General features: G+C 46.6%; 4 protein-coding genes across 7 annotated transcripts; 3 read left to right on the top strand and 1 right to left on the bottom strand.

Annotated features, from left to right (window-relative positions):
- The first annotated feature begins 22,672 nt into the window (after positions 1-22,672).
- Positions 22,673-46,303, top strand: PRSS16 (serine protease 16). Its single transcript, XM_044306482.1, has 12 exons — positions 22,673-22,813; positions 32,764-32,945; positions 34,042-34,141; positions 35,076-35,205; positions 35,659-35,782; positions 36,552-36,629; positions 37,765-37,812; positions 41,040-41,303; positions 41,391-41,532; positions 43,429-43,608; positions 44,901-45,046; positions 45,130-46,303. Exons 1-12 carry the CDS (start codon positions 22,756-22,758, stop codon positions 45,181-45,183), a joined length of 1,506 nt encoding a protein of 501 aa, XP_044162417.1. The 5' UTR covers positions 22,673-22,755; the 3' UTR covers positions 45,184-46,303.
- A 4,511-nt stretch (positions 46,304-50,814) lies between these two features.
- Positions 50,815-76,755, top strand: LOC122919394 (distal membrane-arm assembly complex protein 2-like). Of its 4 annotated transcripts, none has more exons than XM_044268397.1 (7): positions 50,815-50,845; positions 52,935-53,116; positions 57,002-57,082; positions 58,642-58,781; positions 59,958-60,120; positions 66,472-66,665; positions 75,468-75,600. In XM_044268397.1, exons 1-6 carry the CDS (start codon positions 50,828-50,830, stop codon positions 66,629-66,631), a joined length of 744 nt encoding a protein of 247 aa, XP_044124332.1. In that variant the 5' UTR covers positions 50,815-50,827; the 3' UTR covers positions 66,632-66,665; positions 75,468-75,600. The 4 variants fall into 4 exon arrangements, with proteins under 4 accessions (XP_044124332.1, XP_044124331.1, XP_044124333.1 ...); XM_044268396.1 differs by lacking the exon at positions 75,468-75,600 and adding an exon at positions 75,326-75,459; XM_044268398.1 differs by lacking the exons at positions 50,815-50,845; positions 75,468-75,600 and adding exons at positions 50,918-51,040; positions 75,326-75,459.
- Positions 76,756-85,412: 8,657 nt separating this feature from the next.
- On the bottom strand, positions 85,413-102,582 carry BCKDHA (branched chain keto acid dehydrogenase E1 subunit alpha). The gene is made up of 9 exons (XM_044305918.1): positions 102,429-102,582; positions 94,162-94,338; positions 93,812-93,898; positions 92,138-92,246; positions 91,899-92,060; positions 90,909-91,115; positions 88,052-88,193; positions 87,798-87,969; positions 85,413-85,940 (listed from the first exon to the last, which is right to left on the bottom strand). The coding sequence occupies exons 1-9, from the start codon at positions 102,495-102,497 to the stop codon at positions 85,770-85,772; spliced, it is 1,296 nt and encodes a 431-aa protein (XP_044161853.1). The 5' UTR covers positions 102,498-102,582; the 3' UTR covers positions 85,413-85,769.
- Positions 102,583-102,652: 70 nt separating this feature from the next.
- Positions 102,653-119,207, top strand: EXOSC5 (exosome component 5). The gene is given in 7 exon segments (XM_044305919.1): positions 102,653-102,818; positions 105,643-105,756; positions 110,869-110,942; positions 110,944-110,991; positions 114,465-114,605; positions 114,850-114,939; positions 118,737-119,207. Coding segments are annotated over 7 exon segments (717 nt in total). The 5' UTR covers positions 102,653-102,661; the 3' UTR covers positions 118,830-119,207.
- The last annotated feature ends 24,972 nt before the right edge of the window (positions 119,208-144,179 follow it).

Here is a 144,179-nt window from a genome sequence, read left to right as displayed (position 1 = left end):
TTGGGTAGAACAGCGATCAAACCACTGCCAGACACTGGGTAGCGGCTTTCCTCACCTGAGAACAAAAGGATTGGACATACTGAATCCAACAGCCCAATCAGGGACCTGCTCTGGAAGACCCGTTCTGTACTGCTTTGCACTGACATTGAACACTGTGTAATACTTCATTTCCCCTCTGGAGGCGCTGCAGAAAAACTGAACAGCTTGTTGTCAAGATACCCTGTTAACAACTAAGGATTGGCCGAGGAGGAGAACTGCTTAAAATAATAGTTTATACATGTATATTGATTTATTTATTAAAGAGGTGCTCTGCTGTGACCAATCCCTACTTCTAAGGCAACTTTCACACTAGTGTTAATATTTTCCGGTACTGAGATCCGTCATAGGATCTCAATACCTTAAAAAAAAGCTTCCGTTTTGTCCCCATTCATTGTCAATGGGAACAAAACGTAACTGAGCAGAACGGAAGGCTCCAAAATGCATTCCGTTCTGTTTGGTAGCGTCCTCCTACCGGAGAGCAAACCGCGGCATGCTGCGGTTTGCTTACCGTCATGGGATACGGACACAATCTGACACAATAGAAAACGGATCCGTCCCCATTGACTTTCAATGGAGTTCAGGAAAGGTCATCAATATCAGATCGGCGCGGGTCCGACACCCGGCACCCCTACTGATCAGCTGGTTGAAGAGAAGGCTAAGCTCCATGTGAGCGCAGCCTTCCCTTCATCGTTTACCTGCTCCCCATCAACATTGCAGGTGTAATTACAAGAAGCCGTCCCATAGAAGTCAATGGCGAGCAGGTAAACAACGAAGGGGAGGAGGCGCTGGCACGAAGTGCGGCCTTCTCTACAACCAGCTGATCGCCAATCTAATACTGATGACGGATCCTGAGGACAGGTCATCAATATTAAAATCCCAGAAAACCCCTTTTAAAGGGGTTGTCTCATCTGGTGGACATGTAGACAGTCTTTTGCAGACTTTATAGAAGGGGAGTCTATGATACAGACAGCCATTAGAGCAATGAGCGACTGCTCTAGAGGACTTAATGCAAACATGTGTTTGGTAATCTCTCTACCATATTCATCTTCAAATGAACCCCTGACCAGCAGTATTTTAGGGACTGTTGAGTAGGTGCACTAGCACCCATGGACACTGGTTGAAGGGGTAATCCCATTTTAGTAAGTGATGGCATACTGATAGTATACGCCGCCACTTGCTCCAACTTCTGGGACTCCCTCCTGGCTATGCTGCAGTTCATTCTTGGTCGACCTGCACAGATCATAAACTGATAGCATATCCCACCGATAAAAAGGGATTGTCTAGTATTGGCCTATCCTCAGGAAAGGCAATCACTATATGATCGGCAGGGGTCCAACACTCTGCACCCTCAATGATCAGCTGTTCTGCAGTAGCTGCGGATCTTGACTCTGACACTATATAGCGCCATCCACTATGTAGTGGACAGAGCTGGTTACTGCAGCACTGCTCCTGTTGAAGCGAACGGAAGCATCACTGCAGCTACCAGCTCTGTACACTGCAAAATGGACCGAGCTGCCCAACGACTGATCAGTGAGGGCGCAGAGAGTCGGACCCCCGCCGGTCAGATAGGATAAGCCATCAATATCACAATCTTGGACAACCCCTTTAAGTGATCTAACAGATGTCCTAGCTTACATGTCTGTCACCTTCCCTACAAATAGTCGGGATTCATAATACCCTACCGTTTTGTGTATACAGCTCCTACTCAGGCTTATGCATTCAAGCAATACAAACTTGACCGTATATCTGGCCATCCCAAATCTAGCACTGGGTCCTGGTCTCCATCTTTCTCTCCCTGGGTGCTGCAGGCAGAAATCAATCTCTGTGACGGCGTCATCCAAATCATTCATTATGATGGAGATGCCGTTATTTTACGGGAATTTCGAGGTATTTCAGGGACAACGCGGTCTCACTTAATTATATAGGGATTGTATGCAATGTATTATATAAGAGGTGGGGATCGTCCACCCGCATGTGGCCACTGGGTGGTCGTAAAATGCCCCAATCATACACATAGACGTGTTTTATGTCACAAGCTGGCACATAACGCATAGAATAGAATAAATGGGGGTCTATTGAAGAAGCGTCCACGTCGCCCCTCGACGAGATGGATGTTTTACCCGGCGCGGCGGAGAGGACGGCACGGAGGAAGCTGGCGGTGGACAGGTGGGGAGGAGGTAGAACTAATCTTTGAACCTGTCAGCAAGTTTAAAACTGGTGCAGAGCAGGCGGACAGATTGGGATATGTAATCTTTTATTATCCTCGGGGACAGATGGAGCCATGAACAGGGAAACCTTGAGGAGGTGTAGCAAGACGCCAGCTTTATAATCCCCCGGGGAGGGGTGCCAGGGCAGCGGGGCTAAGCCTGGTTTAAAGTGTGTTATTGGAAGGAAGCTCAAGAGCAGTACTCACAGGCAGCGGGGTGAATGGAAAAGTTGCCGCAAGTCATTTATCACAACTTCTCTTTTTATTTCTAAAGGATTTCATGAAGGAATGCGTTATATCGGAACCGTGTGCATTCCGTATTTTGCGCAACGGAACAGCTGGCCCCTAATAGAACAGTACTATCCTTGTCCGTAATGCGGACAATAATAGGACATGTTGTATTATTTTGCGGAACAAAAATACGGACATACGGAAACGGAATGCACATGGAGTACCTTCCGTTTTTTTGCGGACCCATTGAAATGAATGGTTCCGTATACGGTCCGCAAAAAAACAAAACGGAACGGACAGGGAAAGAAAATACGTTTGTGTGCATGAGTCCATTCATATGCATAGTCTTAATTCATGTGATGTGGCTGCAATGACTGGAGTCAACTCAGATCCCGGTTATTTAACCCCTCAGATGCCATAGTCAAAAGCGACCATAGCAGAGGGGCTCCCTTTGACCCCCATTTTACGATCCACGATATGGTGAATTAAAAGGTCCCATTAAAAAATAAGCCATACTAAATTAATGTCAAAGGAAAAGTAAAAAAGTTATGGCTCTTGGAAGACGGGGGAGACAAAAAAATAAATAAATGTAAAAAATGAAAACTGACCCGATCCTTAAAGGGGTCGTCTCACTTCAGTAAATGACATTTATCAAGTAGAGAAAGTTAATACAAGACACTTACTAATGTATTGTGATTGTCCATGTTGCCACCTTTGCTGGCTGGATTCATTTTCCATCACATTATACACTACTCGTATCCAAGGGTTACGACCACCCTGCAATCCAGCAGTGGTGGTCGTGCTTGAACACTATAGAAAAAAGCAGCGGCCTATGCGAGCTCTCACAGTCCTGACCCCCAGAGAGGTTGACTCTTTTTCCTATACTGTGCAAGCACGACCACCGCTCCTGGATTACTAGGTGGTCGTAGCCCCTGGAAATCAGTAGTGATAAGCGGCATAGGCAATATTCGTTTTTGCAATATTTCTGACCTAATATTGGCCATAAATTTGCAAATTTTAGAATTCGTGATCTCCAGTCATTAATTTCTTGATTGCGAGAATCGGCAATACAGGCGTGGCTCCCTTTTGCTACATTTTTCAAGCTGCTATAAGTTTCCTGAGACTGGAGAAAATGCACAGTACAGTAATTCCTATCACACTACCTAACACCCTGCACTGGAACCTAACACCTACACTGACTATCTGTATCATATACAGGTCCTTCTAAAAAAATTAGCATATTGTGATAAAGTTCATTATTTTCTGTAATGTACTGATAAACATTAGACTTTCATATATTTTAGATTCATTACACACAACTGAAGCAGTTCAAGCCTTTTATTGTTTTAATATTGATGATTTTGGCATACAGCTCATGAAAACCCAAAATTCTTATCTAAAAAAATTAGCATATCATGAAAAGGTTCTCTAAACGAGCTATTAACCTAATCATCTGAATCAACTAATTAACTCTAAACACCTGCAAAAGATTCCTGAGGCTTTTAAAAACTCCCAGCCTGGTTCATTACTCAAAACCGCAATCATGGGTAAGACTGCCGACCTGACTGCTGTCCAGGAGGCCATCATTGACACCCTCAAGCAAGAGGGTAAGACACAGAAAGACATTTCTGAAGGAATAGGCTGTTCCCAGAGTGCTGTATCAAGGCACCTCAGTGGGAAGTCTGTGGGAAGGAAAAAGTGTGGCAGAAAACGCTGCACAACGAGAAGAGGTGACCGGACCCTGAGGAAGATTGTGGAGAAGGACCGATTCCAGACCTTGGGGGACCTGCGGAAGCAGTGGACTGAGTCTGGAGTAGAAACATCCAGAGCCACCGTGTACAGGCGTGTGCAGGAAATGGGCTACAGGTGCCGCATTCCCCAGGTCAAGCCACTTTTGAACCAGAAACAGCGGCAGAAGCGCCTGACCTGGGCTACAGAGAAGCAGCACTGGACTGTTGCATGTCATTCGGAAATCAAGGTGCCAGAGTCTGGAGGAAGACTGGGGAGAGGGAAATGCCAAAATGCCTGAAGTCCAGTGTCAAGTACCCACAGTCAGTGATGGTCTGGGGTGCCATGTCAGCTGCTGGTGTTGGTCCACTGTGTTTTATCAAGGGCAGGGTCAATGCAGCTAGCTATCAGGAGATTTTGGAGCACTTCATGCTTCCATCTGCTGAAAAGCTTTATGGAGATGAAGATTTCATTTTTCAGCATGACCTGGCACCTGCTCACAGTGCCAAAACCACTGGTAAATGGTTTACTGACCATGGTATTACTGTGCTCAATTGGCCTGCCAACTCTCCTGACCTGAACCCCATAGAGAATCTGTGGAATATTGGGAAGAGAAGGTTGAGAGACGCAAGACCCAACACTCTGGATGAGCTTAAGGCCGCTATCGAAGCATCCTGGGCCTCCATAACACCTCAGCAGTGCCACAGGCTGATGGCCTCCATGCCACGCCGCATTGAAGCAGCCATTTCTGCAAAAGGATTCCCCACCAAGTATTGCGTGCATAACTGAACATAATTATTTGAAGGTTGACTTTTTTTGTATTAAAAACACTTTTCTTTTATTGGTCGGATGAAATATGCTAATTTTTTGAGATAGGAAATTTGGGTTTTCATGAGCTGTATGCCAAAATCATCAATATTAAAACAATAAAAGGCTTGAACTACTTCAGTTGGTGTGTAATGAATCAAAAATATATGAAAGTCTAATGTTTATCAGTACATTACAGAAAATAATGAACTTTATCACAATATGCTAATTTTTTTAGAAGGACCTGTATATGAGCTAACTAACCATCTAATGTAATTGGATAAGGAATAGGATCCAGATGAAAGCACAGAGAACAGCAATGTCACTGCTCTCTCTCTCAGAACTGCAAAAAAACTTCAGGAAATGGCTGCTGGGGAGGTTCTTATATAGTAAGGGGTAGGCAACTTTCCTATTGGTTGCTAGGAATGTTGCTAAGCTCTGACAAAGACATTGCAGCCTTCTCATTGGCCACAAGCAAGAAGGGAGGTTACTGATGGAAACAAAATCTAGAATATTTGTGATTACAAAGATACAGCACTATATTCTACATCTTCGTGAATTCTCGATATTCGCGATAAAAATTTGCAATTAGAATATTCGCGCTCAACACTTGAAATGAGCAGTGTATAATCTGATGGAAAAATGAATCAAGCCAGGAAAGGAGGCAACATGGACAATGACTATACATTAGTAAGTGCCTTGTATTTACTTTCTCTACATGATAAATGCCATTTGCTGAAGTGAGACAACCCCTTTAACCCCTTCCCGATCCATGATGTATTACCACGTCATGGAAACCACTGCGTTCCCGCAATTTGACGTAATAGTACGTCATGGTGATCGCGCGGGCACAGGAGCGATGCGCGCGCGATCACTGCAGGGGCAGTAGCTGGGCCCCTGCTGTATCCGCCGGCATCGCGGTAAAAGCCAATGCCGGCGGATTAACCCCTTCTATGCTGCAGCCCGTGCTGTCCGCAACATAGAAGGGGTTTGTGTCGGGTGAGGGAGTGCGTTGAGTCCCGCGCTGCTGTGGCGGGGACTCGATTTCTCAGAAGGCAGCCTGATGCCGTGCAGAGGCTGCCCAATGCCTTGCACGGCATCGGGACCTGCCTTCTACGGGTGCCGACGAGATCCAGCCTCAGGCCCGGTCTCCTAGGCAACCTGTCAGTGTATGACTCAGTGTCATACACTAACAGGCAATGCAATACAATACAGATGTATTGTAATGCATTGCAGAGGGGATCAGACCCTCAAACGTGAACGTCAGAAATAAAGTAAAGAAAAAAAAGTTAAAAAAAAGTGTTTTTAATAAAATTAATAAAGTAATAAAATTAATAAAGTAAAAAAAGAAAAAAAGCCCCTTTCCCCTTATTTTATAATAAAAAACAGAAACTCCCCCCCACACATATTAGGTATCGCCATGTCCGTAATGACCGGCTCTATAAATATATCACATGATCTACCCTATCCGATAAACACCATAAAATAAAAAAGGTGTAAAAAAAATTTTTTTTGTCACCTTACATCACAAAAAGTGCAACACCAAGCGATCAAAATGCGTATGTCCCACAAAATGGTATCAATAAAACCATCACCTCATCCTGCAAAAAATGAGCCCCTACCTAAGATAAATTTCCCAAAAAATAAAAAACTATAGCTCTCAGAACATAGAGACACTAAAACATAATTTTTTTGTTTCAAAACTGCTATTATTGTGCTAAAGTGAAATACATAAAAAATATACATATTAGGTATCGCCACGTCCGTAACAACCAGCTCTATAAAATATATAAAAATAAACTAAAAACTGTGTAAAAAAAAAGGTCTTTTTGTCACATTACATCACAAAATTTGCAACAGCAAGTGATCAAAAAGGCGTATTCCCCCCCAAAATAGTACCAATCAGACTGTCACCTCATCCTGCAAAAAATGAGACCCTACCTAAGAGAATCGGTCAAAAAAATAATAATCTATCACTCTCAGACAATGGAGACACTAAAATATGATTATTTTTTGCTTCAAAACTGCTATTATTGTGCTAAAGTGAAATAAATTTTAAAAAGTACATATTAGGTATTGCCACGTCCGTAACATCCAGCTCTATAAAAATATCACATGACCTAACCCCTTAGATGAACACCGTAAAAAAAAAAAAAAAAAAAACTGTGTAAAAAAAAAGCCATTTTTGTCAACTTACATCACAAAAATTGCAACACCAAGCGATCAAAAAGGCATATACCCCCCAAAATAGTACCAATCAAACCGTCACCTCATCCCGCAAAAAATGAGTCCTTACCCAAGACAATTGGTCAAAAAATAAAAAAGCTATGGCTCTCAGACTATGGAGACATAATGCTATGTCTCCAAAAAATGCTATTATACATATTAGTATACATATTAGGTATCGCCACGTCCGTAACGGTCTGCTCTATATGACCTAACCCCTCAGATGAACGCTGTAAAAATAAATAAATAAATAAAAACTGTGCTAAAACAACCAATTTTTTGGTCACCTTGCCCCACAAAGTGTTATAATGAACGATCAAAAAAAATCATATGTACCCAAAAATGGTACCACTAAAAACGTCAAAGCAAAGCAAAAAAAAGAGCCCCTGCACAAGACAATCGGCAGAAAAATAAAAAAACATAATAAAAAAAAAACCCTTATTATGTAAAACTGAAACAAACATCATAGAAAGTAGACATATTTGATATAATTGAGTCCGTAACAACCTGCTCTACAAAAATAGCGCAGATCAATGTTTTGTTAAAAATAAAAACGGTGCTAAAACCTTGCCTCACAAAAAACCTAATATAGAGCAATTAAAATTAATATACACCCCAAAATAGTACCAATAAAACTGGCACCTTATGCCGTAGTTTCCAAAATGTGGTCACTTTTTTGAGTTTCTACTGTAGGGGTGCATCACGGGGGCTTCAAATGGGACATGGCATCTAAAAACCAGTTCAGCTAAATCTGCCTTCCAAAAACCATATGGTGTTCCTTTCCTTCTGCGCCCTGCCGTGTGCCTGTACTGCAGTTTACAATCACATGTTGGGTGTTTCTGTAAACTGCAGAATCAGGGTAATAAATATGGAGTTTTATTTGTCTGTTAACCCTTGCTTTGCTACTGGAAAAAATGGATTAAAATGTAAAATCTGCCAAAAAAAGTGAAATTCAGAAATGTCATCTCCATTTTCCATTAATTCTTGTGGAACACCTAAAGGGTTAACAAAGTTTGTAAAATCAGTTTTGTATACCTTGAGGGGTGTAGTTTCTAAAATAGGGTCATTTTGTGGTGGTTTCTATTATGTAAGCCTCACAAAGTAACTTCAGACCTGAACTGGTCTTTAAAAAGTGGGCTTTGGAAATTTTCCCAAAAATTTCAAGATTTGCTTCCAAACTTCTAAGCTCCCCCCCCCCCCCCAAAAAAAAAAGTCATTTTCAAAATGATCCAAACATGAAGTAGACATATGGGAAATGTAAAGTAATAACTATTATATGAGGTATCACTATCTATTATAAAAGTAGAGAAATTGAAATTTGAAAATTTGGGAATTTTTCCAAATTTTTGGCAAATTTGGGATTTTTTTCACAAATAAAGGTGAAATATATTGACTCAAGTTTATGACTATCATGAATTACAATGTGTCACGAGAAAACATTCTCAGAATGGCTTGGATAAATAAAAGTGTTCCAAAGTTATTACCACATAAAGTGACACATGTCAGATTTGCAAAAAATGGCCTGTCCAGGAAGGTGAAAACAGGCCCGAGGTTGAAGGGGTTAAGGGCATCTATACCATGGTGGTGTCAAGGATCCTATATTTTAAACTTTTGGGCCCCCTGCATGGCCCCAGGCTCGTCAGAGGCCCGCCTATGCTAGATGATGTTGGAGGTCCAGATGCACGATGGATGCATGATGGCTTATTGATCCAATACAAGAAAATCAATAGAAAAGCTGTGACATAAGCCGAGCCGAGCGTCTCTCTGCCCTCGTGTTTTTTTTTTAAGATACAATGAGATAAGTTACACAGGTTAGTGGCCATTTAAGCACAGACAACACATCTTCACGGCGGCATACATTACCTACAGTCTACATTACGTTGGCAGCGCCACGGGCAGGGGATGTGAAGGGTTTTATTTTCTTTACATATTGCCTCAAATTCTGCCTTCTTGAGTACCCACAATGCTCGGATCAATGATACCTGTGAACACGGCTTATCTGGCATCACATTACCCTGAGCAACTTCTCTACGGCCACAGCTGGAGTCACGTTCTTGTAACTTCATTAAGAGGTGTAGGGGTGCGGAAGAGGAAATAAGTAGTCCGCAGCAAGAACATTGGCGGGGGCACCAAAGAAGCCCCCTAGACCTTTACCAAATTTGCCCCCTTTATTGTGTTTTACACATACCACCATACCTGTATTACACATACTCCTATACCTGTATTACACATACCACCTAGACCTGTATTACACATACCCCCTATACTTGTACTACACAGACCCCCTAGACCTGTACTACACAGACCCCCTAGACCTGTACTACACAGACCCCCTAGACCTGGATTACACATACCCCCTAGACCTGGATTACACAGACCCCCAAGACCTGTATTACACAGACCCCCTAGACCTGTATTACACAGACCCCCCTAGACCTGGATTAAATAGACTCCCTAGACCTGTATTGCACATACCCCCTAGACCTGCATTACACATACCCCTAGACCTGTATTACACATACCCCCTAGACCTGTATTACACATACCCCTAGACCTGTATTACACATACCCCCTAGACCTGTATTACACATACCCCTAGACCTGTATTACACATACCCCCTAGACCTGTATTACACATACCCCCTAGATCTGTATTACACATACCCCCTAGACCTGTATTACACAGACCCCCTAGACCTCTATTACACAGACCCCCTAGACCTGTATTCCACGTACCCCTATACCTGTATTCCACATACCCCTATACCTGTATTCCACATACCCCCTAGACCTGTATTACATATACCCCCTAGACCTGTATTACACATACCCCTATACCTGTATTACACATACCCCTATACCTGTATTACACATACCCCCTAGACCTGTATTCCATAGACCCCTAGACCTGTATTCCACATACCCCCCTAGACCTGTATTCCACATACCCCTAGACCTGTATTACACATACCCCTAGACCTGTATTACACATACCCCTAACCTGCATTACACATACCCCTAGACCTGTATTACACATACCCCCTAGACCTGTATTACACATACCCCTAGACCTGTATTACACATACCCCCTAGACCTGTATTACACATACCCTTAGATCTGTATTACACAGACCCCCTAGACCTGTATTACACATACCCCTATACCTGTATTACACATACCCCCTAGACCTGTATTACACATACCCCCTAGGCCTGTATTACACATACCCCCTAGACCTGTATTCCACTTACCCCCTAGACCTATATTACACATACCCCCTAGACCTGTATTACACAGACCCCCTAGACCTGTATTACACAGACCCCCTAGACCTGTATTACACATACCCCCTAGACCTGTATTACACATACCCCCTAGACCTGTATTACACATACCCCTATACCTGTATTACACATACCCCTATACCTGTATTACACATACCCCCTAGACCTGTATTACACATACCCCCTAGACCTGTATTACACATACCCCCTAGACCTGTATTACATATACCCCCTAGACCTGTATTACACATACCCCATAGACCTGTATTACACAGACCCCCTAGACCTGTATTACACATACCCCCTAGACCTGTATTACACATACCCCCTAGACCTGTATTGCACAAACCCCTATACATGTATTACACAGACCCCCTAGACCTGTATTACACATACCCCTATACCTGTATTACACATACCCCCTAGACCTGTATTACACATACCCCTATACCTGTATTACACAGACCCCCTAGACCTGTATTACACATACCCCTATACCTGTATTACACAGAACCCCTATACCTGTATTACACAGACCCCCTAGACCTGTATTACACATACCCCCTATACCTGTATTACACAGACCCCCTAGACCTGTATTACACATATCCCTTAGACCTGTATTACACATACCCCCTATACCTGTATTACACATACCCCCTAGACCTGTATTACATATACCCCCTATACCTGTATTACACAGACCCCCTAGACCTGTATTACACATATCCCTTAGACCTGTATTACACATACCCCTTAGACCTGTATTACACAGACCCCCTAGACCTGTATTACACAGACCCCCTAGACCTGTATTACACATACCCCTATACCTGTATTACACATACCCCCTATAACTGTATAACACATACCCCCTAGACCTGTATTACACATACCCCCTAGACCTGTATTACACATACCCCCTAGACCTGTATTACACATACCCCCTAGACCTGTATTACACAGACCCCCTAGACCTGTATTACACATACCCCCTAGACCTGTATTACACATACCCCCTAGACCTGTATTACACAAACCCCTATACCTGTATTACACAGACCCCCTAGACCTGTATTACACATACCCCTATACCTGTATTACACATACCCCCTAGACCTGTATTACACATACCCCTATACCTGTATTACACAGACCCCCTAGACCTGTATTACACATACCCCATATACCTGTATTACACATATCCCCTATACCTGTATTACACAGACCCCCTAGACCTGTATTACACATACCCCATATACCTGTATTACACATATCCCCTATACCTGTATTACACATACCCCTATACCTGTATTACACAGACCCCCTAGACCTGTATTACACATACCCCATATACCTGTATTACACATATCCCCTATACCTGTATTACACAGACCCCCTAGACCTGTATTACACATACCCCATATACCTGTATTACACATATCCCCTATACATGTATTACACAGACCCCCTAGACCTGTATTACACATACCCCTATACCTGTATTACACATACCCCCTAGACCTGTATTACACATACCCCTATACCTGTATTACACAGACCCCCTAGACCTGTATTACACATACCCCTATACCTGTATTACACATATCCCCTATACCTGTATTACACAGACCCCCTAGACCTGTATTACACATACCCCCTATACCTGTATTACACAGACCCCCTAGACCTGTATTACACATATCCCCTAGACCTGTATTACACATACCCCCTATACCTGTATTACACATACCCCCTAGACCTGTATTACATATACCCCCTATACCTGTATTACACAGACCCCCTAGACCTGTATTACACATATCCCTTAGACCTGTATTACACATACCCCTTAGACCTGTATTACACAGACCCCCTAGACCTGTATTACACAGACCCCCTAGACCTGTATTACACATACCCCTATACCTGTATTACACATACCCCCTATAACTGTATTACACATACCCCCTAGACCTGTATTACACATACCCCCTAGACCTGTATTACACATACCCCCTAGACCTGTATTACACATACCCCCTAGACCTGTATTACACAGACCCCCTAGACCTGTATTACACATACCCCCTAGACCTGTATTACACATACCCCCTAGACCTGTATTACACAAACCCCTATACCTGTATTACACAGACCCCCTAGACCTGTATTACACATACCCCTATACCTGTATTACACATACCCCCTAGACCTGTATTACACATACCCCTATACCTGTATTACACAGACCCCCTAGACCTGTATTACACATACCCCCTATACCTGTATTACACATACCCCTATACCTGTATTACACAGACCCCCTAGACCTGTATTACACATACCCCATATACCTGTATTACACATATCCCCTATACCTGTATTACACAGACCCCCTAGACCTGTATTACACATACCCCCTATACACATACCTATGGAGTTGCAGTAAAGAACTTGAAATGTCTTTACACATCCATATTATTTAACCTAGAAATGCATCGCCATCTAGTGTCCACACTGAGAAACTGCACTTTATAACAGTGGGGAATTTATGAGAACTTTCATGGCCTACATCACACATGGGCCCAGATTTACTAACGTGTCTGTTCCACAAATCTGTCTTAAACGCGCAGGTTGGTGCATTTTCCAGGGTTTCTACACTTTTTCCACCATGCTCAACAAATAGACCTTAGAAGTTAAAGGGGTTCTCCAGGCTTTTAATATTGATGACCTATGCTCAAAATTGCACCACAATTCTGATTTAAAAATCTGTCCAAACGTAAGCCAACTAATGGTTACACGAGATGCAACCTCCAGCCTGAGCCCCCGTGATAAATCTGCAGGTCTAGACCGCCAGGTCTCCGCTTAGGATCAGTAAATCTGGCTCATGGGCCTTCTGGTGGTTTTGTTGCATTTTCTGCAAAGATTTTCATACACCTTCAAAAAATGTTTCCTTGACTACAAAATTAGCAAAAAAAAACAACCGCATGACAGAACTGTGGGTGCGAAATAAGACTCACCTGGAGGGTTGAGTGTGAGGCAGTGAAGAACTAAAGGCTCATGCACACGACTGTTGTTGTTTTGCGGTCCGTTTTTCACTGATCCGTTGTTCCGTATCTGAGTTTTCTTTTCTCTCTGATTTAAGTCCTCTTCCGTTCTATTATTGCACAAAACATATCCTTATGGTTTCCGTATTTGATCCGTTTTTTGCGGATCGTATACAGAAACAGTAACTTATTAATCACCAAACACATGAGCAATATAGGCTGGGCCTCGCATTTCTACAGTATGGATCCGCAAAATACGGGTGACATACGGATGTGTTCTGTGTGCGTTCCGTATTTTTTGCAGACCCATTGACTTGAATGGGGCCTTGGACTCTGATTTGCGGACAATAATAGGACATACACACGGATGAACTTCTGTATTTTCTACAGCCCCATTGAAGTGAATGGTTCCGCATACGGTCCGCAAAACGAACGGAAGCGGAAAGAAAATACGTTCGTGTGCATGAGCCCTAACTCTGAGACAAGCTGCAGTACCAGGCACAGACGCTCAACCAAAATATTTGTGGTGCTACAAAATAGATTTTTAACTATTAATTGCATAACGTCAGGAAGCAGGAGTGAAGAGCTCCTCCAGAATAGTTTAAAAAAAAAACTCCTGTATTACCCGGCCAGACCTGTATCCCTGAAGCACCTGGACCCGGGGAGCAGGAAAGTGTGGAGGGATCGGTGCTGCGCGGTGGAGACCGGTGCCCTGGCGGAGGAGGGGTGAAGCTGTGGAGAGAGCAGCGCTGTTCGGGCAGCACAAATGGACAGCGAGGAAGACATAGAGGTACCTGCTAGGGGGATCCGAACGGCGGTACTCACAAGAGTCCTTCTGGTGACCGGGGGGGTTGGCAGCGGAGCGGGGAGTCCGGAGGCAGCGGTGGGGGTGAAAGCACGTGGCAGGCGCCATCTTGGCAGCAGGAAACAGAGTGCTGAGGCTGCGGCCCCATATCAGTGGGGGAAGAAAGCTGCAATATGGTGGAGAGTGATGGAGGATCCCTGACAGATCCCTTTAGATAAAGATCCCCAGGCTGCAACCTCTACAATCTGCAGAAGTCCCACTCCTACACTGCCAAGAGTAAGACCTTCTGATGCACTTTCACCTGGGAGACATATTACCTTTCTGTAGAAACCTTAGGGCTCGTTCACACGACCGTTGGTGTCCCGTTGCCGTATTGCGGACCGCATTTGTGGATCTGCAATACACGGGCACCGTTCCGTGGCCATTCCGCATCACGCATGTGGACCCATTCATTTCAATGAGTCCGCAAATCCGGAGATGCAGAACGGAAAAACGGAATGGAACACTACGGAACCACTATGGAGTGCTTTCTGGGGTTCCGTTCCGTGCTTCCGTACCGCAAAAAGATAGAACTTGCTCTATCTTTTTGCGGAACGGAAGGATCGCGGACGCATTCAAGTGAATGGGTCTGCGATCCCCATGCGCCTGCCCCACGGATCCGGATCTGTCTACAAATGGTATCCGTTTGCATACAGATTGCTGGATCCGACAGGCAGTTCCGGCGACGGAACTGCCTGCCGGAATCCAGCGACGCTAGTGTTAAAGTACCCTTACTGCTTCCACACCAGCACTTCCCATATCAGTATGCTGCAGAAGGCATTCTACACCGCCATCTGGTGGACACTATGTGTAATTTCACTACAATGATAATATGAGCAGCTGCCGAAAAAATAAGGGCAAGAATAAGTGGATCCAGGGCATCAACTGGGGACAGCCTGTCTAAATGCCTTACTATGGTATATAAACGTGATAGTAGGGACCCTCCCCCCTCTAATGAGCCATGTAAAGGAGCGACTCCCGCTCTCATGGACTTCTTTTTTTTCAAAATATACTTTTATTCAAGGAAAAGTACATGCAAGCTGCATACAAAGCCATTGAGGACAAAAGCATATACAAATGTCAGTTCAAGTACATCATAAATGAAATGCCGTTCCGGACATGAAATACATGTACCTTTCCCCCTTTTTCCTTTTTTTCTTCCCACCCACCACCCACTTATAACTGAAATATCCAACTTTGAGAAAAGCTAACTCTTAGCACATCAATATTGAGGATAATTACCCCCACAAAGTAAATATCTGTTAAACAACTGACTGCAAATGATTCATTACGTTCAAAGTCAAAAAGCATATATTCCTTCTTTTTATTGCTCTCCTTCTCCGCCCCCGCCCAGCTACTAGCCCCTCCGACTACTTGCTAAGGCTATGCTGGAACAGAATACCAGAATCTGATTGCAAGTGTGCACCTAGCCTTACCTGATAAACCGTGCCTGCTGCTTATTATATACAGGTAAAACTCGAAAAATTTGAATATTGTGCAAAAGTCCATTTATTTCAGTAATGCGGCTTAAAATTAGAATTTTGCAAAAAGGTTCAATATTCTAGGCTCAAAGTGTCACACTCTAGTCAGCTAATTAGTCCATACCCCTGAGCAAAGGGGACCTCAAAATTGTGACTTTGGGGTTTCATAAGCTGTAAGCCATAATCATCCAAATTATAACAAATAAAGGCTTGAAATATCTCTCTTTGCCTGTAATGAGTCTCATATGTTAGTTTCACCTTTTACGTTGCATTACTGAAATAAATGAACTTTGCACAATATTCAAATTTTTCGAGTTTCACCTGTAGTGTCCCCCATGAACCGTGCCTGCTGCTGTTTCACCCCCCATCCCAATGCTGACATACTGTTTGTGCTGCTGTAGCCGGCTGTCTTTACAGCGCTGGACTGGAGTCTGGACTGGTGGCGCTGCTGGGTCAGGTCAGGTCCGGACCGGTCAGTCAGGTCACAGTGCGATGTGTGCTGGCAAGGGAACAGGGATGTGACAAGGTGTTATGTATTAGCACAATCATCCCACATCACTCGATCAGATTTTTTAGATTTCATGTAGCTAAAATGTTGCTTTCAATCTGGTTTTTATGCCCCCCCCCACGTGCCACAGATTGGAGCTAGGTGCCTGAAAATTGTATAATATGCAGATCTTATGAAACCAACTATTTCCTAAATCTGCAACACCTTACGACTTGTCCTTCTTGGTGTTTCAATTGCTTTGCACGGGTATATTTAATTTAATGTTTGTGTGTGTCGTTAAAAGATATCGACAGTATCCACTATAACAGTGACATCTACAGTACCCCGACCCCTTAATAGTAACATCCACAACTCCCTCCCCTTTAACAGTGACCTCCACAGTACCCCATCTTGTTAACAGTGATTTCCAAAATAACCCGCCCCCTTAACAGTGACCTCTACAGCACCCCGCTGTCACGGATGTTCCCGCGACAGGTGGCAGGAGATCGGTGAGACTGGCAACACGTGGTTTGATCTGACAGGTTTTCCTTGTGGATCAATAGGCGTCTATGTTGTTTCTGGTAATGGCCGCACCCCTTCCCTCCAGGTGTTGCTAATGTGGTCATTTAACCTTCCTTTTTTTTTGTTGCTTCTCCCACAATGCTGTGCGGTTTATAGCTTCAGTTTTAGTTGTGGATAGCTGGTGTGTGGATCTCGGCGGAGTTCCTGGTGCTTCTATTGCTCCTTTGAAGTTAAGTCTTTCCTTTCCCTTTTGTATTTTGTTTGGGTTCTGTGTGTTGCATTTCCCTGTTGTTTGTATTAGGCCTGAAGGAGACTCCTGTTCGTCCTGTCCCTGCCATTAGTACCAGGGTCCTATAGGGCTAGATAGGACTCTGGGTATTCCTGTGTATGAACACACCTACCTCTGGGGTCTGTTCATACTGATAGTCAGTCAGGATTTTGGTTAGGGATTTACTAGGAGGTGTCCATCTCCTTTCCCTAGTTCTCAGGCCTGATTCCTTGTTCTGCCTTTCCCTCTTATGCTCGGTGTGGTGTTTCCCTCTCACACCGAAGCGTGACACCCACCCCTTAACTCTGACCTCCATAGCAGACTGTCCCCTTAACTGTGACCTCCACAGTTCACTGTCCCCTTAACAGAGACCTCCACAGCGCCCGCCCCTTTAACAGTGACCTCCACAGCACCCTGCCCTCTTATCAGTGACCTCCAAAGCAGCCCACCCCTTTAACAGTGACCTCCACAGCAGCCGCCCCTTTATTAGTGACCTCCACAGTAACCCATCTCCTTAACAGTGATTTTCTCAACACCCCGCCCTCTTAACAGTGGCCTCTACAGCAATCTGCCCCTTAACACTGACCTCCATAGCGGACTGTCCCCTTAATTGTGACCTCCACAGCAGCCTGTCCCTAGGGTGGTCAGAGGTATGGTTTTAGGCCGGACAGTCCAGCTTTTAGACTTCCTGTCCTCTGTCCGGCGCAGTCACCCTCCCTCCCACCCCTGCAGCTGACAGAAGTTAATTTTTACCTTCATTTTTTCAATCCCTGTCAGTTGCGAAGTGGGAGGGGTCATGGCTTAGCGGGACCTGGGGGCGGGGGTTTTGAGTCCATCTTTTTGAGGGTGGCCTGAATGGCCACCCTACCTGCCCCTGAACTGTGACCTCCACAGCACTCCGCTCCCTTAACAGTGTCATCCACAGCGCCCTGCCCCTTTAAAGCTGACCTGCAGCAGTGAAGAAAAATGGCTGGGTTGTTAGGGAAACCTGCAGTAAAACTGTGTGTATGTGGAGACTAAGGGCCTGCGAGCTTCTATTGGCTGATCAGGGACATGTGACCGTGTGTATGGCAGTTGTGATATGAAGAGAAAGACCTGCAGGCTTCTATTGGCTAATGTAGGTCATGTGATGTGCCATATTTGCATTTTTTAGGAATATCTCAGGAACAGTACGTGCTAGAGCTGAGACCCGGTTTAAAACCTTTCCGGACACCTAATGTACCTGTGTGCCAAATTTCGTAATTGTAAATGCGGGTGCGGATTCCTTTAGCGGACATACATACACACATACATACACTCAGCTTTATATATTAGATATATCTGCAGCTGCACCATCCCCCTGCCATAAATATATGGCACCAGTACTGTAAATATATGGTAGAAGGGGTTAAGAGCTAGGGCATCTATAAATCATGTCTGCCACAACTGCCTTCAACAAATGGCTTTCAATGGATCCTGGGCTCTCTGCCCATACCTTGTATAGGCTGGGATCACAAGGATTTCCTGCTATGTCAGCATTAACCTGCTTGGGATTATGTGGACAAAGTCTCTTTGCCCATGCAATGTCAGTGCCATATTAGTACGCCGATGTGTGGAAACATACTCCCGCCTGCGCAGTATTATTGTGGCGCTACCTGTTAGCATGGTTTCTAGTGAATAAAACAAAAACAAGGTGGTGCTTTGATAACTGTGCCTATGTGCCCATCACAGGACCATACCTCCCAACCGTTCCAGATCTGGTGGGCAAGGCTGGATTTCAGTGGCTGTTCTGTGGCCGTGAGATGGTCGAGGTATGTCCCGATGCGCTCACCTACTTAGCTCAGCAGGCACTGCTCCTGCTGCTGGAGAGAGCATGATATGCTTCCTTCATGTGGGGAAATGGGGGGAGCGGGAGGTGAGCATTACTCTTTTTTTTTATTTTTATTAACACTACAGGAGACAACATTATTATAAACATTATTATAAAGGGGGCAGAACTACTGTAAGAGGGGCATAACTACAGTGTGTAGGCACTAAGGGGGGCATTCTACTGTGTGGGGCCATAACTACTGTGTGGGGGCACTAAAGGGGCATAATTACTGTGTGAGGGTACTAAGGGGGCATAACTACTGTGTGAGGGTACTAAGGGGCATAACTACCGTGTGAGGTTATTAAAGGGGGATAACTACTGTGTGGGAGCACTAAGGGGGCATAACTACTTTGTGAGGAGGCACTAAGGGGGCATAACTACTTTGTGAGGAGGCACTAAGGGGGCATAACTACTGTGTGAGGGTACTAAAGGGGCATAACTACTGTGTGAGGGTACTAAGGGGGAATAACTACTGTGTGAGGGTACTAAGGGGGCATAACTACTGTGTGAGGGTACTAAGGGGGCATAACTACTGTGTGAGGGTACTAAGGGGCATAACTACCGTGTGAGGTTACTAAAGGGGGATAACTACTGTGTGGGAGCACTAAGGGGGCATAACTACTGTGTGGGAGTACTAAGGGGGCATAACTACTTTGTGAGGAGGCACTAAGGGGACATAACTATTGTGAAAGGGGATTAAGTGGGAATTCTACTGTGGGTACACTAAAAGGGCTTAACTACTGCATGGGGCACTAAGGAGACATCCTACTTTGTGGGGACATTATCGTGAATGGGGACTAAGTGGGCATTCTACTCTAGGTACACTAAAGGAGTATGACTACTGTGAGGGGGCACTAAGTGAGAATAACTACTGTGTGGTTGCACTAAAGGGGCATTCTACTGTGTGGGGGCACTCTGGGGATGGGGCATGTATAGATATGTATTGGGCAGAGTTAGATGTGTGGCCAGGGGAGCACCCAGAAATTTTGTCTAGGAGAGGTCCGAAAGGGAAAAAATGCGGCGTGTAGCACGCTGCGCCAATTCTTTTGCCTGGCCATTTCTAAAGGCCCTGCAGGAGTTAACATTTTTTTTAACCTCGTCCATTATGAAAAGCCCCTCCTACATATAATAGGCCACTCCCAACAAACACTGTACCGCTGACATTCTATAGTTGCGGCCTGTCTCTACACATCATACGGAGAGGGGAGGCCTGTCCTGGCTGCACTGCCTGCTTCACATTATACAATAGACAGCCGGCTACAGCCAGGAAGCTCCTCCGCTCTCCTCCCTCCCCAAATCCTGCTCAAGGCCAGTGGTTCCCCCCACCATCTGCCACCTGCCCGTGGCCTGCTGCCCCCTTTGGCCGTCCTCACCCAGCTCTGAATCCTCCTTCTGAAAATGGCAGGGAGAGGAGCCGGAGCATCTCCTCTCCTACATAGCGCCCCATACCTCTTACATCCAGTGATGTCACCTTTTGTTGTAGACGTTCTCTTTCTTTATCTTCTCCATTCAGACCAGACCGCCATGATGATTTTTCTGCCATCTCCCGTCTCTGCAGAGATTGACAAACAGACATTAGTTTCCCACATTTCTATCATCTTCACATCTTCTGAACACCCTTTCCTGCCACCCCCAATACTATTCTGCAGAAACAGTCCCCCTGGAAATACTACTACCACACAGATAGTGCCCCCAATACTGTGCCCGCTGTGCCCCCAATACTATACTACAGAAACAGTCTCCCTGGAAATACTACTACCACACACATAGTGCCCCCTTCAACAATTATTGGCACACAGTTCTCTAAAAAATAACTGCGCCCAGACACTAATAGTATAAAGATAATGTCCCCCAAAAATAATTGTGCTAAGCTGATACTGTGCCAGGGTGCCCCCAAAGTAGCAGTCCTCCCCAAAATCCCACCAATAGAAATAATTCTCTGCCAGAGCACACTTAGTAGTAATAATGCCCCTATAGTGCCCATAATAGTAATCATGTTCCTCATAGCCCCCCAGTAGTAGTAAAGCTCTGCATAATACCCCCTAGTAGTAATAATACTCCCTATAATGACAGTACATGAAATTCCTCATAATGTATGCCAGTATAAAATACCCCTATATAGTGCCCCAGTAAATGCCCTCATAGTGCTCCTCTCCCCCTTCCCCATAATATGCCAGTAAAAAATTCCCCTTCTTAGTGCCCCCAGCAGATGCTCCTATAGTGCTCCTCTCCCCCATAATGTGCCAGTAAAGAATGTCCTTCCTTAGTGCCACCAGATGCCCCAATAGTGCTCCACTCCCCCATAGTGCCCCCCAAAATTATTTGGGGCATTAGCCCCATAGTGCCGCTCTCCCCTATAGTGTCTCCCATAATGTGCCAGTAAAAATGCCCCCTTAGTGCCACCAGATGCCATAGTGCCCCCCATAATGTGCCAATAAAAAAAGGCCCCTTTAGAGCCCCTCAGATGCCCCATAGTGCTCCTCTCCACCATGGTGCCCCCCCCCATAATGTGCCAGTAAGAAATGCCCCCATAGTGCCCCCCCCCAAAAAATGGGCAAGAAAACAAAACACTAATACCTCCATCAGCAGCGATGCGATGCAGGCCTATTCCGGCCTGTGTCCCCCGCTATGTGCTGCCCGTCATCGCGCCACCTGAGCCGGCCTCTGATAGGCTGCAGGCATTAGTGCCTGCGGCCTATCAGAAGAACAGGGAAGGGACACGCCTCTCCCTCCCACAATGGAAGCGCTCATCTCCTACTGCCCCCCCCCCGCCGCCGGCAACTACAACCAGGGTCTGTGGTGATCGGCGGTGCGGTTTCTTTTTAAACGATTCACTGGTTGTTCTGGGGGGGGGGGGGGGTCCAGACCCGCTTGACCACCCCTGTTGGTGCGCCACTGTGTGTGGCTATCGTCCCTCCTTGGGCTCTTCAAAACTTGGGAGGTATACTCCACAACAGATTGACAGCAAACAGAGATCTTAGGCTACTTTCACACTAGTGTTTTGGCTTTCCATTTCTGAGATCCGTCATGTTCTCTCCCACGCGGTCCAAAACGGATTAGTTTTGCCCTGATGCATTCTGAATGTATAAGGATCCGCTCAGAATGCATCAGTTTACCTCTGTTCAGTCACCATTCCGCTTTGGAGGCGGACACCAAAACGCTGCTGCCGTTTACGCTTTGGGGACGGATCCGTTTTCTCGGACACAATCTGGCACAATAGAAAACGGATCCGTCAATGGTGTTCAAGACGGATCCGTCATGGCTATAGAAGACATAATACAACCGGATCCGTTCATGATGGATGCATGCGGTTGTATTATTGTAACAGATCCGTTTTTGCAGATCCATGACGGATCCGCTAAAAAAAAACCGCTAGTGAGAAAGTAGCCTTTAAAAAGATTGTGGATTGATACAAAAAGCTCATTAGAAAGTGAGAGAACTTTTCATCCTGCAGAGAACAGCGTTCATTTCCTGAGGCTGTGACACACGTTTGTAGATGATGCTGGGCTAGCATAGCGGATGTGTGTGAAGGGTTAACCCCCTAACACCACCACCCCCCCCCCCCCCCCCTCATCTGCTGCTCAAGCAAAAAAAAAAAAAACACAGACGCTGAGCTTGTAACTTTTGCAGCCAATGAAAAGTTGGAGGAGTCATGTGGTGGAGGAGTCATGTGACTGAGGCAGTGCAGGCTGCTGCCAGGAGGAAGCTGGACTGTCTGCCTGCTGTCCTGCCATGATCGCCCTGCAGCTGCTTCTTCTCTGTGTCCTGCTCCTGGCAGGGGCGGACGGAGGTGAGTACCATACCTACCACACTCTGCTCCTCCGGGTCTCTTTATCCTCTTCATCCTTTAAAACAGTGCTCCCCAACTCCAGTCCTCGGAGCCCACCTACCCGTCAGGATTTGAGAATATCCCACAGAATGAATACTTGTGGTAAGTCCTAAGGCACTGACACTAATTATATATCACCTGCTCAATACTAAGGAAATCCTAAAAACATGACCTCTAGGTGGGCCCTAAGTACTGGAGTTGAGGAACACTGCTTTAAAGGGACTCTGTCACCACTTTCTAACCCCCACTTTTAAAACTATAGTTCTGTCCATGGAGCCCCTGTGATTACAATGGTGTTGTTATATGCGAAATCCGCCGTCTCGTTTTGATAAAAAAAACTTTTATCTAACCTGTCACTCATGAGGATAAGGTGCCCAGGGCGTTTCTCCTGGTCTGAACATGCCGCCCGCCGCCGTTGGTGCCCAGCTCCTCCTCTGCCTTGAATTAGCGCCGCCTGAATGTGAAGAAATACGCCTCCGGCTCTCCCTCAGTCCCCCCTCCTTCTTTTCTAAGATCCCGCGCGTGCGGCAGTGTTCGAGTTATCGGGAGGTTGAGCGAAGTGCGCATGCGCACTTCGCTCAATGAGGCTGAATCGAAAAGTCCGCACGGGCGCATCAGGCACAGGCCTGTGCGCACGCGCGAAATTTTGGAAAAGGAGGGGGGACTGAGGGAGAGCCGGAGGCGTATTTCTTCACATTCAGGCGGCGCTGAAAGGATCAGAGGAGGAGCTGGGCACCAACGGCGGCGGCGGGCGGCATGTTCAGACCGGGAGAAACGCCCTGGGCACCTTATCCTCATGAGTGACAGGTTAGATAAAAGTTTTTTTTATCAAAACGAGCCTGCGGATTTCGCATATAACAACACCATTGTAATCACAGGGGCTCCATGGACAGAACTATAGTTTTAAAAGTGGGGGTTAGAAAGTGGTGACAGAGTCCCTTTAAGAAAATGTGAGAGATGACATCATCGGTAACATGTAAATGACTGTGTATTGTGTACTACAGGTGACTGTGAAAGGAGGAGTAATATAGTACCGACCGATGGCGCACAAATGAGATTTATGTCTATCAATTTAAAGGGAACCTGTCACCGGGATTTTGTGTATAGAGCTGAGGACATGGGTTGCTAGATGGCCACTAGCACATCCTCAATACCCAGTCCCCATAGCTCTGTGTGCTTTTATTGTGTAAAAAAAAACGATTTGCTACATATGCAAATTATCCTTAGAGGAGTCCTGTCCCTGACTCATCTCACGTACAGGACACATCTCAGGTTAATTTGCATATGTATCAAATAGTTTTTTTGACACAATAAAAGCACACAGAGCTATGGGGACTGGGTATTGCGGATGTGCTAGTGGCCATCTAACAACCCATGTCCTCAGCTCTATACACAAAATCCCGGTGACAGGTTCCCTTTAAGAAAAAGTTGCAGACGACTTGTGATGACTGCAAAACTTTGTCCCTGTGGGGAGACCAGAGACCTACTCGGCTGATGTCAGCTAATTAGCATATTTTTTTCCCATGGAGCATTGCCTGACAATAAGTCTCCATACATCGCTGTGTCTCTCCAATGAAATCCAGTCCCCCGAGTACCAGAAGTTGCTGTGTAGCCCTTGCCTAAGGTCTCATGCACATGAACGTATTTTTTTTTTCCCGTGTCCGACCCGTGTTTTTTTTTGCGGCCCGTAGAATGTGTGCATTCCGTTTCCGTATGTCTGCATGGCGGTTCCGCAAAAAAGATAGAACGCGTCCTATTCTTGTCCGTTTTGCGGACAAGGATAGACATTGTTACAATGGATCCGCAAAAAAAAAACTGGATGCAATATGGACGTTATCTGTATTATTTTTTTTGCAGACAGCAAAATGCATACGGTCGTGCGCATGAGCCGAACTGACTGTATGATAAATGACTATGATACGATCAGTTTGGGAGATGCGGCCAACACATGGGCTGATGCCGGTCGTGTACATGAGCCCTAAATGCCACATAGAACACCAGGGAGTGGCACAATCGGGGGGTATAAATAAGGTCATGCCATATAAGACATCCCCTATGTTAGCCTACGCAAATGAAAAGTATAAATACCTGCGTTCCGTTGCGGAACAGGAGGTGAATAACGTTTTGTTGCAGATTTCCTGCACCTGAACGTCTCCATTCATTTCGGTCGAGGTGTAATCCGCAACATCATTCACAAACAAAGACCCATCCTATACCGTAGGGAGGGGGAAAAAAATTCTGCAGCATAATCCACAACCAAACAGCACAGCTTTGTCAAATCTGCACCTGCGGATTTTGTTGAGGTAAAGTCCGCAACGTGTGAGAGGGATCGCCTGCCTGTACCCATTTGTTAGGGTTCATGCACACGACCGCGCCGTGTTTTGCGGTCCACAAATTGCAAATCCGCAAGACAAAGATGCTGACCATGTGAGTTCCGCAATTTTCTGAACGGAACGGGCGACCCACGATAGAAATGCATTGAAGTGAATGGGTCTGCGTCTGAGCTGCAAGAAATGCGTACCCAAACAACGGTCCTAAGTATAATGGAGTTTGTCGGAATGCGTACGGATCTCCGGCTGGACAAAAACCACTGCGTTCTGCGGTTTGTGTCTGCCTGGAACGGCCGTGCCGGAGTATCACACTGGAGCCTTAGAAGGGTGAATGCGGTGGTAGCGATACAACAGAGGTCGGCGAGCGCTGCAATACAATGCCGTGCCGCACATGTGGGTTTTGTTGTGACTGTGCCGCCATTGCAGTTTTCAGTAAAACTGTGCATTCTTGCCTTTTCAAAACTGTGGCAAAACCAAATAATTTTTGTAATTTTATAAACTTTTTTTTATTTTTTTTTTGGGTGACAGTGGTGCTGTTTTTATGTTGCACTCTTACCATTGTGTCTCCCATGCACCCTAAGGCCCAGTCAGGGGGTCGCTCTTTACCCACATGTCACAGATTAGTCCTTCAGTGAGTGATATTGCATCGGGTAGTTTACTGTTATTACCTGATTCTCTTAAAGGGGTTGTCCATTCCTTCACTATTGATGACCTATCCTCAGGATAAGCAATCAATATCTGATCTTCAGGGGTTCGATACCCCGCACCCATGTTGATCAGAGTAACTGCGACAACTGTGCAGTGGACGGAGCTGGTAACTACAGTGCTGCTCCTTTTCACTTCAATGGGGGCAGTGCCGCAGTAACCAGCTCTGTCCACTACACAGTGGATGGAGCTGTTGAGTTTCAGCACCCGGATCTACCGCAGAACAGCTGATCGGCGCCGGTGCCGAGTGACGCCTGATATTGATGGATTATCCTGAGAACCGGCCATCAATAGTAAAGCGGTGGACAACTCCTTTAAAATTAAATTAGGGTCTATATCCTTATATTAGGGAATTGTAACACATGCAGTTCCCTAATATAATATTATCCCAATTGTTTAATTCACAGGTAAAAGTAATAACTATAAGGGCTCATGCACACATGCGTATTTTTTTCCATGTTCGTTCCTTTTCTTATTCCGGCCCGTATGCGGAACCAGTCACTTCAATCGGACAGCCAAAAAAAACGGAAATGACTCCGTGTCCGCATGGCCATTCCTCGAAAAAATAGAACATGTCCTATTATTATCCACATTACAGACAGTAATAGGACTGTGTTATTAGGGGCTGGCTCTTCCGTTTTGCAAAATGCGGAATGCACACGACCGGTATCTGTGTTTTGCGGACCGCAAAACATCCACCGGTCATGTGCATGAGCCCTTAGTGCCGTGTATGTCAGTATATGACAACCAAGGGTGTAAACTGAAGGCCCCCGGGGCCCCAATGTGAGAATTGTAACAGGATGAGGATGTCGGCGATCAGATAAGGACTGACTGCCTCATAGATCAGGCTGGTGTGAATCAGCCCTTAGTCATTCATGAAAATGCAAGATGTAGGTCAGTAGATTGGGGGCTGGCGCTTTGCCTTCTTCATGACTGGATGCACGTGATATGGTTTCCTGCGTGGCTTCCTCATCAGGTGAGAAGAGGAAGCAGCGCGGGCGCGTGACGAGACGCCCGGCGGCTGGGCTAGTATAACGGAGGCGGGAAACTCCCAAATTAACCTGTTAATTGCCGCTTCAACCTCATGCAATTTACCGTAATTTGCCATAGACACATGAACTACGGGAGCAGAAGGTTTGCTGCAATGTGTTGATTCTGCTCCATTCACAAGGCGTGGATTTGACATGGATTTCGGCTCGGATTCTGTACCAAAATCTGCATTAAATCCGCCTCCTGCCCGTGGGAATGGGGTTCACGTGCCCCGGAAAGTAATCCTTGCGTATTGATGTCCATGCCTAAGTAAACTTAAAGGGGTTTTCCAGGAGTTTTAGGCCTCATGCACACGACAGTATTTTTTCACGGTCCGCAAAACGGGGTTCCGTTGTTCCGTGTCCGTTTTTTATTCCGTGTGTCTTCCTTGATTTTTGGAGGATCAACAGACCAGAAAAGTGAAAAAAAAATCTAAGTCAAGTTTGCCTTGAAAATGATAGGAAAAAAACGGACACGGATGCGGATGACAATATTGTGTGCCTCCGTGTTTTTTCACGGACCCATTGCCTTGAATGGGTCCGCGAACCGTTGTCTGTCAAAAAAATAGGACGGGTCCTATTTTTTTGACGGACAGGAAACGCGGATCACGGAAGCGGATGACAAACGGTGCATTTTCCGAGTTTTCAACTGACCCATTGAAAGTCAATGGGTCCGCAGAAAATCACGGAAAACGGAACAACGGACACGGAACGCAACAACGGTCGTGTGCATGAGGCCTTATACTGATGACCTATCCTCTGCATAGGTCATCAGTATCTGGTCGGTGGGGTCTGACACCCGGGACCCCCGCTGATCAGCAGTTTGGGAAAGTACTGATGCTCGCGGTAGCGCCGCCACCTTCTCTCTGCTTTCCCTAGTCCAGTGACGTCACGTTCATCAGTCACATGACTTAGGCGCAGCTTGGTGAATGGGCCTGAGCTGTGATATTAGAAGGCCGGCGTTGGTGAGCAGAGAGAAGGCTGTGGGGATCCTGCGAGTGTTGATGCCGTCTCAAAAAGCTGGTCGGCAGGGGTGGGTCCCGGGGGTCTGATAGGTACAGGTCCCACCTCTGGAGCCTGCAAGTGAGGGTGCACTGTCCTCCATTCATTCCTATGGGAGCGTCAAAAATAGCCAAAGGAGCTGTCTCGGCTATTTCCGTCAACCCCGTAGAAGTGAATGGGGCGGTGGCCGCGCTTGTGCGGTGCGTCTCCTATTCATTTCTATGGGCGTGCCAAAAATGGTTGCGCGTACTTCGTTTTAGGTATAGGTGCAGGTCCCACACCTATCGGACATCCTATCCTAGTGATATGCCCCCATTGTCTGAGGTGGTCAGATCATCCTCGACCTGAATGACCCGAGTTAACTTCTTAAACATTACCCAGAGGCAGTATTGTACCCACCTGGCAGAACGTGCTGGATTACCAGATGGAGATCTCTTTTTAGGAATACCTTCAGGCAGGGCCGGCGTCATAACCCGGCATCCCCGGGCAAGTGCCGGGGCCCAATGCTCCTGGGGGGGCCCACTGAGCTGCTATGAGCACTTCCATCAATACAGATGGGAGCTCTCACTGCTGTCACTTCACTTACGCAGTACCCCTTTGGTGGGGCCCTCTGAGCTGCAGAGACTCAGGACACGCCCCCTCTACACAGGACACACGCTGCCTGAGGAGAGAGACCAAGGGCTGGAGCTGGAGCTGAAGACAGTCTGTGAGTGAGTCTGCAGTCTGCACTGTGAATGTCTCTTGGGACAGAAGGGGGGGTCTCTTCGATCGGCTGCTGCTTCATTCTATTTAGTTGTGTTACTGTTTCATTAAGCAGTTTGCCCCCATGACACCTGCCCCCCCCCCCCCCCATATCCTGTCCTATCTCATCCTCATGGGGCCCCTGCTGTCTCCTTTCCTCCCTCATGTATCCAGAGCTCCTGTTTCACCCTCCTATCTCCTGTTGCTGCCCTGCACAGACCTCCTGCCACTACTTGTATGAATCCCCCTCAGAGCCCCTTCCCCCTACTTGCTGTGTCCACCCCTCCTGTCCACCCAGGGCCCCTGTCTCACTCCTCTGCCTCTCATTATGGTGGCATCTGAACAGCATTCACCATAAGGACCTTCTAACGTCACAGGGTCATGTGACTGTGCCCCCCACCCCGTACTGTGCCCACTTATACCCTGCATTGTGCCCTCTTACCACACCCTGTGCAGTGCCCATAGTCATTCCCTGTACTGTGCCCTCTTATACCCTTTTATCCGGTCACTGTATGGTGGTTTTATCATTGTATGGCGGTGTTATCACTATATGGCGGTGGTATCCAATAACTGCATGGCCATAACTGTATCCCTTTCCCTGCCCACGCCATCCTTTTTTAGACCTGGCATGAGCGGGAAAAGATACAGATTGCGGTGCTAAGGACCTTTGTGCCACAATCTGTGTCAGAAATACGCCTAAGTCTAGTTTCACACTAGCGTTCGGCTGTCCGCTCGTGAGCTCCGTTTGAAGGGGCTCACGAGCGGACCCGAACGGATCCGTCCAGCCCTGATGCAGTCTGAATGGATGCGGATCCGCTCAGACTGCATCAGTCTGGCGGCGTTCAGCCTCCGCTCCGCTCAGCAGGCGGACACCTGAACGCTGCTTGCAGCGTTCGGGTGTCCGCCTGGCCGTGCGGAGGCATGCGGATCCGTCCAGACTTACAATGTAAGTCAATAGGGACGGATCCGTTTGAAGATGCCACAATATGGCTCAATCTTCAAGCGGATCCGTCCCCCATTGACTTTCAATGTAAAAGTCTGGACGGATCTGCTCAGGCTAATTTCACACTTAGCTTTTTTTTTGCCAATTTAATGCAGACGGATCCGTTCTGAACGGAGCCTCCGTCTGCATTAATATGATCGGATCCGTTCAGAACGGATCCGATCGAACGCTAGTGTGAAAGTAGCCTAAGGCTACTTTCACACCTGCGTTTAGGTGCGGATTCGTCTGGTATCTGCACAGACGGATCCGCACCTATAATGCAAACGCTTACATCCGTTCAGAACGTATACGTTTGCATGATAATGCAAACGGATCCGTTTAGACTTTACATTGAAAGTCAATGGGGGACGGATCCGTTTGAAAATTGAGCCATATTGTGTCAACTTCAAACGGATCCGTCCCCATTGACTTACATTGTAAGTCTGGATGGATCCGCGCGCCTCCGCACGGCCAGGCGGACACCCGAACGCTGCAAGCAGCGTTCAGGTGTCCGCCTGCTGAGCGGAGCGGAGGACAGACTGTGCCAGACTGATGCATTCTGAGCGGATCCGCATCCACTCAGAATGCATTAGGGCTGGACGAATCCGTTCGGGGCCGCTTGTGAGAGCCTTCAAACGGAACTCACAAGCGGAGCCCCGAACGCAAGTGTGAAAGTAGCCTAACAGACGTATTTCTATGTAATAAATGACCCCCTAATTGTATTATTATTTGGGGGTAGGGCTAATATCTTTATATTATATGGATTCTAGTGTATTATATTGTGCACTGTATTTCCCAGTAGAAAATGATCCTTGGGAAGCACAGTCCTCATCCCTGACCAGCAGGACCAGGTAGCGCTCTGTCAGTACATGGCGGCCTCCCCTCTCCGCCACGCTGCTCCTGCTGTGTACTGGGGCTTATTCTGACACTAGGGCTGGGTTCACATCCCATTTGTGCCATCCATTTAATGTATACCAAAAATGTATGCGTTACCAGATGCCTCAGACTGATGCCGTACAGTGGCGTCCGGTCACCATACAGTTCCATTGTAAAAAACCATATACGTTAACGTATGCATTTTTTACTTGACTCTGCAGGATACAAAAACGTGGAGCGCTGCACATTTGTATACATCAAACCGATAGGAAAACGTGATGTGAACACACATTGGGGAGGAGGGGGGCGTACTAAAATTTGCTGTGGGGCCCAGTCAGTTCCAGCTACATCACTGCACATCTCCTTCTCTGCTCCAGGCCTGGCTCACTGCTGCAGCGGGCCGGAGGAGAGAAAGAGCGCAGGGAGCTGCGGTTAGTGATGGACAGGACGACCAGCTCCCCTGCAATGATAGGTATGTGAGGGGGCCACTGGGGGGTCATTCATCATACTGTGAGGGCCCCTTACACAGTATAATGACTCCCAGTGCCCCCCATTTAGTATAACGATCCCCATTGACCCTCCATTTAGCATAATGACCACCAGAGCCCCCATTAAATATAATAACCCCTCGTGCCCCCTCCATACAGTATAACCCCCAGTGTGGTGGCGACTAGGGGTCATTATTCTGCATGGAGTGTCGCTGTGGGGTCATTATACTGTGAGGGCCCTTTACATAGTATAATGACCCTCAGTGTCCCCCATTTAGTATAATGACCCCCAGAGCCCCCTCCATACAGTATTCCCCCAGTGTGGGGGCTACTGGGGGTCATTATTCTGAATGGGGGCGACTGGGGGTTATTATTCTGAATGCAGGGCCACAGGTGGTCATAATACGGGGGGGGGGATTGGGGGTTCATTATACTGTGTGAAGGGCCACTAGTAGTCATTATACTGTGTGAAGGGCCACTAGTAGTCATTATACTGTATAGGGGTCACTGGGGGTCATTATACTGTGTGGGAGCCACAGGGGGACATGTCAATGTAAAAAAATGCCTCACGGGGGCCCACTGGGATTTATCGCCCAAGGGCCCACATGAACCTGGAGCCGGCCCTGACTGGAAGGCCTCATGCACACGACCGTTGTGTGTTTTGTGGTCCGCAATTTGCGGAACGGCGTGGACAGCCATTGATATAACTGCCTATTCCTGTCCGCAAAACGGACAAGAATAAGACAGATTATATATTTTTTAATTTTTTTTGCGGACCACGGAACAGAGCAGCGGATGCGGACAGCACACGGAATGCTGTCCGTATCTTTTGCGGCCCCATTGAAGTGAATGGGTCCGCATCCAAGCCGCAAAAACTGCGGATCGGATGCGGACCAAAACAACGGTCGTGTGCATGAGGCCTAAGGCTGGTTGCAGAATAGCAGCAGAGCTAATGAAAGGGGACTGAACCCGGACAACCCCTTTTAAATGTATACCTTCTAGTCCCCTCCTCCCCTTCACAGCGCAGTGGGGGTCTTATATACAGTGACTAGCTAAGGCTACTTTCACACTAGCGTTTTAGTTTTCCGGTATTGAGATCCGTCATAGGGTCTCAATACCGGAAAAAAAAACGCTTCAGTTTTGTCCCCATTCATTGTCAATGAGGACAAAAAAGAACTGTACAGAGTGCTCCAAAATGCCTTCCATTTGGTTGCGTTCCCATAGCGGAGGGCAAACCGCAACGTGTTGTAGTTTGCTTTCTGTCCTGGGATGCAGAGCAAGACGGATCCGGCATGACCCCCAATGCAAGTCAATGGGGACGGCTCTGTCTTCTCTACCACAATCGAAAACGGATCCGTCCTTCATTGACTATCAATGGAGTTCATGACGGATCCGTCTTGGCTATGTTAAAGATAATACAACCGGATCCGGTGGTGGTATTATCAGTAACAGAAGCGTTTTGCTGAACCCCGCCGGATCCAGTAAAAACGCTAGTGTGAGAGTAGCCTAAACTGCGTAACTACATTCACTATATTAAAAGGGCTAAAAATAAAAAGGTAACATTTAAAAATTCTAATTAAAGGGAAAGAACCAATAACATAAGAAACCCTTGTAACACACACGGGGAACACAAGTAGTCGGGATAGGGGAGCGCTTACCATGTCATAGTCATGTGATTGCCATTATGTCTGTGTCCACCTCTATGGGTTACTCGTGCTGAGCGGATCTCAATCACTGACCTACTCCCTATTTATTTTAGCCTGGAACCAAAGACAGATCCGGAAAAAAATCCACCATCTGCGGCAGGTTCAGAACTTCAAATCCTTCTACAGTCGTCTTGGGTTTCCAAAGGGAGCCCCCCTCTACGTGCCCCCGGTGGAAGGCTATATCACACAGCCCCTTGACCACTTCAACAGGAGGAACAATGATACGTATAGACAGGTAAAGCAGGAACCGGTTCAGGGGCGGCTCGTCATATTTTACAGGAAAGTCTGAACACGTTCTTAGATCTGTCATTAATCGGCCAGTGCATTTACCTGTTAGGACCTCAGGAAGGGGCCCCCACTTAGGACCCAGCCAGAGCAAAGGACCACTGCAGTGAATGGCTTCCTGCAAACAAATAGATGAAGTCCAGCTTCTTTAAAATGCAATTTTCTTTATTTCGGGCGGTAAAATCCTTAAGCGGAATACAGTGTAGATCTACGCGTTTCGGACCTCACAATCCTGAACCTTACTCGGGACCTTTTACACCAAGGCAAACCTTTCTTTATAAACATGTGTCCCACCAATCACAAAAGGATTCGGTATCGCATGATTTGACAAGGAAATCACAGATGCCGGCGCATTAACCCTTGATGTGCCGCGGTCAGCGCTGACCGCGGCACGTGCGATGTGTGAAGGGAGGGAGAGAGCTTCCATCGGGTGCCCGCGCTGCTGTGATGGGGACCCAATGGCAGGGAAGGCAGTCCGTATCGACCGGCTCTATAAAAATATCACATGACCTAACCCCTCAAATGAACACCGTCAAATGGCTCCCAGAATATGGAGACACTAAAACATCATTTTTTTGGGTTTAATAAATGCTGTTTATTGCGTAAAACTTAAGTAAATAAAAAAGTATACATATTAGGTATCGCCGCGTACGTAATAACCTTCTGTATAAAAAATATCACATGACCTAACCCCTCAGGTGAACAGCGTAAAAAAAAAAATGGTTGTGAGGTCCGAAACACGTAGATTTAAACTGTATTCTGCTTTTACACTGTAAATAATGTCTTGGTGTAAAACGTCACGAGTAAGGATCAGGATTGTGAGGTCCGAAACACTGTATTCCGCTTATGGATTTTACCGCCCGAAATAAAGAAAATTGCATTTTAAAGAAGCTGGACTTCATCTATTGGTTGTGTCCGTGCTTCGGAAGCATTTAACGCAGGTGAGCGCTGCAAAAATATTCTTATTTTTTGATCCGTGAATGCCTTCCTACAGATGGACGGGGATTTCTGACAGGCTGTATTTATTTATTTTTAACCATTTGTAGAGGTACTGGATAAATGAAGAATTTTGGAAACGCCCTGATGGACCGGTCTTCCTGTTTATTGGAGGAGAGGGTGCAGAGTCTGAATTCTCGGTCTTGGCAGGTCGGTACTACACGTGACACCTTGTTTTCTAGGTCTATGTGGCATATCTCCAGCGTAGGACGGTATTTCGTGTTTAGGGCTCATCCAGATGACCGTATGAATGGGTCCGCATCCTTTTCCGCAATTTTGCAGAATGGGTGAGGACCGATTCACATCTTTCGCGGCCCCATTGAAATGAACAGCAGAACTAGGGCCTCTAGGCCCCATATCAAGCGTTGGAAAGACTCCAACTGCTTCATAAAGGAAGTGACATCCATAGATATTACTTCCATCTCCACCATTGCTTGTGTCTACGTTTAAAGCCCATCTGTCAGCAGATTTGTCCCTATGACACTGGCTGACCTGTTACATGTGCGCTTGGCAGCTGAAGGCATCCGTGTTGGTCCCATGTTCATATGTGCCCGCATTGCTGAGAAAAGTGAGGTTTTATTATATGCATCCATGTTTCACCGACACTGAACTGCTGAAAAATAATTTTCAAAGCTTCTCTTCTTAATGATCTGCGTTGCATCCGTGGTTTTCACAGACCCACAGACTATAATGGATGTGATGGATCCGTGAACACGGACAAAATAGAGCATGCATCCGTGTTAAAAACACTGACCCACGGACCGCGCTAAAACACTGATGTCTGAATACACACATAAAAATGAATGGGGACGGAGAACGCGTACAGCAGCCGTCCGTGAAACACTGACGCGCGAATGAGGCTTAATACTGGCAGCACTGATTGGGCAATGCCAGACTGTGCAGGGACCCCCCCCCCCCCCTCCAACTGGTAACGCTGAGTTGTCCATTTATTGATAATCTTCTAGTAAGAACGCACAATGTAGATGCTCCAGGATTGTCATTTCACGTGGAATAAAGCTATTATCTACCAAAACGGACATGTCAGGAGGGAGAATTAATACAAGGACATGTAACTGTAACCTAGGCGAGCACGTTGAGTTGGCTCAGAAACATCAAGCGCTCCTGGTGTCCCTTGAGCATCGTTATTATGGAGCTAGCATCAATCAAGATGGATTGACCCTGGAAGCAATAAGGTTCCTGTCCAGTCAGCAGGCGTAAGTACTCAGAAAGTAAAAAAAAAAAAAAAAAGTCCTCGGTCACCTTTAAACCCTTAAAGGGGTTGTCTGGGATTTTAATACTGATAGCCAATCCTTAGGTCATTGATATCGGTGGAGGCCCTACTTCCGGCACCACCACCCATCAGCGGTTTGCTGCAGCCTCTTCATTTCCAGGCACAGCGCCATACACTCAGTGGTGGTTGTGACTGGTACTACACATAACTATGTCCCAGTCACTTGAACGGGATGGAGCTGAAGTACCACGCACAAAATGTATGGTCCTGTGCCTGGTCACAGAGCTCACTGGAGCACCACGGCCTCTCCAAACAGCTGATCGGCAGGTGTGCTGTGGGTGTCTGACCCCCACCTTTCCTAAGGATCGGTCATCTATATTACAATCCCTTAAAAATACAGCCTTTTTATGGTTTTCTTTTCCATGACATTACCTAGGCTCGCAGACCTGGCCTCCTTCCATCTCTTCGTCTCTCAGAAATATAACTTGACTCAGAAGAACACTTGGATTTGCTTTGGAGGCTCCTACCCTGGATCCCTTTCTGCTTGGTTTAGACTGAAGGTGGGTCTTTTCAATGTCAATTTTGGTTTTAATTCCCTTCTGTGTGATATTCTGCACTCGCAGGGCACATGGTAAGCGACATACCTCCCCACTGTTGCATGGATGGGACGCAGACCACTCAACTACTATACTATGCAGAACCTGCTATTCTCTTCCCTGTGTGAAAACACTGCATTTTCCCACAGCTTCCACTAGGGGGAGCTCAATGCAAAGACATTACTATAGCTTCCATGGTAGTTGTATTAGATCCTACTCATAGAGCTCCCTCTAGTGGTGGCTGCAGGCAGCCAGGTTTGTAATGGAAGAGAAGCAGATTTATCAATGTATTTTTTTTTTTCCAATTTTCTGGTGTTCAGAAAGAGCACCATATATTTGAAGCAGTTGTAGGTGAAGCCAACAGTTTGTATTTAATAAAAATTTCTTTCACTTGAATAAAAAAAATATATAAATTCGTCAGAAATCTGGGGTGTTGGGAATCTTCTGCATTGCCTGGGAGTGATTGGCGTACGTACTCTGGGAAACTAGGTGCAGGGGTCCATACTAAGTTTTCCCATTGGTACCCTTTGAGATCTGTGTACGCCCCTGATGGGACGCATTGATCCCATATCCAAGGCTGGAACGTAGGTCATTCACACCCACAACATCTTTGCAATCATGGGCCAAATGATAATGCCGTGGGGAATACAGGTATGTGCTGAAACGGACATGTCAGGAAAGCAGGTGGGCTGTTTGTGTCTTAAAATCGAATAATTCAATTTTGTTATTGCAGTTCCCACATTTGGTGTATGCAGCTGTGGCCTCCTCTGCCCCGGTCAGAGCAGAACTGGACTTCACCGATTACAACAAGGTCATTAGCAGAAAGTTTGATCTATTCATTGTATTAGCTTTTAGCTGAAAAATAAATTTTATGGGAATTTGAGGGAATTAAAGGAGTTTTCTGGGAGTTGGACAGTGAAGGTCTATCCTCACGTAAAGTCAACATCTAATCGATGGGGGTCTGACTTTTTGAAGAGGCTGTCATGCTTCGGTGGGTGCTGCAGCCTCCTCACAGCTTACCAAGCGCAGCGCCATACGTTGTGTAGTGGTGGCGCATGGTACTGCAGGTTGGTATTGTGTAGGTCATATGACTGAAGAACGTGACGTCGCTGGTCTAGGAAGAGGCTTCAGCAATCACCTGAGAGCCAGAACCTCTTTAGACAGCTGATTGGTTGTGATGCTGGGAGTCAGACCCCCACCCATCAGATATTGATAACGTGTTCCAAGGTTCAGGTTATCTAAGAATTCTGTTATGGATTCCAATACCACGGACCAAAAGTTATGGTCCGTGGTAGTGGAATCCATAACAAAATTCTAACATAACCTGAACATTGTACGCCGAACTTGAAAAACACAAGTTCGCTCAACACTACAGGACATTAATAATTTTTCCCCAGAAAACCCCTTTAACACATGGTGGATTCAGAATGGATTTGCACAGGTAAAACCCTCAGCAGGATACAGAACAAGACAAGTGCAATGCCCGTCCACCTGCTATGGACCTAATCTGCACGGAAAAAACAAGCACACTCCTTTCACCATGGTTCAGATAACCTTAACCCTGCTTTCACACCTGAGCGTTTCTCAAACGCGCGTTTTACGCGCGTTTTTGTCACGCGTTTTTATGCGCGTTTTTTGTAATAGTAAACGCGCGTTTGACGCGCGTTTGTGTGATTGACTGCAGTGTCCTATGGCCACAAACGCGCGTCAAAACGCCCCAAAGAAGCTCAAGTACTTGATTATGCGTCGGGCTTTTTTCAGCGCGATCGTACGTGCTGTAAAACGCCCAGTTGAGAACCATTCCCATAGGGAAGCATTGGTTTTCATGTGTTGAGCGTTTTACAGCGCGTTTGAACGCGCTGTAAAACGCTCAGGTGTGAACTTAGGGTCATGGAAAAATGTCCATAATTTCCTGCAGTTCTGTCAGCTTCTTCTCCTCTTTCCAGGTGGTGGCCCAGAGCTTGTCCGATCCAGTCATTGGAGGATCAGCCAAGGTACTGTCCAGTCCACTGCCCTGTGGACAACTCTTCTGTAGAGCATCTTAGATACGTGAACGTCTTGAACACCATTGTGACACAGAGCTCCACACCCTCTTCAAAGACATAGGGGGCAATTTATTAAGAACAGTGTTCTTTTATACCAGTTTTAATTAAAAAAAATGCACTGGCATAAGATATGCTACATTCATGAAGAGGAGCACACCTGAAATGTACAAGCTGGCTAGGAGCTGGTATAGAAAAAGTGCTAAGCGTGGCGTAAAACAGCAAAAGGTCTCTGCCACCACTAGGGGGAGCTCATATGTTTAGAATAGGGTTGAGTGTATAATTAGCCATGTCCTGATCTCCCTCTTCTGGTGAAGGCAGAGGCCTGTCTATGCAGGGGGTCTGGAGCTCTGTATCAGACTAAACTCTGTCCGCTCTATCAGTGGTGTTGAGACCCAGCACCCAGCAACATCCCTGCTTTCAGGACAAGCCCTTATGGCACTGGGCCAGCCGACAGGTGCTGCGACAACAGCAGCAGCACTGCACCATGTGAACAGAGCTTTAAAAAGCTCACTTTTCCATGTCTCAGAAACTAAACTGAGACCAAGAAGGTATTAACCCTTGAGCTACTTTTTATTTTATTTTTTTCTCTTTCTTCTTTCTGTCTATGTAGCTGTATAAGGGCTTGTTTTTTGCGGGACAAGTTGTCGTTTTTAATGGCACCATTTTAGGGTACACATAACTCATTGATTGCCTTTTTATTAACTCTTTCTGAGGGGGATTGAAGAAGAAACTGCAAAACCATCACTAGGGCTGCAGTAAACGATTATTTTAGTAATCGAGTATTCTATCGATTTATTTTTTACGATTATTCGAGTAATCTAATAAGAAAAAATTAATAGACGGTTTTCCTTTATAAAAACTCATCAGACCCCCTGCCATTAGTCCCCAACACCCTTCGTTCCCCACTGTGTGATCAGCCCTAGTGCATCAGTTCCACCAGCTCCACTATCCCCCAGTGCCACCAGCCTGCCCCCCAGTGCCATCAGCTTGCCCCCCAGTGCAATCAAGGCATAAGCTGTGGAGCAGCATCATGCCTGGTAGATGCCAGCTACCACAATGAGCTGCGTAACCCGCAAACCGCTGTAAACTGGCACTGAGTCCTGATCCCACATGTATAACAGAAAGCCAGGACATAAAGTGCCACCTAGGCTGTAAGTCTCGCCCCCTCCTCTGCACCAGTGTGCAAGCACATGGTACCAGCAGTGGCTGGCATCACCTGTTACACCAGCCCCTCTCCCCAGCCTCCTCACCTCCTTGATCTTGTCCCGCTTCTACTTGACAACAGGCTCTGCAGGCTCCTTGCCCACCACTCAGATTTAACCTGCCCGCGGCCGTGCCCCTGCCCTGCGCCCGCAGCCAGTCATTCTCCTCCTGGATCTCCCCCTTGATGTGCTTGGGCGGCCGGTTTAGCGTGTCCTTGGCTTCTAGCAGCGCCCTCTCATGTTGCTCCCGGATCTGGGCGGGGGGGTGAGGCAACCCCCATCCTCTTCATCCTGCAGCCCAGGACCAAAGGGGGTGCGCTGCGGAGGAGGCTGCTGGAAGAGCACTCCACACTGAAAGGCAGCAGACTGCCGACCGGCATGGCAGCTGGACGCGCGCACAAAGTTTCCCTCAGCAAGCTACGGGCCGGCGGGTGACCACGGAGCGGTGAGTTAGCAAGCGCCTCACTCCTGCTCCGTGGTCACATGACACAAACGAATCCTCGATGCAAAAAATTTGCATCGAGGATTTTTTTTTGTCGACTCACGCAATTCAATCGAGTAATCGTTTCAGCCCTAACCACCACTAAATTTTTACACTGCAAATTTTGCGACATTCGCTTTGTGGTGTAGAAAACATGATCACTTTATTCTATTGGTCAGTACAAATACAGTGATAACAAATACATGTAGGGGGTCATTTATTATACTGAGATAGGTCTATATTAGGTGTATTTCTGGCGCAGATGGTGGCACAACTATTAGTTGCACCACTATCTGCGACTTCTCCCCGCTCAAGCCAGGTCTACCATTGTGGGCAGTGAAGGGGGTGGGCTGTTAGGCCCGTCTCATTCATCATTTTCTACGCCTGTTTTAGGCATAGAAAATAGTCTAAATGTAAGGCTACATGCACACGACCGTATGTGTTTTGCGTATTTTTTTTTTTTTTTGCGGATACATTGTAACAATGCCTAAAACGGACAAGAATAGGACATGTTCTATTTTTTTTGCCGGGCTACGGAACGGACATACAGATGCGGATAGCACACGGTGTGCTGTCCGCATTTTTTGTGGACCCGTTGAAATAAATGGGTCCGCATCCTATCCGCAAAAAAAATAACGGAACGGACACTGAAACAAACAACGTTCGTGTGCATGTAGCCTAAGACAGCAAGGAGGCTCTTACATTTAGAACTGGCGCTGGGTGCGACGAAGTTATGGAGAGGGCGGCGCCTCTTCATAACTCCGTCAGATCCACCACCAGTGCAGGGGCTTTAAGACCACCGTCTAAAACACCGGTCTTAATAAATGTGCCCCGTAGTTTGTTTATTTATTTTTCTTTTTACTACTTTTGCAGAATAAACCCTCCTTTCGTTTAATAAAAAATAAAAAAATTTGCATAGTCGCATCCCAAGACCCATAACTTTTTTTTGCTTTCTATGGAGCTATGTGGGGTCTTGATTCTCGCAGTACAAGTTGTAGTTGGTATCGTTTTGGGGTAAATCACAAATGCAACAAGCTTGGTCCAGCTCGCGCTCCACGGACGGTGCACGTAATTGTAGACCACCTCGAATGCGGAGCTTGATAAGTCCCAAAGATGTCTACAGCACTTTGTCCTTAAAACCTAAAAGTCTTTATTGAGTCATTTTAAAAAGAACATCCCAAAATAGGGTTCAATCTAGATCATCACTCCCTTAACGCCGACCTGTTTCAGACAGTCTCCTGCTGGAAAGGACTCTACCGCCCTCATATGGGCTGTTCTTACCGACCTATGAATGCAGCATCAAACTTCATGTATATGACCCGGGTGTGAGATGTGCATGCTTTATACCTAAAAATGGGACTCTGTCCTGGACGTGTAGGAAGGCTTAGGCCAAGAGTGCATTCTCGGTTCTTCTACGATCATCCCATCCGCTATCTGTTGCGGTAAACGCCTGCCATAGACTTTGCTGATACTATGGTCTGATCTGTCTGCAGTGTCTGGACAGAGTGAGGGAGAGTTTCCAAGAAGTGGACTCCATCCTTCACACGTGGAACGTCTCGAAACTCGAGAAAGACTTCTCGTCCTGTTCGCCTCTGCAAGCCCCCGATGATTACGCAGAATTTGTCAGCAACCTGGCGGATATATTTATGGGAGCCGTGCAATACAACATGGAGACGCCGGGCAGCGATGTGAGGAAGATCTGTGAGCGCCTAGTCGGTGCAGAATCGGCATACGAAGGGCTGAGACTTGTCAATTCAGTAAGTTGGCTGGTTTTATTAAGTTACTATGCGGTGATGAAGCACTTACACAGGACAGGACATAGCGATGTATCTTGTCTCTGGCAGGTGTACATGGATTACATAGGACTGCAGTGCGTGGAAAACTCGCATGAGAAGTCCTTGGCGGACCTGAGAAATACAAAGATAAATCCGGTGGGAGTTGGGGAACGTCAGTGGTATTACCAGACGTGCACAGAGTTTGGCTACTGTGAGTGACCGCAGTCTGCGTGTTGTGTTTTACCTACTCGGATGATGGGAGTTATGCACAAAGGGGTCTGTCGCTTGTTTTTATATAGAGCCAGTAGCAGGACAGACTTTTTCTTAAAGGGGTTTTCCTCTCCTCTGGATAGGTAATCAGTATCTGATCGGTGGCGGTCTGACATCCAGGATCCCAGTTGATCAGCTGTTTGAGAAGGGACCGGCGCTCGCAGCTTTCCCTAGGCCATGTGAGATCACGTTCATTGGTCAAGTGGCCTAGGCGCAGCTCAGCCCCATAGAAGTGCATGGGACTGAGAGCAATACCAAGCACAGCCGCTATGCTGTGTACGAGCCCCAGGGCCTTCTCAAACAGCTGATCGGTGGGGGTCCCGGGTGTTGGACCCTCACCGATCAGATACTGAAGTCTTGGAAAATCCCTTTAAGGAATTTTCTTAAAATTAAAATCGGGAGTAAACTAATCAATATACTTATATATGAAACCTGCTCCTGGCTCCCATTTAAAAGGGTTTTCCGGGATCCTATATTGATGTCCAATCCTCAGGATAGGTCCTCAATCTCTGATCAGTGGAGGTCTGACACCCAGCACCCCCGCTGATCAGCTGTTGGAAGAGGCCGCGGCGCTGTAGTGAGCACGTCACATGACCTAGCAGCAGCTGCAATACCACGCACAGCCACTATATAATGTATGGCGCTGTGCTTGGTGAGCTGTGAGGAGGCTAATGCGCTCACTGGACCTCCACGGCCTCTTCAAACAGCTGATCGGCAAATTTTACATTTACAGATTATTAAATTGGGTTTCTTGATTTTCTCTTAAAAGGATTTTATCACCAAAATAAAAACCAGATATTGATATTTTCTGATTTGTAGATTTTTTTTTTATTTTTTTTTAATTCTATTTTCTGTACATAATTATGTAGGCAGCCATCTTGTCTGAGCTGATGTTAATGGCATTCAGAGATGCACTTTACTGCTTTAAATTTCGCCATAGGAACCTGTAGTTCAGGGTTGGCTCATCGACTTCTATGGGAGAGTTGTTATTGTGGGCTTACTTTGTGACATGGGCGGAGGTGAGCTATGACCATCGCCTACTGTGAATGGTGGATCCTGTGTTATCTCTATATAGGTGTTACGTGCCACTGTAATCCTGCCTGTAATGATAATGAGATGACTGCTGAGAAGTGATGTCTACAGAACAGGAACTCTCAAAGAATCATGATGTTTACTGGTCATGATTTCAGGATTTTTTTTTAAATCTAGATAATGAGACCAAAAATATGTTTTACATTTTCATTTCAATAACAGGTCACTTTCTGACAATACATTTCCCTTTAGGCCGGGCCCATGCTGCGGACGCAAATTGCGGTCCGCAATGCACAGGCACTGACCGTGGGGCCGCCACATATGGATCGCGGACCCATTCACTTGAATGGGGTCCACGATCTGCATCCGACTGTCCGCACCGCAAAAAAGTAGTGCATGCACTACTTTTTTGCGGTGAGGAGGCACGGACAGAAAACCCACAGAAGCGCTCTGTAGTGCTTCCGTGGGCTTCCGATTCGTGCCTCCATTCCGCACCGCACTGCATGTCCCGGATTGCGGACCTATTCAGGTGAATGGGTCCGCATTTGTGATGCAGGGTGCACACGGCCGGTGCCAGTGTATTGCGGCCGTGTGCATAAGCCCTCAAAGGGGTTCTCCAAGAGTATAAAATGTCCCCTCATGTGCCGGGCACCCCACATGGAATGTACTTGTCCCGGCCCCGATCCTGGTTCCTGCACCGCCGCTGCTGCTTTTCCCTGCACATGGATGAAAACATCTGGTGTCGGGAGCGAGCAGCCAAAAACTCCAGAAAACTCCTCTGACTTCTCATATCTTCCTTCCGCAGATCAGACTTGTGAGGACAGTTCTTGTCCATTCTCCCCACTCATATCCCTGAAGTCTCAGGTGGATCTCTGCACAGAAATCTTCCAGATCCCGGCAGAGTCCGTCCGTCAGTCGGTCAAATTCACCAATGAATTCTATGGAGCCGATCATCCCAAGTCCAGCAGAATAATCTTTGTTAATGGTATGACATTGCTAAATTCGGGTTCGGAGCAAGACACGGGGATTCGTAGAAAATCGGGGTTGCCAACCGTCCATAAATTCCTGGACAGTGCCTCAAAATTGGGAATTTTTTTTCCCAGTGTTCATGATTTTTTATTTTTTTTTAAGCTGTAGGGGCAGGTCATTTGTGATTGTAATATCATCTCACAGTCAAAGTGATCCCCCCGGCTCAAGAAAAAAAAAAAAACATTGTATTAACTGGGGAACAAACAGAACAGCTCCCTTTTTAGCTGCAGATTAGTCAGTTCCCATGCTCCTCTTCTGCTATCCAAGATGGCCACACCTGTAGCCCAAGACCCTTTCCTGCTGCCCTCCGATTGGCCAGCACTGCTCACGTGAACAGTGCAGGCCAATCCAAGGGCAGAGCTGAACAAGCAGGAAGTGTCTTGGGCTGCAAAGCGCACAGTGTGCATTGGGTAGTCTATGAAGCCAAGCGGCCATCTTGAATGACAGAAGAGGAGCTCAAGAGTTGGCAGGTCTGCAGCTGAAATGATAAAAAAGAGGTCCCCAGGTAAGTGCCTGTTTGTTCTCCAGCTGTGAATTTTTTTTAAATCTTTTTTTTCTTGAACTGGAGGGTCGCGTTAAGGCTTCGTGCACACGGCCATTGCCCGTTTTGTGGCCCGGCCGTGTGCTTACCCATTTTGCGGTGTGGAACAGAGGCACGGATTTCCACGAAAGCACTACGGAGTGCTTCTGTGGGGTTTCTGTCCGTGCCTCTGCACCACAAAAAAATAGAACTTGTTAAAAAACAAAATTTGCGTTGCAGACGGATCGTGGACCCATTAGTAGCGGCAACCGCACGGATGGTGCCCATGCATTGGGGACCCTAATGCACGGAACGGCCGAACAATGGCCATGTGCAAGATCATGCACATGAACGTATTTTATTTCCGTGTCCACTCCCTTTTTTTTTTTTTTTTTGCAGACCATATGCAGAACCATTAATTTCAATGGGTCCGCAAAAAAAAACGGAAGTTACTCCGTGTGTATTCTGTTTTCGTATATGTCCGTTCCGCAAAAAAGGATAAGGATAGAACTGTTCTATTAGGGGCCAGCCGTTCTGCAAAATACGGAATGCGCATAAGACGTGGCCGGGTTACCTCCAGACCCCATTATAGACAATGAGGATCTGGCAATGCCGGAACCGACATGTTCCTGCAGGCTGCTCTCTGCCACAGATGTGAGTGTACCCTCTCGGGCCCTGCACTAGGCATAACTCAGTGTATCACACCATTCTTGTTACCTCCTCTGCAGGTGACATAGACCCCTGGCACGCCCTCAGCGTGTTGAAGAACCAGTCTCGCTCGGAAATCGCCATCTTTATCAACGGGACTGCCCACTGTGCAAACATGGGCCCTTCTCGCAGCACCGATCCTCCATCCCTGCAGAAAGCTCGAGAGGTCAGAAGAATCCATCACACCGCGCACTATCGCGCCCTGCAATAGAGAAAACGGGGCTCATTATATTCCCATTTGTGTTGCAGGAAATTGCCAGTAAAATTGGCGAATGGCTACAAAGCGCTTGGAGGACAGAGTGACGTTCAAATACCCCAAAATGTTTTAAAAATCACTGGAAAAAAAAAAAAAGTCTATGTGGATTTTAACCAATGCAAGCAACGCTAGTGGCTGCCGTCTATAATGCGAGGAGACAATGTGCAATGCGGCTGAAAATGATTTTGTCATTTCTAGAATAAAAGGATTTGTCCACCATTGCTGCAATTCATCTAAAAATTTTTAAAAAAGAAAATGATTTGTGTATAGTCTTGATAAAAAAAAAATCTCCTACTGTTTGGTGTCTACAGCTGTAATTCAGACCTATGTGTATCCATGGTTACAGACTACAAACGCTGTGTAGTCTGACCCTGCAGTGCTAACGTACGTTTGGTAGGTTAGGTTAGGTTAGCTAGAATGGCTGACCTCAGACTACGCAGGGTTTGTAGTCTGTAACCATGGAGACACAGAGTAGGCTTCAAAGAGTAGGCGAGGTTTAAGATAAATTTAATAAATGACCCCCTATGTGTCAAGTTTCTTTTAAATTGTAGATGCATTGGAGCAATAAACGAGGGACTTGTAAGGAAATTGTTCTCAGGTTTATTTTTTTATTCTTACACAGATATTAAAGGAGTTGTCCAGCTGGTGATTTAAAAAAATAATAATTTGTAAACAATTTTAAAGGGTCAGAACGGCATAAAAAAAAGTAATGCTCGCGTCAAACCCCCATTTTGGCGCTGCCCTGGTCCCCCGCCGGTCTCTATGCTTTGGCCTGACCCCTATTCACACACAGGAAATGACTGCTCAGGCAATCGCTGGCTGCAGCAGTGACTCACCTCAGTCAGTGATTGGCTGAGCAGTCATTTCCTGTGCGTGGACGGCGACCAGGAAGTAAAGATCAGCGGCCAACCGGGAAACAGTGTCAGGGATTGGTCAAAAATCACTTTATTTTTAATGTCTTTCTGACCCTTTAAAATAAATTATCGGCCGGGAATCCCCTTTAAGGAGTTTAGGCGCGGATAACGGGCTGAGTGACCACCAAAGGTATTTTACATTTTGTATTTTTCTATGGTTTTATATACATAAAAATCTATTATGTGCCAACCTGTGATGATCAATTTTGTAATTTTTGTTCTTTGTTCTCAAAATAAATTATTCCAATATTGAGGAGGCTTGACGTTTTTGTTCTTTTTGATACTGTAAAAATGCAAACAATATACAGTATTTTTCGCTTTATAAGACCCACCTGGAAAATAAGAAAAATATATATATATACTTTGAACCAAAAGGTGTGCTTCTAAAGGGTTTTGAACTAATGGTGGTCTGTGGATGTCATTGATATGGGGGGGGGAATCTGTGGATGTCATTGATATGGGGGGGGAATCTGTGGATGACACTGATATGGGGGAATCTGTGGATGACACTGATATGGGGGAATCTGTGGATGACACTGATATGGGGGAATCTGTGGATGACACTGATATGGGGGAATCTGTGGATGACACTTATATGGGGGGGATCTGTGGATGACACTGATATGGGGGGATCTGTGGATGACACTGATATGGGGGGATCTGTGGATGACACTGATATGGGGGGATCTGTGGATGACACTGATATGGGGGGATCTGTGGATGACACTGATATGGGGGGAATCTGTGGATGACACTGATATGGGGGAATCTGTGGATGACACTGATATGGGGGAATCTGTGGATGACACTGATATGGGGGAATCTGTGGATGACACTGATATGGGGGAATCTGTGGATGACACTGATATGGGGGAATCTGTGGATGACACTTATATGGGGGGGATCTGTGGATGACACTATTATGGGGGATCTGTGGATGACACTGATATGGGGGATCTGTGGATGACACTGATATGGGGGGATCTGTGGATGACACTGATATGGGGGATCTGTGGATGACACTGATATGGGGGATCTGTGGGATGACACTGATATGGGGGGATCTGTGGATGACACTGATATGGGGGCTCTGTGGATGACACTGATATGGGGGCCTCTGTGGATGACACTGTTATGGGGGGGGGGATCTGTGGATGACACTGATATGGGGGGGCCTCTGTGGATGACACTGTTATGGGGGGGAATCTGTGGATGACACTGTTATGGGGGGGATCTGTGGATGACACTGTTATGGGGGGGGGGGAAATGTGGATGACACAGAGGGTATATAGCATCTTATGCTGGTCCCCTCTGTGTCTTCTTGTGTCCCTGTGTAAATAGTGACCCCCATTACACCGGGCCCCGCTCACAGCAGTCTTCATATGTAAAGATTAGTCATGTAACCCTCAACAAGTGGCTCTGCTTTGTAAAAGTACTGTAATCATCCGTAGGAGTCCTCACTATCAAGCTAGCAGGCAGGCAGGCCGGCAGCGTCGCGTCACTCAGTCATGCTCCTGCTCCGCCAGCTTCATTAATGAAGTGGGAGGAGCATGACTGAGTGACGCGACGCTGCCGGCCTGCCTGCCTGCTAGCTTGATAGTGAGGACTCCTACGGATGATTACAGTACTTTTACAAAGCAGAGCCACTTGTTGAGGGTTACATGACTAATCTTTACATATGAAGGCCGCTGTGAGCGGGGCCCGGTGTAATGGAGTACAGTGACTGCACCGGGCCCCGCCGCGAGTGAAACAGCAGCTGCCGGCCTCCAGCCCCTCCTCCCACCCCGCGCGATAGAGCTCTGATACATCGCAGTCTGCGCTGTGCAGAATAGCGGCCGGCGATGTGTCAGCAATGCACTGCTATTGCCAAAAATGGGGGGGGGAAAGTGCGTCTTACAAAATGAAAAATACGGTAATAAAAAAAGCTACTTAATATAAAATTATCACAGAGCCAGAAGGAGTTAGAAAAAAAAGTTTTTTAATAAATGCGTTAAAAAGGCTAATTTTGGAGGTGGGGGTGGAACCTCTGTGCTGCGCAATGAAGACCGGAGGCCTAAGGTCCTGCTATTTGGTCCCATCACCGATGCAACAGCACGATCAGTGGGGCTCAGTCTAGTATTGGGCTACAAGGCGACATGTTGCTGAAAACTCGCGCTACACTTTTTTATAATGACAGTCGATGGTGTTGCACTGTGACACGATAGTCGCAAAAAATCTGTTTAAGCTGGATTTTTGTGCGACTGTCGCATCGCATGTCGCCGTGCGACACCATTGACTGTCATTACATAAAATTTGGTGCGACGCATGTTGCAGTGTAGTGGTTCCCTTTTTGTTGCATGCCATGTAGCCCCAGCCTTAGGACTCATGCACACAAATCTGTTTTCTGTCCGTTCCATATTTTTTTATTTTTTTTAGCGGTCCGTATGCGGGACCATTCATTTCAATGGGGGCGCAAAAAAAAAATGGAAATCACTCCACGTGCATTCTGTATCTATGTCCACAAGTCCTAATTTCTTCCGTTTTGCAGACAAGGACAGGCATTGTAACAATGGATCCGCGCAAAAAAAAAAAAAGACATGGACATCATGTTTTTTTTTTTTGTTTTTCATTTGCGGATACGTGTTTTGCAGACTGCTAAATACATACGGTTGTGTGCATGAGCCCTTAAAGGGATTGTCCTTTCGGTCACCGAGGTGATCTGTTGATCACCCAGTGTCCTTCTCCAAGCTCCAGAGTCATGAATTTTCCCTATAGTATTGCAGGAGGCCCATTCCGAGCAGCTCCCCGATCTGCGGGAAACCTCCCCTCTGACGTCTGCATCCCCTGTATATCAAACCAGTGACTACGGACGGGTCCTTCTTCTCCTTGATTGTACCACCTCAGGTAGGTACTTACTGCACCCAGGACCCTAAGGCCCCTTTCACACGGGCGAGTTTTCCGCGCGGATGCAATGCGTGATGTGAACGCATAGCACCCGCACTGAATCCGGATCCATTGATTTCAATGGGGATGTGCACATGAGGGTTGTTTTTCACGCAACGCAGGCCCCATAGAAGTGAATGGGGATGCGTGAAAAACACATTGGCATCCGCAAGCAAGTGCGGATGCCATGTGTTTTTCACTGATGGTTGCTGAGATGTTTGTAAACCTTCCGTTTTTTTATTTATCACGCGTGTGAAAAATGCATCAATGCGCATTTCACCCATGCAACTGAACGCAATCGCAGACAAAACTGACTGAAATTGATTGTGAAATGGTGCGAGTTTCATCGAACGCATCCAGACCTAATCCGTATCGTTCGTGTGCAAGAGGCCTAATGCATCCAAAGAGTCAGGAGCTTGGGTGGGATCAGGTAAGAGCTTGATGGGACTGTGGGCACTATGGCGGGGGGCACTTTAAGGGTACATCCGCTTGCACCAGAGGGAGAAACACGCAAAAAATTTTGCTGCAAATCCATGACAGTTCCTGACGGATCTCATACGCTATAGTGCGGTATGTCATGGTGTACGCCATTTTCTGTCTTTTCTATGTAGATTTTGGTTCAGGTTTCACACCTCAAAGCCGCTCTGAAAACTCTTTCAAATCATCTCTATTGATTTCAATGGGAATTTACACAGCATTTATTTTTTTCCGCTTACCGCAGCGTGAAGAGGAAAAAAAAAAAAAAGTGTTCATTCTTGGTGCGGATTCTGAGTTGAATCCACATTCAAATTTCTCACTGAAATGGGACGGATAAAGACTTCATTAACCCCTTCGTGACCAAAGTCTCCCACACAGCACCAATTTTAGCGCACGGTGAACGCCATAAAAATAAATAAATAATGGCAGAATTGCAATTCCATCCCATTTGGATAATTCCCCCCCCCCCCCCCCTCCCGCTTCCCACTACATTGTATGCAACCGGAAACGATGCCATTAGAACGTACAGCTTGTCTCGCAAAAAATAAGCCCTCGTACGGCTATGTGAACGGGAAAATAAAAAAAAAGTTGACTCTTGGAAGGCGGAAAGTGAAAAACCCAAAAACTGATAATCGCCCGTTCCTCTAAGGGTTAAAAATTTTTTAAAAATGGCAAAAACTGCATTGACATAAAAGTTGCATCCCAAAAAAAAACCCCACAAGGAATCCTCAAGCAGATGCTGCGTCAGTTTTCTTTGGTTAGGTTCACACTGAGTATTTTGTGAGCTGAAAAAAAAAAAACCTTATGCAAAATACGGGACTGACGCGTTTTGGTGAGGATTTTTATTCCTGGTCTTTTTAAATAAAAAAACGCATGCAGAAAAAAAAAAAGTTCTGTATGGTTTAACATGCGGATTCCCCATTGAAAGCAACAGGGAAGTTCTGCTGCATTTTTGGGGATTATTATTTTTTTTTTTTAATCTGTCAACCTGGCCTGAAGCAGATTCCACATCCGTTTTATTTCAGCACCCAAAAACCTCTGTGTGAACAAGCCCTAATAAACACAGATTTGGCCACAAACTTTCAATTCATTAACTGCCATTCAGACAGGCTGGTTGGGCCCTTGACCTAGACAAGAAAAAGGGGGCCCCAGGTCTCCATTCTAGACTAGACAGCAGGACGCCTCTCTCCACAGATATGAATGGGAGTGTTGGAAGGAAATACTATTCGGAGCTACTGCGCATGCTCCTCCCGCTGACTCACGCCTCGAGCAGCCATCACAGTAGTATTATGCGACTGTAGGCCACACCCACCTTAGACAAGTTCACCAATCAGCGGTTTGGGCGAAGCCTGCCCTGATCACGTGGTCTGCGATCAACATGGCAGCGCACAGGCTGGTAGGTCAATGATAGAGAACTGTTTGTAGCTTAGTGAAGGACGAGAGCAGAGCGCTGGCTGCTGCGTATTTACTTGTGTATGTGCGCGCTGTCATGGGCACAGAGACACCGGAGATGAGCTGTAGTTGCCGTGTGCCAGAACAGTAGAATTCCCTTGTCCTGGATGACAGGGTCGCCTACATTCGGTGTAATACGGTATCACCTGTTTCTTACCAATCAGCGCCCTGCTTTTATTTCCTTGCTTGTATTGGAATAATGAAAGCTGGAATCGGATTGGTTGCTGAGGACACGTGACCAGTTTTAGATTGACAGGAGGCTCTTTACAAGAATTTGCCCAATTGTCTTTATTGGTGATTTTTATTTTTTTTAACCTTTTTTCTGTTTTAGTCAATACTTGCATACCTCAGAAAGTAACAATTCTTGAGCAGCTTTTCATAGATCCCCACTGTCAAACTGTTCCTCTGTTATTCCTCTGGGAAATATGAATACATTGAAAACCAGGCATTACCACTCTTCTTGTCACACTGGAATTGTGTAAGGACACACCACCCAGTTTAGGGCTTATTCACATGTCGGTGATTTGCATCAGTGCACTGATCCATTGCATAGAAGATTGATAAAAAGTTTGTAAAAAAAATAAATAAATAATAATTAGTCTGCAAAAAACTGATCAACCACGGGGGAAATAAAAAAAAAAAACGCTGAGACGTGTCCTGAACTCGGATCTTTGTGGATGCAAAACGGATATTACCGTATTTTTCGCACTATAAGACGCACCTAGGTTTTAGAGGGGGACAATAAGAATTTTTTTTTTTTTTATTACACCTCAGGTCAGACCCCCAATGTTAATAAGACCCCAATAAGTCCTCAAATCAGACCTCAGCTCAGACCCCAATGTAAATGACCCCTATTCAGACCTCAGATAAAAGCCCCATACCTCTCATTAGCCCCCATATCAGCCCTTATGCCTTTCTTTGGGAGAAAAATGCGTCTTATGGGGCGGAAAATACTGTACATGTGAATAAGGTCTAACAAGGGGAATGGTAACACTCAGCTGTCAGTTTATTCCTACTTTTCCAGGAGGCGTAAGGGCGTTTTTTTGTTTTTGTGTCAAGCCCTTTTCCTTTTTTGTTAGTTTGAAAATGCAAAAGATGAAATTAAAAACATTTTTTTTTTGCTTAAAACACAAAGGGAATGTGTCCTGTAGGTGATACTTGTCGATAATGGGAAATCTCTATAAAAGGTTTGTCCAGGATCACTGTCCCGGCCGGGGTGACATGTGGAGACACCGCTGTACCGGACAGGTGCTGAGGCAAATTCCAGCGAGTATTATCCATTTATAGCCCCATGCACGATGCTCCCTGGGTGTCACACAGCTGGCTCCGCATACAATGGCGTCTCTCCATGCACACCCCCTTGAAATATTTGTAATTTTTTTTTGCAATATAGAAGAAAAAATGTGAATCTGGACTTAAAGGGGTGTTCCTATCTGGGGCACTGATGGCATATCTGTAGCATATGCCCTCAGTGTCAGATAGGTGCAGTGCGTGTCCCATCTCTGGGACCTGCTCCTGTGTCCGGAACGGGGCCTCTGAAGTGAACAGAGAGCAGCCGTTCCTGCGCGGGTTGCTCTCCATTAACTGCTATGGGAGTTTCGAAGATAGCCAAGTGCTGACTCTAATTCCAGCAGTCCCATAGCAGTGAATGGAGGGTGGCTTTGCCTGCACGGTCTGCTTTCCTTTACTTTGGGGGTTCGGTTCTCTAAATTAGAGCGGGTCCCAGAGGTGGGACCTGCTCGTATCTGACATTTATGGCATAGCCTAATGATGTCCCAGATGAACCAACTCTTTTAAGGTGGATATGTTTAAAAGCTTGGAAAACCTCCATTAATGGGGGAACTGGGGCTAGACAATTGCTTGGCTGATCTCATAATCCTCCTATGTGGATCGGCATTGCCCACAGGACGTTATGGCCTGTAGAGTTCCTCTGTGGTCCATGGTAGGCCATTGCTTATCCCTTGATGATCCCAGTAATGAATGATCAGGACGTTGGGGGTCAAAATTGTACCTTCTTCCCTGTCTTCTCTCAGATGCAGGGCGTCAGGGCGCTGCCCGCCATTCGTCACAGCACCCTACGTTACAGGTCATCCGCCTCATCATCTGAAACCAAGGAGAGAGTCCTGCAGTATCTTCTGAATAACGTTCCCGCTGTCCAGACTGTGATGAAGTGGAACGCCACCTTAAAATCGTGGAGACTGAAGAGTAAGAATGAGTATGTGTCACAAAGGCCACGCCCTTACCCTATAGAGGGGACTCTGGATGTTACAGAGGGTGTGCCGATACCCTATAGAGGGGACTCTGGATGTTACAGAGGGTGTGCTGATACCCTATAGAGGGGACTCTGAATGTTACAGAGGGTGTGCTGATACCCTATAGAGGGGACTCTGAATGTTACAGAGGGTGTGCTGATACCCTATAGAGGGGACTCTGAATGTTACAGAGGGTGTGCCGATACCATATAGAGGGGACTCTGGATGTTACAGAGGGTGTGCTGATACCCTATAGAGGGGACTCTGAATGTTACAGAGGGCGTGCCGATACCCTATAGAGGGGACTCTGGATGTTACAGAGGGTGTGCTGATACCCTATAGAGGGAACTCTGAATGTTACAGAGGGTGTGCTGATACCCTATAGAGGGGACTCTGAATGTTACAGGGGGTGTGCTGATACCCTATAGAGGGGACTCTGAATGTTACAGAGGGTGTGCTGATACCCTATAGAGGGGACTCTGGATGTTACAGAGGGTGTGCTGATACCCTATAGAGGGGACTCTGGATGTTACAGAGGGTGTGCTGATACCCTATAGAGGGGACTCTGGATGTTACAGAGGGTGTGCTGATACCCTATAGAGGGGATTCTGGATGTTACAGAGGGTGTGCTGATACCCTATAGAGGGGACTCTGGATGTTACAGAGGGTGTGCCGATACCCTATAGAGGGGACTCTGAATGTTGCACAGGGTGTGCCGTTACCCTATAGAGGGGACTCTGGATGTTACAGAGGGTGTGCCGATACCATATAGATGGGAATCTGGATGTGGAGGACCACAAGGTCCATAAACAGCACAGTAACAGACAGGATGCAAAGAAGCGGGCGATGTTCCTAATCACTTTGGGGAACTGACAGTGCAGGCAGAGGCCTAAACTAGGGCAGGCTGGGCCCCATATGAGACTTTTGAATGCTCCAGGTGCAGCTATAGAGTCCGCTGCGGTCACTAGCGGGGCGACATTTTTAAAGACAGGAGTTGTAGATACAGTCATGTGAAAAAATTAGGACACCCTTTGAAAGCATGTGGTTTTTTGTAACATTTTTAATAAAATGTTATTTCATCTCCGTTTCAACAATACAGAGAGATTAAAGTAATCCGACTAAACAAAGAAAACTGAAGAAAAGTCTTTTCAAGATCTTCTGTAAATGTCATTCTACAAAAATGCCTATTCTAACTGAGGAAAAAGATAGGACACCCTTGCCCCTAATAGCGAGTGTTACCTCCTTTGGCTGAAATAACTGCAGTGAGACGGTTCTTGTAGCCATCTACCAGTCTTCGACATCGGTCTGAGGAAATTTTACCCCACTCCTCAATGCAGAACTTTTTCAGCTGTGAGATGTTTGAGGGGTTTCTTGCACGTACAGCCCTTTTCAAGTCACCCCACAGCATCTCAATGGGATTCAAATCTGGACTTTGACTTGGCCATTCCAGGACTCTCCATTTCTTCTTTTTCAGCCAATCTTTGGTTGATTTACTAGTATGTTTTGGGTCATTGTCATGTTGCATGGTCCAGTTCCGCTTCAGCTTTAATTTTCTAACTGATGGTCTCACATGTTCTTCAAGCACCTTCTGATACACAGTAGAATTCATCGTGGATTCTATGATGGTGAGCTGACCAGGTCCTGCTGCAGCAAAGCAGCCCCAAACCATGACACTTCCACCTCCATGCTTCACAGTTGGTATGAGGTTCTTTTCTTGGAATGCTGTGTTTGGTTTACGCCAAACATGTCCTCTGCTGTTGTGTCCAAATAATTCAATTTTGGACTCATCTGTCCAAAGAACATTATTCCAGAAGTCCTGGTCTTTGTCAACTTTATCTCTGGCAAATTTCAGTCTGGCCTCGATGTTTCTCTTGGAAAACAAAGGTTTCCTCCTTGCACACCTCCCATGCAAGTTAAACTTGTACAGTCTCTTTCTGATTGTAGAGGCATGTACTTCTACATCAACAGTAGCCAGAGCCTGCTGTAGTTCTCGAGATGACACTTTAGGGTTTTTGGAGACCTCTTTTAGCATCTTGCGGTCTGCTCTTGGGGTGAACTTGCTGGGGCGACCAGTCCTGGGCATGTTGGCAGTTGTTTTGAAAGCCCTCCACTTGTAGACTATCTTCCGGACAGTGGAATGGCTGATTTCAAAATCTTTTGAGATCTTTTTAAATCCCTTCCCAGACTCATAGGCTGCTACAATCTTTTTTCTGAAGTCCTCTGACAGCTCTTTTGCTCTCACCATGGTGCTCACTCTCACTTCAACAGTCAGGAGCACACCAAACTAAATGTCTGAGGTTTAAATAGGGCAAGCCTCATTCAACATGCAGAGTAACGATCTACTAATTATGTGCACCTGGTGTGATATACCTGTGTGAGATCTGAGCCAATTTAAGAGGGAATACATGTGAGGGTGTCCTATCTTTTTCCTCAGTTAGAATAGGCATTTTTGTAGAATGACATTTACAGAAGATCTTGAAAAGACTTTTCTTCAGTTTTCTTTGTTTAGTTGGATTACTTTAATCTCTCTGTATTGTTGAAACGGAGATGAAATAACCTTTTATTAAAAATGTTACAAAAAACCACATGCTTTCAAAGGGTGTCCTAATTTTTTCACATGACTGTATATACGTCGGAGGTCCAGAAAGGGTAAAAGGTTTGTCTTATCTTGCTTTTTCCATGACGAGATGGGACTAAGTGCTCGCTGCACTTGAAACAGCGCATGCCGTCTGTGACTCCATTTCCGTAACTCTGCCTCCCCTTGTCAGCGCATAGTCCCATCTTAAAGGGGCATTCCCATCTTGGACATCTCCAATGTCTGAGCGGGTCCTGCCTCTGTGACCAGCACCTAACTCTAGAACGGAGCCCGCAAAGTGACAGAGGGGGCACCACCCAGGAGTGGCTGCCTCCATGCATTTCTATGGGACTGCCAAAAATAGCCAAGCACCGCGCTCGGCTACTTTCGCGCTCCTATAGAAATGAATGGAGGGTGGCTGCGCATGCGCAGTGCGCCCTCCTTCGCTTTGTAGGCCCCAGGCCTGGAGTTGTCCAAGATGGGAATACCACTTTAATGGAAACGGCAAGATGGAACAACCCCTTTAGGGTCCATTCACACGTCCGCATCCGTTCTGCAATTTTGCGGAACAGGTGCGGACCCATTTATTTTCAATGGGGCCGGAATGTGCTGTCCGCATCCGCACTTCCGTTCCGCAAAAAAATAGAACATGTCCTATTCTTGTCCGCAATTGCGGACAAGAAAAGGCATTTTCTATGAGAGTGCCGGCGATGTGCGGTCCGCAAGATGCGGAACGCACATTGCTGGTGTCTGTGTTTTGCGGATCCGCAAAAGACATACAGACGTGTGAATGGACCCTTAATGGCAGCGTTGTCAACTAAAACAGTTGTGCTCAATGCCAGTAAGCTGCTTCCTGACATATTTCTGTATTGGAAAGGTGAAATGATGAACAGAACTAATTTTCTTTTGTAATTTCTGCAGTTTTTTACCAAGACATAATGGAGGAGGGTTCCTGGCTGGTCTTTATTAACCCCCAGCTAGTTTCTGGCTAGAGTGACGTTATAGGAGGCCTAGTGTGAATAATTAGCATTGACAATAGATAAATCGCATTAACTGAATTACACTTAACAATGAATATTTTATAATGACTCCATTGGGGGAGATTTATTTATTAAAACTGGCTTAGTTTCCCATAGCAACCAATCAGATTCCACCTTTTATCTTTCAGAGCTCCTTTGGGAAATGAAAGGTGGAATCTGATTGGTTGTTTTTGGGAAACTAAGCCTTTTTTCCCTTACAGCAGTTTTGATAAATCTCAATATCTTTTTTTTAGACGCTCTTATTTCACGGAATCTCTGTATGGAAAAAATGCTGCTGCCGCCTATTACACGCTGGAGCAGAGAGGAGGTGTGAGGTATTGCTGAAATCTCATGTGCCCTTTTCTTCCATTCTTGGGGAATAGTTATAGTCACTGAAATTGAGGGTTTAGTCTGGAGCTTTTTTTTTTTTTTTGGGGGAATTATTGGAGAATCGCATAAATAGCAATCGCTCCATATAATATTATCATAAGGGATTGCTCCTGTTGCAGCTCCCCCGCCTCGTGTCAGCAGACTACAGGGGGAGATTTATCCAAACTGGAGTAAAGAAAAACTGGCTTAGTTGCCCATAGCAACCAATCAGATTCCAGTTTCATTTTCCAGAGCTTCTATGGAAAATGAAAGGATAAATCTGATTGGTTGCCAAAGGCAACTAATCCAGTTTTCCTTTACCCCAGTTACTGGTGGCTTATTCTTAGGATAGGCCATCAATATGAGATCTGCGGGGGTCTGTCAGCTGATGGAAAAGCTCCATATATTTGGTAGTGGCTGTGCCTGGTACTACAGCTAAGTCCATGACTGAGCTGCAGTACCAGACACGGCCACTACAAAATGTTTGGCACTGTTCCTGGTCGCAATGGAGGGGTCGTGATTCTTGCTGGAGCACCCACGTCCTGTCTTTCAGCTGATCAGGGGCTGGGGTGTTGTCAGGAGTAGGACCCCCCCAATTATGATATTGAGGATAGGTTATCAGAAGCAGAGTCCTAGAAAACCAATTTAAAGGGGTTCTGCAGTTTGTTTAAACTAATGATCTATCCTCTGGCTAGATCATGAGCATCTGATCAGCGGGACCCCCGCCGATCAGCTGTTTGAGAAGGCAGCGGCGCTCCAGGAGCGCCGCTGCCTTCTCACTGTTTACCGCTGGCCGAGTGACGTCACGGCTAGTATCAACTGGCATGGGCGCGGCTAAGCTCCATTCAAGTGCACAGAGCTTAGCCGCGCCCAGGCCAGTTGATACTAGTCGTGACGTCACTGGGCCGGCGGTAAACAGTGAGAAGCGCCGCTGCCTTCTCAAACAGCTGATCGGCAGGGGGTCCCGGGTGTTGGACCCCCGCCGATCAGATGCTGATGATCTATCCAGAGGATGAATCATCAGTTTAAACCAGGCATCTCAAACTGCGGCCCTCCAGCTGTTGCAAAACTACAACTCCCACAATGCCCTGCTGTAGGCTGATACCTGTAGGCTGTCTGGGCATGCTGGGAGTTGTAGTTTTGCAACAGCTGTAGGGCCGCAGTTTGAGATCCCTGGTTTAAACAAACTGCTGAACCCCTTTAAGGATGGAGTGTATCTGTGCCGTAATAAGGAGGCAGTCTGGGAGGGCTGGGTGACAGCTCCTCTGTAGTAACAGCCATAAGGCCTCATTCACACATCAGTGTTTTGTCAGTGATTTCCATCAGTGATTTTGAGCCAAAACTAGGATTGGAGCCTTCACAGACATAAGGTATGAGGGAAAGATCTGCCTCTGTTCTGTGTTTAGAGCCGAACCTGGTTTTGACTCAAAATCACTGATGGAAATCACTGACAAGTGAATGAGGCATAATGGTTGTCAGTCTGCTTTCTGTGAAATGTCTTGATATCTTCACGTCCTTTTTCCAGGTTCAAAGGTCACACCGAATGGTTTCGGCCAAACCACAAGGGGCATTACACCTGGGATTTCCTGCAGCACAAAGATGTTCCTGTAGAATGTGTGGACTTGAGTGGAAGCATGGTGACCTACATGGGCCTGGGCAACCTAGGTGAGAAGCACATTTTTAGCATCTGAACGTAAAGGGGAAAATGTTTCTGGTCACTGAAAGAAAGCAGAGATTTTGAAAATAATTAGGAACTGAAACGCAGAATATATTAGAAAGGTAGAACGTTTTTTCTAAGAATTCTCTACTGATGAGGTATCCTCTGGATAGGTCATCAGTATCTGATCGGTGGGGGTCTGATACCTGGGACTCCCAGCTGTTTGAGAATCCGCCAGTGCTCACAGTAGTGCCGTGGCCTTCTCCATGCTCACCAAGCACAGCGCCGTACATTGTATAGTGGTTGTGCTTGGTATCGCAGCTCAGTCCCATTTATTTTAATGGAGCTGATCAGCGCCTAAGTCATGTGACTGATTAAAGTGACGTCACTGGCCTAGGAAAAGCAGCGAGAAAGCCGCAGCACTACTGTGAGTGCTGGTGCCTTCACAAATAGCTGATCAGCGGGGGTCCTAGGTGTCAGACCGATCATATACTGATGACCTATACTGAGGATAGTTCATCAGTTGTAAGATCTCGGAAAACCTATTTAAATGTATTTTTGAATAGTACCATGCTGCACGTCCGTGCATTACCGGGTGGCGGAAGGTGAAGGAAAAAACAGTGAAGGGGGCGCAGCACTACATTAGTGCTGCTGTGGCCCCTTTATTTCCAGGATTATCATAAAGTGATGGCATATACTAGTGATGTGAATACCCCTTTAAACTATTTGCCACATTCTGACCATAAAGCAATTCAGTTGCTGAGCACCGCAGTCTCCTCGCAGCTTACCAAGCACAGTGCCGTCCGTTGCCTAGTGGCTGTCCTTGGTATTGCAGCTCAGTCCCATTCACTTGAAAGGGACTGAATTGGCCTAGGAAGAGCTGATTGTCAGAGGTGTCGGGAATCAGACCCCCACCGAATGGATATTGATGACCTATCCAGGTCATAAATATCAAAATCTCGGATATCCCCTTTAAATCTAAAAATCAGTGGTGATCTCAAACATCACCATTGTCATCTTCTCATATATATCAGAAGGTCATTTTCACTAGAATCTACCTTTTTAGGGTTTTTTTTTTTTTGTGGCCAGAAACATTATTGTAGTCAAAAGGGACCCGAGAGAAGTAGAGGGAATTTTAGGAAAATTGTTTGATTTCCTAATGTCGTTTACTCTCTGATGGACAGATGGACTGCACGAGTTACGGGAGCTGAACCTCAGCCGCTGCGACTACATAGATGACTGGGCTTTAAGTCGACTGCATGTATTTAAGGATTCCCTAGAAGTGCTGTCCTTGGCTGGATGTCGTCAAGTGACGGAGAGAGGGTTGGCCACCCTACACCTCCTACAGTGAGTACACCCTCTTTTTTTTTTTTTCTTTTTGTAACCAAGAGCATTCAGGCAACATTATGGACTGAGGGCGTTCATTCCTCATCATTACCCGCTCGTTCATATGCAGCAAAGAAGATACCAGTGGGGGGCGCCGACGGCTCGCTCAGTCCAGCACATTTGTAGATAAAGTCAGTGGAAGATATGAGTTTCAGCTACTTCTTTTTTTTATTTGGGGTGAGTAAAAGCAGCGCATTTCAACATCGTTCCAGTTTTTTCGTCAGGCTTGAGCAAGGTGTCTTCATCAGGCGAGAAGATGAAGACATTGGGATGGTGAAGAAACATATTGCTTTTTTTTTTTTTACACACCAAATAAAAGGAAGTAGTAATTTGAACTCATAACTTTCTCTGATTATATCATTGAGAGTGCTGGACTAAGCAAAGCCATCAGCGCCCTTCACTGGTGTCCGTTTTGCAGTCTCCCTCTGAACAAGGACTAGAGGAGCTCTCCAGGTGGGGGTGCGACAGACTTCTCGCTCTGACCGCCATTCAAGCCTACCTTCAGCACGACTCCACCAGGTGTAAGATCGTCTGAGTTGTCAGTGGGTATTTGCCCTTTTATGGTTACCATATTACACCAGCAAGCGCCCCCTTGATCGGTGATACATGGGGATGAACAATCGTTACTGCGATCATTTGTTCCCATGCAGTTTCATTGCTTGTCTGCAGCAGTTCCCTGTCTACACAATGCTATGGGCTGCCAACAAATGATACATTTTTGGGCTGTTTATCGGGTGATTGGCGGCACAATTGCAGCAGGCAGTTAGCGGAAACGAGCATTTGTAGGAATGTTCGTAATTGGCCTATGTAAAAGCTGCTTGCAGTGTGCAGCCATTGAAGCCAACTGCATGGGAGATTTACTGAGCTAAAGGTGCCAGAGCTGTGACCGAGTTTGCACCCAAAAACTGGCATACATGCCTTGTGCCAGAAGTATGCTTTGTTTTAGACACAGGGAGGGAATTTACGAAGATCGGAGTTTCATGCTCTAGTTTTTGTCCAAAATGTCCACAGGTCTCTTTCGAATTTGTTTCATCTTTGCCTATCCGTGCGCCAGAATATTAAATCTACGCCAGCTATGATCTGGCGTAGGTTTGCACTATTAGGGTGACTGCACGCGATGCAGATTACACGCCGAATAAAACGCAGCATAATACGGCACCAGCAAAGTGATATCAGACGAATCTCATGTACACTTAGCTTTTTTTCTTAGGTGCAGAAATTGAGCTGCTGTGCGGATTTTCAAATTTGCAGCATGTCAATTGTGTTGCAGTTTTTTTTGTGTGTGTTTCACCCTTTGCAATGGAAGGGTGAGATCTGCGGCAAAACTGCACCAAATCTGCAACAACAAAAAAACCGGCACCAAAACAGCGTTAAATAGCGTGGATTTATGTGTGTTTTCTGGGGTTTTCTTTGTTGTAGTTTTTGTGCAGATTTTCACCATTAAGCTACCTACACATGGATGTGTGCTGTTTGCACAAATATCCAGTTGCACACCAAAAATCGTATGCTTTACTTGCGCGATTTGATGTGGTTTCACCACAGGTCTCACCCTTATATAGAAAAGGGTAAAATCCGCAGATTTCGAAATCCACATGGAAGGTCCAATAGTACATGAGATTTGTCTAGTCTCATGCACTTTGCTGGTCCAGTAGAGGTTTTATTACACTGGCCGATGGTCTGCCAGATCATCGCTAACGAGCGTTCATGTAATATAGCCCTAAAAGTGCCGCTGCGTACCCGATGAGCTCGTTCATTGGTCATTCGTGATTTTTAAACATGCTTAAAAATCATTGTTTGCCGGCTGCAGATTGTGCTGTCTAATCACGATCTGCTGCTGGCAAACAACGAATGGCATTGACAATCGCTCCTCCTCATACTGTGGAGGAGATCGCTGGATGTAATAGCAGGGCTCTCTTCCACTAATAAGCAGGCGATTGCCAGGAAAGAATGCTTCCTTCCCGACAATCGCCTGCAAAATCTTTTAATGCAATGCAGCCCTATGAGGTCCTGTAAGAATCTGTGCAGAAAAAACATGTGTATGGCTACTTTCACACTGGCGTTTTGGCTTTCCGTTTGTGAGATCCGTTCAGGGCTCTCAGAGGCGGTCCAAAACGGATCAGTTTTGCCCTAATGCATTCTGAATGGGAAAGGATCCGCTCAGGATGCATCAGTTTGCCTTCGTTCCGTCACCATTCCGCTCTGGAGGCGGACACCAAAACACTGCCTGCAGCGTTTTGCTGTCCGCCTGACAAAGTGGAGCCAAACGGATCCGTCCTGGCACACAATTTAAGTCAATGGGGACAGATTTGTTTTCTCTGACACAATCTAGCACAATAGAAAACTGATCCATCCCCCATTGACTTTCAACGGTGTTCAAGACGGATCTGTCATGGCTATAGACGACATAATACAACCGGATCCGTTCATGATGGATGCATGCGGTTGTATTATTGTAATGGAAGCGTTTTTGCAGATCCATTAAGGATCCGCAAAAAAACGCTAGTGTGAAAGTAGCCTAATCTGCAACGTGTGCAGGCAGCCTTAACTACACCAGTTTCTGCCAGGCCTTGGGAAGCCACGTCCCTCTCGTTAAACCATGTGTACTTTTTCAAAAATATGTCCAGATTGGGCAAATGCTTGTGCCACAGTTTGCGACTTTTGAAAGCCAGTTTGGTGGTTTACAAAAGACGCACTTTTTTGCACGAGATTGTGTGCCGCTTTTCAATTAGACTTTTTTCAAAAATAGAAAGGGATCTTACAGCTCCAAAACCCCCCCAGCCTAGAGTAAGCGGCGTGTGGTGTAAGTGATGCCGAGTCCAGTTATGTCCTTTTTATCTTCATGCTCACTTACATTCTGACGCTGTGCTCTGACAAATCAGCAGTAAAATGACTCCTCTCTGAGTCCTCTCCATTAGGTGTGTGAGCTCAGGAGTCCTCAATGCATTTTACTTCTGGTTTGTTGAAACATAAAATGACATAATTGGATTCGGCGTCACTTACACTATACACCACTAACTCTAGTGCGGCGGCTGACAGATTCCATTTAATGGGAGGAGGCAGGGCCTCAGTCTGACAGATTTACTGGCATAGATTCGCTTTACTGGTGCACGGACTGTGAGAAGATGCACCAGATTCAGGGTCCATTCACAAGTGTTTTGCGGACCGCACATGGCCAGCACCATGATAGAAATGCCTATGGCAGCGGACAAGAATAGGACATGCTCTATCTTTTTTGCAGGGCCGCAGAACGGAACTACGGATGCGGACAGTACATCGTGTGCTCTCCGCATCTTTTGCGGCCCCAATGAAATGAATGGGTCCGCACCCGGATGCGGACTCTTTCATACGGACGTGGGAATGGACCCTTATTAAGAGGCTCCTCTTCAGCACGCTTCTTCTGAAGGCTGGCATATGAAACTCCAGTCTTAATAAATTCCCCATGTTTTGCGCCTCTCTAGACGGATTTGTATGGTGCCCAATTTTGGTGCAAAATACCTTCTAAAGCAGGCGTGCTCAACCTGCGGCCTCCAGCTGTTGAAAAACTACAACTCCAGGCATGCCCGAACGGCCTACCGCTATCAGCCTACAGCAGGGCATTGTGGGAGTTGTAGTTTTACAACAGCTGGAGGGCTACAGGTTGAGCATGCCCGTTTTAAAGTAAGCCAACTAAGAGAAACATGTCTAGAAAGATATGCCAAGTCTATGCCAGTGTGAGCCACTGTGATAAATGTGCCGCATCTTCCGCTCAGTCTAGTCTTAACCCCCGTCACTATCCATCCGTTTACCACAAATTGGCATACAGTAACATCCATCTCTTATGCCCGCGTCATCCATAGCAGATGCCAGCTATTACATGCAGCTGACATCCCACTGCAACTGCTAAGATCGGCGATGGCTCCCATCTTGGCAATTTTGCCCCATAGATGCCACAGTCCATAGTGACCTCAGCATCTAAAGGGGCACTATCACCTCCATCCTCACCCTACAACATGATCGAGTGGCGCTCATAGCAGCGGGTGACCTAATGAAGGCCCCCACGTCCACCATCTTTGTAGACCCTGCCAGGGTCTAATAGGATGTCTGTGAGATTTAGGGCTCACGCACACCACTGTATGTTTGTTCTGCATCCGATCCATTCATTTCAATGGGACCGTAAAAGATGTGGACTGTACAACGCGTGCCGTCTGCATCTGCACGTCCGTTTTGTGCACAAGTATTGGACATTTATATTGAATTAAAAAGGGAAAATGGCAGCATGCACACGGCCGGGATCCATGTTGTGCGGATCTGCGATTTGCAAACCACAAAACGCATATGGCCATGAGGCCTTAGGCTTACAGCGATATTGCACCGCAGGATGGTGCAAGTATTGCAGCGTATTACACCAGTGTCCAAGCCACCTATTAACATTAAAAGAAAATGTGAAAAAAAATGAAAATAAAAGGTAAAAAATTATTTAATAAAAAAGGAAAAGAAAACAATTGTAGTGTTTCTTATTAAAAAGGCTTTATTACTCAAAAATAAAATAAATAGTAAAAAACTATACGTTTGTTATCGCTGCATCCATAACAGCATGAGTGCGCAGTCGCTGCTTCAGTAGCGGAAGCAGAGCCTCTGCGCTTGAGCCGCTGTAAGAAGCAGCAGCACATGGCGGGATGTCCAGCCCTGTCAGCAAGTTGGCACTTCTTCACCCTAAGGCCTCATGCACACGACCGTATGTATTTTGCAGTCTGCAAAAACGGATCCGCAAAAAATAGAGATGACGTCCGCGTGCATTCCGTATTTTGCTAAACGGATCAACTGGCCCCTAATAGAACAGTCCTCTCCTTGTCCGTAATGCGGACAATATTAGGACATGTTCTATTTTTTTGCGGAACTGACATACGGAAACGGAATGCACATGGAGTAACTTCCGTTTTTTTTGCGGACCCATTGAAATTAATAGTTCTGCATACAGTCCGCAAAAAGAACGGAAAGAAAAGAAAATACGTTCATGTGCACGAACCCTAAGGGCAGGTTCACATCATCGTTAAGAATTCCGTTATTGTTTTTGGTTATAACGGAAAATAACTCCTAAGACAGAATTCAAAACAGAAACCTTTCAGAGGCATTCAGTTTTGATCTGTCCTCACAGAGGGCTATGGGCAAGCAGAAGGGATCCGTCTGGTTTCCGTTATGCAGCACAGAAAAGAATGTCCTGGCTAACGGAAACCAGACGGGTTGGTATTGCTGAAAATTGCACCGCCTTGTAGAATAAAGGTAACACATTGGGGGAGATTCATCAAAGTTGGTGTAAAGGAGAATTGGCTTAGTTGCCCATAGCAACCAATCAGACTCTAACTTTCATTTTCCATAGGAGCTCCATAAAAAGATCAAATTGATTGGTTGACAGCTTTCCTTAGCATCAGTTTTGATAAATCTACCTCATTATTTATTCCGGTGAACAGCGCAAAATTTAAAACCTAAAAAACAATTGGCTGGTAAAAAGCGAGTCCCTTGTGCATCTCATATTGTGCTCCCTCACTGCCGAGCCCCTTCTCATTAGTTCCCAGCTGCACCCTCCCATCACTGACGCTAAGCATGGGAGACCAGCGAGGTGAAGCTGGACTACGGGTCGTAACATTAGGCAGCGGGCTATAGTAACTGGTGATTGATTTCTGTGGGAAACTGCCGAAAATTTCAGTTTGCCTGATTTTTCTCTCCATTGACATGATCTGCCGAGGAAAGTCAGAAGCCCCCCCAATACACGTCTACTCTGCTGGCTTGCAAAACAGATAGAACGTGTCCTATTTTTGTCAGTATTTATGCCGGAAGTAAAATAGACGGCATGTACACGTCCTATATCCACGTTTTGTGGATCCATGATTAGCGGCGGTGTGCATGAGGCCTAAGATTGGACATCATATGTATTTTGTGGATCCGTGTTTTGCAGACCGCAAAATACATAGGGTTGTATGGTTGTATGAATGCATCATAAGATTGATAGCGGGGGGGGGGGGTTTATCAGAACGATGCCTCGATGTACTCAGATAGAAGACATTTACTACCTGATACCTGAAATGGTTGTATGAGGTTAGAATAAAGGCTCTGCTTTACCCCTTTTGTCTCTGGGTCGTGTCTGGCATTGCAGCTAACCACCTTTCACTAGGATAGAGCTGAGCTGCAATTCCAGGCACAGCCATTGGACAGGAGTGGCGCTGTTTCTAGGATAAAAAGCAGACCCTTTTTGCCTAACCTTTTACAATGATGTACATGTCCATGGTCAGCTCACATCTACTATTGGCGTGGCCTAACCTGCAGTACTTTCCCCAGGAACCTGAAGCATTTGGATCTGTCGGACCTCCCATCCGTCAACAATAAGGGATTGGTGCTGATCCTCCTGGAGGAGGTCTTGCCGGGCTGTGAGATTGTGGGCATTGATTATACAGATGGGCTGCATACAGACGAGGTTCGGCCGGCTCAGAAGACATGAAATGAGCCGTGGGATGGCGAATCTGCACGCTAAGGTGAGTAGAGCCGCCATTACTGCTCTGACATTTTAGTCCATGTTCAGCTCCGAACCCCCTTTTAGAGTCCATGTGTAGATCTAATTTACACCAGAGGTGAGGAAAGCTTGTAAATGGGGTTTACAGGTTTGGATGACCCCTTTAACATGAAGACGTGATTTAAACAATAGGTCATTTTGTACTGACCCCTTCCTGACATAATAGTACGTCATAGCGGCAGATGACTTCCCACAATTTGACGTACTATTACGTCATGCCACTCTGGTGCCCGCCCTATCAGTGTAGTGGCCTGGCAGTCACTGATAGCCGGGCCCCTGCTGTATCCACTGGCATCGCTGTGAAAGCTGATGCCGGCGGATAAACCCTTTATATGCCGCGGTCAGCGCTGAGGTGTTTTGCAGCGGGTGAGGGTTCCCATCGGCTCCCCGCTCTGTGGTGACGGGGACCCGATGCCTTGCAGAGGTATCGGGACCTGCTTTCTACGGAGGCCGAGGAGATCCAGCCCCAGGCTCGTCTCCTAGGCAACCTGTTAGTGCACTACTCTGTATAATACACTAACAGGCAATGCATTATAATACAGATGTAATGTAATGCATTGCAGAGGGGATCAGACCCCTAAAATTTTAAGTCCCAGAGTGGGACAGAAATAAAGTAAAAAAAAAAATGTGTTTTTAATAAAAAAAAGTTTCAAGTAAAAAAAGAAAAAACACCCCTTTCCCCTGATTTTATAATAAAAAATTGAAAGAAAAAACACACACATACTAGTTATCGCCGCGTCCGTAATGACCAGCTATATAAATATATCACATGACCTAACTCCTCAGGTGAACACCTTAAAAAAAAAAAAAAAAAAAACGGTGCCAAAAAGCAAATTTATTTTTTGTCACCTTACATCACAAAAAGTGTAATACCAAGCGATCAAAAAGTCATATGCACCCCAAAATAAAACCAAAGCCCTACATAAGACAGTCGCACCAAAAAAAACTATGGCTCTCAGAATATGGAGACACTAAAAAAAATGTTGTTTTTTTTCAAAAATGCTTTATTATGTAAAACTGTAAAAAAAAAAAGTAGATATATTTGATATCGTCAGGTCCATAACAACCTGCTCTATAAAAATAGCACATGATCTAAACTGTCAGATGAGCATTGTGAAAAAAAAAAAAACTGTGCCAGAACAGCCATTTTTCTCGCTCGTATCATTGGGGAACACAGGACCGTGGGTGTAGCTGCTGCTGCTGCTAGGAGGCAACACGGCTAAAAAGTGTTAGCTCCTCCCGCCGGCTATATCCCCTCCAGCCTAGAGAGAGCATATCCGTTTTTAGCTTAGTGTCGTAGGAAGCAGACCTCCCTGCTCTGCAGGATCAATTCTGCTATTTTTTATTTTTTGTTTATTTCGATTCCTTTTCAGGCTGGGGGAACAGGGCCGCCTGGCCTCCCTGTTCTCCCGGGGACCATGGCCTGGGTTGGCTTCTCTCCCAGTCCAGCTTCCCCAAGAAGAGAAAGAGGACCAGGGCAGCCTCGCTCCTCTGCTTCTCACCAGCCAAGGGGTCACCTGGATCCGGCCCTCCCTCCTTGTTAGCTTCTTGCCACTTCGGGGCCAGCAGCTGAAGAGGTGACCCTCCTGCACCCATCGAGGGAGAGTGAACAAAATAGGAGGAAGATGGGGTGAGTAGGCTGGATTGGGTGAGTATTTCCCCCCTATTCCTCACTGCCCTCTCCCATCCTTCCCTTTTTCCCTCCCTGGGGCCCAAATGTCCTCCTCCCTTGGGGTTTGGCCCTGGCTCAGGGGGTCTTGGGGTGGCATCTCCTTCTGGTGGCCGCCCGGAAGTGTCGTTACTATTTGGGCCTACCCCAGTCGGTGGCCTTTACAGTCCCCGCCTGCCTTGGATCCTTTTTTTCTTCTCCTCTGGCTAGTCTCCCCTTAGTTTTCAGCTGCCCGGAAGTACTTTGCGAATGGCCGCCGCAACTAATTTAGCCCCTTGTTTCTTTTGCGGCCTACCCCAGTTTGCGGCCGTCCTGGCCCCTGCGTGCCTCAGGCTCGTTTCCTCCTCCTCTATTGGGGTCTCCGGTTTGTGCCCTTTCTTTAAGGCAGCCTCCCCCCATTCTGTTTTCGGCAAAACCGGAAGTGCGTCGCGGCCGGCCGCCGCCGCAACTAATTTAGCCCCGGTCTCGGGACGTTTGGCAGTCCCACATTTCCGACGAATGGGTACTCGAGATAGTAACCTCGGGTTACAAGATACAGTTGGCCTCCATCCCGCCGGACCGATTCTTCCTTTCCCAGCTGCCCAGAGACCTGGTTCGGGCCACCGCCTTTTTTCAGGCATTACAGTCCCTTCTCGCCCGTGGAGTGATCTCTCTGGAATGGGTCGAGTTCCTTTCCTCGGTGGACATTCAGGATGCGTACCTTCACATTCCCATTGCTCCCGCGCACCAGCGTTTTCTTCGGTGGAGTCTCTCCACTATCAGTTCGTGGCTCTACCCTTAGGCATAGCTACAGCACCGCAAGTGTTTACGAAGGTGCACGCTCCTCTCCTCGCCCTTCTCCGTTCCAGGGGCATCTCGCTGTTCCCCTATCTGGATGACATCCTCGTCAAGGCTGAGACCTTTGGCTAGAACGAGGACAATTTACTCATCACCCTGGACACCCTGCCACATTTCGGCTGGCTGGTGAACTTCCAGAAGTCAGCACTGCATCCCAGCAGGCGGATTACTTTCCTCAGCATGATCCTCGACACGGCCGCGGCGACAGTCTGCCTTCGCTCGGACAAGCGGTTATCTCTTCAGCAGTCGGTTCGTCTTCTCCTCCGGCGCAGACGTCCGTCTATCCGGTTTTGCATGCGAGTGTTGGGAACAATGGTCTCTTCCTTCTAGGCACTTTCGTTTGTGCAATTTCACACGTCTTCTCCAGTGGGCAATCTTGTCGTCCTGGGACAAGACACCAAGTTCCTTGGACCATACCATCGCCCTTCCTACTCAGGTGTGGTTGGACCTCAGGTGGTGGCTCTCAACTCCAACCTTGGTCTCCGGAAAACCCTTTTTCCCAGTCTCATGGTTGGTCATCGCCACTGATGCCAGCCTCCTCGGTTTGGGAGGAATCTTCCCACCTCGGACAGTCCAAGGCAAACGGTCTCTGTTGGAATCTAGACTGCCCATCAACATCCTGGAACTTCAGGCCATTTATTTGTCCCTGCTTCATTGGACTCCTCTCCTGAGGTGACTGCCGGTCCGGATCCAGTCAGACAATGCCACAGCGGTGGCGTACATCAACCACCAGGGGGGAACCCGCAGTGGGGCGGTGATGACCGAGTCGGACAAAATTCTAAAGTGTAATATAGCAGGCTGGTTTTAAATCTGTAAAAGAACAACAGATGGGCGCACCATAGGGTAATTCTGTGAGTGTATAGTGATATACGGAGAGAATTGGTAAGGCTCACCTTATATGGTTGTGCAAAGGTAGGCACAACACTATTGAAGGTATTTTCAAACAAGCCTGGACGTCTGGATATGGCGGTCTGCAGCCACGGGACCACGAGTGATCTTCAAAAGGAGAAGCCTGGAGCCCCCAAGAAGATAGCAGTACAAGAGAACAAAACACGTCCCACGGCGCGAATTACCGTCAGCCAGTCACCAGGATCAAGAAGGAATCTTTTATTGCAGCGATACAACGCGTTTCGGGGAATCACTCCCCTTCATCAGGTACAAAAGAGCTGCACCTTTTGTGCAGCTCTTTTGTACCTGATGAAGGGGAGTGATTCCCCGAAACGCGTTGTATCGCTGCAATAAAAGATTCCTTCTTGATCCTGGTGACTGGCTGACGGTAATTCGCGCCGTGGGACGTGTTTTGTTCTCTTGTAAAATTCTAAAGTGGGCGGAGGAACATGTACCAGCACTATCGGACATGTACCAGCGCTATCGGCAGTCTAAATTCCAGGAGTGGAGAATCGGACGGCGGACTTCCTCAACTGGAAGAATGTGGACCCGGGCGAGTGGTCTGCACCCAGAGGTGTTCGACGCCATCTGTCTCCATTGGGGCCTTCCGGACGTGGATCTGATGGCATCCAGGATCAACCACAAGCTTTCCACCTTCATGTCGCGGACAAGAGATCCCCAGGCATGCGCAGTAGACGTGCTGGTAGCCCCATGGAACGGCTTTTCCCTCCTGTATGTTTTCCTCCCCTCTCCTACCCTGGGTACTTCGCAGGATCAAGAGGGAGGGCATCTAGACGATTCTTATCGCCCCCGATTGGCCGCGCAAAAAATCTCATTTTCGGTTACCTGTTAAGAAATTGCTTCTAAAATTCTAAGCCTTCTAACGTCTTAAAAAAATAAATTGACATTTCTAAAATGATGCCAACATAAAGTAGACATATGGGGAATGTTTAAGTAATAAATATTTTATGAGGTATCACTTTCTGTTTTAAAAGCAGAGAAATAGAAATTTTTTAAAATTGCTAATTTTTCAAATTTTTTTGTACATTTTGGACTTTTTCATAAATGACGGTAAAATATATTGACTCAGATTTAGTACTGTCATGAAGTAGAATGTGTCACGAGAAAACAGTCTCTGAATGGCTTGGATAAATAAGTGTTCCAAAGTTATTACATGTCAGATTTAAAAAAAATGGCCTGGGCAGAAAGGTGAAAACTGACCAGTGGTAGAAGCGGTTAAAGGGCATCTGTCAGCAGTTTTGTACCTATGACACTGGCTGACCTGTTACATGTGCGCTTGACAGCTGAAGGCATCTGTGTTGGTGCCATGTTCATATGTGTCTGCATTGCTGAGAAAAATTATGTTTTATTATATGCAAATGAGCCTCTAGGAGCAACGGGGGCGTTTCCATTACACTTAGAGGCTCTGCTCTCTCTGCAACTGCCACGCCCCTGCATTTTGATTGACAGGACCAGGCAGTGTAACCGTCACCGGTCGTGGGGCCGGTCGGAGGCTGATTCTGAATGAATTGATTCGCTCATGTCTAATTATCCTACTTATAACGAGAAGACTATGCAGAAACCAGGCTCTGTCAATCAAGAAGCAGAGGAGAAGGGCTTGGAGAGGAAGCTGGAGGAGCAAGGGTGCACATAGCGGCTTGGGCCCGCCTTTGGTGCACTTAACTGCTCATTTGCATACGGATTAAAAGCACTTTTTAGGATCGCTAAGTAAGAGGTATCATTACATTCAGCTGAACTAGCCCTACAGGACCTGGTGTAACATTGCATTTAGAGTGAGCGACAACCCCTCCAGGCACGTGACGGCTTCCGTTCGCTGAGAATACCGGCACATTACATTCTGAAAGTCATCGCCGAGGTTCATCCTCTGCTGAATAATTTAGCACTGCTGAGACTCCGGGGTTATTCAGGAGAATAAAGTGACTTGTGAGACGGGGAGGAGGAGAGCGGGAGGGGGAGACTGCTGTGAATAGGAGGAGGCCGCAGGCAAGCAGGGAGTGGTGAAGACACAAGTCACTGAACCGATGCTGGAATTATCTGTGCCACATCTGTGTAAGGTAAGCCGTGTGTCAGTGATGGGCATGATGCCACCCGGCACCTGCAGCAGCCTGTGTTGCCAGCTCCATTTCCATAGCAGACCACATTAAGACAGATTAGAAAGTGCAGGATGAGAGTAATTCCAGTGCGTGTCGGTGTGATAGGCTGCAGCTTACGAGCCGCATCTCTCCATCTGTACAACTGATCTCTCCGGGAATGTTTAGTCATCGGGGAGCATCCGTCTAGAGGAGCTCCTGGCTCAGCAGCGCGATGGGATGCTGTCATTGTGACGAGCGGCCGTCCAGGACGAGGAGAGCCGTGCTGCTCCTCTACGAGATGATTTCCATCCGCTTGAGTGCACTAAAAATATGGCAAATCATATAATGTAAGATTTTGCAACTTGACTTCATCCTCTCAATTAGGGCTCATGCACACAATCGTATGTATTTTGCAGTCCGCAAAAATACAGATGACATCCATGTTGTATCAGTTGTTTTTTTTTGCGTTTTTTGCAGTCCGCAAAACGGACATACGGAAACGGAATGCGCACGGAGTCATTTCCGTTTTTTTGGGTGGACCCATTAAAGTCAATGGTTCTGCATACGGGCTGCAAAAAAACTCCCAGAACGGACACGGAAAACAAATACGTTTGTGTGCATATTTTAAGCGATCAGACGCATCGTCATTCCCCTTATGTCAGAAGAATTTGGTCTAGCCATTGTAGTTATTGAAGGGACAGCTCTGTTTTTAGGCTTAGTCACCCGCCTATTGTCACCATGTGTGGTGTAGTCAAACACTGGACTCGTTTCCCATTGTTTTCTCACTTGTGCAGTATAGCGTGGCTGACACTATAATAATGGCTTAAAGGGGTATTCCCATATTATAAAGTGAAGTTTTGATCTCTGGGGCTGCAGCGCTACATTTCCTTTTAAAGGGGTTTTCTGAGATTTTTTTTTAACTGATGACCAATCCTCTGGATAGGTCATCAATATGTGATCTCTCAATAGCGCCGCGGCCCTCCCTGTGCTCGCAGCGCCGTACATTGTATAGCGGCTGTGCTTGGTGTCGCAGCTCAGCCCCATTCACTTCAATGAAAGTGACATCACATGGCCTAGGCAAAGTTGCTTGAAGGCCGTGGAGCTACTGTAGAGGTCAGCAGAGGTCCTGGGGGTCGGACCGCCACAGATCAGATTTGATGATGATGACCTATCGAGAGGATAGATTATCAGTTAAAAAAAAAAATAGAAAACCTTTTTTACCCTTAGGCTCATTAAACATGGCGCCCACTCGCGCGTGCAGCAGAGGCCCGTGGCTAATGATGGAAATCAGCAATAATGCCGATTGCAGGAGTTTAAGCCTTTAGATGCCGTGGTCAAGTGTGACCGCGGCATCTAACTAGCGAAAAGCCTGCTGTTACTATTTTATAACTATAAAAAAAAAAAGTTATAGGGGGCAGAATATGGCATTGTAAAAATAAAAAAAATTTTTATTTATTTTTTTTTTTTTTTTTTTTTCAGTATTAAAACACAAAAAATCTACACACATGTGGTATCGCTGTAATTGTACTGACCCAGACAATAAAGAACACAAGTCACTTTTTCCGCATAGATAACACCCTAGGGACAAAACCCATAAAACTGTGGTGGAATTGCGCTTTTTTCTAATTCCACCTAATTTGGAATTTGTTTCCCCGCTTCCCATTACATTGTATGCCATATTAAATGGTGACATTAAAAAGTACAACCTGTCTTGCAAAAAACAAGCCCTCATACAGCTTTATGTGAACAGAAAAATAAAAAAGTTAGGGCTCTGGGAAAAATGGGAAGAAAAGCGAAAAAAAACTCCGGTATCCAAGGGCTTAAACCGTCCCTCCTGTTCAATAAAACATTTTTCAATTTTTTTTTGCAGGAGACTGCCACCTACCCCGTTCAAGTTAAAGGGGGTATTCCTACCGCTGGGATATGCCACCTCTTCGTGATCCTAGAGGCTTAACCCCTGCTGATCCTAAGACTGAAGGGACCTCTGCATTGTGTCCCATTCTATGTCTTCCATGCACAGCGGTGTTCTGGGACATCCCTGTTGTGCAATGGACTGCTGTCAGCGTCAACTCTGAACCCGCACACAACCCGATCTGCACTCGTTCACCATTAATAAGTGGAGCATCAGAGCTTTTCATGCTCTGATGCTCCCCCTTGCCCTGCGCTGAATCGGGAATTTTCTTGAGATCTGGTGACGTACCTGTAACATGGGTAAGCTAGGTGGAGGCTTCCGCCTAGCAGTGAGTCCGGTGACATCACTGGCACTAATGGGCCGGCTTCAGCACTGCCCTAGCCTAGCAGTGAAATGCTTCACTCATTCTTGGTGAACGAGTGCAGATCGGGTTGTGTCCGGGTTCAGAGCTGACAGCAGTCCATTGCACAACAGGGATGTCCCAGAACACCGCTGTGCATGGAAGACATAGAATGGGACACAATGCGGAGGTCCCTTCAGTCTTAGGATCAGCAGGGGTTAAGCCTCTAGGACAGGGATCAGCAACCTTCGGCACTCCAGCTGTTGCAAAACTACAACTCCCAGCATGCTCCTTTCACTTGAGTGGGAGTTTAGAGAACAGCCAAGCAAGTGTGCATGATGGGAGATGTAGTTTCACAACACCTGGAGTGCCGGAGGTTGCTGACCTCTGCTCTAGGATCACGAAGAGGTGGCATATCCCAGCGGTAGGAATACCCCATTAAAGAGGAGTTCCAAGGCGGGATGCTTTGTAGGGTATCTGAACCTCCCTTCAGCTCCATTAAGGTATTTCCCTCATGTACTATAGAGGACCATTGATTGATAGATGGATGAATGGAAATTACCAGTATCGGACAAGGCCTGATGTCACAGGGTGCTTTTTTTTTTTGGGGGGGGGGGATCAGTAGGAGTTCTTTAACAAAACACTGCATACAGCGATGGTCTCCAACCTGTGTCTATCCATCTGTTGCATGACTTGCCATGAGTTGTAGTTTCACCACAAGCTGGAGGCCACCGACCTACACAATTTAATACCCTTGTAATATTTGATCTAATGAAATCTGGTTTAAACCTTTTTCTTATTTATATTTTCCAGTGCCTGGTTATATAGGTGGCCGGTATAGTTTCTGCTGGACTAATGATTTCTATATGTGATATTTTTCCAGCCCATGCAGCACTCAGCCATGGTGAGATGCCGGAAGTTCAGCATCTCGGTCATCGCCCTGCTCGCTCTGGTCATCATCAAAATTTTCATAGAATTGAATTACCCTCCTCTCAGACTCTCTGACCCATCATCTATTTCCCCAGAATCTGACAGTAATCCGCTGACCATGCTGGAGCCCTTACAAGGCGATGAGAAGTCCACCTTGGCTGCCCTTCATTCCTTGGCACAGAACATGAAAAAAGTGTTGCCCGCGTCTGGAGCCTATTGGAATAGTGAGCAGCTTCAGTTACTGGACGCGAAGAGGCCACGGGCATGGATGTGCAACAAATCCACCCCGCGGGTCAAACCACCCGAGTCATATCCAGAACTCTTATTGAACTTTCTGTCTCAGGATCAATGCCGAAACCATAAAATGATCATAAACCAGGCAGACAAGTGTCCGCTTAATAGGACTTTTCTTCTTCTGGCCATCAAGTCTTCTCCACAGAACTTTGCCCAGAGACAGGCAGTAAGGGATACCTGGGGGGCAGAGAAAAACTATGGTGGCAAGTATGTCAGATTGGTCTTCCTCCTGGGCACAGTGCCAGCGCTTGATCTATCTCCTCTTTTGGAGTACGAGAACAGCCGTTCACATGACCTTCTTCAGTGGGACTTTGCAGACACCTTCTTCAACTTGACGTTGAAGGACCAGCTGTTTTTGGGGTGGGCGAGGACCTATTGTGCTAAAGCCACCTACATACTAAAAGGGGATGATGATGTCTTTGTCAGGACGCCCAACATAGTGCAGGTTCTGTCGTTACTGAGCAGCCATAGGCGTCACTCACTCTATATGGGACACGTTGTAAAGCTAGCCAAACCCTACAGAGACCCTCAAAGCAAATACTACATACCTATATCTTTCTATATGGGGATATATCCACCTTATGCTGGAGGAGGAGGGTATGTGTTTTCTGGATCTCTCACCCCTTGGCTTTACCTGGTTTCCCATTTTGTGCTTCCTTTTCCAATTGATGATGTCTACACTGGAATGTGCTTTATGGTCCTGGGTGTGAAACCACTTGGACACCCTGGATTTAGGACATTCAGTATGCCAAAGAAGGTGAAATCATCAAGCTGCTCTGAGAAGAACCTCCTTTTAATACATCAAAAAAGTCCTCAAGAGATACTGAAGATGTGGGGGGAGGATGATGAGGAGACACCGACACAGCAGTGCTGAGACCGGTGCCTCATTATACACTGAACTTCACTTTGCCAGTGCCTCGACCTAAATGCCCTTTCTTGCAAAAATGTTATGGAGTATTAGAGGAGATGCAATGGCCACAAGCTTAGCTCGTTTTACAAGTGATTTGGGTGCATGGTTCACTGCAGGCTTCTCGGTCTCCACTGCCAGTATGTCTTCTGTAGGTTACCTATAAAAAGGGTTTTATCTATTCTAAATGTTCACTGAAATTTATGTTGAAATATCCACCTTCCTACAGTATCATCCTTATTAATTATCTGAGAATTTGCCTTAAAGGGGCTGTCCTGGTATTTAATATTGATGACCTGTCTTCAGGATAGGTCATCAATATCTGATCGGTGGGGTCCGTCTCCCAGGACCTTCCCCAAGATCAGCTATTTGAGGAGGCCTCCTCCTACGCCAGTGACATCACATTCATCGGTCACATGGCCTAGGCCCAGCTCAGTTCCATACAAGTGTATGGGGCTGAGCTGCAATTCCAGCACAGATGCTATGGCGAGCAGTGGAGAAGACCAATGGGCCCACTGGAGCACCATGGTCTCTTGAAACAGCTGATTGGCGGGTGTTGGACCCCCCCCATCGATCGGGTATTGATGTCCTATCCTGGAGGATAGTTCTCTAATATTAAACACCCCAAAAAAAACTTTAAAAGGGTTCTCCAGGAATTAAAAAAAATGAAAATACTGTACTTAAATATTATTTTATAATAAATATATTGACAAATACCTTTCATTACTTAGAATGGCTTGTTTAGTCTAGGGAGTAATCATTAGGAGAAATAAAATGGCCGCCGTCCTATCAGTACACACAAAACCTGTCCTAATCACACAGGAGGCCAAGTTACTTCACAACACGTAGTTAATGAGCTGATTCATCCTCCTCTCTGCGCTGCTTGTCAGCAATCATGATCCTGAATACAGGTCAATCTCTGTGGGAATGGAGATGATGATGAGGAGGGTGAGGTGTGGCTGATGAGCAGCAGCACTTGTATGCAGCCTCCATTACCACAGCCTGTCCTGTCCATCCTCTCTGTACTTCATGTCTCCTCATGAACCAAATTCTTTAGAGATTCAGGCAAAGTTCTTATCATCTGTATTCAGGATCATAATCCCTGACAAGTAGAGAGGAGGGTGAGGCAGCTCTTAACACAGTGTTGTAAAGTAACTTTTCCTCATGTGTGATCAGGACATGTTTTGTGTGAACTAATGGGACAGCGGCCATTTTGTTTCCTCTGATGATTGTTCCCCAGACAAAACGAGCCATTATAAATAATAAAAGGTATTTGAGAATAAATTTATTATAAAGTAATATTTAAGTATTTTCATTTACTTAATTCCCGGAGAACCCCTTTAATGAATGCAAAGTGGAAGATTCTGGTCCTTTTTATATTAAAGATGTCCAGGATTAGAAAACACGGCTGCCCCACACCTGTCCGTGCGTTGTCTGGTATTGCAGCTCAACACCAGTAAAGGGGTTATCCAGGAAACGATAATGATGACCTATGCAGAGGTGGGGGTTCAAGTCCCGACACCCCAACCGATCATCTGTTTCAGGAAGCCAGTGTTGTACATCGTTTAGTGGCTGTACTTGGTTTTGCGGCTCAGCCCCATTGACTTGAATAGAGCAGAGCAGAGCTGCAGCTAGGTCACGTGACCGATGTAGGGTGACGTCACATGGCCTAGGAAGAGGCCACAGAGCACCGGCCTCTTCCAACAGCTGATTTGCGGGGGGATCCGGGAGGATAGATCATCCACTTTGAATGGGGCCGAGCTGCAATACCACACAGAACCTTCAGATGGGTATGCACTGTTTTGTTTTGTTTTTTAAATTCTGGACATCTCCATTAAATGTAAAGGAACTGTTCACCCAACCGTAAAAGAACTGGTTTATATCCCAGTTACAGAAGACCAGTTAATGTGTCCTGAACGTGAACTAATCTTGCTAGGACTACACAGCATCCTGTGATTTACCACGTTTTAGACCCGTGTGAAAAAAACATCCAAAAATGATTGCGTTCAGTGTTTCAGTTTTTTCCTCATGGGTGCAATCGCAGACCAGACTGACTGAACGTGCGCAAAAAAAACATCAGTTTTTACCTGAACAGACCCTGACAGAATCCATGTTGTTTGTGTGAAAAAGGGCTAAAAGTCACACAAATACTGAAAAGGTCATTATTTTATTTTCATATTTATTTATATTCTGGTTGTTCAGTGCAACTTATTTTTCCCTATAGGGAAATATTCCCACAGTGCAGTTATTAAAAGGCTGCTTTGCTCCAAAAACAGCGCCACCCATGTCCACAGGTTGTGTGTGGTGTTGCACCTCAGTCCCATTCTCTCCATTTGACATGAGTTGCCATGCCACATAGAAGCCATGGACTGGTGCGGCACTGTTTCTATAAGACAGCAGCCATGTGTATGTAATCCTAGAGCACCCCCGTTAAGGGCTCATGCCCACGAGCGTAATGGCCCTGTGCTGCGGTCCGCAGGGCACTGGCTGTGTGCACTCTGTTTGCGGACGCGAACCCATTGACTTGAATGGGTCTATGATCCCAAAGATAGAACATGTCCTATCTTTTGTGGTGCGGAGGCACGGACCCGAAAGCCCATGGAAGCTCTTAATAGTGTTTCCGTGGGCTTCTGATCCGTGCCTCTGCACCGCAGAAGATAGGAGATTACCAATCTTTGGCCATATCTGGCAGCTTGCGGACCCAGTCAGGTCTTACATTCATGGGCATGAACCCTCAGGCTGACTATACTGGATATATTCTCAGTAGAAATGCTGGTGGTAATATGGTTACGGATCTGTATGCCACAGGAAGTACTATGCGTCTATAGGCCAGTGGCAATTATCCTTTAAAGGCTATGGACACCTTCAGGGCAATTTTTTGTAATGATTGCATTCTACTAATTTTGGGCTAAAAACAATTTTTTTCAATTGGTGTTTATTCAAAATTTTCTGCAGTTTTTGTGATACATATTTATATACTGTACATATCCCTATTTGCACTGTCCCTCCTGCGTTCCGCCTTATCTCTGATCTCCTGACATGATAACCACTCATTTAAAGGGCTTCTGTCATCAGGAACATGGTTAGTAAACAGACTGACTTTAACCATGTGCCAATGTCGGCTGACGCCGTCAGTCCTTGTCCCTTCTTTCTGTGTGCCTCTGTTTTTGTGAAAAATTAGCTTTTATTTTATACAAATGAGTCTCTAGGAGCAATGGGGGTGTTGCCCTTACTCCTAGAGGCTCTCTTCTCCCTCCTCTGGCCACGCCCTCATCATGATGTGACCACTGCCTGGCCCTGTCAATCAACATGATGAGGGTGTGGGCAGAGGAGGGAGAACCTATTCCTATCAGTTTGGTAAGAGTTTTACTATAATAAGTGCTTATGAGGTCAGGAAATCAGAGATAAGAGCTACACATGAGCCGTCAGCTGACAGAACTCAGGAGGGACAGTTTGCAAATCGAATGATTTTTTATCTTTATGCATCACAAAAACTGCTGAAAATGTAATACAATCTTAAAAAAAACTGCCCCAAAGGTGTCTATAGCCTTTTAGTGGCCATGACATTTTTAACTGCTGACATGATGTCTATGACTGGAGGTTTTGCAGGCTCCTCGGGATAGGTCATTAATATCTGATTGCTGGGGGTCTGACATCGGGGACTCCCACCGATCTGCTGTTCCCTGCAGCCTCTTCCACTGGAACTAGCACTGTGAATGGAACAGGAAGTACAGCTCCACTCATAGTGTAGTGGTCGATCCGGGGTACTGCACCTCAGCTACCGACTGGATATTAATGACCGATCCGGAGCATAGCTGGAGCCTGGAAAACCCCTTTAACCCAAAGACAAAAATGCACCAGGTGACAACATCCTTTTCAGCTTGCGCTGTTGACCGACATGCACTACTGCTCCATTCAGTGAGGGGATGCGGGGGGGTCCCAGCAGTCCACCCACCTCTATCCAATATATATCCTGTGCACGGCCTAGAATAAAAACATGATCTGGACAGGCCCTAAAACTGGGGGTCATTTAGAAAGACTGGCGTGAAGCTGATCTTTGATTCTCCCCTGTGCTGCTGAAAGATGCGCCTAATTTATGACGAGGCGTGCGTCCATTAGGTGCCCCTTTGTCAGTCGGTGCACCTGGTGTAACAACTACTGCAGCCCCTGACTAAAGTAGTTTTTCACCAACATTTGCACCCGTTTTCAGGCTTAAATGTTGGTAAATTTGTCGAGGCTGATGTCCCGGGCCAGTCACTGTCACAAGGATGACACAAAAACACCCGTTAGACAAAATATTGTCGCACGGGAGTTTAAAACGCTGCAAAAAAAAAAGGGTCTTGCAACTTTTTTATGCCAAAAACAGGTGTAACAATGTTCATAAATGACCCCCCCACTGACCGTAGCTGATGGAGAAGACCTGCAAAGTAACCAGCCCCTGGAGAAGGTACAGGCGGGAGGTGGCGGCTTCTAGAACTGGAAGACAAAAACAGGAGGAGAGCACCGCCATCTTTATATTTCCTATGAGGTAAGCGCAATGCCCTGGTGATGATCCCAGTGGTAAATAATGGGTTAAAAGCATCCACTCCCAGCAGTGTCAGGAGAATCCCGGGTCCCATAGCAGGCGCTCAGCTCCATTAACTCCTAGGATGCGGCGCTGCGAGTCATTAGAAGGCAATTATAGAGAAATATTGAGAGCAATTATGGCGAGCCGGCTGGAGACTCGGGAATTGACTGAAAGCCGCCTCATGTATGAAAATAGCAATTATACACCACAAGTAATGGGCACGTTACATCATCCGTCTCATCTCTGGGTTATGGGCAGTACAGGGTTAAGTCGTTACAGGCAGGAGATGGCAATTACAGAAACACGGATCTGCTGCAGAACTGAGCGGAGAGCTGGGGACCAGCTCTTAAAGGGGGAATCCACCTAAAAGCAAAGAGTTCCACAACACGACTCTTACCTCTCTGCACTAGGGAAACAAATTGGGAAGAGCGAGCTTAGCCAGGAAGATTTGGGGCAGTGCTGGCTAGAGATGGAAATCTGTTGTCGCCCAAGAACACGGACATTGTTCTAATCTAAGTCCTTAGTGTTGAGCGAATGGAAGTATCCAAAGTGGACTTCGATCCGAATTTCAGGGAAAATTTGATTCGACGCAAAGCCGAATTTCCTTGTGCCTCATGGTAACAAATCCATTTGCCCTGAAATAGCGGTAAAAAAAAAAATAAATAAAAAAAATATAAAAATCACACTCGCCCATGGCGATCTTGACTGAAAATCCTGCACAAAATCTAGTGGATTGTGACGTATGACATCACCATGCCGGGCCGGTCATGACGTCATCACGCACCGCACGGGATCTTCAATCAAGATGGCCGCGACGACCTTTTCGCTCTCAAATGGATGAGGGAAGTATTATTTTTAATTTTTTTTTATACTGATTAATCCCTGAAAGCCCTCAATTTTTATCTCAGATGCTGCAATCAGCAGTGAACGTGGCATCTGAGGGGTTCAATGACGGGAAGCAGCGCAATCACCATTCCCAGTCATTTTTTTTTTACTGAACTTCTTATTTCTCCTGACACGGATCTTAGTAAACCCTTGTTTTTTTTTTTTCCCCTACAAAACAATAACGCTGGAACATCCTTTCTTAGAGCTCTGTGTTGTTCCTCTGTTATTCTTCCTGGAAATGTATGAATAAATTGTCAACAGCGTGGGTGTTACCATTCCTCGGCACCCCCGCCGAACAGCTGTACGGAGACACTGCGCACGTGCCGTCTCCCTGCTGCTGTCCCATGGACATACAGCAGCGGACAGGAAGACAGCACGCGTGCACTGCACGCGCAGGCTCTCCGTACAGCTGCTCGGCGGGGTTGCCGGGTGTCGAACCTCCACCGATCTGATATTGATGACCGATCCTGAGGATAGAGCATCAATATTAAAAAGCCTGGACAACCCCTTTAACAGTCCTGAGAACAGAGTTTCTTCGGGTAACATCTGCAGATTTGTTGCTTAAATTTCGGTGTCTCATGCGACCAATCGCAGACATTTATGAGCTTCCGTCAAAAGGACCCAGTTTAGATGCACGGAAATTATTTTCTGTTGACGAATTTTCTGCGGGCAAGTACATACACGGCGGATGTTTTCTGCTGGAAATCTGCAGTGAATTCACATGTGTTACACACAGACTTAGGCCTCATGCACACAACCGTATGTATAGTGTGGTCTGCAAAACACGTGCTTTCCACACCAGTATGTCCGTTACATAAAAAAAAGATATACAGTGGATATAAAAAGTCTACACACCCCTGTTACAATGTCAGGAAATCTTTTAGGTTGAGGGAAGAAAAAATATAAAAATAAAATATGGTTGCATAAGTGTGCACACCCTTAAACTAATACTTTGTTGAAGCACCTTTTGATTTTTTTACAGCACTCAGTCTTTTTGGGTACGAGTCTATTAGCATGGCACATTTTGACTTCTTTGCAAAAACACTCCAAATCTGTCAGATTGCGAGGGCATCTCCTGGGCACAGCCCTCTTCAGATCACCCCACAGATGTTCAATCGGATTCAGGTCTGGGCTCTGCCTAGGCCATTCCAAAACTTGAATCTTCTTCTGGTGAAGCCATTCCTGTGTTGATTTGGATGTATGCTTTGGGTCGTTGTCATGCTGAAAGACAGGGGCGTAGCTGTAGGGGGTGCAGAGGTAGCAGTCACTACCAGGCCCAAAGACCCTTGTGCCACATAAGACACCAGTATTATAGCAAATGCATACTGGTCAAGTTGACGGCTGGAGGGAAGGGGTTAGGTCAGGAATTTGACATGGGGGGGTTGGCGGAGGTGCAGTTTCAATTTTTTGCCTCAGGCAGCATGAGGGCTATGTGCTTCCCTGCACCTGGCCACAAAGCACTGAGGGAAGGGCGGCTCAAGCTGAACTCTTGCACCAGGGCCCATGAGCCTTTAGCTATGCCCCTGCTGAAAGATGAAGTTCCTCTTCATGTTCAGCTTTCTAGCAGAAGCCTGAAGGTTTTGTGCCAATATTGACTGGTATTTGGAACTGTTTATAATTCCCTCTAGCTTAACTAAGGCCCCAGTTCCAGCTGAAGAAGAACAGCCCCTTGGCATGATGCTGCCACCACCATGCTTCACTGTGGGGATGGTGTTCTTTTGGTGATGTGCAGTGTTGTTTTTGCGCCAAACATATCTTTTGGAATTATGGCCAAAAAGTTCAACCTTGGTTTCATCAGACAAACTCCTTTTCCCACGTGCTTTTGGGAGATTTCAGATGTGTTTTTGCACAATGTAGCCTGGCTTGGATGTTTTTCTTCGTAAGAAAAGGTTTTCATCTTGCCGTCTACCCCATAGCCCAGACATATGAGGGATACAGGAGATTGTTGCTACATGTACCACACAGCCAGTACTTGCCAGATATTACTGCAGCTCCTTTAATGTTGCTGTAGGCCTCTTGGTCGCCTCCCAGACCAGTTTTCTTCTCGTCTTTTCATCAATTTTGGAGGGACGTCCAGTTCTTGGTAATGTCCCTGTTGTGCCATATTTTCTCCACTCGATGATGATCTCTTCACTGTGTTCCATGGTATATCTAATGCCTTGGAAATTCTTTTGTACCCTTCTCCTGACTGATACCTTCTAACAATGAGATCCCTCTGATGCTTTGGAAGTTCTCTGTGGACCATGGCTTCTGCTGTGGGATGTGACTAAGAAGATTTCAGGAAAGACCAACTAGAGCAGCTGAACTTTATTTGGGGTTAATTTGGGGTAGACTTTTTATATCCACTGTATGTTCTATATTTGGGCTGCAAAACATGGACCACGAACCATTGAAGTCAATAAGTGTGCAAAAAAAAAGAAAAGAAAAAGGAGGCAACATAGATGTCATCTGTATTTTGTGGATCTGTGTATTGCACAATGTGAAATACATGAGGCCTTATTCACAAGTCCATGAACCACGGATGTGTGCTTCCCATGTTCTCCACGCATACCTATTGATTTTAATGTTACTTCACACATCTATGATTTTGCACTGACTCGCAGTCAGTGGGAAAACCCATGCAGAATTTTGGTCCACGCCGCACCCACTGAAGTCTATGGGTCTGTGAAAGCCACTGATGCTACACGGATGGCGTCCATGTTTGGTCCATTTTTCACTGATAGATGATAGAATTTTAGCCTAGTAGTATCTGTGGAATGTGACTCCCGAAAATAGCCAAGCGATTGCTTCCTGGCTCTGGCTCCTTCTCTCCCCGGCCTCGGCTGTACTCTCAGGATGTCAACTTCTGTAAAGACGCCGCTGCAGCCAATCGCTAGGTGCAGTGTTGACCTGCCTGCCCCCCCCCCCCTCCTTGCATCACGTGACCATTTGACATGATGCAAGAGGAGCAGGTCACCACTGCGGCCAGCGATTGGCTGCTGTGGCATCGAAGCAAAAGTTGACATCCTGGGACTGCGTTTTGGAAACTTACCCGTTTCCCTCCTCCTGAAATTACATCAGCACTACTGTGGGACAGGGATCAGCAACCTCCGGCACTCCAGCTGTTCTGAAACTACAACTCCCAGAATCCTCCTTTCACTTCTACAGGAGTTACAAGAACAGCCAAGAAAGTGTGCATGCTGGGAGTTGTAGTTTCACAGCAGCTAGCATGCCAAAAGTTGCCTGATTCCTGCTGTAGGATATCATGATGCGTACGTAACATCTTTCAATAAGGGGGGGGGGGGGGGGACCCCTATGCCGTTTTCAGTGGCCCTAATGTGGCTTCCCTGCACATATAAACACGACTAGGGTTGGAGTACCCCAAGAATGCACTGAAAGACAAGCGGCTGCCCCAAACCAGGAGACATTTATTCACTGCAATGTCATACAGTTCCTCCACCATTAGTTAGAGCTAGTGTTCTCGTTCTTATAGAATACGTTACACAATGTCACCCGCTATCTATAACTGCCCCTCTCAGGCTCCAGCTAGGAGGTTCCTCTACTTCCTAATGCCTCCCTGCTTTAAAACTCTCCTATTATTTACAGACCCCTGCAGAAATCAGTAATTATCCCATAAAAATAAAAAGACGGAAATGGCAGCCCTGAGGAGGAGACCCCGCTGGAGTGTGCTGCTGCTGCTGCCTGTAACAGGGATCCTAGGGTAACAGTATTTTAGAGCCATGTCTCTGCCGCACCGGGCTGCGCTTATTGTTCATAGCTGTCCAAGGGGTAATGCTCCCCATAAACCCTCAGATGTTTCTTTAAAGACTCCTCCTGTTTCTTCAGACGTGGCGGCATCTCGGTGTAGACATCCGTGAATATGTGTTCGATGCTGGGCTTGCGTTTCTTCTCTGCCTGCTCAAAGGCTTCCATAACCTGCAGGAAGAAAGAGGCTTTGTTACCTTCACACCCTCACTAGGAGTCCACAGAGTCCCTGCTTTTTAATCTGTCACCAGGCTTCACACCTCTAAAGAGGTTTACAATGTAGGCGGCAATCATCGGAACGCTGCCTTCACTAGCAGGTATCCCTGATTGAATTCCTTCTGAACTGCTCTGACGACAGGGGGTTTACTGCCGGCTGCCAAGTTCTTAGATACTCCAATAAAACAAATACAAAAAAAAAAATGTTTGCTCAAATCCTCTAGATCTCCTTTATGCCAAAAACACACACATAGGGACTTTGGGGGGGCTTAGGCTCAGGCACAAAGAACCGTAAGCCAAGCTTCTAAAATGCCGGTATTAATAAATGTGCCCCTTCGTATGTAGTGCATTTTATATCTGACTATATATAAAAAGGTTACGTGCGACATCAGTTTTACAGCGCACTGCTAGGATAGTCCATCACTTTATGATGAGTGGGGGTCCGACCTCTGAACAGGCCACAGTGGTGATTTAGCGCTGCCTGCCTTTCACCATTTCCCCTTGGGCAGCTGCATCCGGCCAGGGAGCAGGGAAATCCATGCGCCGCAGTTAGGTGCTAGGAGTCCACTGCACAGGGAAAACGTAGGAGATGTAGCACTAAAGCAGCGCTGCAGCCTCTTCATTCTCAGGATCGGTAAGTGTCCCAGAGGTTGGACCCCACTGATCATGAAGTGCTGGCATATAAAATGGGAATACTCTGGGCATAACCGATACAATGTCATGCACTGCACCTCGGGCCTTGTACTAGCCATAACACAGTGCATATGTTTTGCCCAAAATGTCCCTTAAAAGGGTTGTGCAAGTTATAGACTTATCCCCTGTCCACAGGATTTAGGATAAGTGATTGGTGGGGGGTTCAACCACTGGGGGTCTCATGGATAGGAGATATATATAAATAACTTGGCACATTATCTATTAATAGAGTTTCACAAGTCATTAAACATCTTTTAGCTGAAAGAGTAGCACAAACACCAGTGGGGGGGGGGAACCTCAATTATGCTGGCTAGTTTTAAGATTTTTAGGGAACCATGACTGTCTTAAAGCCCATCTGTCAGCAGATTTGTACCTATGACACTGGCCGACCTGTTACATGTGCGCTTAGCAGCTGAAGGCATCTGTGTTGGTCCCATGTTCATATGTGTTAATATATATGCAAATGAGCCTCTAGGAGCAACAGGGGCGTTGCCATTGCACCTAGAAGCTCTGCTCTCTTTGCACTATGATTAACAGGACCAGGCGTGCAGAGGTAGCGGCAGTTGCAGAGAGAGCAGAGCCTCTAAGTGTAACAGCAACGCCCTCGTTGCTCCTAGAGGCTCATTTGTATACATTTAAACATCATTTTCTCTGCCATGCACACACGTAACAAGTCAGCCAGTGTTCTAGGTAGAAATCTGACGACAGATGCCTTTTAACTTAAAACCGGATCTAGTCAACTGCATCAGAGGTGTTGACACACAAACATGTATCACCCATCCATAGGGTAGGTGATAAATGTATGATCGCTGGAGATCTAACCTATGGGACACTCACTAATCATGAGATCCAGGGTCCCCTGTGTGAATGGAGAAGTACTGAGCATGTGTGACCACCACTTCATTCACTTCTATGGGACTGAGATAGCCAAGCGCTGCATTCTGCAGTCCCACAGTGTATAGAGCGGTCGTCAGGCTGTGAACAGTACTGCTCCATTCACACAGGGAGCTCCATGTGTTCCCTCGGTATCAGGCAGACCACAGTGCAATACCAGCTGGTGAAGAGCCCTGTGCAGTGCCAAATCAAAGGCGTAAAGCCCAGGGTCAGAGCGAGCCTCACATTTTTCCGTGACTTCTTCCTCCATATCTTCTCCTGCTCATCGTCCCACCAGCCTTTGTTCATCATGTAGTGACGAAGTCGAGAAATGGGATGGTCCTGTTTGTCCCAGTAGTTGACCTCATCTACAGAGCGGTAGGCAGAGCTGTCGTCGCTGGTGCTGTGGTGTCCGATCCTTCAATAATCATTTTGAGACTTAATCAGCATCATGTAATGCAGGCAAGACATGTACCTACCTCTAAGATAGCACTACTTACCTGTAAGTCATAGCCTCTATGAGGAAGGGCTGGTTCTCTGCAACTGCTCTTCGTCTTGCCTCTTTGGTGGCATTGTACACGGCAAAGACATCGTTACCATCCACTCGAATCGACATGATGCCGTAACCAGGACCTCGGGCGGCTGAGAAAACAGATACCATAATCTTATCCATTGTCTTTCATATTAAAGCACCAAAAGAAAGATCGAATTATGAAGAGCAGCTCTGAGGACAAAGACAAACGCCCTAAGGTGTGACACTGCCACCTGCTTAACAACATAGGCACATACACAGTGGTGTTTACCCATCCAACATGGGAATAGCACAGGAGAGAAGGGAAACCTTTCCCAAGGTGCCAGTTTAAAGGGGTATTCCCATCTTAATGATCACTGTTAAATCTGTTAATGATTTAACAGCGATCATTTTTCTAAATATATTTAATTAACTAATTCCTACCCCTTAGAAGAAAATAAACATATACTTACCTGACTGTCTTCCGTCTCCCCTCGTTACAGCCACCGCTCTTCTCAGAAAACGCGGTGGCCGCGCTTGCGCAGACGACTTCTCTTCTCCCGGCCGCGCGCAGTCCCGAAAGCGCACGCCGAGGCCGCGCATGCGCTATGGTTATTTCTTCCTGGCCAGTATAGTATACTTGCCAGGAAGAAGTCACCAGGGCGCATGCGCGTTCAGTCCAACACGCGGCCCGGCCGGGAGAAGACTTCAATCAAGATGGAGCCCGCCCCCTGCCGAAACCAGGAAGTGGACAGCGGGCCGGGAGCAGGTAAGTATGAAATTGCGTGATGAGAATACCCCTTTAAGCAAAAATCTCAAGACTGGCATTTGACATGCCCATCTTAATGAAAAAATGCACTGGAGTAAGACACAACAAATTTCTAAGGCCTCTTTCACACGAGCGATATGGATTGGCTCAGGATGCGTTCAGTGAAACTCGCACCATTTTGCAAGTGAGTTCAGTCAGTTTTGTCTGCGAGTGTGTTCAGTGTTTTTTCTGCGCAGGGGCAATCAATCAGTTTTGATGGGTTCTTCACGTGTGTGAAAAAAAAAAATATGAAGATTTACAAACAACATCTCCTAGCAACCATCAGTGAAAAACGCACTGCACCCGGATGCAATGCGTTTTTCACTAAAGCCCCCTTTACTTCTGTGGGGCGAGGGCTGCGTGAAAAATGCTGAATTTAGAACATGCTGCGATTCTCAAAACTGATGTGTGAAAAAAACAATACTCTTGGGCTACATTCACACGACCGTTGTGTGTTTTGCGGTCCGCAAATCCAGAAAATACGGATGGCGTCCGTGCGCGTTCCGCAATTTGCGGAACGGCACGGAGAGCCTTTAATATAACTGCTTATTCCTGTCCGCAAAGCGGACAAGAATAGGACATGTTATATATTTTTTTGCGGACCACGGAACGGACCGCCGTTTGCCAAAACAACGGCCGTGTGCACGAGGCCTAGTGCACAGACCCATTGCCACTGGCAGGATTCAGTGCAGGTGCTATGGGTTCACTTCACGCATCGCACCCGAACGGAAAACTCGCTTGTGTGAAAGAGGCCTAAAGATGCGCAGGCCTCGTAATAAATTTGGCGCATCTTTCTGGAAATCTGTACACCAGGAAAACAAACCTATGCCAGCTAATGGTTTCTGACAAAGTATAGTAAGGGAGCATTCACACGACCATGTTTTTCTTCCGTGTCCGTTCCGCAATTTTTGCGGACAATGCACGGACCCATTCATTTCTATGGGTCCGCAAAAATTGCGGAATGCCTTTCATTGTCATCCATGTGCTGTCCGTTTTGTGTGTCCGTTCCTTTTATTTTAGAACATGTCCTATACTTGCCCGCAAATAGCGGTCCGGCAGACCCCTGGACTGAAAACATTCTAGGAAACCCCATTTCATTTTTATGCGGACCGTGTCCAAATTAAACGGACTTACGGAACGGAAAGATAACTGAAGACATACGGAACACACGGATCCGTGATTTGCGGACCGCAAAACCAACACGGTCGTGTGAATGCTCCCTAAATCTGTTGGGCTGTGGAAGGGCATGCCCCTCCTGCTAAGCCCTATTCACTTTTCTCTAACCCTAAGTTCACACCTGAGCGTTTTACAGCGCGTTCAAACGCGCTGTAAAACGCTCAACACATGAAAACCAATGCTTCCCTATGGGAATGGTTCTCACCTGGGCGTTTTACAGCGCGTACGATCGCGCTGTAAAACGCCCGACGCATAATCAAGTACTTGAGCTTCTTTGGGGCGTTTTGACGCGCGTTTGTGGCCATAGGACACTGCAGTCAATCACACAAACGCGCGTCAAACGCGCGTCAAACGCGCGTTTACTATTACAAAAAACGCGCATAAAAACGCGCGTTTGAGAAACGCTCAGGTGTGAAAGCAGGGTAAAGTGGTGAATGTGGTGTGAAAGTGGACATTTTTGCACAAAATGCTGCTTGTGCCAAAGACTGTGACTTGTGGAAGACCGAAAACCTGATAAAATCCCCCATTGCCCGAGTAGAGGTTTGTACAGGGAAACAAAGAGCAACAGAGAAGGTCTCGGCCACACCGGGATATTATGAATCCATCAAATAAATCTGTGGGCCTGTTCTGTGCATCTAGTTTTATCGCAAAGCTTATAGAAGTGGTAATATGTTCCACTGCGTGCTCTATTATGGCGGTATTCTGCAGTACTGCTTCTATGGGAGAATATAGTGCCACACGGAGGACCTACGTAGCAGTACACAAAGTCTCTGCAAGTCTATCATGGGAAACCTTAGGGACTTTGTGTGCCGCCATACAGGCTGCGCCCTAGACAGTAGATAGATCCAAGGTGCACACTCACCGATGCCATCCCCCCGGTACTGCTCAGAGGTAGGAGTAGATATGGCGTATCCGTTGTTTCTGCAGAAGAACAGCACAGGGCACTCCAAGGTAGCAGAAAAATTAAAACCGGCATGGGCATCTCCTTCACTCGCAGCTCCTTCACCAAAATAGCAGATGACAGCGTGGTCGGCATTTTCCCGTTTCATGGCGTAGGCAGCGCCCACGGCTGAGAAAACAAGAGGGTGGCTTTTACATCAGAAACATCATGAAGTTTAGTGCGATTTAGTGGACTAAGTGCAGGGATAACACAGGCGCTGTAGAAACAAAATGAAAGACGTTTTTTAATTAAAGGAGTTTTGTGTGACGAAGGAGCTGGGACCCAGCAATTGGGGGGGGCAGGTAAGTATGGGCAGGGGGGTCTTCCCAAAACCCACCAAGGTAAACGACCCCTTTTAGTCTTAGAAAACTCATTTAATTATATTATCTTTTTAATTTTTGTTCTACTGTACAGCTCCTATGTAGACTATGCGTTTCCACGGTGACAGACAACAGATTCTGTGTAGTCGGATCGTGCTAATAGTCTCATACGTTGTTCCATGTGTCCCCTAGATTGTGCTTATGTACATTGGATAACTTAAGCCGAAGTAGAAGACATAAGGGAAATATTACTACAGGATCGGACTACACAGGTATATACACTATGGGGCACATTTATTTAGACCAGCGTTTTAGACGCCGGTTTTATTAAGCCCCATGGCTGGCAGTGGATCTGCCAGAGTTATGAAGAGGCGCCAGCGTCTACATCTGCCCTTCTAAACGTAAGACAACTTCCTAGCTGCGTTACGTTCAGACCATTTTTTACGCCTAAAACAGGCATAGAAAATGGTAAATGTAGCCCGTCCCCTTCCCACTTTTTTAGACATGTGAGGAGAAGTGGATGCAACATGGAACACTATATAATAACCAAGGACTAGAAGGAGGAAAGGCTTTGTGGTCGCGCTGTCCTCACCTTGTGGTATCTGTGTTGCTAATGGTGAAGAAATCGTCACAAAGTTCAGGTCTTTGGAGCCATAGTGGACAGGCATTTGTCTTCCTTTGCCAGGATCTGAGGCATTGGCATAGCACTGTGCCATGAACAGATCAAGAGGATACCCCCTGTACATCAGGACTCCTAGAGAGAAAGCATGGCACGTCAAGAGGCTCACATACAGTGTATGCCGTGCAATCGCTTTACAGACAGCCTCTCACCTGCCTCCCGATACTGCCCAAACACAAGGTCCGTGTCCTTCATGGCCGCTGCACTGCCAACGTGCGTCCCCTCCTCTCCATAGTTGGTCATGTAGAAAGAAATTCTTCCCTACGAGACAGGAGTGTAACGATGAGCTTTTAGATCAGTGTCGGAGTGGAGTCTGGTACAATCACTGGAGCGGGCACAGGTCAAAGTGTGTATCCCAGCATACAGTCTGCCCCGACCACAAGATGACAGACGTGGGCAGAGAGTTTTCCTCCAGAAGGTACATGACCTGTAAGAAGATGTGTGACCTATGGCAGAGCCTTGAACCACGACTAGAGATATCAGCCAAACCAGAGCTCCCCAGGGCTGTTTTTGGGTTCTTGGTCAGTTCAGAGTAGGTTTCTGGTCCCAGGAGCTGCATATCTACAGCGTCTCCCCGAGCCAACCAGGATCCTTCTCTGCGCCGATGAGGAGCAAAACCTCAGAAACAGCATCGTCTACAGATGGGAGACTTGGTTGGACTGGTCAATAAAGTAAAGCATGAATAGAGTTAACAGAAAATGCTGTCTTACCCCGTTAAAAACGCCCTAAATTGTGGTCTCACTTTATACTACGTTATTACGTCAAATCTGTCTCTAGCCGCAGAGAAATGAGACAGATTTCAGGGTTGTGTAGACATGCATTACACAGGACCCAGAGACCATGTCCTGCCTCTGTCTTTTGCACATAGGCTCTGGAAAGTAAATCCACTATGACTTTTATCCTCTGGCTTCTTCTCTCGAAGATTCAAATTCCAAGGAAAGTACAGGTACTCTTAAAGGGGTTCTCTGGGATTTATATACTGATGACCAACCCTCAGGATAGGTCATCAATGCGAGACCAGCCGATCAGCTGTTTGAGAGGACCGCAGAGCTCATGTGGGTGCTGTTGCCTCCTTGCAGTTTACCAAGCACAGCGCCGTTCATTGTATAGTGGCTGTGCTTGGTATCGCAGCTCAGCCCCATTTACTGGAATGGAACTGATCTGTGCCTAGGTCATGTGACTGACGAACGTGACTTCACTGGTCTAGAAAAAGGCGTGCGAGTGCTATGGCCTCATCGTACAGCTGATCGGCAGAGTCAGAGCCCCATCAATCTCATATTGATGACCTATCCTGAGAATAGGTCATCAATATATAAATCCCTGAGAAACCCCTTTAATAGTCCAGACATTGACTTAGGCCTCATGCACACGGCTGTATGTATTTTGCGATCCGCAAAACACGGAGCTGCAAAAAATACAGATGACATCCGTGTGCTTTCTGTACTTTGCGGAACGGGACAGCTGGCCTCTAATAAAACAGTCCTATCCTTGTCCGTAAGGCGGACAATAATGGGACATGTTCTATACTTTCGCGGAACTGACATACGTAATTGAAATGCATACAAAGTAACTTCTGTTTTTTTGCTGACTTTTTTAAATGAATGGTTTTGCATACGGTCTGCAAAAAAAACAAAAAAAAAAAACGGAACGGACACGGAAAGAACACACCTTAGTGTGCATGAGGCCTTACAGTAGATGAGTTTTTCTTCCTTCCGGCGGAGAACCAATTTGCATTATTTTCCCAGGAAGCCCCAACACCTGCTGGATCTCCACCGGAGGACCAGTACCTCCCAAGCACTACAAGTGTCAGACATAAATCCACCTACCTGTCTCTGAGACTCATACAGAATCCTATCCATGGTGTTCAGCAGCGTCATCGTGTGATAAAACTTTAGGACCGTCTCCTTCGGGAGCTGAAATGAGACAAATATGACATTTTTCACGCTGTTTTATCAGGTCTACGAGTTCACCAATGGAGGGAGAACGAGGAATTTGTAGGCAAACATCCCCCCCCCCCCCCCCACGGATAATTCATGTTAGTGGGTCACACCCTTTAATAAAGATACATTGTCAGTTCGGCACCTTTCTAATAAGCTTTGCGTCTCAATACTTCACCATTTTCAAGCCGTACAAACCATGCAACACATGAAACGAAAAAAGACAATGAGGTCCTTACGTTGGGGTCTTCGCTGGGGTTGATAATCTGCCCCTGACGGTCCATCACCCGGTAGATGGGGATCCCAGAGATGACATTGGGCTGGATGAACTCCAACGAGTCCACAAACTCAGCAGAGGCTCCAGGGAACTGAGGCTTCTCCTCCAGGGACGTGAACTCGCTGCGGGAGCAGATGACCTGCCAGATACAGGGAAATACAGGTAAGTCACCATCTGCATGACGAGGACTGTGGGTGGAGGCACCACTCATGGTCTGCTCCTTCACGGCTGTGGCATAGTCACGGTGGTGCCTATCTGAATACCTATAGATTTTATGGACTTTCCTCCTGAAGGTTCTCCCTATACATGCTTTTCTATGACCATCTGATGAATCAGCAGCTATCGGGTCCAGGTGACGTTAGAATATTATTCTTGTGTCATGGCGTCCATACAACGCCCAGTACCACAAGCTTCAGTGGGACATGAGAGACATGGACCACACTGCAGGGGCTGCCCGGTGGAAGGTCTCCAAGAAAATGGTTGATAGTCAGCCATAGATGTTGCCCATGATGGTGAATACATTAACAATCTATTCATTTTAAAGAGGTTTTCTGGGATTTATATATTGAAGACCTATATAGGTCATCAATATCTGATCGGTGGGGGTCCGAACCCCCGTATCCCCGCTGATCAGCTGTTTGAAGAGGCAGCAGCTTCTTCCTAGGCCAGTGACGTCACATTCATCAGTTACATGGCCATTCAAGTGAATGGGGCTGAGCTGCAATACCAAGCATGACCACTATACAATGGCTGGCGCTGTGGTCGGCGGGGTGCCAGGAGTCAGACCCCAAGAGAATAGGAGCCTTCTGAAAATCAGAGTTATGTCGAAGGTTACATTTGTGAGGGTCTGGGTGCCGAGACCCCAGTGCCAATTGCGAAAAAGGAGGGGCACCCTTCATTTAGCTTTGGTTGGCATTCCCACCTTTCTTTGGAAGAAAGACGCATTAAAGGGAATTTATGTCACCAGCGACCTCCCTGCATAGACAAGGGCGTCACGTTTGCTCTTGTTGCACCCAAGTGCCACTCCTTTTTGTGGCCAGTCCGGTCCTTGCTGCTATGCAACTGCCTGGTCCTGTCCATCTAAGCAGCCGGGGAGGGACTGGCCACAGAAAAGTGGAGTTTATGTACAACGAGAGCAATGGCGACGCCTTGGTTGCACCAAAGGCCTAATTTGCTCATTATAGAAAAAAAAAGTGTCATAACTCTAGAACGGAGCCTCCGATCAACAAACGAAAAACTGTGTTTTAATAAGAACCACAGATAGAGCGGATATAAAAAGTCCACACACCCCTGTTAAAATGTCAGGTTTCTGTGATGAAAAATGAGACAAAGATAAATCATTTCAGAACTTTTTCCACCTTTAATGTGACCTATAAACTGTACAACTCAATGGAAAAACAAACTGAAATCTTTTAGGTAGAGGGAAGAAAACAAAAAAAACTAAAATAAAATAATGTAGTTGCATAAGTGTGCACACCCTCTAATAACTGGGGATGTAGCTGTGTTCAGAATTAAGCAATCACATTCAGAATCATGTTACATAGGAGTCAGCATACACCGGCCATCATTTAAAGTGCCTCTGATTAACCCCAAATAAAGTTCAGCTGCTCTAGTTGGTCTTTCCTGAAATTTTCTTAGTCTCATCCCACAGCAGAAGCCATGGTCCACAGAGAGCTTCCAAAGCATCAGAGGGATCTCATTGTTAGGCCTCATGCACACGACAGTTTATTTTCACGGTCCGCAAAAACGGGGTCCGTAGGTCCGTGACCGTTTTTTCGTCCGTGGGTCTTCCTTGATTTTTGGAGGATCCACGGACATGAAAAAAAGAGTCGTTTTGGCGTCCGCCTGGCCGTGCGGAGCCAAACGGATCCGTCCTGAATTACAATGCAAGTCAATGGGGACGGATCCGTTTGATGTTGACACAATATGGTGCCATTTGAAACGGATCCGTCCCCATTGACTTTCAATGTAAAGTCTGGAGTTCTTTTATACCATCGGATTGGAGTTTTCTCCAATCCGATGGTATATTTTAACTTGAAGCGTCCCCATCACCATGGGAACGCCTCTATGTTAGAATATACTGTCGGATATGAGCTACTTCGTGAAACTCAGATCCGACAGTATATTCTAACACAGAGGCGTTCCCATGGTGATGGGGACGCTTCTAGTTAGAATACACTACAAACTTTGTACAAGACTGCCCCCTGCTGCCTGGCAGCACCCGATCTCTTACAGGGGGATATGATAGCACAATTAACCCCTTCAGGTGCGGCACCTAAAGGGGTTAATTGTACTATCATATTCCCCTGTAAGAGATCAGGGCTGCCAGGCAGCAGGGGGCAGACCCCCCCCCCCAGTTTGAATATCGTTGGTGGCACAGTGTGCGCCCCCCATCGGGCCCCCCCTTCCTCCCTCTAATGTTAGAAATCGTTGGTGGCACAGTGTGCGCCCACCATCGCCCCCCCCCTCCCTCCCTCTATTGTAATAAATCGTTGGTGGCACAGTGTGCGCCCACCATCGCCCCCCCTCCCTCCCTCTATTGTAATAAATCGTTGGTGGCACAGTGTGCGCCCACCATCGGCCCCCCTCCCTCTATAGCAGTAACAACATTGGTGGCAGTGTGCGGCCTCCCATCCCCCCCCCCCCCCCATCATTGGTGGCAGCGGAGTTCCGATCTGAGTCCCAGTTTAATCGCTGGGGCTCCGATCGGTAACCATGGCAACCAGGACGCTACTGCAGTCCTGGTTGCCATGGTTACTTAGCAATAGTACAATAGTAGAAGACTCATAGTTACCTGCTTGCTGCTGCGATGTCTGTGTCCGGCCGGGAGCTCCACCTACTGGTAAGTGAAAGGTCTGTGCGGTGCATTGCTAAAGAACTGTCACTTACCAGTAGGTGGAGCTCCCGGCCGGTCACAGACATCGCAGCAGCAAGCAGGTAAGTATGAATCTTCTACTGTTGTACTATTGCTAAGTAACCATGGCAACCAGGGCTACAGTAGCTTCCTGGTTGCCATGGTTACCGATCGGAGCCCCAGCGATTAAACTGGGACTCCAATCGGAACTCCGCTGCCACCAATGATGGGGGGGGGGGGGGGGGGGGGAATGGGAGGCCGCACACGGCCACCAATGTTGTTACTGCTATAGAGGGAGGGGGGGCCGATGGTGGGCGCACACTGTGCCACCAACGATTTATTACAATAGAGGGAGGGAGGGGGGGGGCGATGGTGGGCGCACACTGTGCCACCAACGATTTATTACAATAGAGGGAGGGAGGGGGGGGGCGATGGTGGGCGCACACTGTGCCACCAACGATTTCTAACATTAGAGGGAGGAAGGGGGGGCCCGATGGGGGGCGCACACTGTGCCACCAACGATATTCAAACTGGGGAGGGGGGGGTCTGCCCCCTGCTGCCTGGCAGCCCTGATCTCTTACAGGGGAATATGATAGTACAATTAACCCCTTTAGGTGCCGCACCTGAAGGGGTTAATTGTACTATCATATCCCCCTGTAAGAGATCGGGTGCTGCCAGGCAGCAGGGGGCAGTCTTGTACAAAGTTTGTAGTGTATTCTAACTAGAAGCGTCCCCATCACCATGGGAACGCTTCTGTGTTAGAATATACTGTCGGATCTGAGTTTTCACGAAGTGAAAACTTAGATCAGAAAAAGCTTTTATGCAGACGGATCTTCGGATCCGTCTGTATGAAAGCAACCTACGGCCACGGATCACGGATGCCAATCTTGTGTGCATCCGTGTTCTTTCACGGACCCATTGACTTGAATGGGTCCGTGAACCGTTGTCCGTCAAAAAAATAGGACAGGTCATATTTTTTTGACGGACAGGATACACGGATCACGGCCTCGGCTGCAAAACGGTGCATTTTCCGATTTTTCCACGGACCCATTGAAAGTCAATGGGTCCGCGAAAAAAAAAACGGAAAACGGCCACGGATGCACACAACGGTCGTGTGCATGAGGCCTTAGAAGGTATCAGTCAGGAGAAGGGTACAAAAGAGTTTCCAAGGCATTAGATATACCATGAAACACAGTGAAGAGATCATCATCGAGTGGAGAAAGTATGGCACAACAGTGACATTACCAAGAACTGGACGTCCCTCCAAAATTGATGAAAAGACAAGAAGAAAACTGGTCTGGGAGGCGACCAAGAGGCCTACAGCAACATTAAAGGAGCTGCAGTAATATCTGGCAAGTACTGGCTGTGTGGTACATGTGACAACAATCTCCCGTATTCTTCATATGTCTGGGCTATGGGTTAGAGGGGCAAGACGAAAGCCTTTTCTTACGAAGAAAAACATCCAAGCCAGGCTACATTGTGCAAAAACACATCTGAAATCTCCCAAAAGCATGTGGGAAAAGGTGTTATGGTCTGATGAAACCAAGGTTGGACTTTTTGGCCATAATTCCAAAAGATATGTTTGGCCCAAAAACAACACTGCACATCACCAAAAGAACACCATCCCCACAGTGAAGCATGGTGGTGGCAGCATCATGCCAAGGGGCTGTTCTTCTTCAGCTGGAACTGGGGCCTTAGTGAAGCTAGAGGGAATTATGAACAGTTCCAAATACCAGTCAATATTGGCACAAAACCTTCAGGCTTCTGCTAGAAAGCTGAACATGAAGAGGAACTTCATCTTTCAGCATGACAACGACCCAAAGCATACATCCAAATCAACACAGGAATGGCTTCACCAGAAGAAGATCAAAGTTTTGGAATGGCCCAGCCAGAGCCCAGACCTGAATCCGATTGAAAACCTGTGGGGTGATCTGAAGAGGGCTGTGCCCAGGAGATGCCCTCGCAATCTGACAGATCTGGAGTGTTTTTGCAAAGAAGTCAAATATGTGCCATGCTAATAGACTCGTACCCAAAAAGACTGAGAGCTGTAATAAAATCAAAAGGTGCTTGAACAAAGTATTAGTTTAAGGGTGTGCACACTTCTGCAACCATATTAATTTTTTCTTCCCTCCACCTAAAATATTTCAGTTTGTTTTTCAGTTGACTTGTACAGATTATAGGTCACTTTAAAGGTGGAAAAAGTTCTGAAATGATTTATCTTTGTCTAATTTTTTTACATCACAGAAACCTAACATTTTAACAGGGGTGTGTAGACTTTTTATATCCACTGTAAGTGTCTATGCAGACAGCTGGAGAGGGAGGTCGCTGGTGACCGTGGTGGTACAAGATTGCCACCTGACATGAACTGACCACAACTGGTTGCCACCTACCATACTTCCAGCCTTTGGGCCCTTTTACGAGGCCGAAGATCGGCTAATTAATACATTCAATAATGTGTATACAGGGGATGTGATGCATCTTACGAACGATCATTCATCCCTCATACAGATTCCCTCAGGCTGTTTAAACGAGTGCCGATTGACTTGCTAGATCAGGGGTCAGCAACCTCCTGCACTCCAGCTGTTGTGAAACCAACTCCCAAAATGCTCCATTCACTTCTATGGGAGTTCTGAGAACAGCCAAGCACTTGTGCATGCTGGGAGTTGTAGTTTGACCACACCTGGAGTGCCGAAGGTTGCTGATCCCTGTGCTAGATCATCGATTGGTGCTCTTTATGCCACCCCCCCGCCATCGGGCAGTGTAAGCCCTAAGACGTATCTGCTTATCAGAAGCCATTGCTGGATCTGCCGCACAATGGTTACTACAGGCTGCAAATCTATATGAGCGCTGTCACCCCTTCAGATCGGACCCCCACCGATCACAGGATGACAGCATATCCCAGGGACAATCGGCGTCACACTAGTCTCTATGGATCTCCCTGGAGAAACGTGCAGCACAATTGTCTATAGAAGCGAGGCATGGGGGGGGGGGGGGGGGTGGAAATTCCAGTTCCTGCACCTCCCTGCGAGCAGCCAATCAGGACTGAGCTCTGCCGGCGAGCCTCCCCGTCACTGACCTTCTAACGCGGCGGTGGCAGCTGTATGTACACAAAGTCACTCCGCACATAACGGAGGCCAATGTGCAGTGTGAAGTCCTAGCAAATGTCCTGAACGGCGGCATTTAAAGGGGTTGTCCAGGATAAATAAATAAAATCAAAAACAGCACCACCCCCGCCCACAGGTCGTGTAAAGTATTGCAATGGAGCTGAGCTGCAATACTAGACTCAATTCACTGACAGGGGTGACGCTGTTTGTGGGAAAAAAAAAAAAAAAGCTGCCATGCTTTTCTGATCCTGGAGAACCCCCAAAACAGCGCCACACCTTTCCATAGGCTGTGTGTGGTACTGTGGTTCATCCCCATTCACTTCAATGAGCTGCAATACCATACACAACCTGTGGACAGGTGTGGCGCTGTTTCTGGGAGAAAGCAGCCATTATTTTGTAGTGCTGGACAACTCCCTGGATTACTGGACGTGGCACTACTGAGGGCTCATCCTTCAGGAAGACAGCATACCATACCAATATATGGCTATCCTGGGCTTGTGGGCGCCGGATTAAAGGAATTCTAGCTACACGTGTCCCCAGACCTCAGAGTATAGGTAACATATACAGCCCTGGCACTGCGCATACAGATCATGAACCGTATACACCCCAGGACTGAACCAAAATGGGGGGCGATCCCGTTTACAGGGCTGAATTGAAGGCGGCCGCGCACACACGGTGCGCTCTCCCACACTTTCGGCGCTCTGTTGTTTCCGACAACTTCCCCGCTCTGTGTAAAAGGGCCCTAACCCAATGAGTCAGATATAGCAGATAGCCTTTAGGTGTCACTTTGGGTCCAGCTTCACTGGCAAGGCAGTCGTAGTTTTTGTCCAGCCACCTCTCGGCATGTTTGCAGTGCTGCCGCCGGGAATCTGGCCCGTCCCCATTATAGTCAATGGGCCTGGAGTGGACCTCCGGCGGCACGCGTGCACTAGCGGCAGCACGGATCTGGCAGGCCGTTCACCCGCCGGAGTGTGAAAGTAGCTTTAGACCATTTTCTACACCTAAAACAGGCATAGAAAATGGTAAATGAGACGGGACTTCCGGCCAGTCCCCACCCAATTTTTTAGACCTGCCGGGGGAAGGGGCGCAGAGTGTGGCACAACTAATTTTAGACTTAATATAGACTTATTTCTGGATGATAAATGACCCCCATAATCCTAAGTAAATTCCCAGTTAGCCTACTTCTCGCCTGATGGCTGTAAATTTTTACTATAGTCCCCTCCCCAGTACGTTTCCAGTCAGTCTCCTTCCCCTCTGGCATCTTTTACTATAGTCCCCAGTACGTTTCCAGTCAGTCTCCTTCCCCTCTGGCATCTTTCACTATAGTCCCCAGTACGTTTCCAGTCAGTCTCCTTCCCCTCTGGCATCTTTTACTATAGTCCCCAGTACGTTTCCAGTCAGTCTCCTTCCCCTCTGGCATCTTTCACTATAGTCCCCAGTACGTTTCCAGTCAGTCTCCTTCCCCTCTGGCATCTTTTACTATAGTCATACATTTCCATTCAGTCTTCGCAGCAGGATCCAGGTCAGAATTAGCATTTAACACACGGGGATTGTGCCACAGATTTGCAGCAAATTCCACGAACTTCCTCTTAAAGGGGTATTCCAATTATATGAAGTTATCCCATATTCACAGGATGGGGGATAACTATTAGATCACCGATTACAACAACCTCAAACCCTGTGAACCACTGAGCGGGTGGGCGGGAATATGCATGGCGGCTCCATTCATTTCTTAGCGAGTTCCGGAGATAGCTGAGCGCTCCGTTCATTTCAGGGGGGCTCCATGGGGTTTGGGGCCCCTGTTCTCATGACTGGAGGGGGGCCCAGTGGTTGGACACCCACCCATCTAATAGTTATCCCCCATACAGTGGATAAGAGAACTTGATATAACCAGAACACTCCTTTAGTGGGACGTTTCTATTCTTTATTTAGAGCCCTTCTTTAAGGTAAGTGGTCATCATTGGGAGACGCTGTGGTGGGCTCTAGAGTTCCTCTGCAGCGGCCACGTAAATGGGCGACCACGAAACACAGCCATCACCCAACCGGCGGCTCTCCATGCTGGGAGTTGTGGTTCTACAGAGCCATGGGTTTGGAGACCACCATGTTGGAAGGGTTTTGCACATATAGTATGTATGTTTATAGGGCGCAGGACACCTCACCCTCTGTATAACACACAGCATGTCCTGTCAGCCACCATGTCCCATACACACAGTAACTGCGCTCTGAGGGACAGCCCAAGCTGACAGGGGGCGGCCTGCAGTATCTTCTCACCTGTCTCCCCCCGGCTGCCCTCCATCCAGCTGCAGCTCGTATCCTCAACAACGTCCTCAGCGCCGCCATCTTTTCTCAGACTGCCCCCTGCGCTCGCCTGTCTCACGTCAGGCCCCCGTCCGTGCCCGAGATCCCTGTTCACGCCTGATCTCCGAAAACAACCCTGCGCTGAACCTCCTTCCTGAAGAGAACGCACAATACCGTCACTCCCGGTACACGATTTCTGACAGGCAATGGTAATGGGCAGCTCAGCGCAGGACCCCGGAAGTGGAAGTGTCCGGCACGTGCCGTTTTGGGGCGAGATGGAGGTGCAGGAACCTGGCCTGAGGGAGATCGCTTGTGAGCAGAGCCCCCTGAGCCGGCCGGATGGCTCCGCGACGTTCCTGCAGGGTAATGAATAGTCAGCCACTGACCGACGATTAGACGCTATTATCTGCCCAGAGCTTCATAAAATACCAGCGCTAGGGGGAAAAGGTGGAGGCGTGGTTTATAGCAACCAATCAGAGTCCAGCAGTCTTCTCTGGAGCGCAAAGTAGAAGATGAAAGCAGAGATCTGATTGGTCTCTCTGCAGGCGTTAGGTGTAGCAGCCAATCAGATTCCAGCTGACATATTTGTGGCACAGCGTAGAATATGAAAACAGGGATCTGATTGGTCCCTATGCAACCTACTCCAGATTTATTAAAACTACCTAAGGGAACTGGCTTTGTTGCCCTTAGCAACCAGTAACAGCTCAGCTCTCATTGTTTATGTTGGAAGCTGTGCTGGGATTGGTTGCCAGGGGCAACCAAGACAGTTTTCATGCATACCCCTTATAGTTCTGTTGCCCCCATTAGCTTAGTTCTATGGGGGAGATTTTTCAATACTGGTGCAAGGGAAAAGTAGAAGATGCCCATAGCAACCAGTCAGATTAATTTTGGTTGCTACGAGCAGCTGCAGACATTTGACAGCACACAATGGGGGTCATTTACTAAGACTTCTTACGCCCGTTTTTGGCGTAAAAAAGTTGCAAGACCCTGTTTTGCAACTTTTTAGGCTCCAATCGTTTTCACCGCCCTCAACAGTGGGAAGTGGCGGCGGCCGCGCCATGGGGCCTCTGCAAATTCATCAACGTTAACACCCATTTCCAGGGACTGGAGTAGCCTTTATCTCGGTGCACTGACTGCTGGAGGATGCACCTAATTTCTGACGAGGTCTCCGCCTCATACTATAAATTAGGCGCATCCCCCAACAGTACAGGGGCGATCAAAGACCCCCAATATGCCTTTATGTCATACTCGCCAACCTTTGAGAAGGGACATCAGGGAGAAACAGAATGAGGTGCATCCATTTTACCTTCCAAAATGTTGGGGCTTTATGCCCCGCTATCTCTCCTGACTCCCCCCATCCCCCAACCTCCATACACATACCCAGCCGAGCATGCATGTGCTTTCAATGGGCAGAGAGGAGAGCACCTCTGACAGCAGGTTACAATTGGGTGTTAAAGGGTTTATCCAAGTCATACTTACCCCACTCCCCGTCACCCGCATCGCTTCTGATGCCTGCATGGCTGGCGCTGCATCTCCCTGTTGCGCGGATCAAAACATCCAGTGGCGGGGGTGGGCAGCCAATAGCAGGCCGCAACGGGGATAAGCCTCCCTAGCGTCACCTGCGATGCTAGTGAAGCTCGTTCCCATCGCGCCCTGCTATTGGCTGCTCACCCCCATCGCCAGATGTTTTGATCCGGGAGATGCAGCGGCGGCCGTCCGGCACGAGAAGCAACGCGTGTGCCGCATGGTAAGTATGAACAGCATGAGGGGTCCGGGCATTTTGGGGGGCATTATATGGGTTGTGCCAAGTTTTGAAGTTTTCCCTATCCTATAAGGCAGGGATGCTCAACCTGCGGCCCTCCAGCTGTTGTAAAACTACGACTCCCAGCATGCCCTGCTGTAGGTTGATAGCTGTAGGCTGTCCGAGAATGCTGGGAGTTGTAGTTTTGCCACAGCTGGAGGGCCGCAGGTTGAGCATACCTGCTATAGGGGATAATGAACTGATGGTTGGGGGTCCGACCGCTGGGACTCCCACCGATGATTAGAACATGGTCCTGTTCCCCTGATCTGATGGAGCAGCAGCTTGAGTATGCTGTCTATGGTCATCTGTATGTCATCTCTGCAAAAATATAGAACGTGTCCTGCACTTGGGTGCAAAATGCCGTTCACAGACTCATCACAGTCAATGGATCCGGCAAAAAAACGGATGCAACATGGACGTCACACAGACATTCAGACCGCAAAATACATACGGTCGTGTGAATGTACCCTAGGGTTTTTGTTTTCCTCCAGAACTCCGAAACTGATTTTCACAAGACAGGTATCATTTTCATTAGCAGGATCAACCCTGTCAGGTAGTATGATTGGTTTAATGGGGTTGATCCTACTGACAAGCTTGTTTTGCTAAAGACTAAAGAAAATTTCTGTTCCGTTATGACGGTTACGTGAAATAGGGTCAGGGGCACCCCTCCATTTCCTCACAGTAACGGACTTCCTCAGCCGGTTGACCACAACAACCTTCTGCTCGGATGCCGAAATCTGCCGAGTGGTTGGACAGATGTCCAGGCTGATGCCTCTGTCTGATGCAACGAGGCGTTTCTCCGCTGTTTTTATTCACAACCTCGTAAAGAACTCCTCAGGGTCTATTCACACGTGGCAGATTTGTTGCGGAAAATTCTGCGATTCAGTCCGTTCATCTAAATGGCGGTGTTTTGTCAGCAAGCACCAGGTTTTCTGCAGGAAATCTGCTTTGTGTGAATGTGCCCTTTAAGGGGTTGTCCTGCATATTGAAGACCTATCTCCATAGGCTATCAGTATTTGATAGTCAGGGGTCTGACTCCCTGCACCCCTGCCGATTAGCTGTTGGAAGGGACCGGGGTGCTCCGCTTCTTCCTAGGCCTTTGACATCGCGTCTGTTTTATCCCATTCACGTGAATCGACCTGGGCTGCAATACCAAGCACGGCCACTATACAATGGACAGCGCTGTGCTTGGTATGGTATGAGGCGGCTGCAGCACTTCTCTAAGCTGATTGGCGGGGGTGCTAGGAATCGGGACCCCCCCCCCCCCAATTCTGAGGATAACGCCTCAATATTTACACCTGGAAAAGCTCTTTAATTAAAGCAGATCACACTCCACTGTGAAGACCTGGACCGTGGTGACATCTGTGCTTCTTTCCGTCACTGCAGGGGACACGTCGGTTCTGGTCGGAGTCTATGGCCCGGCAGAGATTAAATTCAGCAGAGAGATGCACGACAAGTCCACTGTCGAGGTGATGGTGCGGCCAAAAGTGGGGCTACCTGGTGAGTACCCCGACCTTCATATCCTCCTGATTTTTAATGCTCACGTTCTAAGTGGTTATTCACCTGTTAATTAGCATATCTGGCGTAGAGGGCGGAGTCTTCTGTACCGTACACTTACTGGTATAGTAGAGCAGACTGGCTGCAATGTGGAAATGATGACATTCTGTCTGTCTGCAGCCACCACTAGGGGGAGCTTGTTGCATATAGGCAGCAGCCTAGTGGTGGCTGATGCCAGACAGAATTTCATCAGTTAAAGGGGTTTTCTGGGACCAGGCACGTCCCCACCCATATATGTGGAAGACAATGTGACATACCTACCTCCTTGAAGTTTCATGGATTGGACCGGGAATCTGCCGACTTCACGTCCTTTACCAGGTCTCCAGGTCTGGCTGATGGACGGGTACGTCACTTCCGCAGCCCGGTACAGGGAGTTGCTGTGGATGGGGCTGGAACAGTTCTACTCCATGGAGTATGCGCTTACGCCTGAATCCACTTCATCTGCGCAGGGAGATGAATAGTTATGGCCTCCTGTCCACAGCGGCGGAAGTGACATATTCCAGATTGGCCACGATGCTCCAGTGAGTGCAGCGGCCTCCTCATAGAAAACTAGGCACAGCGCCGTCCATTGTATAGTGGCTGTGCTTAGTATTGCAGCTCAGACCTGCTGCCCTTAGACCATGTGACCTGATGAATGTGATGTCACTGGCCGCAGCACCACAGCCTCTTCAAACACCTGGTCGGTGGGGGTCCCGGCTGTCGGACCCCACTGCCGGTCCACACTGACCTCCCGGAAGACCCCTTTAACCTGCAGAGATGGCGCCTACTGACTCTGGAGCGGGTACAACCTGTGAACCTATCCCAAAGAAGCGCCCGCTCCCCACGCTGTAGTATTGCACCGTGGTGCCTGAAGGGACTCTTTTCACAGTTTCCTCTTTTTTTGCCCTTTGGTTTTTGTTCACAAAGAAAAATTTGACATTATTATTTAGAGGTTTTTTATTATTAATATAGAAAATGAGAAATATCAGCCGCCGGCACTGCCACACGTGTCTGTATGATCACATATATCACTTCATAGTGTCACGGTGGTGCTCTGCTGGTGGTATAGTCTATATGATAGCACCGCGGCACTCGCCATCAATCTTGAATTTCATAGTTACAAAAATACGGTGGACGTAGAGCAACACACAGGTGTATAAATCGGCACTTTAAAACCAATCAAATGAAGACGGACAAATAATTTTTATCATTTAACCCTAAAGGTCCCATGGCCTGCGTTCTTATTATCCATGCGGCTTCCCGCTGGAGCAGGATGCGTTTTCTATCCCCCCCTCTTGTTGGGGTCTGGACTTTCTCTATGTCCGCACATCTTAAAACATAACTCCTCCCTCCATGTTTGGCATGTAACATAGTACATAAGGCCGGAAAAAGACATTTGTCCATCCAGTTCAGCCTGTCATCCTGCAAGTTGATCCAGAGGAAGGCAAAAAAAACCTGTGAGGTAGAAGCCAATTTTCCCCACTTTAGGGGAATAAAAAATTCCTTCCCGACTCCAATCAGGCAATCAGAATAACTCCCTGGATCAGCGACCCCTCTCTAGTAGCTATAGCCTGTAATATTATTACACTCCAGAAATACATCCAGGCCCCTCTTGAATTCCTTTATTGTACTCACCATCACCACCTCCTCAGGCAGAGAGCTTCCATAGTCTCACTGCTCTTACCGTAAAGAATCCTCTTCTATGTTTGTGTACAAACCTTCTTTCCTCCAGACGCAGAGGATGTCCCCTCGTCACAGTCACCGTCCTGGGGATAAATAGCTGATGGGATAGATCTCTGTACTGACCCCTGATATATTCATACATATTAATTAGATCTCCCCTCAGTCGTCTTTTTTCTAAAGTGAATTACCCTAATTTTGATAATCTTTCAGGGTACTGTAGTTGCCCCATTCCAGTTATTACTTTAGTTGCCCTCCTCTGGACCCTCTACAGCTCTGCTATGTCTGCCTTGTTTACAGGAGCCCAGAACTGTACACAGTACTCCATGTGTGGTCTGACTAGTGATGTGTAAAGTGGTAGGACTATGTTCTCATCACGGGCATCTGTGCCCCTTCTGATGCAACCCATTATCTTGTTGGCCTTGGCAGCAGCTGCCTGACACAGTTTTTTGCAGCTTAGTTTGCTGTTTATTAAAATTCCTACATCCTTTTCCATGTCAGTGTTACCGAGTGTTTTACCATTTAGTATGTACGGGTGACTTGCATTATTCCTTCCATTGTGCATAACTTTACATTTGTCAGTGTTAAACCTCATCTGCCACTTCTCTGCCCAAGCCTCTAATCTATCCAGATCCCTCTGTAGTAGTATACTGTCCTCTTCAGTGTTAATTACTTTACACAGTTTAGTGTCACCTGCGAAAATTGATACTTTACTATGCAAGCCTTCTACAAGATCATTAATAAATATATTGACGAGAATAGGGCCCAATACTGACCCCTGAGGTACCCCACTAGTGACAGTGACCCAATCTGAGTGTGTACCAATAATACCCACCCTCTGTTTTCTATCACTCAGCCAGTTACTTACCCACATACAGACGTTTTCTCCCAGTCCGAGCATTCTCATTTTATATACTAACCCTTTATGTGGTACAGTGTCAAATTCTTTGGAGAAGTCCAGATACACGACATCCATTGATTCGCCGCTGTCAAGTCTAGAACTTGCCTCCTCATAGAAACTAGGGATGTCCCGATACCGATACCAGTATCGGTATCAGGGCCGATACCGGACATTTGCGATTCCAAACGGGTAATTTGCTCACATCTTGAACAATGATATACACCCGCGAACGGCTGTTCCAGGACTGCATACATCATGCAAGATGTGCACTGGACTGCGCTGTCAATTGTGCAACACATACTAAATGGGGATTACACCAGTAAAAAAGTAAAACAGTAAATATGAGTTAGAATTAGACCCTGTCTGCTGTAGTTGAAGGACTACCTAGAATTAAGCCAACAACTCACAAGGAGTTTTTTTTTTTTTACTCCACTTAATAAGAAGCCACTCAGTAGAGCGAGCCTCAGGAAGAGCCAATGTGTTCAATTAACCTAGTTGCTCCATTTTTATTTGTTATTGATTTTTTTTTTTGTGTTCCCAGAAGCGTACATATAGACATCTATGTGTCTTTCCAATGTAATGGGCAGAAGATCACATATCTGTATGAATTGTTTAAGGACATGCCCTACACCTCCTATCTGCTTGTATACATAGAGCAGTGCCCACATGCGTAATTCCCTTTAGGGGCACCCCTGCCCAGCCAGTTATCAGCCGGGCAGGGAAGGTTGCTCCTAACGATGACATCTCCTATAGTCCTACTTCTACGGAAGCTAATAATGGGATGACTGTCCACTTTAAAGTCCTATCCCTTTGTAACATCTGACAATTATTTAAAATAACTTTTTTAATTGTAGAAGCCATCGGGGAATAGTCAAATGTGAACACCGCCTCTATCCACATCACCTTTATTACGTTGTCTCCTCTTTTTCTTTTTTATGTTTGAGTCTGTCTTTTTTGCATAATTTTTATATATGCCTTGTTCACAATTTGTTCAGGGAAGCCCCTTTGGAGAAAACGCTTCTTCAAGTCAACACATTGTTCTCTAAACTCTGTATCATCTTTGATTCTAGCCAGGCGCATAAATCGGCCATATGTACGCTTCAGGGAACACACAAAATCAATAACAAATAAAAACGGAGCAGCTAGGTTAATTGAACACATACATGCCAAACATGGAGGGAGGAGTGATGTTTTAAGATGTGCGGGCATAGAGACCCCAACAAGAGGGGGGGATAGAAAACGCATCCTGCTCCAGCGGGAAGCCGCATGGATAATTAGAACGCAGGCCATGGGACCTTTAGGGTTAAATGATAAAAATGATTTGGCTGTCTTCATTTGATTGGTTTTAAAGTGCCGATCCATACACCTGTGTGTTGCTCTACGACCACCGTATTTTTGTAACTATGAAATAAACTGGTGGTGAGGGGCCGCGGTGCTTTCTTATTTTTGTATACTTTTTTATTATTGAGTTCACAGGTTAAAAATTTTAGATTTTAGGCCAGAATTTGGAGTTCTTTCCGTGCCCTGATTTCCTGGCAAGCTTGTGCTTCTACACAGCAGCCAGTCAAAGGGCTGCAATGTAAAGCATGGGGGATATGCAAAGCTGCAGCCTTAAAGGGCTTTTTCCATCGCAGACAATAGGGGCATATCGCTAGGATATGCCCCCATGGTCTGATATGTGCGGGTCCCACCTCTGTGACCCGCTCCTACATCAAGAACGGAGCCTCGAAAGTTGAGGAGGGCGCACCTCGCTTGCGCAGCCGCCCTCCATTCATTTCTATGGGGCCACCGAAAATAGCAGAACACTGGCTCGGCTATCTGCCTCATAGAAATGAATAGGAACGGCGGCCGCGCTTCCATTCACTACTATGGGGAGAGCGCTTGGTGGTGGCCGGCCACCACCTTCCCTGCTCCGTCCTCCATGCAGGTGCAGGTGCTATCTACATGCCTCCATTTTCTGTGGGAATACCCCTTTAACCACTGATGAGACAGGAGGGATATTTTAGACTGTATTGCAGGCTGCAGTCGGTCTTCTGTGCACAGTCCTCTGCTCTAAAGGGGCTCTCCGGCTTTCTGACATGTCAGTCCTGTTTGATCGGTGTGTGCGGGGTGGTTCCTGCGGCTGCAGGCTACCTCCCGTCAAGCAGCTTATTTATCGTAAAGGGGTATTCCAGTTATAACAAGTTGTCCCCTACCCACAGGATAGGGGATAACTATCAGAGCGGTGGGGGTCCTACAGCTGGGACCCCTACCGATCACGAGAACAGGGGCCCCAAACTCTGTGAAGCTTCCCTATAATGGACTGGAAGCGACTGGTCAGCGATGTATCTCCGGGGCTGCCATAACCCGACTCATTTTTCCGACCACCAGCCTCTCTGTCCACAGGGTACAGGGCCCCCGTTCTCATGATCGGTGGGGGTCCTACAGCTGTGGATAGGGGATAACCGGAATTACCCCTTTTAATAACCAAAACCTTTCTACTCTCTTCCCATCAGCTATACAAGAAAAGAACTACGAGCAGTTGATTCGGGAGACCTGTGAGTCGGTCATCCTGGGCACGTTGCACCCATCGGACATCCATCACCATCGTGCTTCAGGTCATCAATGACGCGGGCTCTGTATCCTTTACTGGACTTGTAGTAATCATGACTGGCCACCGGAGGGCAGGTGTTCTCCCGCACCATCCCTAGTGCAGCTCTTTCCTATGACTTCTCAGCCTCTCCATGATTCCTCCTCGTGTTCTCCGCTATCAGTACACGCTTCTCTTCCTGTCTTATCTTCTCGTTATCTCCCATTGATAGAACGCCAGGCATTGTGCAGGGGCCGTTTGATTTGATGCCACAGTCGGCTCAGGCTGATATCAGCGCAGCAGAGATTACACTCTAGGAAGATTTGTAGGCGAATAGACTGAAATGTCACGTGTTTGTTTGACGCCCAATCAGGGCACGCCCCATAATCCCTGCTTGTGGAAATTTGTTGAATTGCTTACCAGCGTGGAGATGTACAAGGTAATATCCGTCCATTAGTTGCTTGACGCAGGAACGTTCCACAGATAAAATCTGGCAGCGGCATGGAAAATAAATTCATGTAGCTTCTGTACAGGTGCAATAGCCTGCAGAGGACAAGCTGTAGACCAGCGTCCATAGAGCTGACACTCTGTACCAGCTACCTGAAGGTATAGGGGTCCTGGCGATGCCCCTAGTGACTGCATTCAGAAAAAAAGGGCTATAGAGCATCTATAGCAGGGTCACCCCTATGAAACCAGGCATGCTGCTTAGTAGAGTTGATCCTGCTGATTAGGGTAGGGTTGATCCTGGGGGTTGACCCACAAAAATATTCTTCATTTTTCAAACCAGCACCTGGATCTGAATACTTTTATAATTGCCTGTAATTGAAAATTTAGCATAGCCAGTAATAAAATCTGTCCGTATAGCGCCACCTGCTGTTTGCTCTTTTTCTAATTTCTCTGTCTTGCTTATGGCTGCACATGCTCAGTTCCATCCTTCAGCTGCAGCAGAAAGAACATGCCTCCTGAGCTGTCATGGGGAGAGAACTACAGCAGAAAGGGGACACACCCTGAGCTGTGATAGGGAGAGAGCTGCAGCAGAAAGGACATGCTCTCTGAGCTGTGATGGGGAGAGAGTTGCAGCAGAAAGGGCACACCCAGAGCTGTGATAGGGAGAGAGCTGCAGCAGAAAGGGGACACACCCTGAGCTGTGATAGGGAGGGAGCTGCAGCAGAAAGGACAGACCCCATGAGCTGTGATGGGGAGATAGTTGCAGCAAAAAGGACACACCCTGAGCTGCGATAGGGAGATAGCTGCAGCAAAAAGGACATGCCTCCTGAGCTGCAGCAGAAAGGACACACCCTCTGAGCTGCCAGCTTGAAATAAATCTAGCAGAGCTATTGGAGCAATGAATGGGGAGATCTCTGGATCCATGTGAGGTACAGGGCTGGTTCTAGCTTTGTTAGAAAGAGGGTGTCATGTACTATATGATCTCTGATTTACACTTTTTGCATTAATTATGTCACGGCCCCTCTACAACAATACCTCTCGTTAAAACCCGGATGCCCTGTTCATGAGAGATCAGCCATTTATTGATGTTGCTAACCCCTCTGAGCACCCTAGCGCCTCCGCTTTCCATTGGCCCTCTCTTTGATTGACAGGGCCAAGCATCCTCATCGTCCTCCTGTCTGGCCCTGTTATCCTGCGCATGCGCCATTGAATCTTCCATCGGAACATGCACAGTGCATCTCTTTGGCTTTCCCCAGTGTTGAGATGCACGCATGTACTGAGTAACTGATGGCGCATGCGCAAGATTACAGGGCCAGGCATGAGGGCAGCGACTCTTACCTGGCCCTGTTGTCCTGCGCATGCGCCATTGAATCGTCAATCGCCCATGCACAATACATCTTGGTTGCCTTTCCCCGATGTTGAGATGCCATCTGCGCATGCACTCATTGACGATTTAATGACGTATGCGCAGGATTACGGGGCCAGGCAGGAGGACAACAAAGATGTCTTGAAAGTGGACAAGCTGAGATGCTCTGAGGGGTAGGACCGACCTCTCTGTGCACCGAAGTCCTCATTAACGGGACCATAAGATTTTTTTTATCTGCAGCGTCAACCCTACAAGGCGGCAGGCATGGTTGTGGATCCTGCTGATAAACGCTCTACTAGTATACACTGGCATTGTTGCATTGCGTTGTCTCTCACCACCAGAGGGCAGTGTACACACATGAGCTCCACCATGATCGCCTGCTAGGTGCCGATGACAGCCATTTGTTCGCCTGCGCCCATGGTGTGCCCGCCGACAGCTGGAGATGTAATGCAGCCCCCCAGACTGTGCGCTCAGGCAGTGCCGCCGACTTCATTTACCTTTTAATTAGTCAGAAATGAGTGCGTTAATTAAAGCAGCTCAGGTAGCATTGGAATTAAGATGTCTGCGCTGCTGGGAGAAGGGCTTAAAATAGGATCCGTCTGATTCTTGCCGTCACTCACATCATCCTCTTCATGTCTGGTTGTTAGAGAAGCATCATGGCTGAAGTATTTTCTTGAAAGGGGATATCCCATGACAACTTATCCCCTCTCCAGGGTCTGATCGGCGGGGGTCCCTGCCAGTCCTGGGAACAGGGGCTCTGTGGGACTGCCGGAGTGAATGGGAGCAGTGCTGCCCCCGGAGCTGATCAGTGGAAGTGCTGGGGGTCGGACCCCCACCGATCTGATATTGCTGATATATGAAAGTCTTGGAAACCCCTTTAAGAGCAATGGACACCCTTACAGGATTATTATAATTTTTTTAATGGAAAATTTAAAGGGGTTGTGTCAGGTTTGCAAGTTATCCCATATCCAAAGGATAGTGAATGTCTGATCGCTGGGGATCTGACCGCTGGGACCCCCACTGATCCCGAGAATGGAGTCCCTATAATCTGATGGAGCGGCAGGTCAAGCATACACCATCAGATCGGGGGAACGGGAGTTACGTTCTCAGGATTGGTGGTCGGCCCTCAGCGATCAGTTAGTCATCTCCTCTCCTGTGGATGTGGAATAACTTGCAAACCTGGCACAACCCCTGTAAAGTCATTTTGGGATGTTCATATTGGTGTCGTATCCTTAGGACAGTTCATCAATATCAGATTGGCAGGGGTCCGGCTCCGGGCACCCCCAACGACCAGCTGTATGATGAGGCTGCGGTGCTCCGTCAGTGCCTAGGTCAGTGGCGTCACATTCATGGCCCAGGTGCAGCTCGGTCCCGTTCAAGTGAATGGGGCTGAGGTGCGATACCGAGCACGGCCACTGTACAATGGGCGGTGCTGTGCTTGGTAAGCTGCGAGGAGGCCACAGCATTCACCAACGCTCTGGTAACTGCCGCTGCTTTCTCAAACAGCTGATTGTCGGGGGTGCCCCCGCAGATCTTATATTGACGACCTATCCTGAGGATATGAAAATCCTGGAACATCGCTTTCAGCAACTTTCTGTATTAAACATTTGCAGCCATTTTGCTGCTGTAGAGTATGTGTAAATCCTTCACATAGCTGGCAGCCGCGCTGCTCCTGTCTGTGCTTAAAGCCTTGACTGCCCATCTCCTAGTTACTCGCCTGCTTCCTAAATGCGGCCTGCATGGGTATGATGGATGCCGGACTGCCCATGCGCGCCCTGTTCTGCGGTGTCACCTGCGCCCTGGACAACGATGGACAACTAAGTATTGACCCCACTGCTAAAGAACAAAAGGTCAGTCATTCAGAAGTCTGAGAAGTGCCCGCCGCCGTTTCAGTGCCACTCGTGCTGCCGCCACCTCCATTCCCCGGCTATCGCAGCATCGCCATACAACATGGCAGGCCCAATCAGATTCCAGCTTTCATATTTCAAAGACCACTTTTTGGGGATGAAAAATGCAATCTGATTGGTATTTTAAAAAATAAATTTGATAATCCCAACCAAAATTTCTGTGAAATGTCTTACGTTATGTCACCAGGAGAGCCGCACCGTTCTGACGTTTGCGATTGAGAGCACAGAAAAGAAAATATTAACCGTTTCCAGTCGAGGTGCATACTCCGCCGCAGAGGTAAGTGTCTGCGTACTGGTTCTACACATCTGTCATGGAAGCAGAGAAACCCCCGCTGCATCAGACTGTTCACATGTATCCCCCCCTCCGCATGAGATTATTTATATGTATCCCCCCCCCTCCGCATGAGATTATTTATATGTATCCCCCCCCTCCGCATGAGAATATTCACATGTATCCCCCCTGCATGAGAATATTCACATGTATCCCCCCCCATTAGTTTATTTATATGTATCCCCACCCCCTGCATCACATTGTTCAGCCAAAACATTAAAAGAGTTTCCCAGGATTATCTGTGGGGGTCCAACACCCGGGACCCCCGCCGATCAGCTGTTTAAAAAGTCACCGGCGCCCCAGGAAAGGTCGGATTGTGACGGGGTCAGAACATCTCCAGAATGGCAGATCTTGTGGGGTGTTCCCGGTATGCAGTAGTACCTACCAAAAGTGCTGCAAGGAAGAGGGTCATGGCCGCCCAAGGCCCATTGATGTACGTTGAGAGTAAAGACTGATCTGTCTGGTCCGATGTCACAGAAGAGGAACAGGAGCAGAAACTGCTGACAAAAGTTCCTGCGAACTATGGTAGCAAGTTGTCAGGACACAGAGGACATCACCACTTGCGGTGTAGCTGAAGATCGGTCATGCTGACCCCGGTCCACTGCCAAAAGTGCCTACAATGGGCACATGAGCATCAGAACTGGACCGTGGAGCAATGGAGGAAGGCGGCCTGGTCTGATGAATCACATTTTCTTTTACGTCATGTGGACGACCGGGTGTGTGTCACTTACCTGGGGAAGAGATGGCACCAGGTAACCTATGGGGAGAAGACGAGCGGGGCAGGCAGTGTGGTGCTATAGGCAACCTTGGTTCTTAACATAATGTGGATGAGACGCCTACCTAAACATCCTACAGGTAAGGCTACTTTCACACTCGCGTTTGGTGCGGATCCGTCATGGGTCTGCACAGACGGATCCGTTCAGATAATACAACCGTCTGCATCCGCTCAGAACAGATCCGTTTGTATTATCTATAACATAGCCAAGACGGATCAGTCTTGAACACCATTGAAAGTCAATGGAGGACGGATCCGTTTACTATTGTGCCAGATTGTGTTCCGTTGACTTACATTGTGTGTCAGGACGGATTAGTTTGCCTCCACATCGTCAGGCGTTTTGGTGTCCGCCTTCAGAGCAGAACGGAGGCAAACTGATGCATTCTGAGCGGATCCTTATCCATTCCGAATGCATTAGGGCAAACGGAAGGCCAAACGCCAGTGTGAAAGTAGACTAAGGCAGTGGCTCCTTTAGCAGTACCATGTCTAGGCCACACTGCCAAAACTGTTTAGGAATGGTGTGAGGAACATGACACCAAGTGTAAAGGGGTTGTCTCATCTCACACTTTGGTGGCATATCGATAGGAACGTGATGAAAAAACATGCCTGACCCACGGAGGCCGCATCTGACATCTTCCCGGACTGATTGGATCTGCATGGAATGTTTGGTGCCGACACCCGGGGACACCTTCTGGGGTTCCTGTAGGAAAGTAATGCAGGAGATGTTATCACACATGATTGCTTCAGACCCTCGTGGTGTACGTGGAGCAGGGACCCGCACGCCTCTAGGACTGAGTGCAGGGACCCGCACGCCTCTAGGACTGAGTGCAGGGACCCGCACGCCTCTAGGACTGAGTGCAGGGACCCGCACGCCTCTAGGACTGAGTGCAGGGACCCGCACGCCTCTAGGACTGGTGGATTAGGAGGTTTGGTATCCCTCGGCTTTCACTGTATGTATCCCGGGGTCCTCTGCACAGCATTATGCACCAGTCATCTCCCTCGCTGTGACCCCCACCCCAGGTGGCCGCAGATCATCAGAGTAATCTGCGGGTAATTGGCCCATCTCTTAGTGTACGTCAGATCTGTGCCCGCCAGCCCGGCTCCCCATCTAATTGACCAAATGCGCCACTTCTCGCTAATGTGAGCTCAATGACCAGGTGTCTGCACAATGAGACAGGGAAATGACAGGCTACCCCCCGTCACTCATCTGTTTTATACAGGCCAGTCAGAGCTGTCATCGCCCCCGCCATCATCCGAATTATCAGCTGCACTGGTGACTGAAGCTGCGCCTCAGAGCGGAGGCTCGGGGACCGGTGACATGCACTACAAGACCAATGATGCCCTGTGCTGCTCAGCTCTGAGGATCCAGAGGGCAGTCAGTCAGAAAACCCATTATCCTGCCCTGTGGCCTCCACCAGTCACCCCAATACCAGGCACCCCGCTCAGTCCCTATCATGCACCCCTGCTACCCCCTCGCCCTGACTGCGCACATCCAGCTCTGCTCCTTTGTCCTGTCCTATTTTTGCTCAGGTTTGAGCTCCGGTGGTGCCAGAAATTGAGGGGATTACATTTTGACTCCTCGGCAGATATCAGGGTCCCGGGTGGTGAGAGAACGCGGCGCCATCATTTACGTTTTTTCCTGCTTTCTCTCCTGTCGTACAGAATCCACCGCAGCTGGAGAGGAGCTCGGATTCTGTCTGATGGCTCTTCTCCGGTGAATACTGATGATGCCACGTCCTACAGCTGTCTGCTGTCAATGTCACCCTGGGCTGGGGGCAGAGTGCCCCCATACCAGAGAGATGATAAAGTGACCCCCGTTATGGGAGGGGCCTTCATATCTCACATCTGCCTAATGTCACCCTATAGTAGGAGGGACATCCATGTCTCATATCTGCCTTATGTCACCCTATAGTAGGAGGGACATCCATGTCTCATATCTGCCTTATGTCACCCTGTAGTAGGAGGGACATCCATGTCTTATATCTGCCTTATGTCACCCTGTAGTAGGAGGGACATCCATGTCTCATATCTTCCATATGTCGCCCTATAGTAGGAGGGACATCCATGTCTCATATCTGCCTTATGTCACCCTGTAGTAGGAGGGTCATCCATGTCTTATATCTGCCTTATGTCGCCCTATAGTAGGAGGGACATCCATGTCTCATATCTGCCTTATGTCACCCTGTAGTAGGAGGGACATCCATGTCTCATATCTGCCTTATGTCACCCTGTAGTAGGAGGGACATCCATGTCTTATATCTGCCTTATGTCGCCCTATAGTAGGAGGGACATCCATGTCTCATATCTGCCTTATGTCACCCTGTAGTAGGAGGGACATCCATGTCTCATATCTGCCTTATGTCACCCTGTAGTAGGAGGGTCATCCATGTCTTATATCTGCCTTATGTTACCCTATAGTAGGAGGGACATCCATGTCTCATATCTGCCTTATGTCACCCTATAGTAGGAGGGACATCCATGTCTCATATCTGCCTTATGTCACCCTATAGTAGGAGGGACATCCATGTCTCATATCTGCCTTATGTTACCCTATAGTAGGAGGGTCATCCACCTTATTTCACCCTATAGTAGGAGGGACATAATTTTTTTGCCTTCTGTGTCGCCCTGTGGTGGGAGAATCAGACCCCATTTATCATTTTCCCGCAGTGGGGTGGACATTTGTTCCCGTCTTCTGCTCTCGATGTGTTTAGATTCCCCGTCTCCTCTGATTTTTTAGCGCGGCCCCCTCCCCCAGGCAGACAGAGTGAGAGACAATTTAATAAAATGATGTTAAGAGAATCATTAAAATTGAACAAATAGCTGCAGCTCCCTGTGGCAGTTCATAAAGTGAGCGGGTAGAGACGGGCGGGGGAGGCGGTGGGTGCGGGGAGCCTGGGGGTTTAATAACGTGTCTTCTCCATGTATCACGCCGCCGCTCGCTCCTCACCGCTGTCTCCTCTCTCCCCAGCTCCAGCAGTGTATAGCAGCCGCCCAGCTCTCAGCCCAAAAAATCTTCCACTTCTACAGGGACTCGGTCAAGAGGCGATACTCCAAATCCTAACAGAAGACCGGCACCTCATCCTGCACCGTGGAGGACCAGACCTGATCAGACTCTGATCTGTTTGTATCTACTATATGGCAGTCGTTTTGCACGCTTATGCAGTATGCTTTATTTAAATGCACAGTGAACTGTTGAGGCGCGAGGCACAGCGCGTTTCGCGGATCTCAGCAGGGCATTGTGAATGGATTGGAAATCATGTGGATAGTGGATAAGCTTGCAAAATAGCTCCTGAACTGTCCCCAGGAGGCCATATAGATTTCTAGGTATTTCCCATGATCCTTAGCTGGATGCCTACAGAATAAAGGTGCGCGGACAAAAGGCGAAGCCGCACGATGAAACTGTAAATAGTAACCTTTATTAAAGGTGTTTACACAATGACGTATTTGTCCATTTCTAGTTTAATAAATATATTTCCACTGTTTTATATCATTCTTCGTGTTTGCGTCTCTGTGATGTATAGGCATAGGTTAAGTTCAATGGAACAGCGCCCCTAGTGGATGTATGTCGTAAATCCGGAGATCCCTCAGCCTGTTAACTGGAAACAGTTGTAAATGGTGTTTATGCAAGAAAAGCCACAAAAACTCGCGTTTTGGCACTTCTAATTCACTTAAAGGGTTGTTCCACAAAACAATATCCTATATTTTTCAAGCCAGCACCTGGATCTGAATGCTTTTGTAATTGCATGTAATTAAAAATTTAGTATAGACACGGAGTTCTTTAAGAAAGTAAATGTGTATAGCGCCACCTGCTGTTTGTTCTATTCCTTATATCTCTGTCCACCTGGTTGGGTGGTCGCACAAGCTCAGTTCCATTCTTCAACTTCAGAAGTATTAAAATAAAGCCGCAACATTAGAACTACTTCGGTGAGTGCCGAGAACTTTGTTTCTTCTTCTCCATGTATCGTCCATTCTTCAACTGTTACCAGCCATATCTACTGTATCAACTTGACAGTTACAGGGAGAGAGCTGCAACAGAAAGGACATGCCCTCTGAGCTACAATAGAAAGAACGCCCCCTGAGCTGTGATGGGGAGAGAGATGCAGAAGAAAGGACATGCCCTCTGAGCTACAACGGAAAGGACACACCCAATGAGATGACTGGAGAGAACAGAAAGAACCCCCCCCCCCCCCCCCCCTGAGCTGTGATAGGGAGAGAGATGCAGAAGACAGGACAGACCCCCTGAGCTGTGATAGGGAGAGAGCTGCAGCAGAAAGGACATGCCCTCTGAGCTACAATAGAAAGAACGCCCCCTGAGCTGTGATGGGGAGAGAGATGCAGAAGAAAGGACATGCCCTCTGAGCTACAACGGAAAGGACACACCCAATGAGATGACTGGAGAGAACAGAAAGAACCCCCCCCCTGAGCTGTGATAGGGAGAGAGATGCAGAAGACAGGACAGACCCCCTGAGCTGTGATAGGGAGAGAGCTTCAGCAAGAAGGACATGCCCACTGAGCTGTGTCAGGGAGATAGCTGCAGCAGAAAGGACATGCCCTCTGAGCTACGACAGAAAGGACACACCTACTGAGATGACTGGAGTGAACAGAAAGGACATGACCACTGAGCTGTGATAGTAAGAGTTGCAGCAGAAAGAAGTGCCCCCCTAAGCTTTGATAGGGAGATAGCTGCAGTAAAAAGGATACACCCCCTGAGCTGTGATTGAGAAAGAACTGTAATAGAAAGGACACACCCAATGAGCTATGACTTAAAGAGCTGCAGCAGAAAGGACATGCCCCCTCAGTTGTCAGCCTGAAGAGAATTTAGCAGAACAACTGGATCAATGAATGGGGAGATCTCCGGACCCATGTGAGGTGCAGGGCTGGTTCTAGCTTTGTTATTAAGAGATCATCATGTACTGGATGATTTTCCTTTTTGTATATTAATAATGGGATAATCCCTTTAAGCCCAGTCCACCTCACTGCCTACCCCTTAATCCTAGAAGCTTCCAGATCTATGCGGCTGTTTGGCAGGATTCTCATAATGAAGAGCCTCACCTTTGCAACCAGCACCATAGATCTCAGCATCCAGGACTTCTCTGAGGATGACTTTGCAGAAGAGGAAGGAGAACTGTCGTCAAGCCGGTTAAGTCTTAAGATCCTCACAAGGCAGCCGTTCAGCTTTACCTCCTCCTATTCATCTCGTCAGATGATGGAAGGAAGACTCGGTCTTTTGATACTTACAAGAACTCAGGGTGGAGAAGGCTTCAGACAGATCCTATCCATCTGTAGAGAAATGTCTCTACACAACCCCCCCACCACCCCCATGAGAAGAATTCTTAGACGTTGATTGGATCATCTTGCAGATCTTCTCTCCTCTCTTGTGTTAATGCGATGTCTGTCCTGATTGTGCGTGCACAATGCATCTCCCTCCGCGCTCCGTAAATCTGTCACGGCCCTAATAACCTCCTATCAATGGCGTGGTGTCCTTGCAGGCAGATAATGCATTGTCCTTGTTATCTGACCGGACCGTAATAAGGTGCATTTATTGTTTGTGATGTCACCTCTGATATCTGCCGGCGTAGCGCAGAGATGATGGAATTCACCGCCGAGCTCGGGGCATAAAATGCAAATCAGGAATTGTTTATTACAAATCATACCAGATGCCTCCATACACAGCTTCCCGCTTCCATCAGGCGCTGTGCTCTCCCGCAGCTTAGTCATCGTCATTTACTATATTACTAAGTACTGGAGGTGTGAAATGCGTTACCATTTTGTAGAATTTAAGACAGAGACAAATAGATTGCGGCTCATCCAATATACATCCGCGCAGGCACCGTCATTATCCTCCTCCTTATTGTATTGAGATACGGAGCGAACCTGCACCGAGAATTTAGAGCAATGGTGGGGGGCGTCTAAAATTAAGGTAACCTCCCTTGGCCAGGCAGTAGTGCCACGTGATACTGTAAGTGACTGTCACTGCCTGCCCTGTGAGAGATCTGAGAAGATCGGATAGACTTGCAGCACGTGAGTCTACCTGACAGGTCTTTCTTTGTTTCCTTTCTGTTTGTTCTTGTGGGCAGGATCCCACCCTCTCCACGGGTTCTGCTCGTTTGCTTTTTAACCACTTCAACCCCGCTAGCTGAAACCCCCTTAATGACCAGGCCACTTTTTACACTTCTGCACTACACTACTTTCACCTTTTTTTGCTCGGTCATGCAACTTACCACCCAAATGAATTTTACCTCCTTTTCTTCTCACTAATAGAGCTTTCATTTGGTGGTATTTCATTGCTGCTGACATTTTTACTTTTTTTGTTATTAATCGAAATTTAACGATTTTTTTTGCAAAAAAATGACATTTTTCACTTTCAGTTGTAAAATTTTGCAAAAAAAACGACATCCATATATAAATTTTTCGCAAAATTTATTGTTCTACATGTCTTTGATAAAAAAAAAATGTTTGGGTAAAAAAAAAAATGGTTTGGGTAAAAGTTATAGCATTTACAAACTATGGTACAAAAATGTGAATTTCCGCTTTTTGAAGCAGCTCTGACTTTCTGAGCACCTGTCATGTTTCCTGAGGTTCTACAATGCCCAGACAGTACAAACACCCCACAAATGACCCCATTTCGGAAAGTAGACACCCTAAGGTATTCACTGATGGGCATAGTGAGTTCATAGAACTTTTTATTTTTTGTCACAAGTTAGCAGAAAATGATGATTTTTTTTTGGGATTTTTTTTTCTTACAAAGTCTCATATTCCACTAACTTGTGACAAAAAATAAAAACTTCCATGAACTCACTATGCCCATCACAAAATACCTTGGGGTGTCTTCTTTCCAAAATGGGGTCACTTGTGGGGTAGTTATACTGCCCTGGCAATTTAGGGGCCCATATGTGTGAGAAGAAGTTTGCAATCAAAATCTGGAAAAAATGACCGGTGAAATCCGAAAGGTGCACTTTGGAATGTGTGCCCCTTTGCCCACCTAGGCTGCAAAAAAGTGTCACACATCTGGTATCGCCGTACTCAGGAGAAGTTGGGGAATGTGTTTTGGGGTGTCATTTTACATATACCCATGCTGGGTGAGATAAATATATTGGTCAAATGCCAACTTTGTATAAAAAAATGGGAAAAGTTGTCTTTTGCCAAGATTTTTCTCTCACCCACCATGGGTATATGTAAAATGACACCCCAAAACACATTCCCCAACTTCTCCTGAGTACGACGATACCAGATGTGTGACACTTTTTTGCAGCCAAGGTGGGCAAAGGGGCACACATTCCAGAGAGCACCTTTCGGATTTCACAGGGCATTTTTTACACATTTTGATTGCAAACTACTTGCCACACATTAGGGCCCCTAGAATGCCAGGGCAGTATAACTACCCCACAAGTGACCCCATTTTGGAAAGAAGACACCCCAAGGTATTCCGTGAGGGGCATGGCGAGTTCCTAGAATTTTTTATTTTTTGTCACAAGTTAGCGGAAAATGATGATGATTTTTTATTTATTTTTTCTTACAAAGTCTCATATTCCACTAACTTGTGACAAAAAATAAAAACTTCCATGAACTCACTATGCCCATCACAAAATACCTTGGGGTGTCTTCTTTTTTCCAAAATGGGGTCACTTGTGGGGTAGTTATACTGCCCTGGCATTCTAGGGGCCCATATGTGTGAGAAGAAGTTTGCAATCAAAATCTGGAAAAAATGACCTGTGAAATCCGAAAGGTGCACTTTGGAATGTGTGCCCCTTTGCCCACCTAGGCTGCAATAAAGTGTCACACATCTGGTATCGCCGTACTCAGGAGAAGTTGGGGAATGTGTTTTGGGGTGTCATTTTACATATACCCATGCTGGGTGAGAGGAATATCTTGGCAAAAGACAACTTTTCCAATTTGTTTATACAAAGTTGGCATTTGACCAAGATATTTATCTCACCCAGCATGGGTATATGTAAAATGACACCCCAAAACACATTCCCCAACTTCTCCTGAGTACGGCGATACCACATGTGTGACACTTTTTTGCAGCCTAGATGCGCAAAGCGGCCCAAATTCCTTTTAGGAGGGCATTTTTAGACATTTGGATCCCAGACTTCTTCTCACGCTTTGGGGCCCCTAAAAAGCCAGGGCAGTATAAATACCCCACATGTGACCCCACTTTGGAAAGAAGACACCCCAAGGTATTCAATGAGGGGCCTGGCGAGTTCATATAATTTTTTTTTTGGGGCATAAATTAGCGGAAATTGATTTTTTTTATTAATTTTTTTCTTACAAAGTCTCACTTTCCGCTAACTTGGGACAAAAAGTTCAATCTTTCATGGACTCAATATGCCCCTCAGCGAATACCTTGGGGTGTCTTCTTTCCAAAATGGGGTCATTTGTGGGGTGTTTGTACTGCCCTGGCATTTGAGGGTCTCCGCAATCATTACATGTATGGGCAGCATTAGGAGTTTCTGCTATTCTCCTTATATTGAGCATACAGATAATGAGATTTTTTTTTTCCGTTCAGCCTCTGGGCTGAAAGAAAAAAAAATGAACGGCACAGATTTCTTCATTCGCATCGATCAATGTGGATGGAAAAATCTCTGCCAAAAAAAAAAAAAAGGAGGGGAAAGGCGTCTGCCAGGACATAGAAGCTCCGCCCAACATCCATACCCACTTAGCTCGTATGCCCTGGCAAACCAGATTTCTCCATTCACATCAATCGATGTGGATGAATAAATCATTGCCGGGATTTTTTTTTTATATACAAAGTGTTTACCAAAGCATAGGAACTCCTCCTCAGCTCGTATGCCTTGGCAAACGTATCTTTTACTGCAGAGGAGAAATCTCATCTTGCAGCGCGGCATACACCGACTTGTGTGTAATCTGACAGCAGCGCAATGCTTCTGTCAGAATGCACATCAGTGCTGCAACTAGTCGATCGGTTGGTCCACCTGGAAGGTGAAAAACCAGGCCGCAACGCAACAATTTTATTAACTTTTGAACAGAACATATAAACTTTAACTTTTTGAACTGAACAACCTTTTTGCTTACTGGTGATTTTTGTTTTTTACCTTTATAGGACAAACCTCTCCTTCCCCATGGGACAATGTGCAAATCGCCCAAAGATGTGGCGAAGTACATTATGCACTTTATCCCAGGTGAAAGGAGAGGTTTGCAGCAGCTGTATGTGAATGGGCCCTAATAGCCCTGTGTGCCTGTCCTGGTGAGATGTGATCCCTATGCTAGGTGTACCTGTGTGTGGTACTTCCGGAAACACTCCCCTAAGCATAGGGCAGGGTGGTCAGGACAGTCAGGACAGAAATAGCAGGTGTCACGCCTTATTCCACTCCTGCTACAGACACAACATCTTTTTCGGGGTGACGGTTGGGTTGAGGTACCGGCAACGACATTGGGGAAATGTCGCTCGTGTAGACGGATAACTACACTGGTGGATGGGGCCACGGAACCTCCTGGGTACAGGAGGTTCTCGATGATCTCCTCCTGATATTTGAGGAAGGATCCAGTTCTCCCAGCCTTACTGTAGAGAACAAAACTATTATACAGAGCCAATTGAATTAGGTATACAGACACCTTCTTATACCAGCGTCTGGTTCTGCGGGACACTAAATACGGAGACAACATCTGATCATTGAAGTCCACCCCTCCCATGTGAAGGTTATAGTCGTGGACTGAGAGGAGCTTTTCAATGACACGGGTTGCTCGCTAAATTTGGATTGTCGTGTCTGCGTGAATGGAGGAGAGCATGTAAACGTCACGCTTGTCTCTCCATTTCACCGCAAGCAGTTCTTCGTTACACAAGGCAGCCCTCTGCCCCCTTGCAAGACGGGTGGTAACGAGCCGCTGGGGGAAGCCCGCGCGACTAGTTCGCGCGGTGCCACAGGCGCCAATCTGTTCTAGAAACAAATGCCTAAAGAGGGCCACACTTGTGTAGAAATTGTCCACATAAAGATGGTACCCCTTGCCGGATAAGGGTGACAATAAGTCCCAGACTGTCTTCCTACTGCTCCCCAGGTAGTCAGGGCAACCGACCGGCTCCAGGGTCTGATCTTTTCCCTCATAGCCATGAAATTTGTGGGTATAGCCTGTGGCCCTTTCACAGAGCTTATACAATTTGACCCCATACCGGGCGCGCTTGCTTGGGATGTATTGTTTGAAGCCAAGGCGCCCGGTAAAATGTATTAGGGACTCGTCTATGCAGATGTTTTGCTCAGGGGTATACAAATCTGCAAATTTCTGGTTGAAATGGTCTATGAGGGGCCGAATTTTGTGGAGCCGGTCAAAAGCTGGGTGGCCTCTGGGACGGGAGGTGGTGTTGTCACTAAAGTGCAGGAAATGCAGGATGGCCTCAAAACGTGCCCTGGACATAGCAGCAGAGAACATGGGCATGTGATGAATTTGGTTCGTGGACCAATATGACCGCAATTCATGCTTTTTAGTTAGACCCATGTTGAGGAGAAGGCCCAAAAAAACTTGGACTGGTTTCCACCGGAAAGGCTGGGCATAATAGCTTCCCGGGTTGGCGGTTATAAATTGTGTGGCATACCGGTTTGTCTCTGCCACGACTAAGTCTAAAAGCTCCGCAGTCAAGAACAGCTCAAAAAATCCCAGGGCCGAACCGATCTGAGCTGTCTCAACCCGAACTCCAGACTGGGCGGTGAAAGGGGGAACTACAGGTGCGGCTGAAGTTGGGGACTGCCAATCAGGATTTGCCAGCACCTCATGGATTCTTGGGGCTCTACGGGCCTGTCTGTGCGATGGCTGCGACGGGGTAACTACTGCACGTGCCACCGTACCAGCTTCAACTGCCCTTCTGGTGCTCGCCACTTCACCAGGTTGTACGGCAGTGCTGGTACTAGGTCCAGGGAGGGCTGCGCTGCTGGTGTATGCCTCACCACGTAATCTGACAGCGCCAGCCCCACTCTGCTGCCCTTGAAGCGGATCCTGCGCAACCTGTGGTCTAGCGACACGGGGCCGGGTACGCCTGGTGCTATCAGGGACCTCAACCTCCTCGTCCGAACTTTGGGTCAGACTGCCACTGCTTTCTACAGGTTCATATTCTGACCCGCTAGATTCATCAGATGAGGGTTCCCATTCCTCATCCGACTGGGTCAGAAGCCTGTAGGCCTCTTCAGAAGAATACCCCCTGTTTGACATTTGGGCAACTAAATTTAGGGGTATTCCCTGAGACTACCCAAGAAAAAAAGCAAGCCTGTCTTACAAAGGGGAGGCTAGCGAAGTACCGGAGGCCGCTGCGGTTGATAAGAAATATCAAAACTGATTTTTTTATCGCCGCAGCGCGTGTAAAGTGAATGTGCAGTGATCCAAAAAATAATAATTTTTGTCACTGCGGTGGGGCGGCGTGGGTGAACGCACGTGTGGGCGAGCGATCAGGCCTGATCGGGCAAACACTGCGTTTTGGGTGGAGGGCGAACTAAAGTGACACTAATACAATTATAGATCTGACCGTGATCAGTTTTGATCACTTCCAGATACTATAAAGGTACAAATGCTGATTAGCGATACGCTAATCAGCGAATAAGGGACTGCGGTGCGGTGGGCTTGGCGCTAACTGATCGCTAAACTACCTAACCAAGGGGCCTAAACTATCCTAAAACCTAACGGTCAATACCAGTGAAAAAAAAAAGTGACAGTTTGCACTGATCACTTTTCCTTTCACTAGTGATTGACAGGGGTGATCAAAGGGTTAATTGAGGTGCAGGGGGTGATCTGGGGCTATAGTGTAGTGTTTGGTGTACTCACTGTGAAGCCTGCTCCTCTGCTGGATCCAACCGACGAAAAGGACCAGCAGAGGAGCAGGGCAGCCATATAACATCATATTTACTAAAAATCAGCAACCTGCCAGCGACGATCATTGGCTGTCAGGTTGCTGACGAAATGCTCCTTTAACTTTTGCCGGCCCGCGATGCGCATGCGCGGGCCGGCTCTGACCGAAATCTCGCGTCTCGCGAGATGACGCACGGATGCGTCCAGGAGGAATGAATCAACCACCTTCCGGACGCATCCGTGCATTAGGCGGTCCGGAGGTGGTTAACCTTGCGGTTGATATTTTCCTTCTGGAGTTCTATACTGGTTGTTTGTGGATCCTCTACTTCCCGCTCATCTCAAGCTAAGTCCTCCTGTTTTCTCCTTTGTGCGTGTGTTGTTTCTCGGTCTAGGGGAGACGCTGGTCCCTTCACGGTGGAAGGTACCGGCTGTCTTATTCCCCGCTCCCTAAGTTAGGGTTTGCTTCAGTGTCAGCAGGGCTTAGGTTCCAGCGTATGAGTTTGTTCACCATCAGGACTTGCTCATATTGTCAGCAGTCAGGGAGAGGCTCAGGGATTGTTAGGAGGTTACCATTCCCTCCTCCCTAGATTTGGGGCTTAGTCTGTTTACCTGTTGCTGTTTGTTTACTTGGTGTTCCTCTTATCCCTACTTGCCGTGACAGTGACGGGAAGTGCTGACATACAAACTCCATGCATTTCATTCTCCCCCGACCATCACGGTTGGTGGGTACAAATGTGATAGTAGCCTAACCCAGTAATATAACCCTTGTAGCATTTTACTGATGGGAGGGAAGGGGTCTACCTCTACTTATCATGTCATTTTTTTTTGGTCCAAAATTCTGCAGATCAAATAGGACCCCCCCCCCCCCCCAGCTAGTAAAAGCCATTTGACATTTTAAAAGTACATTTCTAGTAGAAATAACAGAACAACAAAAAGCTCTAAGAAAGGAGTCATGTAAAATGCAAGCATTCACTGCAAAGCAGTAGAGCTGACGGGTCCTCTTTCATTTCTTTCTGCTACCACCACTAGAGGGAGCTCTATGGATTTACACTTTATACACATTTAATGGCCTTTGCAACCATTTTTGTTTTATAGAGGGAGCTTTAGGGGTTTTTGGTTTATACATTTAAAGCCCTTTGCAACCATTTTTTTGTATTGTTCCAAGTCATCCACAATGAAAAATGAAGCAACTTCACAAATAGTCTTCATTAAAAATGTTACAATGTTTACTACTATGAAGACTTAAGCATCTCCATGGTAACAGACAACAAACAAACTCTGCGTAGTCTGATCCCGCACTCATTCTCTTCTGTTCCACCACTTGGCTCGTAGCCGCTGCTTTAAGGCTCGTCTCCCTTTAAGGGCGCTCGGCAGGTATAAGAGTTGTGAGTCGGTGAATGAGAAGAGAATACGCTGCAGCTTGTGACTAATACTCGGTAAATTGCGTGCGGTGAAGGAGATTAATATGTCATTATATAATAAAATTACTTCTGAAAATACAATCCTCGCAGCCGCACAAGAGGCTCTGACAGCTAAATTCAAGGGAAGGGATGACAGCTCCAAGCTTGCTGCAATGTATGAGATGCCTCAGCCTACCACATATGCAAGAAGATCTCCAGATACGAGTGAGGATGGTACCTGTATATAATGGCATACGATATGCTGTATGCAGGGCATTCACCGTCATAATTGTCATGGGACCCCCACTAATGATGCATAGTATATTCGGTATGCATGCCATAAATGCTTCTGGTCAGAACAACCCCTTTAAAAAGCAGTAATATTCATGGCCTGTCCTTAAAGGGGTTATCCAATTTCAAGAACCCCCCCTCTCTCCCGGCGCCGCTCCTGGTCCCTGCACCGCCGCTGCTGTTTCGCCCTGCACACAGATGAAAACATCCGGTGTCGGCGGGAAGAAGCCAATGGCAGGCGAGGACTGGGACGAGCGATGTTAGGGAGGCTCGTCCCCGTCCCCGCCTGCCATTGGCTGCTCCCCACCGACACTGGATGTTTTCATCCGTGTACAGTGAGAAGCGGCAGCGGCGGTGCAGGGACCAGGAGCGGCGCCGGGAAAGTACGTTATCGGTGAGGGGACCAGCAAATATGGGAGGTTTTCTTGAAATTGGATAACCCCTTTAACATACACTTTTGGGGGGCACCTTTTTTTTTTTTTTTTTTTTACAATTGCATTGTCTTTATTAAAAATATTGAGCCCCTTTCTCTGTACAACCTTGAGATTCTCTCATAGCTGCTCTGTGTTTTTATTCTGTTCTATCAGACAGCTCATCGGCTCCTTATCTCATATTTCTGACCCCCTAAACGCTCATTATAGCTCAGTTCTTATCTTACTGATAAGGATGTGGCTTTAATAAGTGTTTAGGACCTTTTAGTAATTTACAGAAAAGGTTTATTAGATGAACGGCACAAAGCTAGACAGTTAACCCTATCAGGCTACTTTCACACTTGCATTCGGGGTTCCGCTTGTGAGTTCCGTTTGAAGGCTCTCACAAGCGGCCCCGCCCAGGAGGCGGACACCTGAACGCTGCTTGCAGCGTTTTCGTGTCCGCCTGGCCGTGCAGAGCCAAACGGATCCGTCCAGACTTCCAATGTAAGTCAATGGGGACGGATCCGTTTGACGTTGACACAATATGGTGCAATTTCAAACGGATCCGTCCCCCATTGACTTTTAATGCAAAGTCAGGACGGATCCGTCGGACTAACAATTAGACTTTTTTTTTAAATATAATTCAGACGGATCTGAACGGATACCATCGTCTGCATTATAGGAGCGGATCCGTCTGTGCAGATACCAGATGGATCCGCTCCGAACGCAAGTGTGAAAGTAGCCTTAACGGTTGAATATTTTTAATAAAGGCCAAGTAAAAAAATTATTATTTTAGCCCAAAATGAGTACCATGCAATTTTTTTTTATTTTTTTATTTGCCTCCCGAAGGTGTACATAACCTTTAATTGATTGGGTTTACCTCCTGGACCCTAATCAGACTGAAGTACCTTGCCATTTCTGAGAGTGCCAAGCCCACCATGGATATGATAATGAAACCCCTCACTGACCTACAGCATCAGAAATCCTTACATTAACCCCTTCACTGGACAAGACCACCAAGGATACAGTAATGAATCTCCTAACAGTCCTAGACCACCAGATATACTGACAATGACTCCTTCACTTTCCTATACTACAACAGATTTTGACCTAAAAATCATTTTTTCATTTGGCCTTTATTAAAAATGTTAATCCCTACACTTCCTTAGGATTATCCTTTAGACCTGCAGGGACTCTTACGTTATTTGTTCACTACCCATGATCACCAGGGTTACTGGAATTAACTCCTCTCACCTACACCACCAGTTATTCTGTCATAAACCCCTTCATTGCCCTAGACATCCAGGACTTAGGATTATGACCTTTTCATTACCCTTGACCACCAGGAATATTGAAAATGAACCCTTTCACTGCCATAGATGACCAGGGAAACTGATTCTAATACCTTTACTACCCTAGACCCACCGGGATGCAGAGGCTTAGAGGGAATATTGACAGCGATGCAGAGGAACGTTATGGGCGGCTGTGAGGAGAAGTTGTAAGGAGGGGGCAGGCTGTACTTCTCCATCTGGGCCCATGCCGCTTTAGCTATGCCCTTGATATGTTTGAGATCTATCCTTACAATCTCTTGATTACTAATCCAATTGCTACAAATCCTCCCTTATTAGTGTCGGGCTTGTGTCTTGTCCTTTTTCTGTCATCCCTTCCATATTATCCTCCAACTCACTAATGAGTCATAATAATAAATGTGATAAACGTGACAAATAATAATGCGGTCGTGTATCCTCATTGTACTATTAGTATAAGGGCTCATTCACAGGACCATATAAATGCTCCCGCATCTGTTCCGTCATTTTGCGGAACGGGTGCGGACCCATTAATTTCAACGGGGCCGCAAAAGATGAGGACAGCACACCGTGTGCTGTCCGCATCCGTCGTTCTGTTCTGCAGCCCGGCAAAAAAATATACAGCATATCCTATTCTTGTCTGTAATCACAGACAAGAATAGGCATTTCTATAATGGGACGCCCGTTCCGTTCCGCAAATTGCGGAACGCACACAGGCAGCATCCGTGTTTTGTGGATTCGCAATTTGCGCCCTAAGCCACGCATCTGGTGTAGGTTTGCCCACCACAATCGGTCCCATCAAAATTAGGACTGTTAGCAATAATTCCCCCATAATAACCAGTGCACCTAAAACTACCACAGTGTCCCCCAAACAGCTACAGTCCCTCAATAGCAACTAAAGGGCCCCCATAACAGCCGTAGCCTCCCTTATAACGTAAGGGTCTATTGTTCACATTTCTTTCCAACACGACCAGAGTCCTCTCGTCAACTACTAGGTTCGATGTTTATGATGATTTTAATCACCTAGAAAAGACGGTTTTATCATTTGTCGGTTTGCTCTTTGACGCTCGTTCACGTGTATTATTACTTGTTATATGCATCTGAGTGATCGCAACGATAATTACATCTAATCGAGCCCTCTGGGCAGTGTTACGTGACAGCATGGAAGGGGTTTGTACCAGGACAGCTCTGCTACATCTCCTGCTGCAGTCCTGTCAGGATATATTAGCATACATTTCCGTATCAGTCATTATTTTTTAATTGCGCCTCATGTAAGGACGGTTCTATATCCCATCTCCAGCGCTTGTCACTGCTCGTGCCAGGAAATATCTGCAGGACTCATCTCCAATTACATCCCGTCTCGCAGCTTCTTCTCCGACCTCCGCAGTAATTCTATGAGGTTACGACTGTAGTAAATGACGTCAGGGAAGTCAGCAGCAGTTCGTATATGTTCCTATGGGGCTGTTCACATGGCGGATTTTGATGCTGTCAAAATCTACTTTGTATACCGCCACAGATGTTCACTATGGATGGTTTGCGCTTAGCTGCAGTGAATGGAGCCATACCGCGAGTGGACACCCGCCATGGCTTCAAGCGACGGCCTTCTGCATGCTGCACCAAGAAGGGACCCTATGTCCCTCCCTGGTTCTGTCAAAGCTTTAAACCTGCTCACGGCAGGTCTAAAAAAGTGGGCGGGGAAGGGGGTGGTCCGCCAGGAAGCGGTCTTACATTTAGAAGTGGCGGTGGATCTGCCGAAGTTATAAAGAGGCCGCCACCTCTACGTAACTTTGGCAGATCCACCGCCAGTCATAGGGGTAATTAGAACTGGCGTCTAAAACGGCAGTCTTTATAAATGTGCCCCTTATTTTTTTCTAATCTCTTTTTATTTTCTGATTACAGATTTTTTTAATTCTATTTTCCGAAGATGATTGTGGGGGCGGTCATCTTTCCTGATCTGGAGTGCCATATACTATATGAACTAGGCGGTATACTAGATGACAGGTTGTAGTAATAGATGGAGGTCCACTACCTTGCGGTCCATACTGTGCAGTATTATTTCTAGTTCCTGTGCCGCCACTAGAGGGAGCTAACCATAAATGGATTTATGTATCTAGTACGCAGCACTATGGGAACTGTACACCTCTGCTTTCAGTACAGACCCCTTAATGACAGCTGCTGGTGGCCACTATGGCAGCATCAGCGCAAGCAGGCAAATTAGCTTAGGCTTGGTCCCCATAGCAGTTGCATGTCCTGCCATTGACCCAGAGTTCTTCTTCAAGGTTGTCACACTAGGGCATTTCTGACATTCGCGTTATAAGCTTCGTGCTTTACCTGAGCAAAACTGCAGCGTTCAGGATGACAAGCAAAAGACAAAGCCTCTCTGTAGGATTTTAGGTTCCTCACATCTGCTACATGGGGAGCCTTAATAGCTGTCGCTGGTTGTTGTCTGACTCCCTTGAGATACACAGTATGATTATCAAAGTTTTGTGATCATTTAGCTTTAATGGGGTTTTCTGGGGGTAGAATATTGAAGACCTATCAGGATAGTTCAATCATATCTGATTGGTGGACACATCGACCCTGTGGCGATCTGGTGAGTGCTGCTACCTCTTCCTAGGCCATCTGACGTCATGTTCTTCGGTCTCATGACCTAGACACAGCTCAGTCCCATTCAAGTGAATATGGATGGACTGCAACACCAAACACAGCCATTATACAATATATGCTTTGGTGAGCTGCAAGGAGGCCACTCCGCTCACCATGGTGTCTTCAGACAGCTGATCAGTGGGGGTGCCGGGAGTTGGACCCTCAGTGATCTGATATTGATGACCTATCCTGAGGATCGTCTGTTTTCTGCTCCTGGAAAACCCCTTTTATTACAAGACTGAACCAGCCCTTTAACAATTATATCTATGTCTACTGCATGCATGTGGGTGACCGGATGACTAAAAGAAGCTTTCCATAGACTTTACAATGGCTGACTCAAAGAAGAGAATGCCAGTTTTATCATTCTAGATGTGTTTTCCTACATAATTTTTCCTCCCCTTCCCATAGTCACCACATCCAGATAACCCTTTCACCATCCTAGATGACCAGACGTGTTGGCATCAATTCCTTCAATCGGGAATCAGATGAACAGACAGCATCTAAAGAGCATGGCCAGCCTTGCACTGAGCCATTATTAGCGATCAAGATGCATGCCTATCAACATTTTCATTAACGGGGTTCTCCGGGAATTAAGAAAATGAAAATACTTAAACATTACTTTATTATAAACATATTCCCAAATACATTTCATTAGTTATAATGGCTGGTTTTGTCATTAGGAGAAATAAAATGGACGCCGTCCTATTAGTTCACACAAAATCTGTCCTAATCACACAGGAGGACAAGTTATTTCAACACTGAGGTAAAGAGCTGCCTCATCCTCCTCTCTGCTCTGGGATTATGATCCTGAATTCAGCTGATAAGATCTTCAGCTTAATCTCTGTGGGAATGAAGTTCATGAGGAGACTCGAAGTACAGAAAGGAGGTGAGGATGTGGCTGATGAGCAGCAGCTCTTGTATGCAGCTTCTATTACCACAGTCTGTCCTGTCCGTCCTCCCTGTACTCTCATGTCTCCTCATGAACTCCATTCCCACAGAGATTCAGCTGAGAATCAGCTGTATTCAGAACCATAATTCCTGACAAGTAGGAGATGAGGATAAGGCAGCTCTTTAGTTCAGTGCTCTGAAGTAACTTGTCCTCCTGTGTGATTAGGACAGGTTCTGTGTGTACTAATAGGACAGCGGCCATTTTACTTCCCCTGATGATTGCTCCCCGGACAAAACGAGCCATTATAACTAATAAAAGGTATTTGGGAATATATTTATAATAAAGTAATATTTAAGTATTTTCCTTTTCTTAATTCCCGGAGAACCCCTTTAATAAATTTAGGGCATCTAAGCCCCACCCCCCATCTAGGCAGGCTTTACATAAGCCTCATCCATTTCAGGCTGGGACAACCCAAATTTTCCTGATTTTCTCAACAAAAATTTGTACAATCCCGGCAAATTCTGGACTGTTGGCAAGTATGAAGAAGGTTTGCTGCCACTGGCTATGGTTAACATGAGAGACAGAGGTAATATGCCTGATTATAAGCCACACCTAATTTGTGGTGCAGCCCTCTTTACTAGACTGTAAAGGATCACACCCATGAGCATCCCTCTCAGATTGATACCACTGGCACCTGCAGCCTCCACTAGAGGGAGCTTCATAGCTTGCTGCATACTTGTCTTATTATTGAGGTCAATGTGTAAAAAGGGCTATCCCTCCATGAAATATATTCCTTATATGGATTTTTTAAAATTGAAAAACGTTTGCCATTTAAATGTTTTACAATCCAGTGAAGATTTATTTACACATATGGTGCACCTGGTGTTGAAAGTGTATGGCTGTGTGCACATCCACCTAATGAGCTGAGTGCCACTTGTCCCACATGTTCAGTCACTTCCACCACAGCCAGGGCTCTGCACAGTGATCCTCTGTTCATTGCAGGGCAGCCAATTGAATAGCAACACAAATTAGAGACACATGTGAGCAAACAATTATTGTTATGCTAGAAACACTGCATTTCAGGACTTTTAGTATCAAAATGATTCATTGGATATCCCCATGAGCTCTTCAGCTCTCTCTAGTGGTGGCAGCAGGTAGCCAAAATGTAATTTTTTAACTCTACATTTGCAAGAAAAAGTATGTGAACCCTTTGGAATGATATGGCTTTCTGCACAAATTGGTCATAAAATGTGATCTGATCTTCATCTTAGTCACAACAATAGACAATCACAGTCTGCTTAAACTAATAACACACAAAGAATTAAATGTTACCATGTTTTTATTGAACACACCATGTAAACAGTCACAGTGCAGGTGGAAAAAGTATGTGAACCCTTGGATTTATTAACTGGTTGAACCTCCTTTGGCAGCAATAACTTCAACCAAACATTTCCTGTAGTTGCAGATCAGACGGGCACAACGGTCAGGAGTAATGCTTGACCATTCCTCTTTACAGAACTGTTTCAGTTCAGCAATATTCTTGGGATGTCTGGTGTAAATCGCTCTCTTGAGGTCATGCCCCAGCATCTCAATCGGGCTGAGGTCAGGACTCTGACTGGGCCACTCCAGAAGGCGTATTTTTATACTCCAGAAGGCGTATTTTCTTCTGTTTAAGCCATTCTGTTGTTGATTTACTTCTATGCTTTGGGTCGTTGTCCTGTTGCAACACCCATCTTCTGTTGAGCTTCAGCTGGTGGACAGATGGCCTTATGTTCTTCTTCAAAATGTCTTGATAAACTTGGGAATTAATTTTTCCTTCGATGATAGCAATCCGTCCAGGCCCTGACGCAGCAAAGCAGCCCCAAACCATGATGCCCCCACCACCATACTTCACAGTTGGGATGAGGTTTTGATGTTGGTGTGCTGTGCCTCTTTTTCTCCACACATAGTGTTGTGTGTTTCTTCCAAACAACTCAACTTTGGTTTCATCTGTCCACAGAATATTTTGCCAGTACTGCTGTGGAACATCCAGGTGCTCTTGTGCAAACTGTAAACGTGCAGCAATGTTTTTTTGGACAGCAGTGGCTTCCTCTGTGGTATCCTCCCATGAAATCCATTCTTGTTTAGTGTTTTACGTATCGTAGATTCGCTAACAGGGATGTCAGCATATGCCAGAGACTTTTCTAAGTCTTTAGCTGACACTCTAGGATTCTTCTTCACCTCATTGAGCAGTCTGCGCTGTGCTCTTGCAGTCATCTTTACAGGACAACCACTCCTAGGGAGAGTAGCAGCAGTGCTGAACTTTCTCCATTTATAGACAATTTGTCTTACCATGGACTAATGAACAACAAGGCTTTTGGAAATACTTTTATAACCCTTTTCAGCTTTATGCAAGTCAACAATTCTTAATCGTAGGTCTTCTGAGAGCTCTTTTGTGCGACGCATCATTCACATCAGGCAATGCTTCTTGTGAAAAGCAAACCCAGAACTGGTGTGTGTTTTTTATAGGGCAGGGCAGCTGTAACCAACACCTCCAATCTCATCTCATTGATTGGACTCCAGTTGGCTGACACCTCACTCCAATTAGCTCTTGGAGATGTCATTAGTCTAGGGGTTCACATACTTTTTCCACCTGCACTGTGAATGTTTACATGGTGTGTTCAATAAAAAGATGGTAACATTTAATTATTTGTGTGTTATTAGTTAAGCAGACTGTGATTGTCTATTGTTGTGACTTAGATGAAGATCAGATCACATTTTATGACCAATTTGTGCAGAAATCCATATCATTCCAAAGGGTTCACATACTTTTTCTTGCAACTGTATGTCTATGCAGCGGATTTGAAAGTGTAAGAAAAAAGGAGGTTCATCCACTACAGAGATATATTATGTAATTAATCAACACATAAAATGGGACCTAAAAAGAGGATGATAAAAGGTAAGCTCCCTATTAGTCGTAAAGAATGATCCCAGCAGACGTACTTGCTCTTCAAGATATGCTTTATTAAACGGTTCACAGAACGCGTTTCGGCATGTCAGCTTTCCTCAACTGCAGTTGCTCCTTTCCTGTGCGGACATCGATACTAAGGTCGTGAGCTGTCTGATTCTGGAATTTTGTCCCTATTAGTCATAACATGCCCCATTTTTATCTATTCAGAATGGTGGTTATTTTTGTTATATACCCCACAAGCAGAACCCTGACAGATTGTCTTTAATATCACGCCGAGGAGGCTTCAAGCTCCATATACAGACTACACATTGCTGAGTATCAGCACCCTTAGAATACCAGCTGTGCAGCCCTGAGCTCTGCCTGATCCATTCCACATAATGCCGATATACAAGTGCACAAATGCAATCATCTCGGCTCAGCAGTAATCTCACACTAAAGCTGCTTCATATTTATGGTAATAAGCCATATATTAAAACCATTTGTCAGCATGTCAGCCCTTATAATTAGAATATCATGTGAGCTATCTGCACTCACTATAACTCCACGTAAATCATGTAAACTATCCAAAAGGGCCAACACATTACAATAGAAAAACATTCAAAGATAATGAAAAACTAAGTTCCCTATCCCTGCGCAATACTTATATTATCTATGACTATGTGCAGATAATGAGATACACAGCGAAAACATGAAATCCTGGAAATGATAAAGAATGTTCTACTAGTGTTGGCAGCCACAAATGTAATAAGAAAGTACAGAAAAGTGATTGTACTGTATATAGAATATATATGTGTCTGTCATTGGCATGTTCATGTCATGTAGATCAGATAAATTAGATAGATAGATATTAGATAGATAGACAGGTTAGGCCCAGGTGAGGCAGTTCTGTTATTGTTAGGTACCCATCTACAGAAGCCACCTTGACGCTGGTAGATGGGCCCAACACATGTGCGCAAAGAGCTTCAATTTTCATGTATAGTAAGTATAGTACCACTTTAATCCAAAATAATCCCTAATACATAGTTCAGATAGATAGATAGATAGATATGAGATAGATATTAGATAAATAGATAGATAGGAGATAGATACATAGATATGGGGGGGCAGTGCAGCCCTGGAGATAACTGTGTGTGTGTGGGGGGGGGGGGGGGGGGGTGACAGTGGCGGCAGCAGGGCCATGGGAAGTGAGCACTTACATTGTGGAAGCGCTCATCTCTCTACATTCATCTGTATGGCCATCCTCAGGGAAGCGATACAGATGTACTGAAGCAAGGGACAGGAGTCTCCCTTCCTCGTTCGTTTGATAGGCTGCAGGCACTAGGTCTATAGCCTATCAGAGGCCAGCGCAGGTGGCGCAATTACATCATCATCATCATGCCACCTGAGTTGGGCAGTGTACAGTGCGGGACACAGGCCGTTAGAGGCCTGCATCGCATCGCTGGCAGAAGCATAGAGATAAGTATGTGTGTTTTTTTTATTTTTATTTGGCACAATGCTGTTGGATGCACTATGGGGGAGGAGGAGAGGAACACTAGGGGAACTATATAGAGGCATTTTTTACTAGCACATTATGGGGGGCACTATTAGGAAGCACTATGGGGGCATCTACTGGGGCACTAAGAAGAGGTATTTTATACTGGCACATTATGGGGGCACTATGGAGAGGTTGGAGAGGAACACTATGGGGCATCTACTGGTGGCACTATATAGGCGTATTTTATACTGGCACACATTATGGGGGCACTATGGGGACTTTGCTCAACTGGGGTGAACTAAGAGGGGGTATTTTTTGTACTGAAAAAGAAGTGGGCATTTTTGTACTGGTGCTCATTTTAAAGGGGGCGTTTTTTGTACTGGCAAACATTAGATGGACATTTTTCTACTGTCACATTATAAGGAGAATTATTCCTACTGGGGGGCATTATTGTTCACTTTATTATTGAATAGAAAGAACTAAAAAAGGAATGGTAAAAACTACAGCTTATCCTGTTTTGTTTCATGTATATAATTATAATACATGCAATTTCGTTGCCGTGTGTGTCATGCAAAATGCCACAAGAGGGCCCACGGAGACTTTATCGCCAAAGGCTCCACATAAAACCTGGAGCTGGCCCTGGATAGACAGACAGATTGCACTATTCTTGTCTTTATTGACCACATTAAATAAAGATCCACAGTGCAGGGAAGAATAAGTAAGTTGAACCTCTGTGCTAATTAATTGTTCAGGAGCTAATTGACAAAATGTGTTTTAATTAAGGAGATAAGACTGGAAGTGTGGGTTTCACAGTCACAAATCTGTAAACCGCTTCAGCAAAAAATCTCCTGGAGACTACAAACTGCAAAAACCTCCTTTCATGTGGTCATTAGTAGAAGACTGCTGAAGAAGAAGGGCTTTGGTGGCCTGAGGCAGATAAGGAAACACGGGTCCCCTTTTGCCCAAGACATAAAGAGGCTAATGGTGGTCTATTAAAATGAATGCGTTTATGAGCACATATCTGAGTCTAGTATCCCAGTAGTTTTCTCACCGACTTAGGCTCCGGCGCTGTTTGGTGCCCCAATCATTGGTCCATAGCTTGGCTGATGGGATCTGAGACAGGACCTGCCGTATGGACAGTGATATGAGTGGCAACAAGTTTTGAGATTCAGACAAGGGGCGTGATAGGCATGGGCAAATTTTTTTTACATATGGCCACCATTTACATAGACCTTGCCGCCAACGTCCTAATCCACTGCATTTCATAAGTAGGGCATTTATTCTTCTTTACACCCTTAAAGGGGTGTTCTGAGATTTTAGAACTGATGACCTATCATTTGGATAGATCACCAGCATCTAATTGGTGGGGATCCAACACCCGGGACCCCCAGCGATCAGCTTTTTGGATAGACATTGGCTTCTCTCAGCCCACCAAGCACACCGCTGTAAATTGTATAGTGTTTGTGCTTGGTATCGTAGCCCAGCCCCATTCACTTCAATGGGTCTGAGCTGCGCTGAGGCCATGTGACCGACGATTAGACCTTAAAACAAATACAACCCCAAAAAGACTACAGATCCAGGACAGAATCTGATACAGATCGTAGACTTAGATCTCCTAAATGAATAGACCTCAGATCCCCTGAAAACAAATAAAGAGCACAGTAAACACAGAGCAGCTCACACTCACCTCTCCACTATGGAGCTTTGCAGGTACATTCGCTCTCCTTAGGACCTTCAGAGATGGTCATGTAACTGCAGGTCCTTCAACCGTAAAAAGACCTGCACATGTTTGTGCTATAGGGATTATTGCACATTACAGTTTGAATGCAGTGAAAATCCAATGGACATTAAATCCTTGTATTTTATTTAAAGAAAATTGTGCTCCCCTATATTTGTTGTGAGGTGGCGCACTTTATTTACCGTTGCCTATCTATTTTCCTGGCTTTGCTGTGGCATGAACTGAAGAGGACTTTGCATGCAAGTCATCTGAGAAATATTGATGAACTGAAGCACATTTTCACTGAGGAAGGGTCCAAAATTCCTCCTCAACATTGAGCAAATCTTATATGCAGCTACAGGAAACATTTTGTGGAAGAGATTGGGTGTGTTAGAAGGGTATTTTTTCTTATTGTTTTTGGTTCTTTCCCTTTAATTGTTAATACTTTTATCTACCTTTTACACTGGATACACCAGTTACCAGTACCAGCTACTGAGGTAAAAGGTATAAAGTACTTTACACAAGAACTCTAATGAGAACATCATCCAGGTAGGATGTTGTAGGTGACTGTCTCTCGCTTGTATCGCCATGGGACATTGACCATGTTCCAGAGAACTAGTTGATGGGGAACCCTCATTGTTGTTGGCGGAGGTGATTGACTTTTAGGGCTCATGCACACGACCGTATGGCTTTTTCAGTGTTTTGCAATCGTTTTTTGTTTCTGTTGTGTTTCCGTTTCCTTTCCGTTTTTCCGTTCCGTTTTTCCGTATGCCATATACAGTATACAGTAATTACATAGAAAAAATTGGGCTGGGCATAACATTTTCAATGGATGGTTCAACAAAAACAGAACGGATACGGAAGACATACGGATGCATTTCTGTATGTGTTCAGTTTTTTTTTTGCGGATCCATTGACTTGAATAGAGACAAGCACCGTGATTTGCGGACAAGAATAGGACATGTTCTATCTTTTCACGGTACAGAAATACGGAAATACTGAAACGGAATGCACACGGAGACACTTCCGTTTTTTTTTTGCTGAACCATTGAAATGAATGGTTCAGTATATGTACCGCATACTGAACTAAAAAAATGGGCAGTATACTGAAAGCAATATACTGTCGTGTGCATGGGCCCTTACTCTGTATGTAATTGGTTTGTATGTATTTATTTATATTTTATCACACTTGGTAAAAAAAATGTATTCACTTAGCCTGTATAAGCCTATTTTTATTCTTGAATATTTGAATTCACCTTCAAAAAGACGGATCTATAGGTCATTAAATGCAAGGGTTCATCTAATGTTTCTTGCAACTGTAGATTGTTTCAGATGTACCATGATCACGGGCTGTAACAAAAATCATAAGGGTATCATAGCAAAACTTGAAATGGAGCCCCACTTCATCAGGACATGAATGCCTCCACACCGGACATGGAAACTCCCTAAGTAGCTGACACTATAATAGCTGCTATGTCTGCCACACTGACCATTGCTTCCATGCCAGGAAGCGAGCCTTTTCAGCAGATCTCTGCTCCATCACGTCAGAGTCACAGTTCTCAAGATCCTTACTGAGAATTATGGGTCAATTCATAGCTTGCATAGCTTTGCATACAGGAGGTCATCTTGTCTGGCTATTATCATTCAGGTTTCACGAGAAGAACGTTCCCCATTTACTTTTTTCTGCCTGAACGGCTATAAATGTGAGCACAATCCATCAGGTAGATTGTAAGAGTTCACCCATCATCACCCCAGGGCTCTCGCAAGTGTGCAAGCTGGAAGCGTCTTATAGACTGTGACCCATGACGTTTCTTCGACACGGCCTGACAAGTCTTGTGATGAGTCCTACATAAATACTGGAAGGATCTGTGCAGAAGAAGGAAATTTCCGTGAAACCAGCACTCTGACTGGTTTACGGTCAATTACACATTAATTCTACGTAAGCAAACACTTTGCTTCTATTCGGATGAATGGATCACCGTGTTATATACCGAGTCCTCCAGAAGGCTCACTGCTTTCAGTAAAAGAGAGTAAACACACATTAAAGGTATATTGCCATGAGGCATATTATACGTTGCGGAAAAGCCAGCTGTGATTGGTGGAGTGGGATGGGGGGGGGGGAGGATAGTCCAAGCCATCTCCTGCGTCTCAGGCCAGGAGCAAGATGTACGTAGCAGCAGGGACTGGATAGAGCCACCTGCTGTTTGTTCTTATTTTTCTGTCCACCTTGTTGAGGTGGTCGCACATGCCCATTTCCATTCTTCACCTGCCTCCTGAGCTATGATTGTGAGAGCTGCAACAAGGACATGCCCCCTGAGCTGGCAGCTTGATATAAGTCAATAGCAGAACAATTGGAGCAATGAATTGGGAGATCTTTGGACCAATGTGAGGTACAGGGATGTTCAAACTTTTGTTATGTACTGTATGATGTCTGATTTTATAATTTTTTTTACATTAGGCTACTTTCACACTAGCGTTTAAAGTTTTCCGGTCTTGAGTTCCGTCATAGGGGCTCAATACCGGAGAAAAAAACGCTTCAGTTTTGTCCCAATGAATTCTGAATGGAGAGCAATCCGTTCAGTATGCATCAGGATGTCTTCAGTTCAGTCCCCGCATGCTGCGGTATTTTCTCCGGCCAAAATTCTGGAACACTCGCCGGATTGCCGGCATTAATTTCCATTTGAAATGTATTAATGCTGGATCCGGTACCAAGTATTCTGGAAAAACGGATCCGGTTTCCCGGTCTTTGCATGCGCAGACCTTTAAGGCCTCCTGCACATGAACGTGTGCGCCCCGTGGTTCTGCTGCGGCCCGCAAAATGCGTCCGCGATCTGGCCGTTCCGCAAAAAGATAGGACATGTTTTATCTTTTTGCGGAACGGATGTACGGGACGAAACCCAACGGAAGCACACCGTAGTGCTCCCGCAGGGTTCCGTTTCATGCTTCTGTTCGGCACCATTGCGCATCTCCGGATTTTCGGACCCGTTGAAGTGAATGGATCCGCATCCGTAATGCGGAATGGCCACGGAACGGCGAATGCGGTCCGCAATATGGCAACGGGAAGCACACGTTCGTGTGCACAGATCCATTTTTCCAGATGACACCGGAGAGATGGATCCGGTATTGCGAAGCAGACTGATCAGCATCCGGATGCGGAAACAAATGATATCCGTTTGCATACGGATTTCCGGATCCAGCAGGCAGTTCCGGCAACAGAACTGCCTGCCGGATTCTTCTTACGCTAGTGTGAAAGTACCCTAACTTATGGAATAAAACCTTGGACGTGATGTTCACATAGATTTCAGTGAGAAATACGCATCACAATCTGCATGGAACATCTGCCATCAAGGAAAAAAAAATGATTTGCGTGTGAATATCCCCCTGAGGGTCCTCTATGACCTTGTGGGGAAGACATTATGTAACAAAAGAAGAACAAAAGAAAGAAAAAAAAATCACAACCCAAAGTGTCGTCTAGAAAATGTATTAAAAAAACACGCAATTCGGCGAAAAAGTCATTTTGGTGGTCCGATAAAT

The sequence above is a fragment of the Bufo gargarizans genome, chromosome 9 (assembly GCF_014858855.1).
Source record: "Bufo gargarizans isolate SCDJY-AF-19 chromosome 9, ASM1485885v1, whole genome shotgun sequence".
Classification (NCBI taxonomy): Eukaryota; Metazoa; Chordata; class Amphibia; order Anura; family Bufonidae; genus Bufo; species Bufo gargarizans.
Note: the sequence above shows the minus strand (reverse complement) of the source record. Positions and strands in the feature narration are given on the sequence as shown.

Excerpts from the sequence above, each read along its gene's own strand:
- PRSS16 (XM_044306482.1), top strand. The coding sequence starts at position 22,756 with ATGATCGCCCTGCAGCTGCTTCTTCTCTGTGTCCTGCTCCTGGCAGGG. Across the intron at positions 35,206-35,658 it reads TTCCTGTCCAGTCAGCAGGC|GCTCGCAGACCTGGCCTCCT; the intron begins GTAAGTACTCAG and ends GACATTACCTAG. Across the intron at positions 35,783-36,551 it reads CTGCTTGGTTTAGACTGAAG|TTCCCACATTTGGTGTATGC; the intron begins GTGGGTCTTTTC and ends TTGTTATTGCAG.
- LOC122919394 (XM_044268395.1), top strand. The coding sequence starts at position 75,491 with ATGCTGGAGCCCTTACAAGGCGATGAGAAGTCCACCTTGGCTGCCCTT.
- BCKDHA (XM_044305918.1), bottom strand. The coding sequence starts at position 102,497 with ATGGCGGCGCTGAGGACGTTGTTGAGGATACGAGCTGCAGCTGGATGG. Across the intron at positions 93,899-94,161 it reads ACCCCAGCGAAGACCCCAAC|CTCCCGAAGGAGACGGTCCT; the intron begins GTAAGGACCTCA and ends GTCTCATTTCAG. Across the intron at positions 88,194-90,908 it reads GTACCGGGGGGATGGCATCG|CCGCCCGAGGTCCTGGTTAC; the intron begins GTGAGTGTGCAC and ends CTGTTTTCTCAG.